At 36.4% G+C, this 144,179-nt stretch overlaps 4 protein-coding genes across 12 annotated transcripts; 2 read left to right on the top strand and 2 right to left on the bottom strand.

Annotated features, from left to right (window-relative positions):
• The first annotated feature begins 32,498 nt into the window (after window positions 1-32,498).
• LOC133532249 (gamma-aminobutyric acid receptor subunit beta) lies at window positions 32,499-69,022 on the top strand. Of its 8 annotated transcripts, none has more exons than XM_061871101.1 (10): window positions 32,499-33,345; window positions 53,214-53,314; window positions 55,970-56,037; window positions 57,801-58,027; window positions 58,139-58,221; window positions 59,420-59,557; window positions 60,285-60,569; window positions 61,175-61,362; window positions 61,446-61,580; window positions 61,868-69,022. In XM_061871101.1, exons 1-10 carry the CDS (start codon window positions 33,266-33,268, stop codon window positions 62,030-62,032), a joined length of 1,470 nt encoding a protein of 489 aa, XP_061727085.1. In that variant the 5' UTR covers window positions 32,499-33,265; the 3' UTR covers window positions 62,033-69,022. The 8 variants fall into 8 exon arrangements, with proteins under 8 accessions (XP_061727085.1, XP_061726999.1, XP_061726921.1 ...); XM_061871015.1 differs by lacking the exon at window positions 59,420-59,557 and adding an exon at window positions 59,815-59,952 and having other exon boundaries at window positions 32,501-33,345; XM_061870937.1 differs by lacking the exon at window positions 55,970-56,037 and adding an exon at window positions 55,599-55,666 and having other exon boundaries at window positions 32,501-33,345.
• A 5,274-nt stretch (window positions 69,023-74,296) lies between these two features.
• LOC133532168 (UDP-N-acetylglucosamine--peptide N-acetylglucosaminyltransferase 110 kDa subunit-like) lies at window positions 74,297-86,341 on the bottom strand. Its single transcript, XM_061870751.1, has 7 exons — window positions 85,598-86,341; window positions 84,743-85,137; window positions 82,871-84,096; window positions 79,683-79,974; window positions 79,161-79,341; window positions 78,658-78,762; window positions 74,297-77,760 (listed from the first exon to the last, which is right to left on the bottom strand). Exons 1-7 carry the CDS (start codon window positions 85,711-85,713, stop codon window positions 77,604-77,606), a joined length of 2,472 nt encoding a protein of 823 aa, XP_061726735.1. The 5' UTR covers window positions 85,714-86,341; the 3' UTR covers window positions 74,297-77,603.
• Window positions 86,342-95,234: 8,893 nt separating this feature from the next.
• LOC133531744 (tryptophan 5-hydroxylase 1) lies at window positions 95,235-110,305 on the bottom strand. Its single transcript, XM_061870164.1, has 11 exons — window positions 108,970-110,305; window positions 108,234-108,735; window positions 108,000-108,153; window positions 107,467-107,632; window positions 106,623-106,673; window positions 105,360-105,477; window positions 100,197-100,360; window positions 99,682-99,808; window positions 98,646-98,878; window positions 97,923-98,139; window positions 95,235-96,836 (listed from the first exon to the last, which is right to left on the bottom strand). Exons 2-11 carry the CDS (start codon window positions 108,501-108,503, stop codon window positions 96,753-96,755), a joined length of 1,584 nt encoding a protein of 527 aa, XP_061726148.1. The 5' UTR covers window positions 108,504-108,735; window positions 108,970-110,305; the 3' UTR covers window positions 95,235-96,752.
• Window positions 110,306-123,004: 12,699 nt separating this feature from the next.
• Window positions 123,005-135,155, top strand: LOC133531624 (JNK-interacting protein 1). 2 transcript variants are annotated; one of them, XM_061870056.1, is made up of 8 exons: window positions 123,005-124,032; window positions 124,189-124,427; window positions 127,578-127,772; window positions 130,146-130,361; window positions 130,666-130,783; window positions 130,859-131,021; window positions 132,695-132,876; window positions 133,629-135,155. In XM_061870056.1, the coding sequence occupies exons 1-8, from the start codon at window positions 123,950-123,952 to the stop codon at window positions 133,699-133,701; spliced, it is 1,269 nt and encodes a 422-aa protein (XP_061726040.1). In that variant the 5' UTR covers window positions 123,005-123,949; the 3' UTR covers window positions 133,702-135,155. The 2 variants fall into 2 exon arrangements, with proteins under 2 accessions (XP_061726040.1, XP_061725961.1); XM_061869977.1 differs by having other exon boundaries at window positions 127,518-127,772.
• The last annotated feature ends 9,024 nt before the right edge of the window (window positions 135,156-144,179 follow it).

Here is a 144,179-nt window from a genome sequence, read left to right as displayed (position 1 = left end):
AGTTGCTAGAATCAGGCAAAAATATATTTAAATTGTTTTGATACCTCATGTTTGTCAAAATGGACAGGTACTTACGTTGAAATTTCAAAGATTCACACAAAATTTGGGTCATGGAAAAGTAAAACATGGACGCTAACCGTTTTAATATCTCTAATTACAGAATATAATAATATATATTTTACAGTACATATGGGGCTACTTTATAGCACTAGTGCGAGAAGTAGCATATTATGTTACTGTGTCGAACATTTAAAGGGCCATATGTACTGTAAAACGTTGTACGATACATGTGCGAATAGGTAATTCGCAACTCGTGTCGATTTAAAACACTCCCTTCGGTCGTGTTTTAATTTATCGCCACTCGTTTCGAATTTCCTATTTTTCGCACTTGTATCGTAATGTACTATTATAAGGTATGGGTACACTGTGACGGTATAGTACATACTTAATACCGTAAGTTTTGAATTTATGCTTCAAAATAAGTAAGCCAAATTATACAGGTGGATTTTTTAAATTGGGGCACTGAGGGCAGTTAATAAACACCGTGATGTTTGGTCCTAAATGGTATTTGGCGACCTTACCTACCTTTTTAATTAACGGCTATCAACATTAACAGATTTTGAATAAATTTGCAGTCAGCGAAAAAACGTTTATTTCGGTAACAATATTTTTACACAGTAAATACATATTTTATACCTTTTTTTTTATTAATCCCAACCAAAAGACACTTGAAGGAACTGCCATATTTACGGACCAACATTCGACGTGAGAGGTATATAGGGCATTAGCAAAACCACAAACGTTGGGTTTTCAACATGCTCTTTTTAAGGTTCCGTAGTCAATTAGGAACTCCTATAGTTGCTCTGTAGTTGTATCGTCCGGAGAGTTGCTCCGTGATCTTTAGTGCAAGCAAGCTGCAATTTGGCATAGATACATAAACCCATCCTCAATTAAAAAGAAAAATATTTTCGGGTACTGTCCCTATAATTTTTTTATGTTATATTCCGAACTTAACTACGATTTGTTTTATATATTTTCATGGTTTCTATTACTTGAAAAACCAATTATGTATTATTTAATATAGAATATTTTAAAATAAAAGCCTTATTTACAAAAATCTTACAAAAATGTGATTGTTGTGACAAGTCAACAGGTGTTACTAATATGTTTTGCCCTTAGTTCCATTAATTTAATTTTTACAATTTTTTGTAGGTCTGTACTGTCGCGATCAGAACGTTCGATCCGTTTATCAAAGAGATTGAAAGAGGCAACCCTCGCGTCAACGATGCAACAGTACTTCAGTTGCCATCCGAGTGTAGCTATGGGTATGGTATGGAAGGCGTTGCTGAGCAAGTAGGACTGTAGTATTAATATTGCTGTAGTTTCCTTCAACGTGTTAATAGATGACCCGATTCGACTCTTAAGATACGTCAAATATTAGGTCTAGATACGATATGGATCGAATAATGTTCTTTTGACACTGACATATTATGTCAGTGTCAAAAGAAGAGGGATGTGAATATTTATCAGTTTAGAATTAAGTACATAATTCAATATTCATTTGTTTACTTACATGAAATCGACAACAACGCGGTACCCTATTTACAGCTTTGCCTACATAATATACCTTAACAGTTTTCCTTTACAAAACCTGGTAGAGTTGCCCGGGGCATCTTCCCCAGGACGCTTGCTGCATTTCCCCTTTCTGTAAGAATGAAAATATATCAATATTAAATTAATTAAACATACCTACTTTTAATTGATACCAATGTCAATCAGATATTTTAATTAGGTACGCTAAGAGTTAAGATCACTTAAGTTCGATATGTGGAAAAGTTAATCAGAATCGTAAGGGGGAAATTCAAGGAGCAGGTCATATCGGGTTTCTTCAAGCCTAGGAGTGTTCTTAGGAGTGTGTAGTCGTGTCAAGGATCAGTAAGAAACTGCGGTCTTAAAAGTAAGTTTTCAGAGTAGTAATTAAAAGTATTAGTTATCAATAAGTCAACAAAGCCAAAGCCGCTCCAATCATTTGTATACGTATTTATCTACGCTAAATGCACTTGTGGGTGTAGTCATAATAGCCTTTATTTCATAATGATCTATTTGCATAATTGCTCAGTTATCAACAAAATAAAACACTGCGGTTATGAACTCACATACAATTGGACACACACACGCACACACACTTTCACACTCCTATATGTATAACTAATAGGTAGTACCATTTTATAAATCATTTAAATATATGTTAAAGTTAGTTTTTCATAACCTATTTAATTAGCTTAATTCTTTAGCGCTAGATCACTGTCAATTTTTTGACAATCGTAATTGTGTCAGCCTACGATACAGGCCCCGCCTAGTGTAGGGGTCATTGGTAATTTTTAAGTTCCTTTTTTTATTGATTAGTGTCAGTAAACATGTATATAAATATGATATACAGTGGTAGTAACCTGTTCATAAAAGCACTGTTTATAAAAATAAAAAAAAGTATTTTTTATTTTAATAAAAATAGCTTCTTGTTAATAATTTTTCAAAGGAAAGTAAGGCCAAGCATTTTTGATAAACCCGGAACGGTGTTATTACTATTATTATTGCATATGATCCTTTCGTTGTTGAATTTACGCTTATTTTATGCTATTATTAACTGTGGTGGTTTTTCCTTAGTTAAATGAAAATACAAAATTTATTATACTAATATTAAACAGCAGATCAGCGCGAGAGTGATCAAATTCAGAGGGGCAAAATTGTTGCAGTTTATCTGACATACATCTCAGTTCCGGATTCGAGGAGAGCTCGCTGCCTTTTGCAACCGGCATAACAATCAATTTCCGTGCAAATATCAACATTTAAATAGTGTATCACATAGTCGTAATTTAATAGTTTTTTTTTAGTAAAGACCAACTTAAAACTAACTAATTTTCCTAATTAACATTAGATTCTCATATAGGAATAACAATGTACCTATATTCTTGCAGCCCGATAACTCGGTAGTCAAGCTTTATTGCCACCTGCGTATTGCAATATACGAAACATAGCGTTTTCATTGTCAAATAACAACCCACTCACACTACACACAGGCCCTTTAAGTTTTGTGCTAATAACAATTAACAGTTTCTCGGTTAGATGGTTAACCGAGAAACTCAGGTCTATTTGGAGCACGAGTATTATTTTTAATGTAATTTATTGTATTAACAAATTTGAGACATTGACAGTAAGTGATATATTTACTGATTAAAATTATAATTCGAGTCTTTCAGTTTAAAGAGGTCAAAAGTTCCTTGAAAGTGACTTAAAAAAAGTGTACGGTACGACTACGTGGTTACCAGTTTGTTTCTCTATACACCGTGTTTTTATTGAATTCCGTTAACTCCGGGGTATGGGTAAGTACGTTTAAGGAAACTAAATGCATAGTTAGTTTAAAAAAAACACTTATATATTTTTTATATTTATAAAAAAGTAATTAAACGTTGCATATAGCGTTAATGTAACACGGGTTGAATACAACCAAACAATTGAAAACTGTGACATATCAATGTCATTTCGAATATCAATTGTTCGAGATAGTACTTACGTTTAGTAGCAAATACTAATGAATATGTAAACAGGCCCTAAGGCAAGTGTACTTGTTAGAACGTGACAGGCATGGTGACAAATGATAAAGAGCCGACCATCTTAGCTCTACTGAAGCCAAAAGTAGATTGTATTAGAATTTAAAATAAGACATCGAAGAGAAGGAAGTCATCATATAGAAACTGCATACGTACTGTGAAGAAATTCAGAAATTTAATTGAAGTCCAACCCGCTTTGGGTCAGCGTGGGGACTAAAGCACAGTCTCTCTCATGTCAGGAGGCATTTGCCCAGCAGTGAAATGAAAGGCGAAAACACTGAATTTTTTTTGGAAATAGAAAACTCAAATAATTAGGGAGTCATTACTTTTCTAATTTTTAGTGTTCTGAATCAGTTTACACATATACCTATAATACTAACATTCAAAAGTACATTTAATACACATGTTAGTATTGTACATTTCTCATATTTGAAATAAAACCGGCCAAGAGCATGTCGGGCCACGCTCAGTGTAGGGTTCCGTAGTTACTCTCCCGTCACAATAAGCTAAACTGGAGCTTAAAGTGTAGTAAATGGTACCTTTCACCCGAGTTAAACAAATAGGCAAATTTGCATAATCAGTACCTAATTAAAGTCTTTTTACTATGAAGGGAAAACTTTTTGCGATAACTCAAAAACAGCTAAACTGATCATGTCCGCTATAGTTTTCATTTAATGTCTTTCTTAAGCTCTACTTCCACGATTTTTTTCATATTTTTTGGACCTATGGTTCAAAAGTTAGAGGGGGGGGGACACATTTTTTTTTTTCTTTCGGAGCGATTATCTCCGAATATATTCACTTTATCAAAAAATGTTTCTTGAAAACCCCTATTAGTTTTGAAAGACCTTTCCAACGATACCCCACACTCTAGGGTTGAAGCGAAAAAAAACATTCACCCCCACTTTACGTGTAGGGGAGGTACCCAAAAAAAAATTAAATTTTTAGATTTTATTGTACGACTTTGTCGGCTTTATTGATTTATATATCCATGCCAAATTTCAGCTTTCTAGCACTAACGACCACGGAGCAAAGCCTCGGACAGACAGACAGACAGACAGACAGACAGACAGACAGACAGACAGACAGACAGACAGACAGACAGACGGACATGGCGAAACTATAAGGGTTCCGTTTTATGCCATTTGGCTACGGAACCCTAAAAAGGATACTATTTAAGGGCCTACTAAAGCCGCGAATACCGGTTCGTAAGCCACGCCCGCTAGCTTCCTCACTCCCCGCTAGCACGCACACATGGAAGCGCTCCGCGGAGTCCGCGGCGCACGTGTAGGTGAAAGCTCCATCTAGCGTTACAAAAGTTAACTACGATTATACGTGGTCGGCCAGAAACTTAATTCTTAGAAAATAAAAAAGATGGCGTTATTACTTGCTACTAGAAAATAAAAAAATATATTGTTGTAAATTGTAATAAATCTGAGACTACAATATAGCCAATTTTTATTGTTGATTTTTGGAAGATGTTAATAGTATAGTTAATTGTAAGTATAACACTACCTATCTTTTTAAATTCGGTATCTTACATTGTTAGTTATCATATTTTATTTAGTAATATATTGTTGAGGCAGGAAATACAGGGTGCCGTTTTCCGACGACCAATTTTTCGGATGATAGTGAATCACAGTTGTCAGTGGGAACTACCTACATATAAATAAAAGAAAAAAGTAAGTAATATGGTAACAACGAAAACTACCAAAAAAAAGTGAACTAAGTATTTTTATTACGCTGAAATATGTAATATTCAACTAATAACTTTTAAACAATTACTCAAACAATCAGGGTGATTCTTAAATTGTGTCCAGAAAAATATTTTTTCATAAAAGCTTTTTATTTTTCACATATTGTTACGTATAAAAAGCATTTTTTGATGCATATGGTCAAGCTTAATACCCTCAGGAAAGGTAAATAAAATGAGTACATAATCACGGTTGTCACAAAGTGTCCCTCAGTCGTGACGTTTCAGCATTTTGGCGGCCAACTCCACTATTTTGAATTATACAATATTTTTAATATAGCCTAAGTATAACTACGACACATCGAATGACAGCTCATACGTTGAAATTCGTCAAACTAGCGCTGTAGAGCGTGACAAAGAACCGGATACACATCATACATCCACATACACGCGGAAACCATTTTTCTGCTTTGGCAGTTGGGCAATAATAACAAATGAACGTATCTAATAAAATCCATTTCTAAAGAGTGACTATGCCTCTAAATTAATCAAACGAATTGAGAATGTCACGACCACGTGTCTATATGTCACGAACATGGATTCAAAAGTCCGTGGTGGGGACAGAATTTTGAGGCCACTGTCGTGACAATTTGAAACATGTTCGGTATTACCTAAAAATTACCTTTGACTTAGCAAATATTAAATAATTAGCTCAATCTCGAATGTAGTAGGTATATCTTATGTTACAAACAATAACGTGAAATGAGTACTGACTTTTAAAACTCAAACACGGCGGTGACGCGTTAAGGTTGACCTTTGTTTTTTCTTTAATTAACACAAATAAATAATTTTCGACAACACTTCTCCCTTCAGCCATTTGCAAATATGACACCAACACAGTATTGCTGTTCTAAAAAAATAGCGTTAAAAAGGCTGCCAGACGTAAAGGTAACTTTCTACCGAGTACTGCATGTTTATGTTACCACGCGCGGCGGTGACACGAAAACTGATCTCGTATGTTATTAAATTTTTTATAAAGTCGTTATATATCCATACAATTTTTAAACCGTATTGTGGAATAGGTGTAAGTGTTAACATTTGATATAAAATTCTTCCAAAATCACTTTCAAAGAAAAATAAGATATCATAAAATCCGAGGAAGTCACACTACACGTTTCGTGACATTTCGAACTTCTTAATATTATGTTTCTAATAAATGCTCTTAGGATATTAGGTTGACATAAAACTAGAGGTAAATTACTAAGTATATTGATATTCAGTTAACTTATTTTCTTAAAAATATATGCTATTCTTACTGTTTTTTTTATTTTGTTTGTTATTTTGACTGTTTTTAATTTAAGTTAATTTGTATTGTATTTTCGTTTGTTTGTGATGTAATTATGGGTCTTTCACCTGAAATAAACGATTTCATAATATCGTTCCCCTGGCTTTGGTTCACTGTGATTTTCATTCCCGTGTGTTTTGATATAAAATGTATTCTTCATGGGCATGTACAATGTTAAATCATATGTCAAGTAAATGATTATTTACTTTCATGGATTAAGTAAAATTATCGTAATCATAACAGTTGATCAAAGACATACTTATTTCTTTACCCCTGGTTCTCATTCCATCCCTTTGGACTGGGGTTTCAACTAAAATCAACGCTTGGCACTTCGTTCTATAGATCTTAAAAATAACATTAAGTTGCTAAGAGCGTTCTATGATTCAGTGTATTATTTTGGAACTAATTGTTCCGAAATTCATTGTCATTATGTCATTCCTTGTCATTCCCTTATCGGTTTTTTTTCATTCTCTCGTCGCTTTTAGATTGATGGGCTTATATTGAAATTATATTTAATAATCTGATTTCAAAGAACGACCCTTCAATGCCCGCCATAAGCTAATTGGTTGGCTAATGGTTTCAAGAGCATGGACAAATAAAGTATAGACTAACATTATCAACACAGAATCGCGTTCCTCTGAAATGAAAAGTTTGATCGGGATATCCATAATTGCACAAAGCCGTCTATTAGGAACTACTTTAATTATCAGACAGTTAGACAAGAGGTTGAAGCAACTGTTAAATGGTGGTATCTACTATAGCAGTTGCCTAAACTTACAGGAGAGCGATTTTGTAAAGACATTGTTAGTAAGCGATTTTGCTAAGTATAAAACTTTAATCGTCTTTGTCAGGACTAAGATATATTAATAAGGTATAAAAGTAGAGCGGTATAATTTTAAAATCTGAAAAAAAAAGAAATTAAAAACAGTTATTATTAAGTTCTACGATGTACATTATCAAAAACCATCCTGTATATGTTAACATTTATAGTATTTTTCAAACTCGATGGGTAGGGTGACAGGTGTTATCTCTATATAATTTTAACCTAAAAACGCCAAATCTCGCAAAATCGTATTGAAACAACAGCTGTCAGCATACCCATATAAAAAAAAAACTATAGATAGCACCACACACGAGCTGAATTTTCTTTGAATGGCAATTTTAAGAAAAGGACGATTCGGTACGTTTTTCTTATTGCTCCTTGTCAAGTAAAATCAAACTGAAAAGCATACTTACTTTACTCTTTGCTGAAAAGTCATATTAGTCATTGACGTTTTGACAGTATCCTGTTAAATAAATTATGTGAATTATGTTCTTAAGGCATGCGGATTACAAATCAGAGGTCGCTGGTTCAAACCCCGGCCCGTGCAAACAAGTTTTTTTTTTCTAATAAATTTGTTGATTTTTTCGTTTTTTTTATATAATAAGTAGGTATATTTGTTTTACATAAAGATTACCTAGGCTATACAAAAATTGGTATGAATAAAATAAAATTATTCGTGTGATTAAAATATGTTTTTTATACACATATTTAAAAGAATAACTTTATTTCTGTATAAGACAGACAAGATTTACTTTTACAATAAAATAGAAAATAAGGAATAAAGATATTATATAGGAACAAAACAAGAAAACAAAAAAGTTGCGATTAGATTGGTCTATAGATGTCTCGCATTTTTTCTTTGGTGTCTACACGACCACACAGCTACCGATACATTACAGAAGCTGTCGAAATTTCCTTACCCGTTGTAATTGTTCAAAGAGTATTAGACTTTGACGTAGCTAAGCAAACACGCACACATGCGTAACGTATAGGCCTGTAAAGATAGCTCCATTCGTAGTAGACCTCAGATTCCGTTACTAGTTAATAGAGCTACGACTCAACGTTTATTGGATATGTCGATTTTACGTAATTTGGAGCGCTGCGCGATTTGACATAGGTCTTACCTCTTTGAGGCACTACGGCCATCTAACATTACTGGCATAAAGGACGCATTTATGACTTTGACGCATGACAGAAAGAGAAACCGAACTGCGTAAAATGGGCGTTTTCTGTTGAATTCATAAAATCAAAAACCAGAATAAATCCGTTTGTATAAGATAATAAGTTAATATTTAGTTGAATGATGTTTAAGACGAGATGAAAACCTTTAGTTTAAAGTGGATTATGCTGGATGAAGATGTGTTTTCTAGTTGCACTGAGGTAAACACTAAACATGTAGATGTAACTTTGGATTTATATTCTATCGAGAAAATTTTAAGCCTTTTTGTTTCGACTAGTATCATACCTCTTATCATATAGTCAAGATACATATATCCGAAAATCACGCCAGTTTGTTTCCGGGGCTAGCCCCTGCCACGCTTCAAAGATCCCGTTATTTTTCGATGCAGGGCCTTAACTCGGACAAAACCACCCATTTCTGACTAGAACTATTGGCCGTCGTAATCTGTTCGTTCTAGTCAGAAATGGTAGCTTTTGTGAGAAATGGGTTGTGAAGTTATATCTCTTCAGAATTGGGTGAATTCACCCTTGCTTAACATTCTATTACTAAATCTTCTGGCCACTTTTTTTATTTTTAGAATGGAATTACTTGAAAACACATCGCTCATTTTCACAAATCCCTGTTTATATACGCTATCGGCTCTTCATTGGTTTGAATAAAAATTGTGGGGTACAGTATACCATCATGTTAAGAATTCCTGGTCGGGAGAACTGTTCCAATATAATAGGCACACCTATTTGTGATTAGGGTGTGTTTAATGTATCCCGTTCGGTCATATGCTCTCAGAAAGCACAATTTGATGAAATAGAACAGCTAATGAAGAACATAAAGTGATGGAATTTTAAACTGTTGTAATTATTTATAAGCCTCTATCTTCACGTATTATATGTCTTTCCATGTACATTTTTTCTGAGGTTGTGCAATAAAGAGGATTTGTATTGTATAAGCTGTAGGGTATCCTTTTTCTGATTCGTTATAATTACGCACACAAATAAGGTATGAATTAACATGCAGCGGAGGGTAGACGATAATGATAAATAATTTGGAATGCTGCTTAACCTCGGTCCCTGGCGTGATGACGGCCGCTGCCGTCCTACCAATCAATTATACGATACAATAACTGTTACCATTTCTCTTTTATGGAACAGAACGATATATCTGCTTACTTGGTTTCTCGACACTGTACATACACTTATATTTAAATTATCGGAAATAAATACGTGGGCAACACTAAACGTTTTTGGATTGAGCCACTTAGAGATCACGTTATACAAGAAAACGAAAAAATGATTGTCTATTATTTGACGTACATGACGTATAATATAATGTGTTCGGTTTTGGTGGTTATTTAGCTGTTAATTAATGCTGGCAGTTTGAAAATTCCATATTCGATGTTTATAAAAAAAAAAACACGAAACTTTTCATATTATAGTTTTCTACAACTTTAATCCATTGAAAATTATCAAAGTCTAGTAAATAAAGATAACTGATAACCCGTGAGAATCTTTATCGTTGTATATGGCGCTAAAATCAGCGTATGGAAACTGTCACCCAGTCCGCGAGCCAGGAACACGTTTCCATGACATACTGGTCTACCTGGCAGTCCCAGGAGATGTACTTGGAGGATTTAACAACTGGATCCCGCCTTTAAGAGGTTACCCCTCTGTAGAAAACCTCGGCCAATGGTCATATGTATTGTATGGACTGACTTTAATCTGACATGGCTATTTGTACGTTACGTAAGAATTATACATTTGACGATTTGATTTGAAAATCAGCAGACAGTATTTATTGTACAGAAAATTACAGAGCGTCTCTAGATGTTAAATCCTCCAAGGAGATGTATAATGAACCGTCGCGATCTTCAGCTGATGAATTGGTGGGTTGAGAATGGTAGCCACCAGAAAACTTCGAAAAAATAATCACGTCCTGATTTAAATTTTGTCAGATGATAGTGTAGATGATGCTACTGTGAATTAAAGTAATCGTCAGCCGATTGTATCGCGGTGGAAAGTTTGTAGCGGGTGACATAAACGTATACTTTTTTTCAGCCATGGCGTCCCAATTCATATAAAATAATTATTAGAGTTACGTTAAAATAATCTGAAGGGAAACCGCCATAATATTGAAATGGTTTTAATATAATTTGCTTGAATCGGCAAATTTTATCGAAAATAAAAGCGACTTAAAAACAGATGGCGAACCAAAACCCAGTGGCAATCTCCAGTTTCTGTATATATGTATAACGATAATTCGTCTGTATTATTAGCTTGCGAAGCCGTTGCCAAATACGGCGTCTGCAGCGGAGGCAGAGACTGTATCTAGTTCTGTTGGCACACCGCGCCTGGCTTTACTTATTACGACTAACTACAAACGCAACGCCCATGCAAGTTTGATTTGATAATTATTTTGTTACTAACAGTAAATATCTAAGCGACATATGTTACGGTAATGATGCTCCATTTGTTTTTACGCTATATTTTTCTTCATGCTTACGCTTTCAGGATGCGTTTCACTATATCTATATAAATTAGTGACCTATGTACACTTTGTGAGGCAAGACTTTGTCAACCTTATTTTATATTAAGCCAAATGTTCCAATAAATTCGAAGTGCGAAAACATTTTGCGCGATTTATATTATGTTTACATAAGTAAAAAAACATTTATAAACGTGACTTATAATTCTAGTACAGAAATGTAGGTTCCTGTATCTTGTGATGTGAAAAGGTGGCATTAAATTGTAATTCAAATCTGTTCTTAAAAAATTAAGTTTACTTACTTCGTTTGAAATTTCAGGGGTCACTTAAAATTACGTCTTGTCTTTTGTGCCCTTCGTCCGTGACCCTCCTCCGTGTGTGCATACTCGTATGTGCGTGAATTTGTCGGTGATTCTTCAACAATGATGACCAACCTAAAAAAACACAAACAGCTTTTTCTGTAAGGACTAAGCTTAAGCAGGTCGCGGGCATACACTTCATAACTCACCGACGTAACTATTGCCCAGCGGTTTCTGCTAGTTTCATAAGACAAACAATGCACGTCTGACTTCGAAATGAAGACACTTTTGCAAAAATACTAGCTGTGAAAAAAAACAACAAAATAATTGATAGCGAGCTTTATATTCTGAAAATTAATTAAAGCTGAATATTCGAGAATAAACGAGTAACATATTCTGAAAATTAATTCTGAAGTGTTAGCTAGCCTGCAGCTATCTATTTTAATTAATACTCACGCGATGTCTTCAGTGTACAAAATTTTTAAATTAGTAATTGGAAAGATATAAGAGTTCAGATATGGTTATTAGCGAATGTTTAAAACATGTTACTAGAACCAGAAGTGCTAAGTTAAGGCTTAGTAGTTTGCATTGTTCGCAAAAATAGCAGTTATCTTTATTGGCGTCTTTAAGTAGGTAGGTACGTCTTTGGGATACTTAGAAAATATCTAAAACTTTGTGAAAAACCAATTAATTAGTTATCAATTATGAGAAGGTGCCTCTTGGCTAAGTATATTATGTGTTGTTTGGTAACCCCTCTGCCCTTTAAAACACTACCTATATCAATCGTTAGGCAAGTGGCCAAGAGTCACTTCGGACTTAAATATGGTACAAAATAAATACGGTCTCGATTAAATTACTTAACATTTAAATGTGTCTGATTTTAACTTGATTTTAATGAGTGGGAAGCATATGGTTTCTTTTGATCTGATTCTTTAAATAACACTATATGCTTTATTATTCTATGATTACGATGAAACAATTCAATTCACATTTAAATTACTTAATTATACAAATATTATATATTTTAATTTTCACTACTATCTAATTTACACCATTATCAGCATACTTACACAAATTAAAACTAAAAAGTTAGGTAGTGTGTGTATTGTACGGACAAATTTTTTTTTACATGCCTGCATAAAATCATGACTAATGGCGTCCATGACTAAATTATGGGCAGAAAACCCGATATTTTAGATTCGGGTTGAAATATATCCACTTTTTAACTACTCGACCCATGTATATATCGGGTGTTTCCTGTAACACGAGCAAATAATTAAACCGTATATTGTACTCCTAAAACGATATAACTTTTGATTAACAACTTTTAAAAATTATAAAATCTTTGATTTTATCTTTTTCATACAAATTAAATATTATTTTCAATGTACGCTGACATCAGTGTGTTTGACGTTGCTTGTCACGCTTTAAACGTAACAAAATTCGCAATACATTGCGTCTTAGAATTAACTTGAATGTGTAATAAAAATTAAAACATAAGTTATTTTTAAAAGTCGCTGGCGACTTTGAGGAGTACAGCCTACAGTTTAATTTATTGCTCCTGTTACAGGAAATACCCGGTATATGTGAGATATATCAAAGGACTTAATGTAATTTAAAGGTAGATAAGGCTAACAACTTTTCTTGTATAAGATAAGGGTATGCGTTTTTTTTACGGCTATGACTTAGGAATTTAAAGCCTAATTTTCGGATTTTATCCTTATAGGTTACAACCTTCTATTTCTTAAATCTTGTGTGATAAGTTGTAGAAAAAAATATCCTATAGGTAATTGTTAACTTGTGCAATGTTCACAGAAAAGACAAAGGTTATTTAAGAAAATACCCCAAAAATACCCGAGTTTATTCAAAAAATGCGCCAAAAAATTACTTAAGTGATTACGAAACGCCGCCGGTCAGTTTTTCATTTCTTAAGGACGAGGAAAAGTTATTTACGAGCAGTAGGCTTCAAACTCTCCTGGACTCATACAAGTCGTCCGCCACCAACCACCATGCCTTCTGCGTAACGCAGCACCATGATGCTGACAAGGAAACTCACTCATGTGGTTTGCCAACTTCCTCTCTCTCAGATTACAAATACAAATAATGTATTATCATAAGGGTTGTATACATGTGAGAGATATATCCATCAGACTCCAAACTAGGCTGAGCCTGTATCTTGGCAGTAGAGCGATTGACAACTATTTTCACATTAGTAGATGATATAGTGCTTAATGCTAAAAGTAAATACTTCAATACAAGCTACAAAATACACAATAACTAAACTAAAAGAAGAGATTCCTCTTGGAACCTGTGGGTGCATTCTTTAGAGGTAACGCTATTCCGCAAATTCACAGGTGTATTCAATCGATGTCAATGACTGTAATAAAGGTAAAAAAAAACGATTACATAGTAATCGCAATAGCATGCAAATAGGCTATATGATTAGTATAATAATATATGGAAAAATAACAGAGTACGTAGAACAATTTAAACATAGTACATTCGCAGCTACATAACTTTTACATTAAGATTAATCAATAAAAACATTAATACGGAATAGTCCAAGGGTGTTATAAATAGTAGATTAACCGTGATCTATAAAACTATTGTTTGCGTGAGGAAATGGCAAATGTGCATAATAGATCTGGGTCACCGTTGCATGTAAACTTGTTAATAATCTGGTTATAATGACGCACGCCATCCCAGTTGCTTGCTCCGAACTGACTTACCTACTCGACTAAATACATGTTCAAATGCTATTATTTCAGCCGCGCCAATCATAATAATTGCACGGTTTGAGCCTGAAACCTATTATTATAAAATATATTGCCACAAAAAGTAGAGTACGGCTACGGCATATTATGCGATGACAAAGAAATAAGCACATTGTTGATGGAACAGCGAAGTACTATAGGAGGAGTCGGGGAAACTTGACCAGTTGATGGTAATATAAAACCATTTATTTAAAAAATACAATATTTATTTTATTACTCTGTTATCACCTTATAACAACTAACCGGACACGACATATGCATGAAAAAAAAAATTGGTACTTTTATACAATGATTCAGGTCTCCCACCTGGGCAAGCCTCAAAGCAAAAAGTGGTGGAGTTAGTTTGCGGGCAGTGCCTTTAGGAGCATCCTATAGAACAATATATGTATTTACGTTTTCGCAGCTTTGCTGCATCAACAGATCTATTCGGGTAGATTATGTTTGGGTATAAACAACAACGCCGCAACAGTAATGCAGCTGCAGTTGACATCCGAACGTTACCTTTATTCACCACGTCACGATGTCAGCGAGGAACGCGACGTCGACGGCGTATAGAATGATGATTTCCGTGATAAAAACTACTTATCCTATATTCTTCCCTGGGAATAAATTTCCATACGATCTTTAATGTAAACCGGTTAAATCATGAAGAGGTACCGTAGTGTCCTGTAACTTCTCCTGAGAGCCGATTTTTGAATTTTGAGTGCTCGATTTCTTATATAATTCCCTTTAATTTATCTCCACTACTAGGCATTTAAGTTCTACTAATACAATTGAAAACGAGTGATCAATAATAAATAAATAAATAAATATTATAGGACATTATTACACAAATAATACCAATCAATACCACTAGATTTCCAATTTCTATTGCTCGTATTTCTAAAATATCTATTCGCCATTTTCCACAGATTTTCGAGTGACGAATTCGACCGCTCGAAATTCAATAAAGTCATTAACAAAATGTTTCTAGTGCAAGCCTTACATAAAACTGCTAAAGTAAATAAATTAAAATAAGACTATAGCTCTTATAGTTTCGGAAAAAAGTGGCTGTGACATAAACGGACAGACAGACGGACATGACGAATCTATAAGGGTTCCGTTTTTTGCCATTTAGCTACGGAACCCTAAAAATATAATCTTTATTTAACATAAAAGGAAACTACGAGTAACAAAAGCACGAGTTAACAGACACCTCAATGGAGACAATTGAGGAAACTCTTTCTACGGCTTCAGCAAGGCAAGAACTACGAATGACAGGAGTCCAGTCAACAGTCTTCAACTCAGACCTCACTGAGATGTAATTTATAGTTAGTTTATGACTGAGCCACTTATGCAATTTAGGCGAGATTTCTACCATTGTGAGATCGTCATCCGACAGGCCAGTGGAGCAGACAACGGATTCAAGCAGACAGTGTCCCGATACAAAAATATGATCGAGATCCGTTTTATTATAATAAATAGAATTAATACAGGACAGGAGACTGTTCGGCTAGAAGACACAGATATTCGGATGTATGTGTGTTACTTATGTTTACGTCTCCTGAAAACAAAAGTCATGAGCACGAGGGAATGGACTTAAGGGCACAAGAGATGAGATGAATCGTTCAATGTTGTGGAAACTGGGCAATCTGTATACCCCCACGATCTGGAAGCTGTTTGAGACTGCTACTAGTAAGCAATTGGCATTGTTAACTTCCAGTTCTGAAGAGACAGGGCACCATTTCTTATAGACGTAGATAACCACTCCACCCGACTTGTTCATGTACTTCGCAGTGCTGAAAGCAGAAGCAGAAAAACTAAGAATAGGTTGTAAATATTAAGAACTAATATTATCATTGGGGTCCTGACCCGACGTCGCCGTACCAGATAACCTGGTGAGGTCATCTTTACTGGAGATCCGAAGTGCGGGATTCTCGATCGACGCGTCACGTTTCCTGACAAAGATATTCCCGTTGTCAGTCCAGCAGTATTTATATTTGTGTGTATGGGCGATTTCTCTGGTGCTCCGAAATAAACGGCGGTTTCCGCTAGTGAGGCGCTCATTCACACTGTATACTGGCCTTTCAGATCTTTGTCCTACAATGTAATTGCTATGTATGTAGCTTTCGTGGCATCTTGGCATGTGTTAATAGTTAGTCTCATTTGACGCGTCGTGTAAATGCTACTCCTACGGACTCTTGTTAACGTCAAGGTATTCATGGCCTGCTCGGGACACATATATACCAAGTTATACAGCCTTAGTTAGCGCCAGATGGTAGGGGTTTTCAATAAGGCACTCTTTAAGACCACAAGAACTTCCACTTTATTCCCTAAGAGCGATTGGGCTTGATTGTTTAGCTGTTATTGCAAACTTTAAACAGTAGCATTCAGTTCGATGTTCTCGATTTTAGAGCTTCTATTTCCTTAATCGTTGACTCAGGAGATTTTATCACATATATTGTCTAGGGGGGCCATGAGCGAGCCACCTGTCACGCTTGCACTTTGTCTAAACTGATTTATTTCTTGGGACAGTGAATGAAGCTCGTCTGGTCTACAGGACTTAGTTAAGCAGTAAAGGGATTGTTGGCAGGCACGGAGTCATTGCTAACAACTGCAGCAGCAACAGCGGCGGCCACGGTGGCGGCACCTGAGGTGGAGCTCGCACTTGTTGCGGATGCGCCTGTGGAGCGATTAGTTCTTGTGCCCGATCGTTGTGAAGCCGGTTTACTTCTAAGAGTATCATTTTCAGTTGAGAAGCGAATGCGAGTTTGAGAGTTGTCACCAATTTTTTTGTTCTTTGCTATCAGGCTCTCATGCTCTCTAGGTTTTCACCTCGTGAACTGTGGGGCGATGGGTTTGTACAAAGATTTTTTTTGCGGGTGACAACATTCTACGAACGATCTGAGGTTTTTTTGCGACACCGACCACACGTTTTTTTAAGACAAATAATAAGTCAGTCATACTGGTCTCCATACATTTTTTATTCATCACAAGCGATAAAAGTAAAACGATATTTACTTGGCACTTTCTTTCACCTAATTTACTGACTACAAGTCACAAATTAAGAAATTTCTCGTCTTATTTTTTGCTCTATAAAAAGGTTAGCTAGGCTTTACTAGCTTTTAATAAAAAGGAAAGCAAAGTTCGATTATATGGAAAATCACTAAACTTTCACTAGACCTATATATCCAATTTCAGGATCAGCCTAAGGTGCCCTGTCGGTGGTCAGAAGTTTGTTTATTAATTACTGGACATGTATATATTGGCTATAGTTTGGTTTTATTTAGAAATAATTTTTATTCCCTTTTTTCTTTGCAGATTGTTCGGCGGATATCTTAATTATGGTAGATGGCTGGTCTGAGCAAAGACCGGTTGATCTGGTTCTTTTTTTTGCGGATTTTGGTACATTGGCAGATATATTTGCACACTGATTTGTACTGATGTTAGGCTGGTCCGGGGAAATGGCTTTCGTTGAGACTGTAGTAGAAGTGGTCTGGTCCAGGCAAACGGCTGCGTGAGGTCTTTCTTTGGCTTCCCTTCCCGCAAAAGCCTCAGTTATATATCCCGGATCTCTAACAGGCATCTTACGTGTATACTGGGGTCCAGGGACTGAAAAACCGCAAAAGACCGGTAACCTAAAATAAAGGTATCAATTGAATAGGTATCCAAAGCTAAGGGTACCCGAATAAAATCGCAAAAGACCGATACCTAAGATAAGGGTATCAATTGAATAGGTATCCAAAGCTAACGGTACCCGAATAAAATCGCACAAGACCGATACCTAAACTAAGGGTATCAATTGAAAAGCTATAGAACTGTAACGGTACCCGAATAAAATCGCAAACGACCGATACCTACACAAAGGGTATCAATTGAATAGGTATCCAAAGCTAACGGTACCCGAATAAAATCGCACAAGACCGATACCTAAACTAAGGGTATCAATTGAAAAGCTATACAACTGTAACGGTACCCGAATAAATAAAATGTAATAGGTACATTTTTCAAACGGTACCGCTACAGTTGAAAGGGTACCGTACGGTACCGTTTCAAGTAGACTTCTACTTTGGAATCCAAGATGGCGGCTGTGCACTCGTCATAAAAGTCGTCATGGATATCGTTTTATAGGTTTTAGGGAGTGCAGATTTCGAAATTGATGACCATTTTGGAATCCAAGATGGCGGCCGTGCACTCTGTCATAAAAGTCGTCATGGATATCGTTTTATAGGTTTTAGGGAGTGCAGATTTCGAAAATGATGACCATTTTGGAATCCAAGATGGCGGCCGTGCATTCTGTCATAAAAGTCGTCATGGATATCGTTTTATAGGTTTTAGGGAGTGCAGATTTCGAAAATATTGACCATTTTGGAATCCAAGATGGCAGCCGTGCACTCTGTCATAAAAGTCGTCATGGATATCGTTTTATAGGTTTTAGGGAGTGCAGATTTCGAAAATGATGACCATTTTGGAATCCAAGATGGCGGCCGTGCACTCTTGTCATAAAAGTCGTCATGGATATCGTTTTATAGGTTTTAGGGAGTGCAGATTTCGAAAATGATGACCATTTTGGAATCCAAGATGGCGGCCGTGCATTCTGTCATAAAAGTCGTCATGGATATCGTTTTATAGGTTTTAGGGAGTGCAGATTTCGAACATATTGACCATTTTGGAATCCAAGATGGCGGCCGTGCACTCTGTCATAAAAGTCGTCATGGATATCGTTTTATAGGTTTTAGGGAGTGCAGATTTCGAAAATGATGACCATTGTGGAATCCAAGATGGCGGCCGTGCATTCTGTCATAAAAGTCGTCATGGATATCGTTTTATAGGTTTTAGGGAGTGCAGATTTCGAAAATATTGACCATTTTGGAATCCAAGATGGCGGCCGTGCACTCTGTCATAAAAGTCGTCATGGATATCGTTTTATAGGTTTTAGGGAGTGCAGATTTCGAAAATGATGACCATTTTGGAATCCAAGATGGCGGCCGTGCATTCTGTCTTAAAAGTCGTCATGGATATCGTTTTATAGGTTTTAGGGAGTGCAGATTTCGAAATTGATGACCATTTTGGAATCCAAGATGGCGGCCGTGCATTCTGTCATAAAAGTCGTCATGGATATCGTTTTATAGGTTTTAGGGAGTGCAGATTTCGAAAATATTGACCATTTTGGAATCCAAGATGGCGGCCGTGCACTCTGTCATAAAAGTCGTCATGGATATCGTTTTATAGGTTTTAGGGAGTACAGATTTCGAAAATGATGACCATTTTGGAATCCAAGATGTCGGCCGTGCACTCTGTCATAAAAGTCGTCATGGATATCGTTTTATAGGTTTTAGGGAGTGCAGATTTCGAAAATGATGACCATTTTGGAATCCAAGATGGCGGCCGTGCATTCTGTCATAAAAGTCGTCATGGATATCGTTTTATAGGTTTTAGGGAGTGCAGATTTCGAACATATTGACCATTTTGGAATCCAAGATGGCGGCCGTGCACTCTGTCATAAAAGTCGTCATGGATATCGTTTTATAGCTTTTAGGGAGTGCAGATTTCGAAAATGATGACCATTTTGGAATCCAAGATGGCGGCCGTGCATTCTGTCTTAAAAGTCGTCATGAATATCGTTTTATAGGTTTTAGGGAGTGCAGATTTCGAAATTGATGACCATTTTGGAATCCAAGATGGCGGCCGTGCACTCTGTCATAAAAGTCATCATAGATATCGTTCTATAGGTTTTAGGGAGTGCAGATTTCGAAAATGATGACCATTTTGGAATCCAAGATGGCGATCGTGCATTCTGTCATAAAAGTCGTCATGGATATCGTTTTATAGGTTTTAGGGAGTGCAGATTTCGAAATTGATGACCATTTTAGAATCCAAGATGGCGGCCGTGCACTCTGTCATAAAAGTCGTCATGGATATCGTTTTATAGGTTTTAGGGAGTGCAGATTTCGAAATTGATGACCATTTTGGAATCCAAGATGGCGGCCGTGCACTCTGTCATAAAAGTCATCATAGATATCGTTCTATAGGTTTTAGGGAGTGCAGATTTCGAAAATGATGACCATTTTGGAATCCAAGATGGCGATCGTGCATTCTGTCATAAAAGTCGTCATGGATATCGTTTTATAGGTTTTAGGGAGTGCAGATTTCGAAATTGATGACCATTTTGGAATCCAAGATGGCGGCCGTGCACTCTGTCATAAAAGTCATCATAGATATCGTTCTATAGGTTTTAGGGAGTGCAGATTTCGAAAATGATGACCATTTTGGAATCCAAGATGGCGATCGTGCATTCTGTCATAAAAGTCGTCATGGATATCGTTTTATAGGTTTTAGGGAGTGCAGATTTCGAAATTGATGACCATTTTGGAATCCAAGATGGCGGCCGTGCACTCTGCCATAAAAGTCGTCATGGATATCGTTTTATAGGTTTTACGGAGTGCAGATTTCGAAAATGATGACCATTTTGGAATCCAAGATGGCGGCCGTGCATTCTGTCATAAAAGTCGTCATGGATATCGTTTTATAGGTTTTAGGGAGTGCAGATTTCGAAAATGATGACCATTTTGGAATCCAAGATGGCGGCCGTGCACTCTGTCATAAAAGTCGTCATGGATATCGTTTTATAGGTTTTAGGGAGTGCAGATTTCGAAATTGATGACCATTTTGGAATCCAAGATGGCGGCCGTGCAATCTGTCATAAAAGTCGTCATGGATATCGTTTTATAGGTTTTAGGGAGTGCAGATTTCGAAAATGATGACCATTTTGGAATCCAAGATGGCGGCCGTGCACTCTGTCATAAAAGTCGTCATGGATATCGTTTTATAGGTTTTAGGGAGTGCAGATTTCGAAAATGATGACCATTTTGGAATCCAAGATGGCGGCCGTGCACTGTCATAAAAGTCGTCATGGATATCGTTTCATAGGTTTTAGGGAGTGCAGATTTCGAAAATGATGACCATTTTGGAATCCAAGATGGCGGCCGCACTGTGGGCTGAAAATCGGCCTTCATAGAAATAGAAACCGAAGTATTAATTTTGAATTTTTTTATTGGAATAGCTTTTGTTTGGTTTTATTATGTCCAAAAATTAATCTTAGCTAATTTGGTTGGAGAAATAATTAATTATATTTTTTTTTTTCAAAATCTTTGTATGGCGCGTATCAGAAAAATCGAGTTTTCTCCGAAAATAAAATTTAACCGTAATATCCTGACAGATGATTTTAAAACCAATTATTCTTGATTTTTCCATATAATTAGATTTTTCCTACGGGGTGCACTTTTTTTTAAATCGATGTAATTTTTTAATTTTTTTTTTGTATTTTTTTATTGTAATACGGTTAAACTTGTTACTTTGACTACAAAAAAATAATTTGAGTTTGATCGAACCAATAATCTACGCGTAGTGAATTTTTGTTTTAACCAAATGTATGGAGCGTACGAGTAAAACGGTTCTTTTTTTTCAAAAATTAATTGTATACCGTAATATCCTTGCAGATGTACCAACCTTGTATCAATTATTAAGGATATTTTGACATAACGCGAACTTTTCTACCGTATGCACTTATCTAATAAAAAATAAAAAAAACTTATTTTTTCATGCTGAAATAACTTTTGCTCATTGTTTTAATTAAGTAGATAAATAATAAACACACAAGTTACAAGTAGAAAATTGAAAATAAAACCATTACATCCATCATTCACTACGCGTAAGTTATTGGTTCGATCAAACTCAAATTCATTTTTTGTAGTCAAAATAACGAATATAACCGTATTAAAAAAAATCGATTTAAAACAAAGTGCACCCCGTAGGAAAATTCTAATTATGTGGAAAAATCAAGAATAATTGGTTTTAAAATCATCTGTCAGGATATTACGGTAAAATTTTATTTTCGGAGAAAACTCGATTTTTCTGATACGCGCCATACAAAGATTTTGAAAAAAAAATATAACTAATTATTTTTCCAACCAAATTAGCTAAGATTTGAGCTATATGTTTGAGCCTTTTGGGGTGGAAACCCTTGGCCCGTGGGGACCTGGCGCTCACAACATTTTTAAAGAGCTTTCGAAGCGCCTCGTGTAGGCAACGGGTGACAAGAGGGCTGGCTCTTACCTCGCACAACGCATTGGCATTGCTGTCCAGCGCGGCAATGCCGCCAGCCTTCTAGGCACCTTGCCACAAGGCACCGAGCTGGAGCCAATTTTTAGGGTTCCGTAGCCAAATGGCAAAAAACGGAACCCTTATAGATTCGTCATGTCCGTCTTTCTGTCCGATTCTGTCACAGCCACTTTTTTCCGAAACTATAAGAGCTATATTGTTCAAACTTAGTAAGTGGATGTATTCTATGATCCGCATTAAGATGTTCACACAAAAATAGAAAAAAAACAATAAATTTTGGGGGTTCCCCATACTTAGAACTGAAACTCAAAAAATCTTTTTTCATCAAACCGGTCTTCAAAAATGATATTTAGGTTCCTAATATAATTTTTTTCTAAACTGAATAGTTTGCGCGAGAGACACTTCCAAAGTGGTAAAATGTGTGTCCAAAGTGGTAAAATGTTGAACAAGATCTAGTAAGTAGATTTTTTTTAATACGTCTTAAATGGTACGGAACCCTTCATGCGCGAGTCCGACTCGCACTTGGCCGCTTTTTACTTATAACTTTAGTTGTAGTTTTAGTTTTGAATCTTTTTCCTTTTTATCTTTATGTAGTTTTGTTTAAGATATATTTTAATGTAGTTTTTATTTTTTATTTTTTAATAATATATTCTTAGACGCTACTTACGATAGATTAATTTTGGGACATAATAAAACCCAACAAAAGCTATTCCAATAAAAAAAGTTCAAATTTAAGACTTCGGTTTCTATTTCTATGAAGGCCGATTTTCAGCCCACCGTGCGCCGTTTTGTCACCTAACTAGAGACGGACGGACGGTCATTTTTTGGTAGGTACATGGAGATTGTATTCCTTACGTCCGACTTCCATATTTAAATTGTATCAATTTTATAGTGACATCTGGTGGCGTAGTTTGCATAATCGGAAGTCGACTTTAAGCAAAAGTTAGAGATGTCTCGCTTCAATTAATATAAATCGCCTCCATCTTAACTAATGTTAACTAAATTTCTAAGTGTCGCCCCATGAGTAAGACTGACACCGACAAGGCCAGAGTTGAAACGCGAGTGCAAGACATTCACCATGGAATTCGTGGATTTAGATAAAGTGAAAAGTAAAAGTAAGTTATGTTATATTCATAAAATAGGTCCTCTGGGATCCTCAGATATTGATTTTCATCTCAATCTGAGCTTAAATGCCGAAATCAAAACTGGCGTGCGTTTTCTAAAAATTTGACCTCAGAATCATAATAAAGGTCCTCTGGGATCCTCAGATATCGTTTTTCATCTTAATCGGACCTAAAATGCCGAAATTTAAAATGGCGTGCGTTTTCTAAAAATTTGACCTCAGATTCACAATAAAGGTCCTCTGGGATCCTCAGATATCGATTTTCATCTTAATCTGAGCTTAAATGCCGAAACTTAAAATGGCGTGCGTTTTCTAAAAATTTGAACTCGGAATCATAATAAAGGTCCTCTGGGATCCTCAGATATCGATTTTCATCTCAATCTGAGCTTAAATGCCGAAATTTAAAATGGCGTGCGTTTTCTAAAAATTTGACCTCAGAATCATAATAAAGGTCCTCTGGGATCCTCAGATATCGATTTTCATCTCAATCTGAGCTTAAATACCGAAAACAAAAATGGCGTGCGTTTTCTAAAAATTTGACCTCAGAATCATAATAAAGGTCCTCTGGGATCCTCAGATATCGATTTTCATCTCAATCTGAGCTTAAATGCCGAAATCAAAAATGGCGTGCGTTTTCTAAAAATTTGACCTCGGAATCATAATAAAGGTCCTCTGGGATCCTCAGATATCGATTTTTATCTCAATCTGAGCTTAAATGCCGAAATTCAAAATGGCGTGCGTTTTCTAAAAATTTGACCTCAGAATCATAATAAAGGTCCTCTGGGATCCTCAGATATCGATTTTCATCTCAATCTGAGCTTAAATGCCGAAAACAAAAATGGCGTGCGTTTTCTAAAAATTTGACTTCAGAATCATAATAAAGGTCCTCAGGGATCCTCAGATATCGATTTTCATCTCAATCTGAGCTTAAATGCCGAAATTTAAAATGGCGTGCGTTTTCTAAAAATTTGACCTCGGAATCATAATAAAGGTCCTCTGGGATCCTCAGATATCGATTTTCATCTCAATCTGAGCTTAAATGCCGAAAACAAAAATGGCGTGCGTTTTCTAAAAATTTGACCTCAGAATCATAATAAAGGTCCTCTGGGATCCTCAGATATCGATTTTCATCTCAATCTGAGCTTAAATGCCGAAAACAAAAATGGCGTGCGTTTTCTAAAAATTTGACTTCAGAATCATAATAAAGGTCCTCAGGGATCCTCAGATATCGATTTTCATCTCAATCTGAGCTTAAATGCCGAAATCAAAAATGGCGTGCGTTTTCTAATAATTTGACCTCGGAATCATAATAACGGTCCTCTGGGATCCTCAGATATCGATTTTCATCTCAATCTGAGCTTAAATGCCGAAATTTAAAATGGCGTGCGTTTTCTAATAATTTGACCTCGGAATCATAATAACGGTCCTCTGGGATCCTCAGATATCGATTTTCATCTCAATCTGAGCTTAAATGCCGAAATTTAAAATGGCGTGCGTTTTCTAAAAATTTGACCTCGGAATCATTATAAAGGTCCTCTGGGATCCTCAGATATCGATTTTCATCTCAATCTGAGCTTAAATGCCGAAATCAAAAATGGCGTGCGTTTTCTAAAAATTTGACCTCGGAATCATAATAAAGGTCCTCTGGGATCCTCAGATATCGATTTTCATCTCAATCTGAGCTTAAATGCCGAAATCAAAAATGGCGTGCGTTTTCTAAAAATTTGACCTCAGAATCATAATAAAGGTCCTCTGGGATCCTCAGATATCGATTTTCATCTCAATCTGAGCTTAAATGCCGAAATTTAAAATGGCGTGCGTTTTCTAAAAATTTGACCTCGGAATCATTATAAAGGTCCTCTGGGATCCTCAGATATCGATTTTCATCTCAATCTGAGCTTAAATGCCGAAATCAAAAATGGCGTGCGTTTTCTAAAAATTTGACCTCAGAATCATAATAAAGGTCCTCTGGGATCCTCAGATATCGATTTTCATCTCAATCTGAGCTTAAATGCCGAAATTTAAAATGGCGTGCGTTTTCTAAAAATTTGACCTCAGAATCATAATAAAGGTCCTCTGGGATCCTCAGATATCGATTTTCATCTCAATCTGAGCTTAAATGCCTAAATCAAAAATGGCGTGCGTTTTCTAAAAATTTGACCTCGGAATCATAATAAAGGTCCTCTGGGATCCTCAGATATCGATTTTCATCTCAATCTGAGCTTAAATGCCGAAATTTAAAATGGCGTGCGTTTTCTAAAAATTTGACCTCGGAATCGGAATCATTATAAAGGTCCTCTGGGATCCTCAGATATCGATTTTCATCTCAATCTGAGCTTAAATGCCGAAATTTAAAATGGCGTGCGTTTTCTAAAAATTTGACCTCAGAATCATAATAAAGGTCCTCTGGGATCCTCAGATATCGATTTTCATCTCAATCTGAGCTTAAATGCCGAAAACAAAAATGGCGTGCGTTTTCTAAAAATTTGAGCTCAGAATCATAATAAAGGTCCTCTGGGATCCTCAGATATCGATTTTCATCTCAATCTGAGCTTAAATGCCGAAATTTAAAATGGCGTGCGTTTTCTAAAAATTTGACCTCAGAATCATAATAAAGGTCCTCTGGGATCCTCAGATATCGATTTTCATCTCAATCTGAGCTTAAATGCCTAAATCAAAAATGGCGTGCGTTTTCTAAAAATTTGACCTCGGAATCATAATAAAGGTCCTCTGGGATCCTCAGATATCGATTTTCATCTCAATCTGAGCTTAAATGCCGAAATTTAAAATGGCGTGCGTTTTCTAAAAATTTGACCTCGGAATCGGAATCATTATAAAGGTCCTCTGGGATCCTCAGATATCGATTTTCATCTCAATCTGAGCTTAAATGCCGAAATTTAAAATGGCGTGCGTTTTCTAAAAATTTGACCTCAGAATCATAATAAAGGTCCTCTGGGATCCTCAGATATCGATTTTCATCTCAATCTGAGCTTAAATGCCGAAAACAAAAATGGCGTGCGTTTTCTAAAAATTTGAGCTCAGAATCATAATAAAGGTCCTCTGGGATCCTCAGATATCGATTTTCATCTCAATCTGAGCTTAAATGCCGAAATCAAAAATAGCGTGCGTTTTCTAAAAATTTGACCTCGGAATCATAATAAAGGTCCTCTGGGATCCTCAGATATCGATTTTCATCTCAATCTGAGCTTAAATGCCAAAATCAAAAATGGCGTGCGTTTTCTAAAAATTTGACCTCAGAATCATAATAAAGGTCCTCTGGGATCCTCAGATATCGATTTTCATCTCAATCTGAGCTTAAATGCCGAAATTTAAAATGGCGTGCGTTTTCTAAAAATTTGACCTCGGAATCATAATAAAGGTCCTCTGGGATCCTCAGATATCGATTTTCATCTCAATCTGAGCTTAAATGCCGAAAACAAAAATGGCGTGCGTTTTCTAAAAATTTGACCTCAGAATCATAATAAAGGTCCTCTGGGATCCTCAGATATCGATTTTCATCTCAATCTGAGCTTAAATGCCGAAAACAAAAATGGCGTGCGTTTTCTAAAAATTTGACTTCAGAATCATAATAAAGGTCCTCAGGGATCCTCAGATATCGATTTTCATCTCAATCTGAGCTTAAATGCCGAAATTTAAAATGGCGTGCGTTTTCTAAAAATTTGACCTCAGAATCATAATAAAGGTCCTCTGGGATCCTCAGATATCGATTTTCATCTCAATCTGAGCTTAAATGCCGAAAACAAAAATGGCGTGCGTTTTCTAAAAATTTTACCCCAGAATCATAATAAAGGTCCTCTGGGATCCTCAGATATCGATTTTCATCTCAATCTGAGCTTATTTATTTATTTATTTAAAATTTGATTCAGGCAACAAGGCCCATATTACAAATACCTTACAGACTAACATACCGGATCCCTTTGTTTGACATAATTATTGAAAGTCATAATGTAATGATAGTCATATTATCATTAGTCATAACTCTGAAACCGTTAACTTTTCAGGAATTTCCTTAGATTATCCTATAAATAGGTTAGGTTAGGTTAGGTTTGTTTTATGGCAATCCTGAAAAGTTACGCATTTCTGAGAAAAACCAAATTATGACTAACGAAAATGTGGACAAACAATACATTATGACTTAAAACTTTATGGGAAACTTTATGGGCTTAAATGCCGAAATTTAAAATGGCGTGCGTTTTCTAAAAATTTGACCTCGGAATCATTATAAAGGTCCTCTGGGATCCTCAGATATCGATTTTCATCTCAATCTGAGCTTAAATGCCGAAATTTAAAATGGCGTGCGTTTTCTAAAAAATTGACCTCGGAATCATAATAAAGGTCCTCTGGGATCCTCAGATATCGATTTACATTTGAATCTGAGCTTAAATGCCCAAATCCAAGATGGCGGACGATCATTCAAATTGAGTGACCGGTTTGTATTGGGGTATCCGATCGCGTGGCAAGATACTTTTACTTAAGGGTAACGTTTGGACGGAAGCTTGTTTGGATACCCAAAGTATTGATATCGCTTCCGGAATGCTATTTTAACGGTCGGGTACCCTTTCAAAATTGTTTTAAAGTCTAAGGGTACCGTTTGAACGGAAGCTTGTTTGGATACCTAAAGTATTGATACCGCTTCCGTAATGCTATTTCAGCGGTCGGGTACCGTTTCAAAATGGTTTTAAAGGTACTTTTATTTAACGGTACCGTTTGGTCGGAAGCTTATTTGGATACCCAAAGCGTTGATATCGGTACCGAAATGCTAGTTTAACGGTCGGGTACCCTTTAAAAAGACCGGTCAAAACCGTTTTTAAGGGTACCTTTTCAGTCCCTGCTGGGGTCAATCAATTCCGGGAACAAACAATCCATATAAAAGAAGTTAAATTTTTCTTCCATCCTTTTTGACCAAAACTCGTCATCTCGCATAATGATTTCCGTTTTTATAGGGAGATCTTCTCCAGACCAAATCTCAAACAAACATATATATCTTTTCGTGATATGTAACTGTCCTTGAATTTGGTATTAATAATGGTGTTCCCTGTTGAGTTCAAGTTGCCCATTTTTATTTTTTTATATAACGGAAACCTTTTGTTTTCTACAGCTTTTTCAATTCCAAGTTTATAAGTTGTGGTTGGACATTTGACTTCAACAATATTGTTATCGTTTACTATACCATCTGATGATGCTCCCAAGTACGGTATGCCTTGATCAATGAACAGTCCACATCCATTTATTTCAACAGTCTCTTGTCGAGATAACTGGTCCAAGGCGTCTTTTTCGTGATTTCTTCCGTGCTGTATAAGTAGAAAATTAAAAAAAAATTAGGCGCGTAGGCTTATTCTCCCATAGAAAAATTAAATTTCGCGTCTTTTTCTACTGGCACAGTTGTTTAAACGGCTATATAATTTTTATCAACCTATTTATCTCTGATGAAATAAATCGGAAAACCAGTTTTGCGGCACTTTTATATAAATTAGGACACATTTCTGTGGCATATTTATTTAAAAAAATGGAAATATCTAATTTGGTTTTCTCCTGTTTTATATCTTCAATCTTGTGCACGTGCCTAAACCTCGGGGAGTCGTAAATCCTACTTTCTAAGTGAACATTGATTTGGATATACCAAATTTTACGCAAATCCACGTTTTTGTTGCTAGAGGATCCCATGTGTGTGGTATTCACATGTGGATGCAGACACTTTTTATAAGACAAAACTGGAAATAAATCACTCTTCTGATGACTGCTAAGCTCTTTTAACGTATCTTAATAAGAAAACGTCGGAAAACTAAAATAGTTTGTAATTACTTTGTTAAGTCGATGGAAAATATATTACGTAATGCGGTAGTTCGAGAAATTGCGCACGTAATTTTACGAGCGATAACACTAATAACGTGCCAGTCACCTTTAAAATGAGATATACGTTTAATGAACGTTCCACGTAAATAACAGAAGGTGGGTACGCTAAAGAATAACAAGCTACATTTACTTTAGTACCTGCGAATGACTAATTATATAATTATATAACTAAGATTTGACATAATTATATGTAGTTTAAATAATCAGAATCAGAATTCTGATTCTGATGCCTCACGATAGTAGACCCCTTGTAAATTTGTTGAAATTGCTACTTTCCCCCTCTGTACATGCATAACAATAACTACACTTTTAGAAACATCAACCAGTCTTGATTATTTAGTGCAACAATACCGGTACTTCTCTCTAAAGCTGGCACTAGTCTCGAGTCCTTCAGCTATTGCTAAACGGATTCAGAACTAGGTAGAACTACACAAGACCCAGTCTGACATCCTCGAATATTCTTCGTCGATCTTTATGTAAGTACTGTGGGCGAGGAATTGCGATCCACTGCCTCTTATTTAAACGCACCTGCCTAGCAAGGATATTATTAAAGCTGCATACATTTTATATATCCCCAACCTCTTTAATCATAAGCGTTTTATACCTAAAGTCAATCAAATCAGCCGCGAAGGCGCCCCTGTTTGCAAATGATCATATCTATGTGATCCATTTTAAACGGAGGCCAAAACGTTGATTGTAACAATGTGCGCGTTAATTTTTGGTCTCAAAATATATCTAGGGGCTTGAGCTTATATTCTGTCTTACGAGCTCGGTCATGTAGATCCAAGACGTAGAGGCAGTTTGTAGCTTTGACGGTATATAGAACGCCTGCTGGATGCCATTCTCATTCATGGGTACATCAGTAGATCCCCATGAACCAGTCTTAGCTGGTATTAGAGGCTAATAGTATATGTTTGGGTGAATATTAAGATTGGTCATTTATTATGGAATTGTATACAACCAGAAATGATATTGAATTTTTTTTTTATTACTGTAAATAAATATGTATATAATATGCCTATGTAACATATAGCCAAATTTATTTAAGTGTGATAATGGGTAATTCTTAAATATTTCCCAGAAGTTTAGACCAAATGAAAACTTATTCGATAATAGTATAGAATGTGTATCAATAGTATATTTATTAAACATATAGTATCCTTTTAGTGTATATATGTCGCAGGCTATTCGTTAAATAAGCCAGCTAATTAGACGCCTAGCCCATTCATGAGACGTCAGCATCTAATTAAATGGCTGAAAAACAACCAGTCAAGTCATTGATCGCAACGTTTAACCAGATGGCTGAACGTCGTGTATAGTCGTTTAATTATATTGGACCTATATAAATTTGTGATGTTCGGTTAGATTACCTAGGATAGATTATTGTATTTATTTTATAGTATATTTATTTAATGTTTATTCATTTTATTTTATGTCATTTCTTTGAGTTTTTTCACCCCCTTTCTTTATTTCCATATTTAGTAGGCATAAAATGTTGAGTACAGGAAATAGTTCATAACAAATAAAGTACAAGAAAGTATATAAGAATCGTTAATCTTAAGGAAAAACAAATAAAAAAATGAAATGTAATGAAAAATGCTTTATTGCCAAAATATGTGATTACGGAATCCTTGGGGTGCGAGTTCAACTCGCATTTGACTGATTTTATTTATTGAATTTTATTGCATTACTTTTAAACAAAGATCACTGAAATGTATTTAAATATTTTATATGCAAACAAAATATTTTAGTGAAATCGTGTAACAATACCATTTTTTATTACATATTTGAAATTAGCAGAAGTGTATTCGTTTGGAATTGGCAAGTGTCTGTCGCTTCGCGCGGCGACCGCGGCTAAGTAGGCGCGCGATATGAGAGGCCCGAGATTGCCTCTTCAGACTAGGAAGTGTTGACATCTTCAAAGCCACCTGACTGACTGACCTTTTTATTGACTTATGCCGGCACTCAAATTGATTTTTAATTTAATTTTCTAGGGTATATTTAAGAATAAACGAGTAGCTACTTATTCGCAATGATAATTGCGATATGAATAAGTGTACTCCAACGTAACAACCATTATAGAGTCTGTTATTGGTCTCTATTTTGAATTTGATATAAATTAATCGAATCCGCTATCAATATAACATTGACTGTAGGTTACCAGTACCAGGTACCAATCAATAGCTAACTGACAAATGGATTTATTCCAATTTTACTTATCGGATTGATTTTAATATCGCCAGTTTTAATTAAGCAACCAGTCTGTCAATTCTATAAAATCTATATTCCTTTTTTTATGACGAGCATTAGTAATTATTAATTAAAGTTTCAGATTAAAAAACAACGAAGGAAAGTGGAATAGAACATCTTCAATATCTTCATTCAACAATAAATTCATCTACACTGACTGTGAGTAAAAGTTTACGAACAAACTGTTATTCCCTGAATCTGAGGGAACTCGCCGTACGGTCTCCGAGAATTAAAGTACAATAAACGTAAGTACTTATAACTGTAAACTCTACTCCATTCATCCCAGCTCCTCATGTCAGACATGAAATGAAAAACAAATGACATTCAAAATGTAGTCATTTTGTATGAGACTGTTACTGAAGACAGATCAGTCACACGAGTGAACTTAAAGGTGCCGTTCAGATTCAGACTACATATATGAACATTAGGTAGGTCGGCAGTAATTTTGGCCAACGTCTCTTGTTTTCAGACAAACAACGAGGTAACATTAAGTCTGTTTAATATGACTAGCTACAAGACTAGCCCTAAGATTGTAAATTTCACAGTGATGTTAGCCGCATTAGCATAATTTGGGAGTATTATTTCCCTTATCGAATGTTACCATAGTCTGTTCCAGCTTATTGCCGCCGCATTACTGGTGCGATTTTGGCGAACGTCACTAAAATTTTCAAAGAAATTGCCAGACACAGCGGCGACATTAACGTCGCCACAGTAATGTCGCAACAGTAATGCAACTGCAGTTGACATCCGAATGTCAACTTTAAGCACTTGTCACGGCAGATAGTGCCTATTAAGTGCATTAGGAAATCGCGTGCAAGCTTCTAGTTACAGACAATCTAGTGCATTATTATCCCGCGCCTGCGACAGAGTGTTTACACTATTTAGTATTTACACACGCTGCGGCGTTAAATCATTGTTATTATTATATGTCAAAAACACAACAGAATAAAAATACGTAGGATATTTGCAAAGTAACTAAGAAAGCGTGGTCACTTATTAATTTCCAAGAAACACCCACCCGTTTATCAAATGTTACCAAGGGATCAATTTTTGATCGTTTTTATTACTTCAGGGACTTTCATGGTTTTTCTAATAGGAAGTGCACCAATAAGGCAATTTATCGATATGTGTATTAAGTGGAAAAAAGAACAGGTTTACGAGTTTCATGACATATCTCTAACCTAACCATTTTCCAGGTTTCTCGTTCGGGAAGAACTTTATCATAAAAATCTGTTGTTAGCTTACGGTCTGCTACCTTTTCGTCTGAGTTAAGTTGATGTCATTGGAATAGTTTTGCCAACCCACCAAATTTTATAGAAACTAATTAAAAATATATTACACAAATGATTTCGAATGTAAAAGTCAAGCAGTTCTTTAAGTGGACAAATCTTTGGCAAAAAAGATGCAATATATTGAGATATATATTTTGTGAGGTGTCGCGCGCAGGTTTGAAGTTTTAATGTGAAGGAGTCCGGTAGTAGTAATTAGGAGGTGAGTACGCGTCGCAGCGGCTGCGGCGGCGCGACGGTCGATAGCTGGAGCGACAGGCGGTACCGTCCCGGGTCACGCCTGCCAGATCGATAGCGGCACGGCGGGGGCGGAGGACCCGAACCCGGCATTACTCGCGCCGCCACGGCAGACGAGACACCTAGTCCGCCGCGAGATCGGCGGCAGGCGAGCGCGGCCGGGGCACGACGCTCCATGCGACCTCCGCTCGCGACATGAGCGGCGCCCGCCCCCGCAGCGCGCCCCTGCTCCTGGCGCTCGCAGCCGCCTTTCTCCCGCAAGCCAACCATGTCGCGTAAGTATACGAGCAATACGAATCCCATCAAATGTGTCGCTGACGTAAACTTTGCTCTAGCGTAATAAATCACAGCGCGGCAATTAAATGGAATACACGGTTTTTGTTAGTTCTTATATTATTTCTAAAAAATAATACGGTATAAAACAAGTTGTGCGTCTAAGGGATAACGATTTACAACACTTTGGACAATATTTTTTTTTATGGCTGAACATAAAATTTATCCGGTAAATTAGAATGTGTTATATAAACCATTGAGTAACAAATTGTCAATAGTTTCTATTTGGTTTTATTCAATAACTTATACGATGTGTGAATAAGTATATCAAGTGTGAAATATAATTTTTATTACGGTTCTAAATTTACTTTACTAAAGATTACAAATATACACAGTATATAAATCGCCATCAAGTACGCTGTTAGACAAAACACAAGTATGATAACGAGTAAGTTTAATGTATAAGTATTAGACCCACTTTTATCGAATCGCAAAAGAAGACACTGTATTGGGACTTCAATAAGATTCGCGATCTTTGAGGGCGTCGGGGCATGCTAATGACGTTAGCATATTAAAGTCGTATAATAAAGCAATAAAATTTAATTAAGTCATCTTATTACTTCCTTTTTCCGGCTACAAAAAATACAATAAACATTATAAACCATATACTTATAAGCAGACCTTTTGCGACGAATAAATATCTAATTCGTAAATTAACCAAATCTCAGTGATTCCTACAGTCATTTAACTTAAGGTTAATTATATTTACACCTTAACACACAATCCTCTTGTTTTGATGACCAATTAGAATCTCCCAATAAACACGTGATGTGAACCTGTAAAATGAATAGAAAGAAATTTATTGAAAGGCCGATTTTAGTATAAACACAAATATATAATATGTATTTAACAACTTATTCGTACTTTACGTAAACGTTTTATATGAGCGGATCTTTAAGTGCTTTTATTCAGAATTAAACAATTCTATCAATATTTATTATTAACTCCATGTCCAAAAACCTGTAACAGTAGTTTGCGTAAATATAGTATAAACATATAGAATTTAAAATGCGTACCAACATCAACGTATATGATGCTACGTGTTGTTTAAGATAAATATTATCAACACTAACATATCGTGATCAATACTAGTGACATTGCAGTCTAATAGTCATGAAGGAATAGCAAATTTTGTTTTTGTTGATTCAAATAATGAAAGTACAGACACGGACTTTAATCCGTTACTTGATAAACAAATTATCTTGAACCCTAAATGGATCAACAATTAAAGCTTGTGACCGTACCTATAAATGGTTTAATCTAATTTAGTTGTTTTTTACACGTTAGAGAAAGCATAATCTTGCAGAAAGCCGGTATTTGCATACTCAGACTCAGACCACAAAGGCACGAGCACTCACGCGACGCAGTTGAACATGTCGTAGCTATCACGCGAACTTCTACTTAACAATCTACCAGCCGATTCCACTTGAAACCCTGTAATTCCGACTCAAATCATATTACAACCTAAGGTGCGGTGCAAAGCTACCGACGATTGCGCCAGTAATTCATAAAAAGTCACATAGAAAAGCGAAGGTAGCTTATCTCAAACTATTTAGGTACAAGTACTTTAAGTAACTCTTGATGCTGAGCAACTGAAACCTAATTCAAGAACACAAATTACAATCAGCCTAACAACATCAGTGTAGGTCAAGATAAAATATTAAACTACAAACGTGAATGTGTGTGCTGCGTGACAGCCTTTCCATCTTCACCACTTAGATGGTTGGCAGTCCTCAACTGTGTGTGTTCCCCCAAAACTCCTGCCTACTGTGAAACGACAGTTCCCGAGTTCTGACCAGATACGATTTTCAAACCTTCAAGAGCGTATTCCGACCTTAAACGCCGGCAATGCATTTGTAACCCCTCTGGTGTTGCATCTGTCCATGGGCGTCGGTAATTGCTTACCATAATTCGATGCTCTTATAGTTATCATGCAAGTAAAACAAATTGTTACGAACAACAAAATTATCGTGATACTCACAAAATGCATTACATATTAAGAGTGCTTAAATCTTCAACTTCAGACAAAATGTCGCTAAAATTAGCTGTATTTTTACGTATGAATAAGTCGCATCAGGTGTTCTATCGATACAGCTTTGCAGACATCCCGAGTATACGTAGCTGTATTGACATCTAAAGGTTGCCGGTCTGATTCTAAAATCGCAGCTGCCGATATTCGAAATACTGGGGATAGATATTCAGTAACGTCGGATATTCAACTTCAAACTGTATTTAAATCTATGCGAAATCCGACTTTGAATCTATTCGGGCTTTATTGCAATAGTTTGCTTTGAAATTTATCTGCAATGACCATTTGACTTTTATTATTTAACTATCCAGACTTATTTAACTATGCGAAAAGGTTAAGTATTTTACAAAATACGCGACAATGATGCGTTAATCTATTCGTTCGTCTTAAAACAAAAATTTACACACGCATCATAGATAATTCAACGTTTGCAAAATCAAAAAGTTTTCTTTTGGGTTTTTAATGTTTACGCCGTTTTGAATTTTTATAACGTTAATAACAAACTGTTATTAATTTCTCTTAAAATGTTTAGTTCTCAATTACTTTAAAAATGCGCCTATACTATGTTATAAAAAAAAATTCGCTGTAAAAAGTATCGGTTTCAAAATAATATTAAAGCAACTTAAATATTCATCTTACATTTAACATGTTATGTTTATCATGCGGTACATTAAATGTTAAAAGAGCGAGGAAAATTGTTACCACTTGATGCAAGGAAAATGATGTCTTATTGGCAAAATTACAAGGGCAAAAATCGGCAGGCGACGTATATCCAGGGGCCGCGCTGCGCGGTGGGTTAGCTACGCCCTGGCTCCGGGACTGCTTCTATTTTTAGATAGCTGAAAAAGACATCAAGTCCTTTACGAAATACAAATTACATTTATATTTTGCTTGTGCATAGAGCTACACCTGAGCCTTACATCATATATTTATGAATATGTTATTCTGTTTATGTGTGCTTAAAAGTATCGAATAATTAAATGGTTTATTTTTTACGAGGCAAAAGGCTTAGTTTAGCCATAAATATTATGAGTAACACTATAGTAAAACAGATGTTATTGCAAATAAAGTTTGGAGTTAAGAAATATCGTTCCTGTAATGTAACCCGTGCCGTACAGATTCAAGGTCAATTATCTTTGTTTAATGTAAACATGACTATTAAATTTTTGTCCTATTATAGGTAGCTTTCTTGTTTGGAACATGTGTACGTTTTGGAGCATTCTAGGAGTAAAAGAGACTACCTGATCTTTGGGCGCGAGAGGCTCTCTCGCTCTGTCTCGCAGGCGCGTCGGGTCGCGCCGGTCCGGGCATTCGCCAGCTCCACGTAGCCTTCCTTTTCGTTTTCGCACACCAAAGTAAAAATGGGCATCTTCGAAAATACGCTTGCAGACATCAGTAAAATGAAGTCACATAACAGAATCAGAATTATTTATATAGTCAGATTAAACATTTAGTAAATCCTCGAATTCACATGCTGTGAGTATCGATGAAATGTATAATGAGTTTTCCTAAGTGTATCTCGACAAATCGAACGCTGAATCCGGCATTATATTATTATTTCTGTCCTACTTTTAGTAATCGATGTCCGGCATCTAAATGTTTTCTTGCCCATTATCGAATTCGAACTTTACGAGCAGGTATGTGAATTGTAAATGCAAATAATTCAGTTATATACTACAACGATTGATAGCTTTTTTTAGAGCAAGGAAAAATATATAGTGGTCACGTAATGTACTTAATATTGTGAGTGAAGTACAAGTACAGAACGGAAGCACAACACTGATATTAAGAAATGTCTATTAATTTACGTTTGTTAAATTTGTTGAGATTTTAAACAAACGGGTGTAATGTTACTGCGTGGCAAATTGAACTGAGCCAAATGGACCTAGCGGGATTAACTCGGCCTTTCGGCTTCATTTATGCACAATCGCGTGCGCGAAACCGTTATAGCGAAGGTTGTTAGCTTGCTGCCATTTCATACGGTCGGCCGAATGTCCGAATAATGTCGTTGGCGTCGTACTCGTACGTTTTGTCCGCGGCAATAGCAGCCCGTCACAATGGCGCAGTACGGTAAGGGTGCGCTCTGACAAACACTGAATACGATGACTTATATCTAGTACAGTCAGCATCAAAAGTAGCTGATGAAACAACGCGCCAAAAGTATTTGAAATTCGGGATAACTTTTCCAAATATAGATACATTTCTACATTTCTAGAATTCGCGTTCTAAAGTATATCTTTTACAGTCTTTGTTGTTCTATATTATAGACATCACTTTTTGTTAAGCTGTTACAGGATGGTAGATACTTATGAAGCGTTATTTGATCCGCTACTTCTGATGCTGACTGTACCTATAGCAACTAAATGTTGCACAAGAGTAAGTGTCTTTTACGGATACTGGAAAGCGATATGTAAACATACTACATACCTATACGAGGCCTGGACGTTAGTGAGATGACGATATGAATTGTGCTGGTGTCCGACCTGCTCATTACCTTACGCAAGGTCTCTACCGCAGAAGCCGCAATTAGGTGGTTGAGAGACCAGCATATATGCGATACTTTAGGGTTACAGCCGCTGCCGCTACCGTCCCATTTGCCAGTGGATGAGGGTCATACCATTGTGCCTCTTGCGGTAGTCGCGTACCAGGCCGGGTGGTTCAAACCACGCTGCCCCGACGAAGGCTACACTGCCTACTTCTGCTCAGCAGGCGGAAGCTAACCGTCAGTCTAAGGGGAATTGTTATCTAATAAGGTTGAGCAGTTACTAGAGAGGAAAGCGTGGAACCAGAAACCAGATTATGTTGGCAAGAGGCAAGAGTATGGGTTTCCTGAGAGGATGGTGGATCGAGGAGCCAGTTTTGTACCTGACGGCAGAGCGATTCGTTCCACAATCGGTGTGTGGATTTTTCGGTCAACGGTTTTTAGTTTTCAACTTTAAAATTAAAAATAAAACCCTATTTAAAAATATATAACACAATCGTTTGATATATACAGCGAAACGGTATAAAACACGTAAGTAAAGTTAAACGTGTGTGTGGGGAATAGAGTGGTCAATTTGTGCAGCTAAAGTAATTAAGAGCAATTTGTTACAATGCAGTTTTGTTGAGGTACACAATGGCATAACTAACCATGGCAAATATATCCATCGTCAGCATTCTTCGTTCGTTTTTTCTGGCACGGATTCGTCTATGAAATAACAGTATGTAGTGTAACAGTAATGAGTGCAATTAGGCTTTTTTTCACGGAAATAGAATGACAAATTGACAATATTTTAAGATTATATCAAATCGTCTAAGTAGTTTTATTTGTCAAAGACCTGTGTAAGTATTGGTATAATGGTATTTAAAAAAATGGTTGAAGAAAGAAACTCAAACACGCTAGCTCGTGATTAAATGGCGTGCGAGGCATTCGCCGCCTTTGGTTGAATAGAAAAAGTAAACCAATATTGTGACCTGGCTTCAAAAGAAATAGTTGGTAGATTATTTAATTTTCAATACCTAGTAGCCATTCGTAAAAAAGTTTCATTTTTAAATGGTATGAAATCTTACCTAAGCTATATGTCTATTATAAAGTCCATTGCGCATTAATTTTAACGCTAGTTTAAGTTTTCACTCGCTTAACATTTTATTCTTCAATATTAGCAATGCACAAATAGGTTCTCTTTGTTTAGGTTAAGGTTGACTAAAAGTGAGAGAGGCGGCCTCCATCTCTAATAATAAATCCTTTCATGTTCATTTCTGTTTTACTGCATTTTATTTTTGTCCGACTGCGCTTGAACACAACCTTAACCGAAGTGAACAAGGCTTGTGGAAATAGATTGAATCAGTGAACTTCACTATTAATAAAGACCTGACCTTTTCCACATGTCTATCGAGCTCCCCTCTGTTTAGAACTTGGGGACATATATTTCAGATTCAAGGTGAGTTCCTTGAGCTCCAGTTGAATATTGCTAAAGTACAAAGAATTCAGCAATCATTTGGAGATTTTAGTTCCTACAAAATTGACATAGAAGTTAACAGTTTTTTTTAATATCCTACAAGCATTCAAAACCTTGTAACGTATTGTGGCATATAGATAATATTTTTTATTTCATTGTTTTTTAAATTAAGCTATTTAGGGACATCGTTCTTGAGTGTATTAATTAGACGTCCACTTGTCCGTCCACACATTAAAATCGCTTGCGTTTTCAGGGTTCTATAGTCAATTAGGAACCCCTCTAGTGTTACGGGGTGTCCATGGGAAACAGTAAGTAACCGTTTGCCTCCTATATCTTAAAAAAGATTTTCCACGTCCGTCTGTCTGTCCGTCCAAGGGTTTGCTTCGTGATCGTAAGAATCTCTTTGAAGAATAGGGTGGCTTGAAGTGAATAATGTCGAACTTAATTGCTTCAAAAGAAATAAAATATAAGCTACTACAAAATGAGTATACAATTTTTTAGTCTATCGCGAACAGATAAATAAGCGGCCAGGGAAATTGCTACGTAATATTTTTTATAAACGAATAGCGGTTGTAGTATAGGTAGGCCCCTGGGGTTTTTATAGTGGTCACGGCATGAAATTGTGCCAATTTATTCCATAACTTAATTATGCAAAAATAAAATAGGAAACTCTGTTGTGGTGAAACTTAAACGCGCTTTATTTTATGATCTATTCATGCACTTAGTACCTAGTGCACTATCGGCTAACTTCAGAAGGTTATGTATGTAAGTACCTGCTTTCAGAAATCTAAATCGATGCGGTCAAGGTGTTAAACTCTGATACTGAACTACTGATATAATCTGATAATTATACTGTCTCGATATATCCTACTATGTCTTAGAGGTGCCTTTTGAAAAAAAAAACATATCCATCCTTTAGTTACGGCTAAGCATTAGCAAAAGCATAGATATACCTACGCAACTATTATAATATTATTATAATTATATTGCTCAAAAATACTTCATTTCATATTAGAGGGAAATTGGCCACATTAGTATCAGTTACTAAGCTGATATATATTTTGTTGACTGTACGTTTCTACGAAAGTTAAGCATATAAGTAATTCGTGCATTTTGAATACTAGTGGCTCTGTGGATGTGTGTGTGTGTGTGTGCGTGTGTGTGTGTGTGGTGTGTGTGTGTGTGTGTGTGGTGTGGATAGCTTAAAACTGAATAAAGGTATAGCTCCGCCATTTAAAAAAAAATCCAAAAACTGGTGCGACAAAAAAATCTATATAATTATTCAACCTAATCACAAAATTTCACGATGCTCGGTTTATAATTGCGGCCTGTAGAGGAGAACATCCGGACATACGAAAACATTTTTTCCCAAGCTGAAACAGAGATCTTCGCTTACGCTCAATCAAATAGACTGGTTCTGCAGGATGCATATTTTGAGATCCACATATACATATATAACAATTTGACGGTGACGTTATCGGATCAGAATCAGGGCCCCGATTTTTTAATTTCGAGCGCTCGATTTCGTGTGGCTGCCTTCATTGTATCTCCACTTCTAGGCATTTAAAGTTTTACTGATATAATTGAAAAGGAGTAGTTATTCCCTATTTATATTGCTCATATTTCAAAAATATCAATTCGCCGCTTTCCACAGATTTGAGAGTGACGAAATCGAGCGCTCGAAATTCAAAAATTGGCTCCCAGATCTTAGCGTTGTCTGTTATTTGTATTTCGTACAATCGTGATATAATAGAGAGCTTTTCAGTCGAGTACCGTGTTTAGGCAACGAAGTTTGCTGAGTTGCCTAAGTAAGGTACGAGATTGCAAAGCTTGATTATATCACTATTGTATACAATACTATTTCTACGAGTCACCAAAATAGTTATTTACGATACAAGTGCAGAAAATAGAAAATTCGCAACGAGTGGTGATAAATTAAAACAAGACCGAAGGGAGTTACGAATCGACTAAAATGTAGTACAGCGATATAAACGCACGAGCCCCCGGCCGGCCGTCCCTCGTTCTATGGGTGCGCGGCGGCACATAATTGGTCAATTTTTTTACAGTTGTCTACAACTTTTATTTTAGTTGAGTTGGGCGCCCATACATGAAAGGTATGCATGTATAGTTTGGTATACGAAATCTTATTTCAATCATTACAGTCGATAAGTAAAAAACGTTCTTATAGCACTACCGATAAGGGTTCAATATTAAAATGGAACCTTAAAAATTGTTCGGAAGACAGCGCTGGTATAAAAAAAAACTCGGTGGGGTCTATAAAGTGAGGAGATATTTTACTCCAGGGTACTGCTACTATAGAAATAGCAAATCAGACCCCTTTGGGCAGGTGTTCAACCTTACACCCTAGAACCTACATGGTCGCGTTCTGAGCGGTTTAAGAAGAACTTCCTCGGGACCCTCCGGCTTGAAATGAGCTCCCTACCGAGGTTTTCTCGAGGCTACGGTATGGGGTTTAAAAAAAGAATGTACATGTTTTTAAAGGGACGGCAAAGCGCATGTCACCTCTGAAAATGCAGGCGTTTATAGGCTACAGTGACTGCTACTAACAAGGATTTGTTCGCCACCTACGTGGTATATGAAAAAAAAACACTTAATCCGTTCGTGCCAGCTCTCCTGAATTACTCCTGAACTATAGAGTGACATCTTCATGTACTCATCTCTAGGTAAACTGTGTTTTTATAGGTGCAGTAAAATTAACTTTTAATTAACTAAGTTCTAAGTTCAGAATGTTGAAACAACAAACAACGTTAATTTATTTGTATACTTAAGGTTCCCTAAACACACTACACTAAATATTCAGGAAAGAGTTCTTCATGACTTGAGTAGGTAGGTACTTAAGTGATTCGAGAACTAAATATATTATTCTTCTTAGGTTATTCCACCCCTCAATTTGGTTTTAACGGATCCTGCTGGAATTAGTAAAATCAAGATTAATATCCGCAGCCAGCATTCCTAATCGATGAAACGTGAATAACTTCCGATCTCGAAGTAAAGGATCAATTTGAGCGCGCCTTATCTGATCAAATTGGGAGGACTAGCCTTTTTTTGATTATAAGGAAATTAAATTTAAATATAATTTTCAATCACTGTTTTTTTAAGTAGTTTGTGCAACAGGCCCACAACATAAAAAGCGAACATAATTTTGTGAACATAATAAGCGTTCGTAAAATTGTAGGGCAGAAGTTACAGAACCAGACAAAGTCGAGTTTTGTAAAATTCTCCTTATTTCGGAAATTTAAGAACCCTTGTTATATACTGGGCACACAATATTACCAGACATCCACATTATTCTAAGACAGCTGCGAACACCTAATATGGTAGATAAAATCGAAGTAAGTAAAGAGTAAATCTTTTTATTTTTTTTGTATGTATATTTATTAAATACAACACTTGTAAGTATTCTATTGTACGAATTCATAATAATAAATGATTTTGATTGATTGGTTGATTTCTACCTAGCGGTTCTTGATGCGTTCCTAATGAGCCTAAATTGGATTCTTTGAATTTTTTATGCATCATCAGATCAGCTCCATGTTAGCATATTTATCAATTGTCATCGAAATTATAGAAGTATACGAAATTTCAAGTGGCTCATATTCAAGTTTTAAGATTTGAAGCAAACATACTCGTACAAATAAATATATTCGCAGTGAAGCTAAATAAAAGGAGTTATTCCCACTAGTTACCACCAAGTTGTTACCAGTGGTAACTACTTGGTGGTAACTAGTGGGAATAACCAATAAAAGTGTGTAATAAAAATATACTTTTATTACACAGTATGGTGACTTTAAGCGTTTGTAAGACGTCTGTCAATGACTATCATTTGTGACTTTTGTAGTGCTACAATGCGTAAGTATACTCAGAAAAAATTAAGATATAATAACAAGACGAAAATGCTGGTCACCGTGCGAATTATTGGTAGTAAATGGCCTTTGAAATTAGGTTCGCCATTTATACATTAGTGTGTTGTGTAATAAAAGAAATCATAATTTTAAATATACCTACAGGCATCGATCAGACACAAATTTACGAATCATAATATATAGCACGTTTAATTATTCATTAGGCTTAATATAAAAATGTAATTAATAGATACGTACGATTAGTGTAGACCAGGTATCTTTTGTTCGTGTTTATAATGCCGCCAGTAGCAACCGCTCAACCACGTTTTGTGGTCAGGGCCTAGCGTAGTGTTTAAATTATAACGCGCCCGAGGGACTTCGTTGTTGTCACAGTGCCCTGTTTAGTTAATTAGTTAGATGGTCGCTAAATTTAATCTGAACTTCGCTCGTTTGATATGGAGATGTGGATTCAAAATATTGAACATTTATTTATATAATAAATATGAGAATGGTTGAAGAATGTTTCGTCCACATAACCAATCTTTGAAGTGGAAGCGTTTTCTGCCTTAGCGTATATTCGTGTTTTAACTTGCAATATTTACCTAATTATTATTAGGGAACCTAATTACAACATATAAGTCCTATTTAGATACTTACCTGTCAGCTTATTATATTTTTGAAAACCCTGATCACATTTATTGGAACTTTATTCGTTCCTATTGAATTGACCCCATAGTACGAACAGAGATGCCCTGTATTATAAAAAAAATAGACGGAATTATAAAGAAAACTGTTATGACTGTCGGAAAAATGTTGGAATGGTGTTATAAATGTTGGTACATTGGTGACGCTTATGAAATAACTCAATTAATACAAAGTTCAAAATTGTCCCTAATGTCCCTATTCTCCTTCGTTGACGGTATTTTTTCTGCAAAACAAATTTTCCTATGTTCTTTTTTTGCAGAAATATACGGTTAAAGTGCCGAATATTCGGCAAATACTTCTTGTTATGTTTGTCTTGTTTAATGAAACACTGCAGAACTTCAAGTGTTCCGTTTTCCGGCTGCCATTACGCATGTGATGACATGAAGAATCCATATAATGTTTTGAGAGTATTGAAATTTTGTTTGCGAGTTCCTTGCCTTTAACATACATTTAATTGAAGCGTTTTAAAATGGTTAATTAGAATGATAGTGATGAATCAAATAATACGGCGGAATATTCGGTTCGGTAAGATCCGAACGGAACATTCCGCCGAATAATCGTATTCGGCAAACTTCATATTCGGACCATCTCTACTGAATATCGATTTATTATAACGTCACGGAAACTCTGTGTCCCGATAGCAACGGATCGGATTCGTAATAAAATAACGCCATATAAAAGTTTGCTGGCTTACAACACAATAGATAAACGTTGTTCAATGCATTCTCTTGTCTTTCCGTCTGGATCTATAAATAAAAGAATCAGTTTTCTATTGACAACTTTCAGCCGTTACACATGTTACGCTGTCGTTGGACAGTTTTCCGATCACTAAGAGTCACGAGACGTGTAATAGGAATATTTATTACATTTCTATTTTCTTTTATCTCTCAATCACTCTATCTTTTTCTGAAAGTCCCCCTAGTATTGTTCGTAGCGTCCATGTTTTGCTCAGCATTCTAAAGGTTTGAAGTATTCTGGTGCATTCGTGCAGGATTGAGCTGACCAACATGTTTGGGATAAAGTCTGCTCGCCAAATTCACTAAATAATATAGACACCATTTTTTTAAGGGCAATCATATTTTCTGTCACCCAAATTAGTGCGTAATCTTTCAATTTATATCCCCTAATTTACGACATACATACCTTGCCACGAAGTTCCGTTTTAAGTGACATATTATACGTCACCCATACTTAAATCGCAGGAACCGCTGTTTTTTGCATTTTTGGCGAAATGATGTAGCCGCATTTCAAAGTTTTTTTTTTTTATACGATCAGCGTCACTTTTTTGACCTTTTGCGGATGCTCATATCTTTAAGATATTTTAAATAGTTTTGCTGTCAAGTTTGAATGAAGCTCAGCTGAATCAAGCTGAGCTCTGTAAGATTTTGCCCCTCAGCGAGTCGTCATTTTCTTTAATCGAGCTCTCTCAGAAAACTGGCTAACGCTGGAATGTTTCCGTCAATAAGACCTTCTTCGTCTCGTAACACACCTTTGTTATAATGGGAATAAGGATGTGTGCCGATATATTTTACTATCTAATTGATGTACTACGCTTAGAACGTTTTGACAAATCCGGAGGTGCGAAGGGTGTGCTTTCGGTACAATGATTTATTATGTTTAAAGGGGGAATCTCAAATCGTACTTTATTTATGTCATACTATTATATGCCTTAAGAACTATTTCTTGAATAAAAAATTACTATACATTTGAATGCACTATGATAATTTCAGGTCTAATGAACAATGAAGTGAAAATATTTAAAGTATTTTCGCTTCGCTTTAAGGCGAATGAGTTAATATTCAATGTGACTACGCTTCGAATAGTAATTTAGTGTTCACATGTTCAAGTAACTAACAGCCCCGCGGCTCTATTATAAATGCATACCTTTCCGTGGCTTGATTCGCTCACGTTGAAGGAGTAATCACCATTGCCCCACTTACCAGTGATAATGCATCTCATCAATATGCAATCAGCTTTGATCTCTCCAGCTCACACTTTGATCTTCATCTAATTGGTTCACTTTTACACCTCACCACCAATATCTAATCGAATGCCAGCGAGGTGCGAGATTCAATTTTTTGATTTTAAAAATTATTATAAGAGTAAGGTACTTTAAATTTTTTTTATGGATTTTGTGTTTATCTCCTAACTCTTATTGACCGCGTAGGTCTGCATTTTAGCTTGGGCAAAAATGCTTTCGTATGTCCGGATGTTCTCCTCCCATTTCTCAACCGATTTTCGTGGAATTTTGTGAGCAAGTTCGGCAGTTAGATTTTTTTCTGTCGCTTCGTTTTTTGAAAACTGTTCAAAATGGCGAAATTGTCATGAAATGCAGTCTAGGGTACTTAAGACTTGTGAGTTTTCTGTGAGAAAGACGGAGTCAGTATTTTTTATTTTGACATTTACTAACCTTATGAAGCTAATCGCGAGGTACCTCACAGAACCACTAGTAATAATTAAAATATCAAACTGAGGGGCATAGCGATGACGTGTAGTTCAGAGTCAGTATTTTTGTATTCAGTACTGAGGAGCATCACTAACAGTCAGTCGCTAAGCGCAAGGCATACAGTGCGCACATAACTAACTAGTATCGATATATACAGGATGTTTATTTAGTCACCTGCAATAATTTACGGGGTAAATATTATAGGTCATACTGAGCAAATTTTACTATGGGACTCAGTAGTGCGCCGTCATCATTGCTAATATCGGCACTGTTAGTGTACTTAATGATATATTGAGCATATTGGTTGTCAGTAAGTTCGAGTTTTTGATAGTTTTTATTTTCTTCTTCATTTAAATTTTAGTTTTAAATAATAATACGCATAAGCATGGTCTACAACACTTGGTAAACTTGTATGTAAACGTACATTTTAGTTAAGTCCGTTTATTTTAAGTATGTTTTAGTAAGAGCTTTTAAGGAAGTGTTCATGTCAATAATATATGTACCTAACAATGGAACCTGTCGCATACTTCTGTTGTCTCAAAAAGAACCCGAAATCACGAAAAAAAATTACCTTCGCATAGAAAATGTCAAGGTCAGACAACCAAAATGAATGAAACAGCCAATTTTTATTCGCGATTTCGGTGTTGGTCCTATGACCTAGATGGCGGATGACCTATATATTCACCCTGTCAATTATTTGACTAAATAAACACTGATGTCTTGTAGTTAAGTGTAGTTGGGTCGGAATAAATAAGTAAATATTGAATTTGTCTTACCTCTTCTCCCAAAGGGTCCCCCACACCACACCTAAAGTGGTGCCCTCGACGTGATCCTAAAATACTTAAGTTACCTATAGTTATTAAACATCTAATTTTATAAAAATGTATTCCATAATGTCAATATCCCGAGAGGAAAATGGAGACTACGTTTGTACGGAGAATCGGTCTTCCCCTTTCCTCTTACCTAAGCCTAGTTTACCATATTGTTTGAAAGGTATGACGGTAGTCGCATTCGTAAAAGTCGTAAAACTGTAGTTTCTGAGCTCTCTTAGTGAACAGAGGAAAATGAGATGATAGTATACGTAAAAATGAATCTGGATTATAAGTTGGTTTGTGGATTGTAGAACCTTAGGTACTAATTATTGAGAACCAAATGATATCTCGTTAAGTATCATGTAAATACATACCACAGACAGTTCACTCTAGAGACTTGATGCTCTCAAATAAATTATGTGCCAGCAGCTGCAACTTGACAGATAACTTTCAAACTACCTGCTAATTTTTTATGAAGCCATTCTTCGTCTTCGTCTAACCTTCCGTCTGTTTTAATATACTACGATCCTTCCTAATCTTATCTAGCCGAGTCACAGCTACCATCGTTAGACATACCTAAGTGAGCCGAGAAAGGTGAAAACTTACCACTGTTTTTGTTAGGTACACTATGTACAATGTTGTCACAAATTCATAACCAAAAACTACTGACCATTTAACTCCAACATACTCAGCTACCTGCACCAATTTGCTTAGAATTGCGTTATTGGGTAAAAGCGGATAAACAGATGATGTCATGACAGGGGTCGTGACATTGTTTTATAATTTATACTATGTACAGTACAACCTATTGGCGATGAACCCCTACATAGCTTAACTACAAGAATACTTCTTCAACTTCAACATTTATTCAGCAAATAGGCCACAAGGGCACTTTTACACGTCAATGTGGAATTTACATACAAGCAAAAACAAGCACAAAGACAATTCATTGCAAATATTAATGCAAAATAAGTATTATTGTTTAAAGAAAAAGTAAGTAAAATAATATTATTACTTAGAGACGTATAGTCTCTAAATGTCGATTTACAAAAAAAAACTAAAATAATAATAATAAAAAACACAAACAGGTACAAAAAAAACAAAAATTATTTAGAGGTGTAAATATCAATAATAAATTAAATTCTTTTTTTTTTCGTTATTATGCTTCTTTGTGATCACACTCTTGTCAGAGTGGCCGTGGTCGTCATATCAGGGCTGGTGGCAAGCTTTACAATCCGTCGCCATTCTTCCTGTACTGTGTAGCTCCTCTCATTATTATGCTACTCTTAGCGAAGACAATCATAAATAATTGTGCACTTATGCAGCCGTATTTGAATGTGTAACATGTAGATTCCTGAAGTGAATCCTTTTGTTAATTTCCATAGTAAAATGATGACAAGACCGACTGCACGTAGCATGGTGATTTTTGTTTGGTGTACATTAATAAGGACCCCAACTCTGCCAAAACTCTGCGAACGGCACGTCAAATATTTCACCTGTACTGAAATGTCTTTGGTCACAGATATTAGTAGTTCTAAGCAAAGAGGATATAACCACTACGTTCTAAAGAGTTTGTACCACCCGCGGATAAACAACCCCGATAGTTTTGGCCGTATACCCTCTGTATCCTGGCGTTGCACTTATTGTTTTTTTTTTTAGTGTTTCTTAATAAATTCATTAAATAAACTGTTTTACTACTACTACTACTACTAAATTACTGGACCCACTTATGTGTTAAAATAAAATCGATGTAGGCATGCTAACCGTTCAATTCATCATACAATCATGAACACATGGCATAAAAATGTGGCTCTCTCTTTTTCGAAAGTCTGACTTATCCATAGATTTCGGAATTAGAATAGAAAATGTTTCGAATGAAAAAGCTTATTCTGTATCCTCTGTATTTGTGTTAGGATACTACGAAACCATAGTAGATTATATTTTTTTTATCGGCCACAATGGTCGCGCACTGTGCGGCTTAAGAGGAATTTCCTCCCGTGGGCGCTCCGGCTGTAGTATGAGCTCCCTGCCGAGGTTTTCCCGAGGGTTTACAATATGGGTTCCTCAAAGAAGAAGTGTACAGGTTAAGAATCACACACACTTCACTGGCTCAGTGACCCAAACAGGATCTTGGCCCCAACCTAAAATCAAAAACTACTACCTAAATCAATTATAAACCATATTTAAAATTACAATAATTAACGCTTCGCAATCACATATTAACCACCAACAGTAAAATCACATTCACATTCATTATAACATAACAAATCTTTCACCCAATAACTAATAAAATCGCAACAAAAACCAAAACTTCACAAATATCAACCAGGAACCATGGCCGCCCGTAACAAATGCGGGGACCATGGGTCCATCAAAGCTCAAACACAACAACAACGCCGGGTCTTTAAAAACTGAGCATCACCATTGTTTTGTCTGATGGTGATGCCGGACCCGGCATCGCATAAAACATAAAAAACCCTTCGCATATGTCACCTCAGGCACAGGGTCGCCCGTATCCTTAGCGAGGGCCCTGTGTCTTCAATTGACACATTAAACCTTAAAAAAAAAAAAAAAAAACAGGATCTTGGCCTCTGACACAAGAGAGTGCCACTCTGCCCTATCCTGCGCCACTTCACGCCAGTTGGGTATTCCGAGGGCGAACAGGTCTTTTAGGACTTCGTCACTCCAGCGGTACCTGGGACGCCCAGATGAACGTTTTCCACCCGGTGCTCCACATACGCTCTTCTCACAGCACGATCCTCTCCCATCCTCTCTAGGTGACCGAGCCAGCGGAGTCGTGTGGCTTTATCTCGCCAATTATATTGGGCATCGCAACCAGCTCCTCTAGTTTCCTATTTTTCCTACGCCTCTAAGTTCCATCTTCATCTCTGATAGGTCCCAGAATCTTCTGCCAGAGTTTCCTCTCCGCCACTAAGAGCTTGCTCTCTTCTTTATGACTCAGAGTCCAAGTTTCACACCCATTCTGATCTACTGATCAGTTTGGACACTAAAACTCGAACAACAACAGAACACACATAGGTTAAGAATAAAACTTTACATCTCAGGTCATAAATAATATAATAAAATATCAGGTTTTACTAGCCCACGGTGTATAATATCTTATAACTCGTTTATGTTGACACTTTCTCACTTTATCATTGCAAAGCCTTTCCTAAGCTAAAAGAAGCAATCAGTAACTTGCATTACCTAGTAATACAAATGGCAAAGTTGTTGTTTAACACCTCATGGTAACATATGGATACTCAAACATACGAAAGATTACAAAATTGAACCACAAGAAAAGGGAATGGTTTAAAAGCAAAATATTGACAGTTGCGGGGGTTTCAAGGCGTGAGGGTTAAACAAACTTTGCTACAGAATGCAACATGATTTTTTTTTCATCCCATCAACACGCGGATAAAGTTTGTTATTCCAATTAATTTATTAAAAATTCTTTCTATCAGCCCCTTGGCTCACGTAAATAGCTTTCTTCTTAAAGAATTTCTTGTCTCGCCTGTCAATTTTATAAGGGTTAATCATAAACTATCTGCCACCACCACGACTGCCGTCGGCCATGGACACCTGCAACACAAGAGCGATTATAAGATTTAAATTTATGCTTCAGTTTGAAATAGGACACTTGACAATATTAAGTGTAAATTGCGCAATTAAAGCTCTTACAAATCAATTTATTCTTCACTGTTAGTTACCTAAAGAAAGTAAAATTGGTTTAATATGAAAACTCAGAAAAATTTATCTGTAATATTTTGCTAACACTGAACGACCGACATTGGAGAATTTATTCTAACGTGTCACATCGCCATCTCCGAAACCCACGAACCAGTTTGCAGAAATACAGGTACTCGGCCATCAAAAACGTGCGGACACTGCCGGCTGGATTTGGTTGGATCACGTGCCTACGTGATGCAGGTGGATCAAGTGCGCACACCATATCCATCACGAGCTACATGAATCCCGCTCTTATCGGGTTGCTGTGTGGAGTGGTCACGCATTTAGTCAAGAGCATGGGGAAGATAACAGTTTGCATTCGATTGGAATAGTGGACTTGAAAATCTTTTAAGGGATTGAGAGGGATTGAGAACAATTTTTTTCACTTAGGGGCTAGAAACTTTGTAGGTTGTGTCAGACAAAACTCATGCGTTGTATAATTATTAATAAGTGATTAACCGTCCCTACTGCTACCTTTTGCTGCATAATGTTCTATGCTCATGTATATAACCACCAACATACAAACCCACGAGTACGAAGTCGCGGGCAACAGCTAGTAATCACATACTACACTTACTCTGTAACGAACAATTCCATCATTGACGTCACGCCCAAAATGAAAGAAATAGATAATTTCACAGTATGGTACTGTTTTTGGTGATTGTTATTATTTTAAATAAAAACGGTGGTTTGAGTACACAAAAAATATTTAAGAGAAATAGCTACTTTATTACGAAATACGAGTACATTTACGATACAAGATATAAAAGCTAAAACAGTAAAAAATATAAAAGTAAAACTAAACTGAAGCTGTTTCAAGTAAAACTTAACAAATGCAAAAAAGAACGAATGACATGTAAGTGTTAGGTATTACAAAGTTCCGCATTACGCTTGCCTATTGTGCCACCATCACAATAGGCAACCTGTCTAGATTAAGAACGAGAAATATATATGCTCATTGTTCATATAAAGAAAAACGCCAGCTTGAACTCTAGAATGCACACTTAAAATGTGGCAATGAATACGGTCCATATCTGGTACCAGTATTTCTATGTAGTACATATTAAGTTTGCTGTCATGTTATACTCGTATAATGCACTCGTAATGTGAGCGATTGGACTGTTAAATATACCTACATTAATTAATTTTTCAACAAATGCCTCTTATTTTAAAAAAAATATCGTAAATAATAGACTTTGTAACGGAACACTCTTGTTATTGTATGAAATCTTCAGGAATAGAGTATTTGCCTTATAGTGATATAAAAAGCTTTCGCGTAGTGAGGTAGTGACATACTTACAAAACATTTAACGTAGGTACTTGTTCTGCTTTTATTTCGAATTAAAAATGATTGACGGTGTTCACATCTAGTTAGGGTTCCGTAGCCAAATGGCATAAAACGGAACCCTTATAGTTTCGCCATGTCCGTCTGTCTGTCTGTCTGTCTGTCTGTCTGTCTGTCTGTCTGTCTGTCTGTCCGAGGCTTTGCTCCGTGGTCGTTAGTGCTAGAAAGCTGAAATTTGGCATGGATATATAAATCAATAAAGCCGACAAAGTCGTACAATAAAATCTAAAAATTTAATTTTTTTTAGGGTACCTCCCCTACACGTAAAGTGGGGGTGAATTTTTTTTTTCGCTTCAACCCTAGAGTGTGGGGTATCGTTGGAAAGGTCTTTCAAAACTAATAGGGGTTTTCAAGAAACATTTTTTGATAAAGTGAATATATTCGGAGATAATCGCTTCGAAAGAAAAAAAAGATGTGTCCCCCCCCCTCTAACTTTTGAACCATAGGTCCAAAAAATATGAAAAAAATCGTGAAAGTAGAGCTTAAGAAAGACATTAAATGAAAACTATAGCGGACATGATCAGTTTAGCTGTTTTTGAGTTATCGCAAAAAGTTTTCCCTTCATAGTAAAAAGACTTACTTTAATTAGGTACTGATTATGCCAATTTGCCTATTTGTTTAACTCGGGTGAAAGGTACCGTTTCATTTCTTGGTTAACAATTTACTATACTTTAAGCTCCAGTTTAGCTTATTGTGACGGAAGAGTAACTACGGAACCCTACACTGAGCGTGGCCCGACATGCTCTTGGCCGGTTATTTTTAGTGTAATTTCTGTCAATAGTTGACCTATGTGCCACTTCGAAAAGTTTCGGGCGTTTAGTCATTTTGTGGAAATGAAAATTAATCTTGAGATTTTTGGCCAATAATGTAAGGCAAACAGTGACTTTTTATTGTTGTTAGTAGTTATATGTAAGTATTAAAATGGTTTGTTTTTTGTTTACAGGGGCGCCGGTGGGGGTGGCATGTTCGGCGATGTCAATATATCAGCCATATTGGATTCCTTTAGTATAAGTTATGACAAAAGAGTAAGGCCTAACTATGGAGGTTAGTAATACACATATTTCAACTTAGGGCTTACTTAATCCCACGACTCAGTATAAAATTGCCTTACAATTGCTTTAATGTATAAATTGCATTTTATTTTGGGTCACAGTGGAATTACACATGGACAATTTTTGAGGTCAAAATCAAGTAACAAAATGTAACAACTTGAACTCTGCGAAGTACTTTGCATGATTGACTGTTTGATGTTTTGATAAACGGTACATCTCTTCTGAAACTAATCGTGTATATTTTGTACATAAAACCAAATTAAAGTTAAAACGATCACCATCAAATACTTATTGTTATATAAACGATGCCCTCGAATATGTTTTTGTTTCAACGATAACCCGAATCAACTTTATTTATTCAAAGAAACCTCATGAAGTTGTATTTATATCAAAATCAAATTAATCTACCGCCCGGGAGCGACCGATGCGCATCTTAAGGTGACTAAGCGTGATTTTTTTGAAGTTTCTATGCAATAGCTACATAATATAACATAAATACTCATCATCGTACATCTCAAAATAAAAGACGTGACTATTTTAGTCACTAAATTGTAAAAAAGGGTATAACAATGGGTGGTCCCAGTGCTGAACAGCAATCTTGTCGAGACAACCTTTGGGTAGTGGAACTATTACCTCAAATTTTCAGAATTGAGTCATTTGGTGTTGTAAAAGCAAGATAAATATGTAATCTATACAAACATCCAAATCAATACGAAGCTTACAGAATAAATGCACATAAATATTTACATGCAAATGTACAATTATGTACAAATGTAAATTACATATAAACTAGGAGCAAATCCTAAGAATACTATAAACATGAAATTGCAGGTATGTTGCGATATTTGTTCCAGTTTCACCAATAAGTAAGAGTTGAACAGAGTTCAATGAGATTTGGCTCACAGAGTGGGGTTTGAGATGAAGTACCAGGATATTAAGCGGGAGGATGTTTGGCGCAGTTTATTGTCATGCACGTGGGCGATGAGCGGGCAGAAACTAGTCTAATATTTATAAGCCTCAAGCTATCAGAAACAGCTTCGTACGATGCAATAAATCATTCTTATTATTGTAGGATTACATCATACTAGTAGGAGATATTTTATTTTAAAAGGCTCCGTCAAAAGTCAAGAGTTTCTTAGCTGGTACTGTAAATAAAGGTTCTTAGCGGAAAAGCTGTTTGTAGTACAGCGTAGATTCGATAAAAAATATTTTATCGTACATATGGTGCTACTTTCCCGCACCCGTGCGGGAATGAACACTTTTCGTGCGTATGTCGATACTTTAAAGACCCATATGTACTGTAAAACGTTGTACGATACACGTGCGAATAGGCAATTCGAAACTCGTGTCGATTTAAAACACTCCCTTCGGTCGTGTTTTAATTTATCACCAGTCATCGCGAATTTTCTATTTTCTGCATTTGTATCGTAAATAACTATTGTGTGAAGTTACGACGAAAATGAATATGATAGTGTAAATGTTAGCCATCCGTGTTCGCAAATACTTCACTACGTCGCAAACTGTATAAATTCTAGTTATTTCATTGTCGACTCTCTCAGGTAAAATGGACGATGAAATATTTCATATGCTGTTTTCCGGACATCCGAATTATGTTTGAACTAATCCTGCGTACACTTTGTGTAGAATTTCGACGCACTCTAGTCTAAAATAAATATTAATAGTCACTACTGGATCTTAGACATAGACACTTTAATATAAGTGCGTTGCCATCTTGTAAGGTGCGTTAGGGCGAGGCTTGGGCGGTGGGAATTAAGAAGTAGGTTCAAGGTTACATCAGTAGCAGCGGGCGCTCTAACCCAATTAACGCTGCGCGGCACAGGCAGCATAAAAGGCTGAGTAATTTTTACGTGGTTTTAGCGCAGCACTTATAATAAAAAATTGGATGTCGATACTGCAAAATAGAATCTTTTTTTTTTTCGGGTTATTCGAAAATCATCTTCCTGTGCATGTGGAAATGTTCAACGCAGTACTTTAGACTATTGCAAATATTTCGATACATTCTGGAAAGTTAATTTTAAAGAAATGGCGATATTGATAAAAAACTGACGTATGCAAAAAAGGTAAATGATTGGATGAATAGGTTGTGAATATATTATAAATTGTCAATAATGTGCTGAAAAATCAATATAATCATTTAAAGACTGTTGCGTAATGCTATAAAAGATAATAAATTACCGACTAAATGAGAGCTCAGCACATATACAACTCGTCTGGCAAATAATCACCATATTATTAGTATGTTGTGTCGTTTTCAGGACCACCCGTGGAAGTGGGGGTCACCATGTACGTGCTCTCCATCAGCTCTCTATCTGAAGTGAAAATGGTATCTTCCTTTAAAAACAGTATTAAAGACACAGCGCATATATAGCAAGATATGTCCCTTAGTACAATCACCAGCATTATACCGTTCATCGTAGCACCCGTGTCCACGGTTCGATCAAATAGAGTAGGCGTGACGCGTGCGCGCGTAGCTCAGTCGCGTTGCCGTGGCCCGCGTCCGCTCGTAGCGCCCGCGCCGCGCCCCCTCTGCTCCGCCCGCCCGCAGGCGATGGGGAACGTCACCGTCCTCTGGTTTGGTTTTCACGGCGCATGGCGCGCGCGCACTCACAATTGGGCTTGATTGCAGGTCCGCCAGTGGAGGTGGGCGTCACCATGTATGTGCTCTCTATCAGCTCCGTCTCCGAAGTGCTCATGGTACTCGCCCCTGTCAGCTCACGCTTGACTCGGTCGCTCCGGCGCCGCGGCGCGCGCCTGCCGCGGTGACCGAGCAGCCCCAGACACGAGGCTGCGAGCATGTCCGCGTTTGGTGGAGCAGATCGCCCTTTGTCCGCCAACTTGCTTTCTTATTATGTTGTTTCTCGTTAAAACACCAAAATGGTAACTTGAAACACTATACGTCAAGGGCATCATAATAAGAAAAGCAATTCGTTATAACCTTGAAAGTTTATCCAGTTGTGTGTCCAGCAGTACTCGTAACTCCAAAGTTGCTGCTACTAAAGTGATAATAAAATAATGGCATCTGTTGACATTTTAACTACACGAGGAGTTATAATCTTCAAACGTAACGTTAAAACTTAATGAGAAAAAAAAGACAAATTCCATAAATCAATAGTTGCCATTACTTTTGTTGTCTCGAGGTACCTAATCCAATCGTTCACAATGGAATCATTAAAAAAAAGTGTATAATGAAGATGTCGCGGTATCCGAACAGCGTATAGTCAGCATATATCATGGTTTATAACAGTTTTCTATTATTATGTTCTTGTTTGTAATGTTCGAATATTTTACATTTCATGCTCTATGGATTTGCGACGACTGTGCAATTCTTGTCGTGACTCATTTTGTAGTTTGTTGTGTTTGTACGTCTATGTGTATCTACTGAATATTACCAGTATTCGTACCTTTTTGGTCTTCAGTAAATTGGAACACCGACTGCATCTCGCTCTTATACTTCATAGCCAACAGAAGGAAATTCTTATGAAGTAGGCGTTATCACCTAGCTAGCTAATACATTGCCCGCTTGCGCTGCACGGCACGCGGTCGCGCAGAGCGAAGTCGGCTTTCCAATGAGTCAAGCTGAATGAGCCCGATAGGCGTGATTGGGTGAAAGACCCCGAAGTGGAAACCAAATCAAGGTTGGGAAGGTCACAATGAGACGTGACCCATGGCCCAGGGAGGGAGGTTGCCTGAATAAAAAGTCGCGTTTCAGCGATTGGTGCTCATAAACGAACGTTGAAAATGTTTTATACCTTGTCCGAGTTAATCGAGGCAAGTTGTATTCGTGCCGGCTTGTTAGCTTCTGAGAGAGGTCTGCCTATATCGAGCCGTGGGTGCCCGCCTGCGCTGCCACCCACTCAACTCGTCCTTCCTCCACGTAGCGCACCCACCTACCTGTTCATTCTTAGACTTCACACCATCAATGTCTATAGGCTTCATGTCACTAACACACTCTGTGCACACCTTTATTTTATGTTTAAGCTTTTCGCTAAATTTTGTCTTTTCAATGTAGTACTGTGTCTTAATACCGAAACTCAATAGAAACTGACGCTATCTGGAGCTTAAGAACCAAGTTCCGGACTTGTTGTTACTTACTTTGTTCTTAGTCTGCCGAACACGACTCTCACAGTGTGTACTCATCACTGTAAGATCAAGTTGTTTTCAAAACAAGCATGCCGGTGTTAGATGTTGATGTAATAATAGAATTATAGCATTTATTTTAATAAACTCATTTGAAAATATATTGACCTAACATAGCTCCTACCATATAAAAAAATGAGATTCTTCGGAAGTCAATTAAATGAAGCAATCGAAGTAGGAACTATGTATTTATACTATGTTAAAAATCCATATTATAATTTGTTCATTTGGTTCATGCCGTAATCTCATGTTTCCATTAGCTGAGTAATAATTAAGAAGATAGAAATTTATATTGATATTTTGTTTTGTGCTTTCAACAGGACTTCACATTGGATTTTTACTTCAGACAGTTTTGGACAGATCCACGACTGGCATATAAAAAACGACCTGGAGTTGAGACGTTATCAGTGGGATCCGAGTTCATAAAAAACATATGGGTTCCAGACACATTCTTTGTAAATGAAAAGCAATCATATTTCCACATAGCAACCACTAGCAACGAATTCATACGTATCCATCATTCAGGCTCTATTACTAGAAGTATCAGGTAACATGATATCAACGTATACTGTATTTGTAATACTCATGAAGCACTACAAATTATATTATATAGGTAGGTAATATAAAAACGTCACGACATATTTTATTGAACTTTCAGATTAACTATCACAGCATCATGTCCTATGCATCTACAATATTTTCCTATGGACAGACAACTGTGTCACATAGAAATTGAGAGTTGTAAGTATCTTGACATTTTTAAAACATTCAATTTTATTAAGTCACTGAGTGTGCCAAATGCCAAAAGTGTGCCTCAATACTTGCAAAAAAATCCTTGAAATATGTATTATTTATATATATAATTATATACTTTCTAAAATATTATATAACATCATATATCAGTGTATAAATGAAAGCACGCTTTTCAATGAGTGTTTGCATTCTTTGTCTGTCATTAACGGTTCACGTTGATAATATAAACGAGGACGTTATATTTACAAACAAAGAAACTAAAAGGGCGAGGCCTACCGTATTTAATCACCGATGATAGAAAAATAATTAATTACATTTCGAAACTGTGTTTAATTGTGCTCACCAAAAGCAATTCATTAATTTGAGCCTGCCACAATGCAAATGTATCACTAGGCTTACCGATATTGTGTCGTGATCACTTTCTTGTATCACAGATGCTACACAGGGTACCCTGTGAGCACAAGCGTTACCTTCAACACGTGCCGTGATTTCCCTCGTGTTCTCATATACGTTGGAACGTCTCCTTCTCGCATACAGCACCCGCAGAAGGCAGACTCGTATATAATAGTAAGCCTTTGTTCTCACGAGCATAATGCGAAAAATGATACTGAGACATCGACGCTGAGATAGCTGCGGGCCTAAGGAGGCGGGGACGGTGGCGCCCCGGAGTCAGCATGAGCGGGCCGTAGACGAGCTCCGGCCGGGAGCGCCGCGAGCGGCGCCAGCGGCGGCCGGCACACCGCGTGCGCTCAACGCCCTGCACTCGCACCCCGCACCCCGCACTCACTGACTGATCAACCGATCGCACACGCATGACTTTTTAATTTAAGCTTTAATAATTTCTTAATTTCATACGGTTTGTTCTGCTTTTCGTCTTGTTGTAAGGTATATTATCAATATCATTTATCTACATAGATAGCGTATCATAACGGTTTGATTTTATTCCAGTCCCTTTTCATCAATTTCGTAGAATTAGTAGAATGTACCTATATTTTTCTATCATCCACGTCGAGTTGACCCGAGAATTTTAAATTAAAATATGATGGCTCGGGTCTGCTCGATTGCGCCTTGCCACTTACGGCTGTAAGTCTCATCTCCGACATCGTTGCGGCCTCGCGGGTGAGGGAACCGCAATGCTGCCGCAGCGTAAGTGATAGCGTTTTGTGTGTTTGACATGTCTCCGGAGTCGGATACACTATGAGAGACATTCGATACCATTGGAAAGACGGACATTCTAGCGTCGGAATGAGCAACGAGGTGCAACTGCCCCAATTCCGAGTGCTCGGGCACCGACAACGCGCAACAGTAGTGACGCTGACAACAGGTAACATCACACACCCGCTGTCCCATGCACTGTTTGTTCATCGCTCCGCCACCGCCCCGTCTCCCTCAGCCCGTGTGCAGACGATCGATACCGCGACACTAGCACACACGCTAACATGACACGACTACCGCACGACGAGACCGCGACTATCCGAGCTCGTGACTCCCCCGCTCTTACCCCGACCGTATGACGGCTCGAGCTCAAAACCCATTGCGATGGGCCTGGGGTTATTTCATGTATGTGTCCGCTGCGCACAGTCGGCTACACCATGCGGGACATCCGATACAAATGGAACGAGGGCCCCAACTCGGTGGGCGTGTCGAGTGAAGTGTCGCTGCCGCAGTTCAAGGTCCTCGGCCATCGCCAGCGAGCCATGGAGATCTCCCTCACGACAGGTATTGCGGGGGAATTAACCCATAAATAACAAGTGAAAAGACCACTACCTTTAACACTGGACAAAAACAGTCACGATTCTTTTCACGTCCTGCTTTTGTATCATTGCACAAAAAAAACACGATAGAGTGGTGTGATTATACTAGTATTAATGTAATTAACACTCGTATGCTGTCTATTAAAATCATATAAACATAGCAAAACATACAATTCGTTTGAAGTTTTTCATTATAAGATCGATTTTATTGAAATTTGATTTGTGATTGCAATTAAAGTTTATATCTACCTCACTTCTGCAGGACTAAATTAATGTATATTTGAATATTTTCCACAGGAAATTATTCTCGGTTGGCCTGCGAGATACAATTTGTTCGGTCCATGGGATACTACCTAATCCAGATATACATTCCGTCGGGTTTGATCGTGATCATCTCGTGGGTGTCGTTCTGGTTGAACCGCAACGCTACGCCGGCGCGCGTGTCGCTTGGTGTCACCACCGTGCTCACCATGACCACGCTCATGTCATCCACCAACGCGGCGCTGCCTAAGATCTCCTACGTCAAGTCCATTGACGTCTACCTCGGCACCTGTTTCGTCATGGTTTTCGCCAGTTTATTAGGTACAGTTTGATTAGCTCTCTTTTAATTCCACCCCGCAAGCGTCTTATGAGCGACGGCGTCTAGTTAGTGCTGTAGGAAATGACGTCGCTGCGCAGTTGTGCCAACATTGCGTCGAGCAGCAGTCATAGAGTTGACTAGATACCGACGCTCGGGAGACGCTAGTGTGGGATATCCTTTAGATATCACATTTGCAAAAAAGAGCGCGTGAGTGAATTTTAGTTACGACAAACACTATTGTTGTTCACAAAGAAGTTAAAACGCATGCTCTAAAGTGCAACATTGTGGGGTTAGCATGATTGGTTTGCGGCTCAGACACGCGGCAAATATTATCAAATAATTTTGATAATAATATTAAGAGAAAGGCGTCCTAGAGATCTAGCTGACAGTTGTGCTAACTTTTCTAAAAGCTTAAATTAAAGCCAATGCGACTTTTTTCCCAAATAAATGCCCCAGTAGCTAGTACATATATGTAAGTATAGGTAGTACATATGCAATGCAATTTATCAAGCGAGGCGAATTTTGCGATAGTGTAATTTATGTATTATCAATGTTTGTGAAACCATGTAAAATACGCTTAGACTGAAGCACTTCTCTTTCTTTCCAGAATACGCTACAGTAGGGTATATGGCAAAGAGAATACAAATGAGAAAACAAAGATTCGTAGCCATACAGAAAATAGCGTCCGAAAAGAAACTGCCTGTTGATTGCCCTCCAGTTGGTGATCCTCATACTCTTTCTAAAATGGGGACGTTAGGAAGATGTCCTCCAGGAAGAGCTTCGGTAAGCTGTTCGGTAATATGACTTACTCATTAGTAACTCGTATACAAACATGGGAGTGTTTATTCTTTAAGTTAATTACCAATTATACTTTCCAGGAAGTAAGATTCAAAGTGCACGATCCGAAAGCACATTCAAAAGGCGGAACGTTAGAGAATACTATAAATGGGGGCCGGAGCGGAGCTGAAGAGGAGAACCCAGGGCCACCACCGCACATACTCCACCCCGGCAAGGTAATGCCTAAATTTTTTCTTTTTTTTTCTACATTTATCAGTAATTTAAACATTTTAGATTAAGGCTTTGCATAAACTACGCGAATATATAATATATATATATTATATTTCTGTGTTTCGAATTTGTCTTTTAGGCATGTGCTACGCGAACATTTTTCTAACGTTAATATCTAAATACTTAATTGTTATGTAAAAGGTAACAGTAACGCTTGCGAATCTATCTTATAATTGAAGTGTAGGTTATATTTATTAGACATGTATTTAAAATAGCTATGTCTCATTTCCAGGATATAAGCAAACTCCTGGGCATGACGCCCTCAGACATCGACAAGTACTCGCGCATCGTGTTTCCGGTGTGCTTCGTGTGCTTCAACCTCATGTACTGGATCATCTATCTGCACGTCTCCGACGTCGTGGCTGACGATTTGGTTCTTCTGGAAGAGGATAAATAGAGGGGACGATGTCTTTTATCCACTTATTTTTCCACTTTAATCGCATACAATAATAATTTGAAACGAACCACACTTATTTCCGAAATAAGTTTGACGAAAGATATAGAACTAGCTGTATTATCCATACGACTTAGTAACAAAGTTAGCTTACGATGTGTCGTAGAACTCATCGATAACTTATTCCAAAAAAGAATTTGTAGATATAACAGCACTATCTAGTACCTAATTAATTAAATTTAATTATGTAATGTAAATGTAAATAACGTGTCGAGGATATATAAAATATGGACGTCTTAATCTAAGATAATAAATCTCTTTTCTTGGAGTCTGAAGTAGTAACTAAACGACTGAACATTTTAGATAACATGGACAAGACGTGTTTTAGTTTCCGTAGTGACAGAGGGTGTCGCAGTGAGTGCGAGGAGGCGCGCAAACGTCGGCGCGGGAATTGCCGGGCTGCCAGTTCGATTGTGAGACAGTTTCCTGGTAGTCAGACTCTGTAAATACTAGCTTGCCGTATGAGTAGGTGTTTATTATAAGGCTTTAGAAATAATAGTACATTACGATACAAGTTCCAAAAGTAGGTAATTCGCAACGTATGGCGATGAATTAAAACCCGACCGAATGGAGTGTTTAAAATCGACACGAGTTGCGAATTACCTATTCGCACGTGTATCGTATAACGTTTTACAGTGCATATGGCTCTAAATATACGACATGGCACGTAAAGTGCTAATGACCGCGCAAGGGCGGTAAAGTAGCACCATATGAACTGTAAATATCTTTACTAAACGAACCCAGTAATTCAATCATGGACGTTTTTGGAACACAATGTTGTTTCCACATTTTCCAATTTTCTTATTAAGATTTTGACACAGTGCAATTTTTCGAAGTAATTGGAAAAAGTTCCTAAACTAATATTGAGTAGCAAATGGTTGTATGAATTAAAATTAAATCGTGAAATTAAAGTTTCAAATTATTATTATTTTTGTGGTAAAATGAGTGGAGAACAAAATGTATGATAAAATCTGATGCTCAAATTTCTCCGCTTGAACATATTAATTACTTAGTTGTAGTCGTTTTGTAGGTATGTTAAAAACTTAGTTGTTCCTTTATTCTTTGCTATTTTCTACATTGTTGTGATAATAATATTAGATGTTTTCTGTTGGAATGTAGTGCAAACCTATCCGATTCTATCTATTACATATATTTGGTTTCATTTTAATACAAATTTGTAGCTACGTGTTGTAATTTATATATGATAAATGTTTCAATTCAGCAATAATTTAAGCTTCTCATTGAAAATGCACGTCGACTTTATGACATTGGAGCCAATAATAATTACAAGCCGACATAGTTGCGTATTGGATACATTATTACAAGAGCAAAAACAATTATTCTTAATTGAAAACGAAAATTATTCCGTGTCAAAAGTCGACTGCACTTGCGAACGACTAACACCGTTAGATGACGATACAGGTAATTCATAATTTGCTTGCAGTAATATTATATGATCATAATTACTTTTGTCACGATAGTTTGGCTCCATCAGCGGTGTGCATGCGCGAAGTTAGTAAAGTTATTGTTGACCCTTCTAATAACTCCAGCATGCGTACTCAACCTCTGCGCCTTTCACTTTGTTTCAGTCATGGTATGATTACCTTTAAATATTAGGCGAAACATTTATTTCGTTGAAGGAATTGTTGAAATTATGATATGAATAAATAAGATTAATATACTATAACATGTTAATTTTTATATTGACATTGAAATATTTTATAGTCTACAGCCGTGAGACGATTGTTTTTGATCGTAACTAATTATAAAATAGTGAAAAGAGTTTTGCACTAAGGGATGTTAATTAAAAGCGTGTTGTTGCCCGAGTAATTTGCCAATAAGTTATTTGTCGCTAATTTGAACCTATTAAACATAAAGTAAAAATAATGAAAACACCAAACAACGTCAATCAAATATCGATTACAAAATAGTCAATATCAACCATTCCATTAAATTATGTGAAGACCTTTTGTAAAGCAGTGTATTATTTTCCAACGATTTATTCGCTTCCTAGCATGCCAAGCCTACGTGCGCTTAGTTATGTCATTCAATGTTTCTAGGTTATTTTGATTAAACGGTAAGAACTTAGTTTTGAACGTATCTTAGATTCATCGAACTACTCCCATAATTAATTGCATAATTTTTCTTCTTTAAAAATGATTACGCAATTTTTACTTACCAATTTTTACATTTTATTTATTTATTACCTCCATAGAATAGGCGCACAGTAGTCTATGCAATGCTTTCCCTAATTAGTTGGAATTAGAGCAATAATTAGCTTGTACCTCTCGCTAGAACTAAACTCTCGTAGCTGGAAGCATTAGGTTGAGCATTAGAACCGTTGGTGGCAGGGAAGCCGATTCGTGATCGCAGCGGTTCTGGCACGTCATGGCTTACTACCATAACGTGCTCAACGTGACGGTGCAACGAGCGACTTCCCCCCAACAACGTTCGCCGGTACCCTCGAATATCTGACAAGCAGGGCTCCTGTCATCAGCTGCGAATTCGTGAGATCGTGTTACTCTTAGAGGGTTCCATAAGAACGAATATTTAATTTATAGCTGTATAACTTTTACCACTAAGTATCTAAATTAAATCTTCAACACCTCAGATAGCAAACAACTGCCGTATGATCGAAAACAAGTATGTAAAATTATGAGCTAAATTGTTTTTCGATATTACAAATTATACATAGATATAAATAGTTTATATTTATCGGAACCCTTTAAAATAAATTCTGCGAGAGAGTGCTATAATTTGAAGTATTGATATGCTTCTGCTGTCACTTGTTTAATACGTTGTCGCGATGGTTGTCAGCGACCCGTCTGCCGTGGGGGTCGTGTCGATCGCCGAGCTCACGTATCCGTGGAGACCACTTACCCAAGAGCTGTGCGCTTGAAAGTTAGCTAGTGCCCGAAATTTATAACAAAATCAGAAAATCTTAGAAACAAGAAGTAGCATTGTAAATTTTAGATGTTTACTAATTAATATATTGTACTACATAGGTACGTTTTAGATTAACTTTACTTATATTACTTGAAGTATATCAAAGGCACTCAGATAATAACGGCACCTCTTAAACTGTATACTCACTTTTTATTTAAATGCAAACCGTTACTACATTCTAAATTATGATACTTACAGATAATTGATAGATTAAGATTTAGGTTTGCTGGTAGACGTTTGAGAGTAGGTACTACGGCGTAGCCTCTGCTTCGTCTCTCCGAAACGAAATTCTAAAATATTTGTCTAGTGATTAGATATAAGTACGAGACAAATAGTTATAAGGAAATGTATCTTAGATATTATTATATACATAAATACTTATATTATATACAACAGTCACATCCACGTTAATACGTCACAAGTAAGGTAAATAATATTAACGTAACTCGATGGTAGCCGTCCGTCGCCGTAGTCGGGACGGAGGTTCCGGCAACTGGTAGCCGGTTGTTGACTAGGTGCAGTGTATAGACGATGCAGAGTACAAGGGCGGCCCGCGGACCGCGGGCCTGCGTTATCCCGACCTTACCTGTATTTGTTTATTCTATCGAACATAAAAATTGTATCGAAGTTGTAAACAATAATTCACCAAAGAGTACTTGCCTAAACGTAAAAAATATACCTACTGTGCAATATATGCTAGTCAAGTCAGTCAGATAGTAATAAGTAGGTAAACCAACGGATGATATTTTAGCATTATCACGACGTCGTATGTAGGTACCTTATATAATATGAATTGCTCAGAAAATAAATAGGAACACTTTGCCTCATGTATTTACTAAATGAAGTGTATAATATAACTCCGTGTATAAAACTAAAACATAGATAACCTAAGCTCATTAAAAAGTATATTTTAATGTTAGTAACAGATTTTTTGAGAATGTTCATTTTTCTATGTATTTGGAAAAATATATTAACTGCATAGATTTCACTTAGGATAACCTGCGTTCATTTGGGGAGTGACTGCTTAAATTATATTTGTTATTTGACTAATATTTTATATTTATAAGTTTCGTGTAATATCATTTTTCTAATAAGTAAAAGAACGCTAGGTAATTAACGTGTACAGTCTGCCGGTCTGCCCAAGAGGATAGTTTATGTGCTCAATACGTGACGCTAGTCAAGTCAATTTTTTTAGTCTATTGAACGAATAAACTATTGGCGCACGCGACAAGAGAGGGGCGACAATAACAAAGGTAGCACTCCTCAAGTACCAGAAGTACAAATGTTCGTGCTAGAGTCAGCCGCCGAACCATGCCGAGTACTTTCGAGCCACGACGTGGCGCGCCAAGTCTGAAGTGCCCAGCTAACATGGTTTCGTGTCTGACTGTATGAGTCTGATTCAACGTTTCGTTCACAAGCTGATTTATTACGTATGCTTCAAAAGATATATCAATATTTTCTAAAAGGTATTATAAAAAGTTAAGCGATTACTTGATACATTAAAGTAATTTTATATCAGTTTTGATGGAAATTACAATAAATAAAATAATAGATTCAATTAATAGTAACAATGATTTTAGAAAATAGTAGAAATCAGGAAAAAATATGAAAAGTTGCTCGGAAGACCATTGCAGGTTTGCTCGTACCTACGTTTTTCGTGACAAAAATTAAAGCTTGGATACTGATGGGATTAATAATACTTCGGGCGCTTAGACAAGATGCAAATCGTTCACGCTCCGTAGCGTAGCGTAGTTATCTCAATCACTTTTTCATATTAGTGCGATAGAGACAGTTGCGTTTCGTTCGCTACAGATCTTGTCTACGCTGCCTGGAGTGAATTGCGTTTCTATAAGCATGTCGCTAACGATTCCATGCCTTAAGCGCCGGAAACCGTGTACCATCAAAACGAGGCTAAGATTGCGAATGAAACAAATTCGCTGCCGTAATATTCAAAAATGTTTACGCTTTTTGGAAGGTTTCAATGTAGATATTTTAAATGTGATACTCAAAAAATTTTTTTTTATCAAATTTAGAAATCAATTATGTATGATTGCCTATTTTAGGTATATGAATCAATTTCCAATTACTGTTTTTTTCAGCCCGTTTGCGGTGCGGTATACGACACATCAACTGTATAGGTTCTGTATTATTCGGACCCATGATTTGACCATGCAAGTAATAAAGCAATAAATAAGTTCGGCACCCCTAGGACACATGCGCGGAGACATGACGAACGTGATTAATAATTAGAAAGAGACCAGAGGGCATACCGCAAACACCGAAGTTCGCAAATTGCGGGCATCATTCTCTTTTATTCCAATTAAGTCGTACCTAATTAGAGCGACAGAGAAAGATGCCCGCAATTTGCGAACTACGGTGTTCGCGGTAGGCCCTCAATAGTCTATTTCTAGCGCGACAAGCTATCGTGGCGCACATGACTTAGGGGTGCGGGTGTATTAAGGGCGACTGAATTGATAGTAGTACTTAGTCTCCATTGCAACATAAATTCTAAAGAAGTTTACAATAGCAATAATTACCAGTACAGTTCAACCTGTAGATTTCGTGTCTTATAAAAACATTCAAAATAGTATGTAATTTAAGTTTCGTAAGAACACAAGGACGACATTTTCGTATAGGTTAGATACGTAAGTATAAATTTAGAAATCGTCTTTTAAATACGTTTGACGGATCTCACAAACTATGCCTAATTTAAACCAAGTCACTAACAATGCTTTCACTTTAATCCTTAGATATAATGCCCTCTGCACAATTTTTATAATAATAAATTATAATTTGGTTGCAACTAAGAGCCACACGATTTGTAGTTTATTTAGAAATTGTCACTAAATATCAGCGCTCACTTAAAAAGTAACCTATTTCATTCAAATGCGTACATAATGTAAAAGTTGTATTACATATTCGGTATTTCGCACGATTTTTTGATATGTGGCACGTTTCGGTATGAGCTGCATGCCACCGCAGCCGCTCTCCTGCATTACAAACAGTGCATATATTTGTGTAGCCTTAACAAATTAAACCCATTAAAACTCGTATATTAAAAATAACAACGTCACCACAAATTAATAATAACCTAGAAGTTCGTTATAAGAAAAACAGCTCACATTGATACATAATAGCAATAATTAATCAAAAAGGTAGCAGTGTCTCATTGACTCATTAACACCAAGCAACATACAAAGTAGATGTTAAAACGAATATATATACATACGTATATATACTATAGCGATAAACTATGACTGTAGATTGAAACGTAGTGTTTAATTACAACGATGCTGTAATAAGGATATAAATTCTAAATCAATAAAGAAACGATAGAATGAAAACAATGTGCTTTCCGTAAAAATAAGAAATAATGTTGATAATCAATGGTGACGTGCATACGTGAATTCAATCTAAGATGCCGCCGGCTCATATCTCGGTCACCGGGGGTTTTATACTCAGGCTCTACGGTGCTTCTGCGGTTGCAGTCATTTTGCAGAATCATATATGGTAGACTTTGGGTACAGACTATAGATTAAATGGACCAGTTGTGCCTACAGATATTACCTGGATGATTTTGTATACCTAACCTATGTGCTCCACTATTATTCTGCAAAATTTACAGCTGTATTGATTGTTGTAGTAAAGTCCCTCGTTGAAGCAATCTATGCGCCCGCGCGCCCACCAAAGTCGCGTCGCAATAGCCCGTGAATGACTAATCCATGTGTACGCTTTATAAACGTGTCGAGTAGGTCACTAAGTTGTTTTGTAATCTACACCTCTCCCAGTAAACTGCATTGTTTTCCAATCGGATAGATGCTAACTACACGAAATGGGAATGTAAACTTATCAAAATAAAATAAAAAGTCGTGAAATCAGTTTTGTATTTAAAATATTTATTATTACCGACACCATAGTATTTATGTATACTTATGAACGATAAATATTATGTAAAATAATAAAGAAAAATAAATCATTTTTCAAAAATGTTTTTTAATTTTACCAAGCAACCAACCAACTTAATACATATAATTGTGTCAATTCAAGAAAAAATAGATAATATTAGCTCATGTCTCAAAGCAAATCGTTATTGACCGAAGCGTAGCGTAGGTCTACGTTTTTGACTGAAGCGTAGCGTAGGTCTACGTTTTGACTCGGCCAATCTGCTTTCGTATGTCCGGATGTTCTCCTCTACAGGTCGCAATTCTCAACTACAGGTGAAATTCTGTGCCCATATTCTATGATTAAATAGATTTTTTTTTGTCGATCCAGTTTTTGGAAATGTTTCAAAATGGCGGATTCATGGTAAGTCGCGCCTATACAAATAGCCATATCGATATCATAAGAGTGTCTTCCTTGTGAGACATGTTTACTGAGTGATTTGCGAAATATTCAGATATTTTAGAACACTGGTTTAGGGGGTATTTAGATATTTAAGTTTTACTCGAGAATAAGTACCCTAATTTCACCATAACACATACGCTCGCTATGCAATGACAAGGTTCTGGGTTCTAACCCCAAACAACGAATTCTTTTATGTTTTTTTTTGCACTTTAATTTCCTATTTTTGATTGACTAAATAAGGTTTGTATCAGGGAGAGAGAGAGGTCCCTGGATCTATCCTCGGAATTCTAACTTTTTGTATAATTTTTTGCATTTAAATTTCGTATTGTTGATTGATCGAGCTAATAAGCGCGTTCGTACCAGTTTTTTTGTCTGAACTTTTTTTTCAGCCGTTACAGCTCAAGGAGACGGATAATTGCGCAGGCGAAAATGGGTGCGATGTGTGGAGGGTCCATGTTCAGAATTTTTCGGAGCAAATTTTGCACTTTGATTAATTTATCAACTTTAGCTTTTCTATAGATTAGTTGTAGATCGGAATATTGATATTATTTTAGGAACAGAAGTTTAAACGTAAATGTTTGTTATATTGCTTTAATTACCAAATAGAATATCATAGCTAAAATAGGGAAACAGTTTTTATAGCATTTTTCCCCAACTCCTGCCAGAGCTGTTTCAAGATGGCTGTCGCGGCAGAAAATTACGGTACGGCACGTGGCATTATTGTAGATAATTTTGGTGTATATAGATCACTAACAGTCGGCGATGATAAAGTGGCGCCATCTAATAGATCAAAGGCCAAAGCAAAGGTATAGCGTTTCAAGCGATGTCGCCATAACCTTTAGGTTGTGCCCGGTAAGATGGCGCCGGTTTTTGACATTTAACAAATTGAACACATATTAGTGAAATAATAAGGATCAAAGTCAAATGGCGTTTTTTTCAAAGTTTTAATCACGTGTCGAAAGATAAGGCAGTAAATTTACGTGGCCACAAAGTTTGCTTTGACAATACACCTCTATTTCAAATTCTCTTTGCTGTTAGTTACCAGCAGGTAGATTACCAGGCAGGGGCCGCATATTTGTATAAACCCAAATCAGTTGAACAGTTTGCTACTTTGCTGTGCGGTATTTAGAGCACCAACATAGCATTAAAGTTAAAATGCTCAGAGTTTTTGTACGTTTTTGTTTCGTTATTTTTGTTGCATGTTGAGACCGCGCAATGATGCCATTTTGAGGTCATTTACTGAAAATAGGTCCGTTTGGACTGTTTGATGTATCTTTCTAATCATGCTCTACCCGTTCTTCGCCTTTGGGTTGTAATGGTCAGATTTGATAACGGCACTCATAAGAACTTGGCGTCCTAAAGAACTTACATTATTCAGTCAGCGGCAGTAATGCACTTGACAGTAATGTCGCGTTACAGATACTGCGTCAGTAGTGCAGCTGCGGTCGGGAATCCGAACGTTACCTTTACATTGCTTAGAGTAGTGGTCGACCTGGGGTATCTTGCTGTAGGTTGTTTAAACGTTGCGCTTTCTCAGATTCAATGTCTAAATATAAGTATCCTAGAGCCTTTTAATTTGGATCGCCTCGCTAAAATTAAGACTGTGAAACTCCTTCTATTGCGATTCAAGGACTTCGAGGGGAAAAAAAAACGAAAAGCTTGGCAAACCAAACAAACCGACGCGTACGATGAAGTATCTCAGTTACAGCTTACAGGCCAATTTCGGACGTACACTGACATCATTTTTTTTTAATAGGTCATAAATGGTACGGAACCCTTCATGGGCGAGTCCGACTCGCACTTTGCCGCTTTTTGTTAAGGCTCGATTTATACATTGATTAATGTTAAGTACGAGTTCATACTTTCGGTATTTAAACGCAAGGTTACACCAAGATAAGTTGGCAGTGATTTTGATAGCCCAGCCTGTGCAAGTGTTAAGTAAACGTCATAATTTCATTGAAGTTTGACGTTTAAAATAACATTGGCACTTCCGGGGCTGTCAAAATCGCTGCCAACTTGTCTTGGTCTTACTCTAACAACTTAACACTACTCAATGTGTAAATCGGGCCTAAGTAATCGCCGCGTTTGACACTCAAAATATTTTTTTTATAATCTATTTCATTGGCATGCTCTCAGGCAACCCGAATGAATATTCCCCCTTATCATTAATTCATTATATGTATTCTACTTGCTCCCCTTTTTAGGGTTCCGAACCAAAAAGGTACAAAAGGAACCCTTATTTATTAGGTTATCAATATTTGTGCGATGTTTTATACATTTCTTGTCTGCATACAGTTCAAAGGAAGCGGCAGATAAAATTAAAGGACAGGCTTTAAAGGGTGGATACCCTTTAAAGGCTGGAATAGTACGACTGGGTTACCTATTGCTAATTGCGGTGACTCGCTCGCCACTGCTGACACGGGCACGCGGTGCGCCATCGTTAAGACGAGTAAGAGGCCGGCATTAGTCATGTCGAATGACGTAAATAGCGGCGTGAGAGCTAAGCTTGTGGTGTTGCGGGCATGAATTTATTGAGATAAAAAATTATTATTATACTATAATTTTTAAGCCTTACCGTAACTTTTGTTTGGGTGTTTCCAACCATCGACATATTTTTACAAAAATACTTAACATTTTTTTTTTCGAACTTGTCAGTCTTACCTTCTTGTGAAACAAGTGACACATCCTAGTAGCCTCTGGGCTATGTTGAAAATTATTGCTTAAAATATCAAATTATTAATAATTCAAATTTGACATATTTCTGCGACTTTTACGCAAGATTTTTCGCCTTAGCTACAGTTGTCTTTATCGCAACGGACGGTCACAGTTTATGGTTCAATTTGAAATGGTTAATGGTCAATTGCATTAACGTTTCGGTCAACACTGCTAAATACATTATGTCAACGCCAAACGTCAACTGTCAAACAGCATAGGTACTGCACGCACGCGTCTTTATATACTTGTACTTGCAGAAAATGGATGTATGTATGTTTGCATCATATGTTTCCTGTTAAAACTCAGTGGCGCCCTCAATAAATTTCTACAATTTCTTGTCGGACTACTGCGATAAGGAGCAAACCGACAATATTTTATAATTCATTGCATGTTTGAGATAAATATATTTCTAAGCATTATGTATTTTAATCTTCCGAACGGAAATAGGTATGTACATACGCACGTTATTCATCTTCCTGTAAATACCGTCCGAACCCGAGTCTAAGGGCAAGTAGTTCAGCATTGATTTAGGCAGGCATTACATCTTTCAACGCATTTCGAAACGAGAGACGAATTTAGTTTGCGTTGCGACACGCTACTGTGAAAAATCCCATGGCGTTAGTCACCTCTAATAATGGAACAGTAATTCCATCTTAAGGGACTCCTAAACCACAGAATAAGTATTGTAGTTTTATACGGACCGAACATCCTCCAGCCCACTCCGAATGTACATAATTACATCTTCTCGCGGCAGTGGATTAACAGTCTATTGACACGTTTAAGATCTTTAAAAGATCGATAGCTAAACGATATGTCAAAATTGACGTTTATTTCGATTCCCAATAAGATCTATCTACGATATTTCTAACGTCAAAGTGACATTGGTTGCCCGAATAGAGCTAATTCTGTCAATTATACGACATATAAACGATATCTAAATGAGAATTTATCTAAACCAGAACTTATCGTTACCGTATTGCATTCTTCGAATCGGGGCAATAATCTCAGTTCGGTTAGCAACGTGATGACGAAAAGTTCAAAATGCCGGTTTGCCGGTTTGCAAAGAGAAATAGGTAAGCTTCTAGTGCTCACTCCACACATCAGTTTCCTTATTTAATATATACTAAGTCGTATGGGAGGCATGGTAAAACGTAGTATTAATAAGCTTTAAACTCGATTATAACTTAGCTTAAATTTTATTACAAATAAGTTTTTGCTGAGCCGTTCTCGACGTATTAATTTCATTATAGATGAGTTTTTATTTTACCAATGTATGTAATAGCACTCTAATAAGCGCTCGGTTGTTTTGCCCGGAAATCGCAGTGATAGACGCATGCGATCAACGATGTGCGTTTGCAGTGTCTGCGTCCCAGGCCGGCGACCGACTTGGGCGAATTGCCCCATAGAACAAAAATATTTTTTTCGCGTCAAAAAAATTGCGTCAAATTTCTACTTTTTCCTAATCAGAACACGATGCCGAATATGCGAACGGATCCCCACTATTTTTGTTACACCTGCATGTTAATGCATATACAGGAATGCCATGCGCATGAGAGTTGATGGAAACTATTTGAGAAGATCTTCACATTCACGACGACGCGTGCCTTGATTTGTATTGTCATAACCTAGAACCAAACCCGAACATTCGGTTTCGGCAAAATACATGTTTCAGTCGGACACTACTAAATATGTACCTTACACAACTAAATATGTACCTCACTCTACTAAATATGTACCTTACACAACTAAATATGTACCTTACACTACTAAAAATGTACAAAGTTTATTCTATTTTTAGCAATTTAATTGATATTTTTTTAGAAAACTCTGATCATTAAAGAAGAATAAGAATAAAGAATAAAAAATAAACAGTTAAGCATTATTTTAATCATTATTTCTGAATAATATTGTTCCCAGTAACTTTGGAAAAATACCTGGTAATATTGGGAATATTACCGGTAACACTGGGAATTTACTCTATCAGAGCATCCTTAACTGTTTTATGACTGTAAATAATAGCATTAATATCTATTTAAGTATTTAACACGAAAAAACGTATACAATTCTTATAATTTTTTCAAAGTTTCTCAATGTTACCGATCAGGGGTAATATTACTGGTAGCGTTACCGGGAATATTCCCACTTTGAGTAATCTGGTATCGACCCATCACTATATGCAGGTATTGAAATAATACACACTAGACCAATATAAATATTCATTACTTTAAAAAAGCGACAGAAGATGAAATATTTAACATTGATTAACATTCATTAACGGGTGATTTAATTCACAATATCTATATAATAATCTCTATTTCAAATGGGTTTTTTGGACGGAGCCCTAGATTTAAATGTGAGCTATAGGTAAAACATACCTTAGTAAATCCATTCTTTCAGTACAATATTTGTACACGCTTTCCACAAGTACTATATTTATATGACACGATTTTGAAAATTCATTCTATACTTATCAAGGATATTTTATTAATCCTGTCCATTAAAATGTACGATAAAAATGAATGATAAAAGTAACACTATATGGCCCTCCCTAGATTCGAAATAAAGAATTAAATTTAATTTAATTGAAAATTACCATAATAATTACTATTATTACTTTTTACACACACATACAATAGAGATTATCAGTTAAAACTTAAGTTTTTACCTGATAATGCTTACGTAGAATCATAATTGAAAGGTCATTCAGATATTGGACGCGCATGTAAGCAGTACAATGAAAAATGTATGGACGCAGATTTGTTTTGCAATTCATTAGGCCTCTTTAAAATAACCGTATTTTTTTTTCTAAAATAGCGGTTAAAAGTTGTAGCAACCTGATAGTAGGTACCTGTAATTAGAGTCTTTTCTCAGTTCTCTATATTTTTTTTAAATATACATTTATGCTTTTGTTATGTACACTATAAGTTTACACTGCTATTATTTTTTCAATAGGGGTTGTTTCCATCTACAAATCTAAGGGCAGAATTGTATCCCAAATAAATTCTTTTGGATTATAAGAACATGTTAAATTACTTTTAGGGGACCTGTAACGACCATATTTTTGTAAATATTGAATTTAAAATATCTTTTGGCACACGTCACGTGACCAAACTCGAAAAATCATTGAAGATTCTGATGACGTCACAACTCTCGGATTGACACTGTTGACAGTTAGGCGATAAACAACAAATAACAAATGTCAGTTGACAGTTCGTATCTTCTACATGTGTATGTAGTTATGTGTCAAACCGTAAACTATGACGTCACACAATTTTCAAAGAGTTTTGGGCGCGAAAGCATCTGTCAAAATATATTTTGTTAATTTAACATATTTAAAGCCGTTTTTAGTATAAAAGTTGAATTTTAGGGCAACTTATAGTTAATACAGAACGTAATATTTACAAGCGTTTCAAAAAATTGGAAACAACCCTATTGTACAGCGAAATTTTAAAATTAGGAAACTATAAGTTTATAAGAAATCAATTTGTAGCTATTAGCTACGTTGCTCATATGTTTATTTTAAGACTGTTTGATTCTCAATAATAATAAAAAAAGACATTGAACGAAATTCGCAACATACATCGTATCCACAATTGTAAATAAAATATATCGTACAAATATACAGCGGTGGCAGTATGGTTCCATTGTTATCACCTGTCACTATGCCCGTCACTTTCGCGCTTACATACTTGTTAGAACGTGACAGGTATGGTGACAAATGATAAAGAGCCGACCATCTTAGCCCTACTGGCTTACATAGAATATTGTTGTTAAACCCTAACATTAAAACGGCCAGGTGCTTGTCGGACCACACCCAAGAATATATCATATCATATCATATCATATCATCATATCATATCATTGGCACCCGTACCTTCATTGAAAGCAAAAACAAACAAGTACAAAATATGTTGGGGAAGCGGCATAACGGTCACATCAGCTTACTAACTGTAGTTAGGTGTCTTTTTATGATTTTATTATTCTTATTTGATTTTAATTCGACTAACGACTTGTTAAACATCATGTAAAATACGGCAGCCACTGCTCATCACTTCGAATTTTGTTCTGAAACTGATATGATAACTTATTTGGCACACGTACGAGTGTAAATGCGGCAACGTCGTGAGCGATTACTTGTGGACAAGAAATACTAGTAAGTTATTTTAAAAGACCCACACCCACGTTGGCCCATGATCCACTGTACCCCACTCTGCCCCATTGGGTAGGTACTACTAGTTCAAAACAATTAGCTTCATGCATGATTTTTTTTTAAAGATGGCAATGGATCCTAGTTCCCGTGACAGTCTAATATTTCTAATAACCCCGACACCTATCTATTGTATTCCAGAAACTTCCGAATTGCAAAAGTAAATGTAGTGCGCGCTTATGCGAGTGAAAATGCTTCACATACGAAAAGCGCGCCTGCTGTGACGTCATCTCACACGGTTGCGCCAAAATGAAAGCAAAAGAATCATGATAAATAAGTCGCTCGTCATTTTCGACTTAAAAAAGCTTTAAATTATATAGTTGTTCTTCGTTTTTTTTCTCGTTATAGCATAGGGAGTCTAGTAATTGTATTTAATATAGGGCCATTAGGGCAATCAAAAAATAAGGTAAAATTATACGTTTTAAAAATGCTACAAAATATTGCGGATTTCACATTTCTACATTAATTTCGTGTTGTTGAACGTGTTCCATCAAAAAATCTTACAAAATATTATCCATGCAATGAAACCCATCATCGTTTAAAGTATTTTAGCATAGTATGTAAGATGAAAGCATATGAAAAATAGGATACGGTTGACACGTTGATTTTAATTATCTTCCGTTAGCTTCTACACATTTTTGTTGATTAGTTTGTACAATTTTTTTCGAAGGCCCAACACATCACCTCTAAGTTTTATTTATTAATAAATTTATAAAACCATGTAAGAAACGAAATGCATTCCAATTAAACTTACTATTGTATATAACACATACATATCTACGGACAGACAGACGGACATTACGTACGTCGATGGTATGCTAAGGAATATGCATGTTTTGATGTAGAATTTGGTACTCCGTATTTATCCACCGCGGACAGCTTATCATTAGGATCCTCGAAACAGATCGGAAAATATTAAGGCTACATTCGTGTACCAAGACATCAGTGAATTAAACATTATATAAACATCCATTTTGAAGGTCAAAACGGAAAAAAACACATATTACATGAATTATTTACATAAATATTTAGCGGTAAAACGTATTGTAAGTACCCATTTATTAACAATTGGAATCTGGAAAAAGTGTAGACAAATATGTCTTTCTTACATAAACATACCGATTTAAATTTTAAGATCACATGACAGTCTAGAAAATTACTGAACACTTAAATGACCTCTTAAATACCTTTTTGTTATTAAGAAGGAAGTTATATACTAAGCAGGGGCAATATTTACTGTCCAGTTTTTGAAATATATTGAATTACCGTTTTCCCGAAAGTTCGAAACATTTCAAAAATGAATTACGTAAACGTTTTCATATGCATTGGTTCCTCGCCATTCTGATATTGCTTCCACATTTTATCATATAAAGACTCCAAGCCGCGCGCGTAATGTTTACAGTCGAATAAAGTACTGCTGAAGCGAGCCTCGGAGACTTTCGCGCGGACGTATCGACGGCTGAAATGAGAGAGAAAAACATGATTAAACGCAAGAAGAACATTACGATAAAAGTGCGAAAAGTAGTTAATTCGCAACGAGTGACGATAAATTAAAACACGACCGAAGGGAGTTAACCTTTTGACTTTGGAAGTTGTCTCTTTCATGAATGATTATTTACTGTTTTAGAGGCCTAGTACCATGCCTAACAAAATACTAAATGTCGGTTCTGATAACCAAGTCCGAACTTTTTTTGGTGTTTGGTAGTATACTACTGATATGAAAAAAATCAAGCAACTTTTAGCAGCTGTATCTGAGGACCTATAAAGGTCTTCTGAAATCAAATTGGACCCATTTTGATACAAATTATGTCTGCTAAAAACTTTCCTTGGTGACCTTTACCGTAATAGAAGTCTTTACATGGTTGAGGGCGAACTGAACTTTCCAACATATACCATCGGATGTCGTGAGTGTTTTGTGTAGGCAAAGTGACAACCCTAGCGTACAAGTGAATAATCAAGACCAAGTGCGGGTAGTTCGCAAAACCCACGCAGCAAGATGTTGATACAATTCCTCGCCAGTCTGCCTGTTATCACGAACTTAATGTCACGTTCGAATCGTCAGGCCTTATAATAAACGTAAGTTTACGCGATTAGGTCCCGTACCTATTCGTTTTAAAACTATGAACGAAAATCGTGTAGGACTACCCACTAGGCCAGACCGTCCGTCGTCGGTCTTTCGAAGCCTCCTAACCTAACCCCATAATATCCAGTCCGATCCTAATCGTTTTGTTTACCTCAACGAAGCTTTTACCTTTCATTAGGACCCGAACAATAGATTATCGTGAGACAAACATTCTTAAGTCAAACAGAATCAGCATTATATTAAACAAATTTTTATTTGAATAAATATACTTACTATTTGTAATCTAATCCCAATTTCACTGCAATATTAACGTAATCCATCTTGCTATTTGCGATCAGTTCTGGGCAGTTTAATGTTTTTAATTGCGAAGCAGCCACTCTGCAAGACCGATAAAAATGAAATCGATTAAACAAACGATAGGGAAAAAGTTATTGAATAAACAGTTTTAACAAAAATAACAGTTTAAACCAATAACAATCCAAATAATAATAACCTTAAGTACGTACCATATTAAACACTGGAATAATGTTTTGAGCTTTAAAAAAATAATCCTTCATAGAATAAATATATGAAGCCCCGCGATGATGGTCTGAATTGAGGCTTTCCTCCTTCTTTACAGATTTTCATTAACAAGAACACTACAAGGCCACTACTACTATGTCTATATTGTCTATAGAGATCTTCCTGTCTTCCTAAACAATGTAACACTGCACGCAGATACCATTGATCAGGGTCTGGGACCGATTTTATACAGGCCAAGGGCACGAGGTGCTTACCTTGATGCTAGGGTATCTCCGGGCATAGTGACTAGCGGAGTGCCAGCCCACAGCACGTCCATTGCTGTGGTGTGCCCGTTGCACAGAGGAGTGTCCAAACAAATATCGGCCAACTGCCCGCGGCGCACGTGCTCCTCTTTACATGAGATTTTAGTAAATATAATTCGGCCTGGCTCTAATCCTGCAAACGTAATATAGTATTTATAATTTGTATCTTATTGTTAAAATGTGAAAGTGAGATACTTTTTTGTCAAGCAGATTGCTATCATTTTCGCTTTCTTTAGTGTATGTCATTGTGATCGTATTTTTAACTAACACAAGCGGGACTTAATCACGTATCAATAAGTTCCACGAAGTATTATTCGAAGGGTCTTCTCCGAGACCACGGGGACAACGCCGTTCTTGAGACGTCGGAGGTCGGAGGTAAATTTAAAACTTAATACGCGATTAAGACCCGCTTGTGTTAGTTAATAATGTGTAAAAAATCGTGAAAGTTTAAATCAGTGTAATATTATTTTTTACCTAAATGCTCTGCAGCTTTTCGTATATTTGGTTCCCCAGCAGCAGGAAAACTTAAAAGCCAAAGAACACTTCTTGGTACTTTCTTTAATATTTGTACCCACATGCTCATAACACCTGGATCGACCTTGTATAATTGATTAAAGTTACAATACACAACTGCATCTTTTGGAAGACTGTACTGCATCCTCGATGTAAATATGACATTTTGTAATATCTCTTCACCAGAAGCAACTTTTCTGTTGCTATTATTTATTGAAACTCCACTGTATATTGTCATATCGTTGATAAATACCTAAAAAAAAAACTTAATTTCAATAAATTAATTAAAAATACCATTTTTTCATATCAACAAAGTAACCGAGACATAATCACACATAACATAAAATAAAATTTTAACAAATCTAGTAGTAGGCATGAAAATTCCATGCATCTAGAAAATGAGATGTTGATGTCTCCTCTAGTAGTATATTTTTGCGGCGCTAGACCATTAAAAAAAATCTACAAATATTGTGTCGTGTTATACTGCAGTAAATATATATATATATGCCGTAAAAATATGGACAGATTATCAAAATATGTTTTAACCAATTTATGTCTTGCCCCGTTCACGGAACAGTGGTATTACAGACATTTCAAGCCAACAAGTTAATCATTATCGAAATTTGCATGAAATGTGAGGGGTACTCTTAGCGGATGCTGCCCTTCGTGAGACCCACACTATGGTAGCACCCAATTGAAATACTTAAGAGGCCCACTGGTTAACAGTTCGCCGGACGGTATCGGCCTGTCAGTTGTTCGGAACTGTCAACTTTTTGTTCTGTCTGACAGGCCGATACCGTCCGACGGACTGTAAACAATGGGCCCCTTAAAGACTGTACGATAAAATCTGATCATGCGTGATTTGGTGTATTATTACCAAATGCTCATTTTCTAGCAGTACTTTTATTTTTTAATAATCTGCAGATATAATACTAAGTATAATATTATAAAAATATAATCATGTTACAATGGACGTGTGTGAGTGCTTTCGCCGAATATACTCCATCATACCTTTAATTTTGTTTTCTAGCGTTTTATAATAATCTTCACTCACTTCTTGCTACTATGCTACAATTGTATTTATATTTTCACAATGTATTTTACGCTTATTAGAATATCATCTTACCTAAACATTTTGTGGTGTAACTCTTTGCTATTTGAGGTAGTCAGGAAGACTTACTACTCCAAGGACTAAGAGTTGTTTTTATATAGGAGTCATTTTTCTGTCAAAAAACTAAATACACCAAATACACCTCCAAACTACCTCAATCTGAAGTTAATTAGAAAAATGTTAGCTTTTGTCAAAAGTTTGTCTTTATTGTAAGTATTAATCAGTGACATGTCAAACGCTTTGCTTGACAGACAGATTAAGTGTGCGAAAGGGAAGCCATCACGTATATGAACAAGCCATGAGTGCGAAAGAGGCGGACTACAAGTACATATGAGAAAACGTAACAATTTTTTGAGTTCGAAGTCGGCCGAGGCGGCCAAGATCATATTGCCGTATTTTTTGAGTGAAAAATATAAGAGAAACAAAAAGAAAAATATGTATTAAGTAATTTAGTGAAGATGGTGTCATGTTGTGTGCCGTGTTGTAGTGTTTCAGGGCCAAAAAACCCAGGAAAATACTCATTTCACAGGTAATTATGATATTCCTAGCGAAATTTTCGCATCGATATTTTATCAAATGAACAGCATAAAAAGTGTAAAAAAAAAAAAACAATTTATACAGTTCATTATAAGTTTTCCTTCAATTGTGTGTTAATATTTCATCATATTAGTCAATAATTACTGTTACTTTACGCTAGGGCTTGACAAAATGTTCATATGACTGTATCGATAACTTGTCGGTATATTAGTAGGTATGGAATTTGTTGTTAACAAGATATCATTAAGATATTACCTTTATAACCGAATTAAAATAATAACGATTGTTATAATACCTTTTTTGAAGGTGCACATGTTTAGCGATTTTAAACTTCACTTTCCAACACAGTAATTACATTTTAACCACTTTTCCGCGGCTTTGCCGCCAACACAAGGAAACACAAGACAGCGTATACTTGTACACAACGTATACTTGTACACAGCGTATACACACCCAACCCAACTTGTCAGTAGGAAAAGGCGCGAAATTCAAATTGTCTTTGGTAAGTCAACTCTTTGCGAACACATTTTCAAACAACTTCAACTTTTTCAAACACATTTGAAAAAGTAGTCGATAAAGCAGTTAAACATCGATAGATTATTAATATGTTGTAACATGACATCACTATTTTTGTTCGCACATAGACAATTTACGCACACACTTGCATTTCATTATTGGTCACACTTTCGAAGTTTGACATTCGTTCTATACTATCATATTTCTATGGGTATAATTTAGAACATACAATATAAAGTAAAACAATATTTTATCAGGATAACTTGGCAAAGACTGTCAGAAGTCTATGGACTAAAAAATAGAGGTACGGTGGAATTTATAATGCCATAGAGGAATACTTAAGCTTACTTTTTCTCTATGATAATGCTAGAAGTCACGGACAACTACATGTAACGTATATTGTTTTTATACTTTTAACCGATTTTTTCGTATGTTCAGAACTTCGTTATTTCTGAACCGAGTTGTTTTTATTTAAATGTTGTCCCTAGTTGGTCCCGTTTTTATCAAAACCTAGGTCTGATGATGGCATCTATGAGGAATCCAGGAAAGTCATCAAACTTTATAGACATAAATATAGCGATTTTAGTATTTTCATCAACAAACCAAGCATTTGCATCCAAAACAGTGCCATTTGATGAAGTGGAACTGCTTATATTCTATTACACCAGGGTTGTCATTCGGGTTTACGTCATGTTGACACTTTTAAAATTTGGCTTCGCACCGACTTCAAAAGTATCTGTTGCCTGCGGATATATGTAAAACGGGTTGACATTTAATGTTATTCTTTTTGAAGTCGATTTTTTTTTAAAGATATTTTTTATAATGTAGTTTGAAATTACAGATTATTAAAAAAAGTGCTGCTTGACAAAACACAATGATTTAAAAAATTTCATCGAGTAGTCTTTATAATCAGTTGATGGAATGGAAAATGTCTTGCGACCAATTTATTATTATGAAAATATCCCACAATATAAATAGTACACACCTGCGATTGATGAGAAGTATTTAAAACTTCAATAACCTTATTTGGAATGTATATTTCTCTCGTAAGCACTTGAATGGGTGTATATTTCTCAAACTGTATAACTTCGTTCTCTTCCTTTACTAGAAGTGGTTCAATTAAGTTTTCGGGAGAATTGATTATTGCAACGTTACCTTCAAATCTTTCATCATCACCCTTTACTTTGAATTGATTTTTTAAATGAGGAAACATTTGCATATGGTCACCGATAAAATAAGTTTCTGGCATAAAAGCTAATTTTTCACTAAAATATCCGGCTGATGATTTTGGGGATGCTGTTTCATCAGTAATTATGTAATCCATATAATCCGCTCCACTGGTACCGGGGTACCCGAGCCACATCACTTGAACAGGTGCTGGTCTCAAAGCGAATATTTCATTTCTCGCTCCCTTTGTATATCCGTTCATGTTGACCAATATATGAATCCCATCACTATATATTTTCTTAGCCGCTATAACATTACATGTGACAGAAGATAAATCTACAAAATGTTCCGATTCTTCCTTAATCTTACTACGGAATGTGGTTCCATCATCTGGATTTAAAGCATAACAAAATATTTCGACTCGTGTGGAGTCGTGTAGTCCTGGTATCGATTGCATGAGATGTGACGTGGGGTGATTACCAAAATCACTACTGACATAACCAATTCTCAACCTCCCATGCAATATTCTTGGGAATTTGAATTTTATTTTTGTCAACATGTTTACTTTGTCAACGTACAAGGTAGCATGTCGCGCGGCAATTTCTTTCCGGGTTTCGTTCGACAAAGGATATAAAATGGAATGATGTGGGTGCACAGAAAGTAGTTTTTCATTACTTAATTGATCTTCAACTATCGCTAAAATGTTCTGCATTCTCTCGTTATACCCATCCCAATTGCAAATGATTTGCAAACAATGAGCTAAATTACAATAGGCGTCAGGAAAGTTCGGTTTAAGTTTCAATGCATTTTCGTATGATTCTATTGCATTATTAATAATACCCAAATCTTTATAAATGCTTGCCAAGTTGCAATGTGCGTCAGCAAAATTAGGATTGATATCGATAGCTTTTCTGAAACAAGCAAGGGCGCCATTTATATCTTGCATTTCTCTTAATGTGTTACCCATGTTACTATAAGCATCTGCAAACTTTGGTTGTATATTTATAGCTTGTTTATAATGCGTTAATGCCTCTTTCAACTTCCCTGTAAGTAATACTTATAATTAGTCATATATTTGGCACAATTAATGGTAAATAGATAAGTAGTTGTTATAAGAAATATTGTTATTCGCAGATAAAATCTCTCCTTGACTTACTGCAGTTTGTTTTGTTTATGTCAGCGTACGACACATTATAAGATTAAGTATATTAGGTTTTATTTTATAGTATAATTGCACGAAAAGATTAAGTAGCTTCAATATTTCAGTGCGTCAAAATAATATATTTAAAATCCTATCACATATATATATGCCCATATGTAGTTATTTTTAATAGTTACCATAGAACAAATGTACATGAACAGCATTTAACTTGTTTGCATTTAATATAAACAGGCTATATATAAGAATTTAGTTATACAGTAGCGGCAAACGTATTGTTTTTTTTCATGTTTTTATTCTTTTCTATCGTGAACAATGGACATCCGTGTGGTGATAATGTTACACTAATTATTTGTGTGATACAAAGTCGAAATGAATTTTAAATGAATATCTGCAATAATTAGCAATATGATGGTTTATTTTCCGCTACTGTACAAAATACAGCTTGTTGCTCATAATAGAAAAAGCAAGACACAATATCCTGGGTTATCGCAAATATATTTAAAACCAAAAATAAACACTTTAACGAACCTTGTTGCTGTAAGAGGGACGCCAAATTGCTATGAGTGGCCGCAAAATTTGGAAACACTTCTAAAGCTCTTAAGTATAAATTAGTTGCCTCTTCAATTCTTCCTTGCTCCCTCTTAACATTGCCGAGATTGTTTAGAGTGTCAACATGAGAGGGACATAAACGTAAAGCCACGTTATAGCACTCTTCTGCCTCGGAGACGTGCCCTTTCTCTTTGAGAGCATTAGCTAGATTACAGTAGGCATCTGGAAAATTAGGCTGAATTTCTATGGCGCGCTTATATGTGTCTATTGCGAGATCTATTAAGCCTTGTTTGTAGTACGAGCAAGCAAGATTGCCGTGAATTATGCCATTGTTGGGAGTTAGCTTCAAAGACTGGAGATAAACTGCTACCGTTCTGAAAACATACGGGTATCATCTTATCGTTGGTTGTCATTTCGTAGTTTTCTTATTTTAGATTTCAAACAGTGCATATTAACTTGACATAGACTTACCCTTGTATGACTACAATTAAGAGCTAACTTGTTTGAACTACTTTTATGTAGTTTAATTAAAAATAACGTTTTCAAAATTGTCATTTCATAACTAAGTAGATATACTAATTTGCTAAACAAAACAGGCTGGCTAATCAGCGTCAAGCAAGTAAACAATCTGCAAGATTTACAAAATGACAATGAACTAAAAAAAAAATATAAATTATAAAATTATAAATTACGAGTATAACTAAAAGGTATCTGGATTTACTATATTTTTTTAAAATTAATAATGAATATTCTATACCCATTCAATTACTCACAAGTACCTGTGATGTAAATTTAGAAACTGAAAATGTTTTGGCTAGTAATAGCGCCACTGACCTTTTGATTTTGTTTTTAAGCCACGTGATACAGCCATCGGAAAATTCCGCATTTTGGTCGAACCGCGGCGGAGCGATGTTGATGACCGTATACACGACGATGCATTGGTAGTCCATAACAGGGACATATCCTCTGACGGACAAGGCTGCACTGGCGGAGCACGCGCTCCCGACTCCGAGTCAGGGCATGACGCGCCGTCGCCGCGACGCGTGCGCCGCTGCCAATTCCCGTGTCCGCGTTCACGCAAACCGCGGCCTTCGTTTACGTTAATAAACTCAAAATCAGAGGCATGTCTCAAACGGTCTATTAAACAGGCTGACACACCAATCGATCACGCGCGCCATTGATATGATGTAAGAGATCGACATTAAAAAAATAATTTTCTTATTCCTTTACAAACTTCAATTTTATATTCAACATTAACGTGCACAGATCATCTCGTCTTGAAATACTTATCGCTATAAATCGTTATAACAGGCCCGTTATGTCCACATAACAACAGTCAGCTGTTCCCAGAGTCAGCTGTTAAGTCGTACGATTTATATTGGTATTGTTTACGTTGCGGCATGGACCTGTCAAAAGCGCGTTAAGCTGTCGAAAAAAAGGAACTACGATGAAATAGAATGAAGTATCAAAAAACCGCGCGATAAAACTTTTTAAACTGCTATAACACGTCTAGGTGAGGTAGTAAAACGTGCATGTGGTACGCTTGTATCGATTTGCGTGGAAGCGAGCGGCGTGGCCTCGCGGTGGGCGCCGGGCGCGACTGCGGCGCCCACCGCCGCCGCGAGCTAGGCCGCGCGAGCCCGTCGCGCCGGAACCTGCCGCCCGCAAGATGCTCAGCTTCAGATGGTAACCAAATTCTACACAATAACATCTACGTAAGTCTGATTGTTTTTCGTAATCGAACGTTCCAGTTTTGCTCTGCAAGCTTAAAATAAAATTGGGTCCTTGCTATAACATAAACCTACCATACCCGTAGCTTATACAAATGCAGTAAATTCTATAAAATCGACGTAAGAAACAATAAATCGTTCCTCAGTCATACATTATTACTATTAACACGTTTAGTCGGACTTACATTGTTAATTATTTAAAGACATGATAATAATGAAATATTGTTTTACGTATAATTCAATAACAATATATTTAACAGTGATAACCAATTACAAAAATATAAATAATATTAGCAAAAGTCACACTTGTTAATGTCTTAACGGCGTATTATCAAACAGTGCTACAAAACTCTCCAACAAACCTATTCCCGGCTCTTAACAATGACTTTGTTCACATTGTGAAACATAATAGAGTTCTATGAAACGCACGCGGACATTTCCTGCCATTATTATGATATAATCCTGCCCCATCCTTCGTCAACCTAGTGACCTATTTAGGAACTTCCTGCTGTAATAATTAATTTAAATCTTCACTTAGCCCTGTATGCTCGTTAATATGCATCCCTGGGCATAGGTATTACTCTGATGTTGCGCAAATAACTACGCACCTTTCTGTCTCTAAATCCTATATATTTCTTACCTTCATTTCTTAGTTCACCTTATAAATTACTAGCGCTATAAATACTACATTACATTTTATTATTTGTGCCTATTTACTACGTAAGTGTGCTCAGACGTTAACTTAGACGTCTTTGTGTTTTATCGGTAGTATTGTGCACGGGAATATAGGACAAGTTCGTGACACGGGCCAGGCCGGGCTGCCTGGACCCTTCCGGACAAAACCCATGCATAATCATATTTATCTCAAAAGAGCCGGCCGTCACTTCATCACTGTTCCGTAAAAAAGTCCAATCTTTTATTTATTGCCTGTTGTTTATTGAGGAATAAAAAATAAAAAATAAAAAGTCATTTATTGTCACAAAAAATAAAGTAGACAGCAACGAATAAGCAAGAACAAAACACACAAGCACAATAGGGACAATAGGATGTAAGTCCAATAGGGTTGTTGATTGTATTGTACAGAGTTTCTATTTGTATATTATATATTATATTCTATTCTATACAATGTGTTTGTGCACGTATAGTGGAGCCGTTAACCGATCATACCGATGATTTTTCTCAACCATTTTAAAAATTCAGCCCTTTAAAGTTTTATGGCGCCAAACACGACTGCACTTGGTTAATGTACCATTATCTGTCCATTTACCTATCGCACATTTAAAAAATAATAATCATTCGATAGCTTATGAATTAGGGAATAAATTTCAAGCATAAATGTTACAGAGAATTTTCCACAAATACTCGAGAATTAATAACGAAGATAAAAATTGTCTTCAAAAATTAACTTTTTTTTTACATTTTATCTTTTTTTCCGAAAACGATGTCGTTGACCTGTACTTTTTTATTCTTAAAAAATAGTACTGGATATCAGCTAAAAGATGACATCAAAATGATAGCCCTAAGTTAAAACATAACACAAGTTACACTAGTACAAACAAGACCTTCTGTAATGTACGTCGAACTAAGTTGCTTTACTTCCAAATGATAATTCGGGCGGCGGGAAATTTTTCTTTAGAACTAAGCTTATGCTCATTACAAAAATTATCTTATTGACAGATATCAAAGTGACAAGGAACACTTTGAATAGACCTCAGGAATACGTGGTGAAAAAAAATATGTTTCCTCGCGGGCATCGTGCATGCCCTTTTTTTTCTTCTCAATATTTTTTGTGCTGGATAAACACAAAAAAGATAAATCTGACGCTAATTGTTTTGACTGTTCGAAGAGAAAAAAAAAACAATTTTGATTTGACTTAACAGTCAACCACCCTATAAGCTTATAAGCATTAGCACAGTAGCAATATGAACTATTTGGTATGTTCCTCGCTCGCTTTTTGTGGGGGCAAGTCACCGTATGCTGGAAATAAAATTGAATATGATTTTATTACGGAGGCTTTCGGGATTCCATAGCCCAGTATTTAGTCGATTGCTTTCACCAAATAGCCTTGTTCATTTTAGATTCCAACAACTCTTAATAGACTTTACACCCTGGCAACTGCTGCCAGGCTGCCGCCGCTGCTGTCCCATGTCGCAGAACTCGCAGACAAGGACAGCATCTGCTCGGTGTACCCCTTACATTTCATTGAAGTATCAAAAGGGCTTCGTGGTGTTGGCTTCGGCTCCACGTATAATTACCATAGTACCTGGGCGACCTCGGTTATAACTATTTATTGTAATATGGTGGTGTATAGGTGATAATCTACATAAACTTAAAAAGTAAAATGTGAACTGACAATTATTATTATTTACAATCGATTTTAACCTTCCAGCACTTGTCACAGAATAACGCTATCTATTGTCAATTTCTCTTATTACATAGGTCATTTTTTTACTAAATTAAACTTGTCTAAAACAATAAAAATTAAAAAATTATATATAAACTTGAACATATAAAAAAAAATAGTCACCGGGCGAGATTCGAACCCGTAACACTCGTTTAGCAGTCCGCGTCTTAACCCGCTGGACCAGACGGACAGCAGCCGGCAACACGAAATTAGCGACCATATTCTGCGTCGAAAGAAAAACGCATGAAAACTCGAAAACACACGTTTTCCTAAACATAAGACTAATCTAGATAGATTGTATACCCCCAAAAACCCCCATATACCAAATTTCAGCGAAATCGTTAGAGCCGATTCCGAGATCACAGAAATATATATACAAGAATTGCTCGTTTAAAGGTATAGTACCTGGGCGACCGAGCTTTGCTCGGTTATAACTATTTATTGTAATATGGCGGTGTATAGGTGATAATCTTAACTACATTTTTTTACTAAATTTAACTTGTCTAAAACAATAAAAATTTAAAAATTATATATAAACTTGCACATATAAAATAAAAATAAAAAATTATTCACCGGGCGAGATTCGAACCCGTAACACTCGTTTAGCAGTCCGCGTCTTAACCCGCTGGACCAGATGGAGAGTGGCCGGCAACACGAAATTAGCGACCATATTTTGCATCGAAAGAAAAACGCATGAAAACTCGAAAACACGCGTTTTCCCAAACATAAGCCTAATCTAGATAGATTGTATACCCCCAAAAACCCCCATATACCAAATTTCTGCGAAATCTTTAGAGCCGTTTCCGAGATCACAGAAATATATATATATATATATATATATGTTTTTTAAATAAAATAAAAAATAAAAATAATTTATTCAGTACCTAACTTCATAACTTAACAATATGCAGGTTGGCGTCTCTTTTTAAGTATACAAGATACCTGTGTCAAGAGATACCGCTCTTCCTTACTGGTTTGCTAATTAACAATAACAAAACAATGGTTAAGAGAAACAAAAATTCAACTAAAAAAATTAATTAAGTTACATTTAAGGTAACAGGAACTTTGAATTTTATTAAATAGAAAGGAGCTAAATAACTAATTGAAGCCACATGTGTGTGTGTGTGTGTATGTGTGAGTGTGTGTGTATGTGTGTGCGCGCGCGTGTGTATACGTGAGGTGTATGTGTGGGAGTGTGTGTGTGTGTGTGTGCGCGTATGCGTGAGGTGTATGTGTTAGCATTAAACTGTAGCATAGAAGATAGTTGGAAAGAATTGGCGAAATATTACGTGATTTTAACTAATAAATCTTCTATTTCTGCGTAGTTCTTAGTTTTAAGCCAGTTTAATATTTTATTTTTACATTCTTTATTTGTAGAGGAATATAAGTCAATGGCATTATCTATAAGGTTATATAGTTTTGCAGATAGAGCGATATACTGTCTTCTAGCATATGCAGACTTTGTTGGAATGGGGATAACATTTCGTTTCCTTTTCCTTGTGGACCTTGTTGACGTATCCTCTCGACAGTACCTAGTATTGCTCGTTTAAAGGTATAAGATGATAAGATATCCTGTAGTATTGTTCCTCAATTGGGTAAAAGCATACAAATAATTTGCATAATCTCTTTAACGAGGTTAAGGCTAATTTATCCAAATAATATAACGTCATGCCATCAAACATTTTCAATGTTATAAGCTAATTTTGCCGCTCTGTTAGCGATCTTTGCCGCTCACTTGCCAACTTTCAAGTGGTTTTGACAGATACGTAACTAGTTATAATTAAATTCAAGAAGCATTGCCAAGGACTATGGGTTTCATTTACACGGGCATGTGATTACTTCCGTACGCGTACAAATACTATACCTATACTATAGTGCGATTCATTAGCATATATTATAATGTGCCTACTGCACCATGCAATTTATCATTTGTCATCTTATAAGATATGGTGTAGGTATTTACGTTTCAAACGTTTTATTTTTTCCAGTTTTATTTATTTACATCTCAACTTCGGCTATTTATTTGGATTTTATAATAAACTGCATTAATTTCTAAGTGATGCGTGTTAAACTGACGTGGGTTATAAATAGCATCTTCAGCATGAGCGTATACTTTGTTAAAAATTAAATTATTTGATATTTTGGCAGCGTGCCTAAAACAATTTCAATCTCCGGACCGAAATGAACCTCGGCCATCGGGTTGTTATGGTTCAGAAGACATTCGGTATGTTTTAGGTACGTATTCTTTCCGACAATTAACATTATCAGTTGCTGGCGCGCTGCCAGGTGATTGAGTAACTATTACACGGCTTCAAGTATTTCAATCTTCGCTTGATGCAACTGAACTCGATATTGGGAACCGTAGGTGTAGTTAAATTTATTTGCGGTAATTTCTGTTATACAAATAAAAAACATGTGATAAATGCATAGCTATTACAATTCATCACTGACTTAATAGGTATATGTACCTATAAAGCGCTTCTAGCCTCAATTTACACCTCTATAGTTGAATTGAACACATTAGATCTGACATATACTAGTTATACCTATGATTTTTGGTAACAGTACACAAAATTTAAAAATGTACAGTACCCTTAGTGTAAATTTAATGGACATCATAACGTGACGAACGCGTTTGCGTTAAGTCTAATTTTGTATAGGATTTTGAGTTTCCAAAACGTCCCGCTTGGCGCGCTCTTTCTAAATCCAATACAAAATGAGACTAAACGCAAACGCGTACGTCACTTTTCGAAATCGAATTTATTTACACTAGGGGTACAGGTTGCTCAGTAATTAATGGATATCCTTCTAACCACCGACCTTAGGCTCGTCCAGAAAATGCGCTGTAAAATATGTCTGGTAAAAGTTTTATGGTTTTTAAGATAAACGAACTTTTCTGTCGTTATTAATAACTATCAGCACCCCACTTAAATAACTTCAAACAAAATTTTAAGCCATATCTTCATTTGTAATGATGTAAATAGCATGTCTTATTTTAGAATCAGTAGTAGATAAACTGTTTTTAGAAACGTGATCACGTTTGATCATTTGTGGTAATAAAATGTATCGAGAACAGAGTGAAAGTCCCATATATACTTTTATTGTTATTCAAATTCTCACGTCCTATGCCTATGCACAAGTCCTGTAGTTGGAGCGCTGTGAAATTGAGGAAATCAAGCACAATTCCAAGAAAACAAGAATCATTGTAAAGACATCGATTTTTGTATGACCTTAAAAACCACACCGTTCACCGTTTGGTCATTGACCCACGCCTTAGAGTGGAAGCAATTCATGTAGTTTTCGATGGTGCCAGCTCATTGCATTATTATCCACCAAAAGAGGACCTCATGGATAATGGGCCGTCATTATTAACGACAGGTATTAAATCCAAGGAGTCAGGTAAGGTAGGGACAGGTTTCTGGAGCAAGAGAACAAGAGCAGGGAATTTTATGCAAATTATCTTTTCCTTCTTCGGTTGCATTGTCCGGCAGATCTTTTCTGATGTGGTGCGACGAGGGTACGACATCAGTACATCCAAAGGTATTTAAGACAAACTGAGAAGAGCAAGTGGGCGGATGATGCTTGGCAATGCTGAACTCAAAATTGTGCCTATAGAAATTTCTCCTAGCTCTCTCCCAAAAAAATTATCAAGTGCGCGTATTTTAGGGAGTAGCTAATGAAATCCTAAAACAGGTGGAAGTTGCATAGACGGACGGACACTTGGGGGAGAGAACAGCAGATATGTATTATAAATGCGAAAGCAGGTAGGTGGTTCCTATACTAAGCCGATTAAAACGACGCTACAACATATCATACCAATGTGCATGTAAATCATGTAGGGTAAGTATACAAGCAATAATCGCCCGCAGTTTTCACTTCAGCAAACAGGCTTCAGAAAATAGAGTGAATTTAAAAAAAAGTAAACCTTCCACAATAAAAAAATATCTTCAACATTAAAGTTCGCATAAAAAAAATATTCATTATAATTTTAAACACTTACAAAACTCAAAAACAAACAGGAATTTTAGACTTTTAGAGAAAAACATTGCTTTAAGTATACCCTATACGATTTCGGGTAAATAAGAACGGCAATGTCATATAGGTACTAAGTTTTCATATCATGAAAACGTTTATTAATAAAAACCGGTCAAGTGCGAGTTCGTTTTACTCGCGCACCGAGGGTTCCGTACAAATTTTGAATTATCTCGTGTAACTATAAAGACGAAAGACTTTCGATGAGAAGTACCTAAACTAACCATATTTGTGTACAGCATCTATCGGCAAGTGTCAACTAATTTGCGCGATTTAATGCACGTATGTTGGTTTTTCGAGGATAATTCTCTATCATGTGAACCGATTTCAAAAATTGATTTTTTATTTGAAAAAAGGAGGATCTTTTATTTAACGTAATCGCGTAGGAATTCCAGGTGTAATAAACACACCTAAAGTTGGTTAAATTGCAAACTATATTCGGAAAGGTTTTTTGTTAATTATCTATAAAAAAAGTTACCAAGGTAGAGGTCTGATTATATTTTTCCTGTAAAATTTATGGTAATGTTAATATTGTATAAAAAACTCATAATTTTTCGTCGGTAAACTTCGGAGATACATATGTACAATGCAACTCTTGCAAATGATACCCCACTTGACCTAGTCACTAGACTTTGAAACTATGCCTCTTCACATTGGGCATTTTCCATAATTAATAAAAATAAAATAAAATAATAATACTTTCAATGTATCTGGGTTAGCGTTGATCATAAATATTCTAAATTTCAAATCGCAAATGTGACAGACAGACGGACGGACAACATACACACAGGTCGCACAAATTAGTTAGCCAATTCACCGATAGATGGCTCTGTTCACAATTATGTTGTTTATTATTACATGAGATAATTGAAATTTTGTACGGAACCTCGGTGCGCGACTTAACGGACTCGCATGTTTTATAAGCCCTAAGGCACTTGAACTTGAATAATATTGTTAATTCTGCACTATATGAACTACGCCCAGCGATGATTTAAACAAGGTGTAACAAAAATAGTGGCGATCCGTTTAAGGACATATTCGGTATCGTGTCCTGATTAGGGAAAGGAAGAAGAATTTTTTTTAACGCGAAAAGTTTGGCCTTTGTATGGAGGCCTTTGTATCTTATTATATAACATTTTATTTATATAATAACAAATAAGTATTTAATGTATGCGACAGCATGGCGTAAAGTATTGAGAATTTACTGTGGACACTGGTGGCAACCCTCTGCAAACAAGTTTGTATTTCGGAATACCAAGCCACTAACTTAATTTTGCTCCAGTATTTTTAAATAAATAAACCGGCCAAGTGCGAGTTGGACTCGTGTTTCGAGGGTTCGGCACATCACAGAATTTTTTTGTACGTGGAACGCCTTGCAAAACCCGAATAGCTCAGATCGGATCAAAAATTAGATGTAAGTAACGGAAAGAGTTTTTCCTATCGAGATATTCCTAACTTTGTGGCAATATATCCTCCTCGCCTCTGAAAATCAAGCTTTAATTAATATTATTTAAAGATCAATTTAGTTATATTGATCACCTGGAAAATCATGTCCGATGTAGTAATGTTTGTAAACATCCCTTCCATTATACTTTACCTAATAAGGCTGGTATTTAAACACAAGACAAACTCTTTATCTCACTTACGCGAGTGGAGCCGCGGGCACGTTTAGTATTAAATAAGAATGCTTTCGTGTTGGAAAATGTTACCACTCAGTGGAGGAATTTTATAGTGAAAATGAAAAACTATGTGGTGCAATTACACAATGTTGTTTTTACGCGTAATACAATATTTCATTACATATATTTTTTTACATTCGTGTGATAATAATGTATCTAATAAATACATATGTTTATTTATTTGTAAATTCAATTCATATTTATGACTTTTTAGGGTTTTTTTTTTTTTTGCTTCAGTGTTTTAATTATAAGTATTAATCGTTAAATATTTCAAACATTATTAAAATATAAATAAAATATGTGTGTTTGTACATATGTTACGTGTTCTAAATTTCAAAGTAGTATTATGTAAGCAAATTTAGCTCACAATGTATTATTGATCATGAATAAGCGGAGCTACTATGACTATGACTTCGGTTCAACAGCGCATAAATGGGTAAATATGCCCATGCCGTATTATTTCAATACTTTTTTCGTGAACAATGAGATTACTAAAAGAATAACAGTAATAAAGAATACTACGTTGGTGACGAACAAACATTCGGCCTGCCTATGGTAAGCAGTCTCCGTAGCATATGTGCGACTGCAACTCCAGAGGAATTGATTTACAATAACAAACTAGAAGAGCATATTCAACATTATAATATAAGCCACCACAATAATGTAACAAAAAGATCGACACCACACAACCAAAAGAACCGAAGTTCTGATGAACGTAATGAGAAACACTATTGAATAAATATGTAAATTATTAACAAATATATCTGACTATCTATCTAAAAAAAACAAATAAAATTTAATACGAACTTACAACGAAGAAGAGGTAGAAATAAGGAAAAGTATTACTTGGAAAATGTATTGGTCATTCAAAGAAATCTATATATAAACGTGAAAGACCTGACAGACTGACTTAAATCAACGCAGAGCCCAAACCGCTGGGACTAGAAAGTCCAAATTTGGCAAGTAGGTTCCATATAAGGTCTTGGGGTCCACTAAGAAATAATTTTTCAAATTTCATCCCCTAAAGGGGTGAAATGGGGTCCAAAGTTTGTGTGGGAAAACAAGATTAGTTAGACTATTTTATTCCAAATTTCACAGGAGTATTCCTAGAGATAAATAAGTAAAGACATGTATCAGGTATTTTTTTTAAATTCAACCCCTAAGAGGGGGAAAAGTTCCCAATAGGGTTGATATCTCAAAATAACAATATGGGTATCGTTTTCATAGTATTTTGAGACGCTAATTACAAAAATGGCATTATAATTAAAATATAACGTAGCCGAAGTGAACAATCATCCCCCTGGTGGGGGTGCAATGGGGTTGAAATCTCAAAATATCAATATGGGTATCGTTTCCATGGTTTTGTAGGACGCTAATTAAAATATAACGTAGCCGACGTGAACTTATGGTGGTGGGGAATGCTAATTACGAAGATAGCATACATTTTGAAATTGAACGGTTGTAACATACACGCTGATTTACAGCTACACATGATCCAGACTTTTGAGAATGCAATCCTGTAAAGTAATTTTTTGAGCTACAAAATTAAAAATGTACCTATGAATAGATTATAAGATTACAAATATCTTCTAATCTATATATAAATGCACGTGTCCTGACTGACTCTTTAACGCAGAGCCGAAACGTAAGTTGAAATTTACACACTAGGTTGCATTTATAAAGTGTACAAGAGCTAAGAAGCGATTTTGAGAAATTCATTCCCTAAAGTGGTTAAAAAGGGGTAGAAAATTTGAATTCATTACGAATGCTTTGAAACTACTTATAAAGGCATAATAGCCTATTGCAAATAAAAGTGATTTCAATGTTTTTGAAAATTCAACCCCTAAGGGGGGTTAAAAAGGGTATGAATTTTGAATGGGGTTCAAGTTTTATTTTGAGCTAGGAACTAGACGAAAACTAATTTCTGCGTTTTTGAAAACTCATCCCTCAAGGCGGTGAAAAAGCCTGAATGTACCTATTACTATAATCTATTGTTTACCAGACCTGACCAAACCAGACTTGATTACGGTAAAATACACGTTAAATGTTAAATGCAATGATGAATCTATGAATAACGAAGCATTGGAATTAAAGTTTCGCAATCCAATACAAAGATTATGCCGAAAACGACGGAAGTGTACAATCTAATTTTCCGGCCTCGGGGACGCGCCGCGGTCCGAGTTGGGTGAGCTGCCGCCGGAAGTGCTCTGCGGGCTACGCTCGCTCACCTGCAACAACCAATAAAGGGAACCTCGGAGACGTGATCTCATCCAATCACATCTTTTAATGTAATTAACAATAAAAATTGTAAAGTCGCACGCAGCGGCAGTACCCATCAGTGCTGCCTCTGCGTGCGACTCGACCCCTTATATTTCATTGAAGGGGCCTCCAAATGGCCCTAAAATGCGTTATATTGTATGTCTATGTAAAATGCAGTTTTTGTTATCTGTAGGCTTCGTAATTCATAAAAACAAACTTACTGGCTCTTACAGGTTCTTACAAATTTTCCGTGCTGTACTGTAGTTTAAATAATCGTCCTGAATTCATTTCAATACATTGCAATTTTGAACCAGAGTAACCGGTGTGTTTATCGGAAGCCGGTGTTGCTCGAAGGTTTATACAGTTGACACATGTCAAAATATTATCTAGCATGACAATCCTGCACAATGCAGTCACCGCGAACATGGTTCAGTGTTTATAAAGCATTTCGGGTCTACGCTAGTGTTTTTGTTCTGTCATTTCACAACGTTTTAGTTAAGTACAATAATATTTCAGAGCAGAATACCTAATGGACATTATGCAGAAGATATAATGTAGAGTTTATGACGTCTGAATCTGAACGAACCTAGCTACCTGTAACACATTGGCGACGCAAAGCAACTGTGCCACCATTTTTTTCCCTTCTTTCCTCCAACCTATTATGAATGGTAAGTTGGTAACCATCGTACAGTCAGCGTCAAATACTTCGTAGCAGTCAAAGTGGCCAAATAGTTCGGTACACCATACTAAAATATTAAAAACAGACATTCAGCTCTAACCCGTTTCCACAAAATGTTCCACTATCTTCGCTTACGGCCACAGGGAAATAGTACTGGAGAAATTACATACAGTTTCGCGACGGTGTTCTTCAAAATTGACCATAATTTCAAAAGAAAGAAAGCAATGCTTATGAAATATTAATTGACATGCATATAGACTATAAATTGGCAGTTAGATATTTTTTCAGTTTGTTTTATTTTTTTACTTTTTACATGTTCCAAACTTTGTGCAGATTTCACTCCGCATACGTTACTATTATTATTCTGTGCGTATACCTGTAAACCGGTGTGCAACATGTTGGCGATAGTCTCGACGTCGAGCGTGGAGTCCTGGGCCGAGATCTTCTTTATGGCGGAGGACACGATACAGATGTCGCCTCGCAATTCACGCACCAGAGCCGTTATCTTTTGTGCGTTGCTTAGCACCTCCACGCTCTGTGTGTATGGGTTGTATCGCACTCCGAAGGGACGCTGGATACCTTCAGCAAATGCACTGAAATAAACGTTTGCTTGCACATAATTATATACCAACAGATGAGACAAGTTTATCCGAAAAAAAAAACTAAGAGCAAAGTAAGCAATTGTAATCTGAACGGTGACCATTTGTAAATATTGTTAACTTTTTTCAGTATAAGTAGTCGAGAAATGTGGAGAAGACCAACCGGTAGATATGAAACGTATTGCAGGGAAAACCATGATAGGGCAAGAACTCTCGTATTTGTATAGGTACGTCGCTCAGACACAGTCAGAAAAAAGAGCTTCACTCCTTCGCAAGAGTGAAAAGCGACGAAAAAGCTTATGGACGATTTTCCCTTATAGACGGTCTTCACCATATTGACAATATTATTTATTCTGTGCTACGTGGGAGTTGGGACTACACGGACACGATAATCCTAGTGGAAACGGGGTATCGCGATTCAGTACAGCGCCTCAGCCACAGAAGGAGCATTTTTCTTCCCTGTGGCACAAATTTCACAGATATATTTCTACAATACTGACCGCATCTTTTCCTTGGCCTCTTCGAACGAGTCCGTATAGTAATAAGCATTCTGGTAAGAAGTGATGATGCAGGTTTCATTGACGGTGACTTCGGGGTCGAAGCGCTTGTGTTTGGCGCTCGTGGTTAGGGCGTGCTTCAACTCTGCCACTGAGGAAAGCAGGCCGGCGCCGTAAACGCGGAACGAGCCGTCGGGGGAGCGGCAAAGACCGAACTCCACAGTGAAGAAATAAAGCTGAAATAAACGCGGGTACAGTGAGCTGCGAAATTGCATGGACAAATTATGAATTAATTCATTGATAAAGTCGCCATGCACATTTACGTCTGAGGTACGTATTTTACCTGTCAACCAACTACACTACAACGTAGAATAACATAGTAAATAGCTGAATATCATATCAACAAGCCTAAAAGGAGATTGCCATTGTATCTATGGAAACATTGGAAGCCAAGCCAGATTTGAACATGCAATGTAACAATAAAAGGCACACCATTCAATCAAGGGCATTGAATCGACGGGATTTTGACAATTTGTTATCAATTCTAAATCAATTTATAACATTTTTCTTTAAATATTTACTGACATTTACATGAACTTACAAATAGCTGACATTTTGAAATTGTATTTAACTACATCTACCGTAAATTTCAGTTAATTATTAATTCATGCATATTGTAATTATGATGTGCAAAAATCTATATTTTTTTACCAATAAAAATCTGAAATCTGAATCATGTTTTACCAACCAAGTTTTTATTTAATATAGCGCGAAAACATAGATAATTGATATTATTTTCGTGAATTTGAGGTTATTTTCTTAAGTACTACATATACGTTTACTACTTCGAGGTCACCCTACTCGTATTATTGCATTTTCACCGGTCTTATATACATACACCAAATTTGAGCTCTATCGAATGTCAAAAAAGTGGTTATGATTTAGCTTCCAAGATTTGATCCACGCTATATAAGACGATTCTTATTAGGATCGATGATCCTTAACAGCACCTTCCCAAAAATACAAAAAAAATATATACCGTGGCCAACTTGTCAATGTCCTCGTCAGATGCACCCAGAGAAGCTAGTCCCAGCTCTTGAGAGAATTGTGCGAAAGATGAATTGGCGAGCAACGGCATGTGCCCTAGCAGCTCGTGGCAGCAGTCACTGAAATAACATGCAAGTATATATTTGTACGTACTCAATACAACATTCCATGTATATATGTAGGTATGATTTATGCGTCTACTGAAACTCACAATCTCGCAACGGTTTGTAGCGATAACGATATTGGAAATCCATTTAGAAGGTAGGTTTAAATATTGCCGAGAACAAAGTACTATAAATATATACATACACGACGTTATTGCCCGTAGTACGTGTTACGGTTACATTTTTGATGACATTAGGTGTCTTCACTGATGCACTTTTCCTTTTCACGTAGGTATTCTTTAATATATTGTAACATATTTGATGCCAAATCTGGCAAAGACATTCATTATCATATAACCTTAGAAATTCCTTAATAAATTGACATTTAGGTGCAAAAACTTACGGCTCCGGAGTATAAAACGGATCGGAAGAATGGCGAATGTACTGCGTGCAATGAAAGACTCGAAAGGCGAGACCGGAGAGAAAGTCGCGTGGAGAGAGGTATCCGGCCACTGGGCGGAGCTGGAAGCCAGTCTTCCTCTTCAGGAACGCGCTTACGTCCTCCAACTGAAAGTAACGTCGATAGGTATTGAATATATGTATTTCAATCACTGTGCAAACAAATTTTTTTTCAAGAAACTATAGAAAAACGGGCAGCTAGGGATTTGAATTTGAACTTATTATTATGATTGTTTGTTTCAAAGTTTTCAAGCTCACGGGTTGATAATCATCATAATTGGTTCGTTTTCAGCGTCGGCGACGTCAGAGGTTATGTTTAGGTCAATGCTAAGTCAATATTGGTATAATTTTTAAGTAAATCAAAGATATAGGCGTAGATTTCATCTAAATAGAATCAACGGTTATCAATTCCACGAACAAACTTTCACCTCACTTTTCAACTTTCAAGAAATATTTTTTAGGATAAAAACTATCCTTTATTCTTCCCCGGTGCGGTACTCCAACTATCACTACACCATTTTTTTATTAAATTAGTTCAGCGGTTTAACCGTGAAGGGGATTTAAAAAAGTTTTTTTTTTATATATACCATACATTTTTTACTTCGGATTCGTATCAATAAGATACCATATTTATACGAAAACGATACCAAACTTGGCCTAGTAGGGTTAACCCCTTACCAGCATATGAAGCCATATTTTAACCAACATATCGTAAAGATCTGTAATGAAGCTAGATGTCTGGGATTTGTTATAAGGCAGGCAAAAATATTTACAAACAGGCACGCAAACTCGGACCCGGGTATGTCCTTAAACTACGTCCACAAGAGAGGTATGGGAATTGTGAATGTCATCTCGCTCTGTGTGGTAGGGCACAGCACAGCGGATGTCATTCCAGATCTAGAGCAGAGCCCAACTGGGGAAGTACCTCCACCTTACAGAAAATCGCAGCCAAATAACACTAGACCCTACTCATAGTGTTGTGTTCCTGCCGGTGAGTAAGGTTGCCAGAGCTCAACGAGGGGCGGGAGGGGGTTAGGGTCGGCAACGCGCATGTAACTCCTCTGGAGTTGCAGGCGTACATAGGCTACGGATACTGCTTACCATCAGGCGGGCCGTATGCTTGTTTGCCACCGACGTAGTATTTAAAAAAACGCTATCAGCATTTTGTACAACGCGTTTGTGCGTAGTAAGCTGGAAACGAATGCGTTAATCTGGAATCCCCATGAACAGCAGTATATACTTCTCCTGGAAAGGGCACAAAACCATATGCACGTTTCCTACACAATAAGTTATACGGTTACTACCCATACTTATATCCAACTCTTTTTATACTTGGAATGCTGAACACATCACTGGAGGCCAGGAGGAATATTTACCTGATTAAATATTTCCTTCGGCTTATACGGGGAACACTATCTAATCTTGCCTTACTCCCTGGTACCAATACGGGTGCCTCAAACTTCTACCAAAGTTTTACGCGCTCGCAACCGCGGCTTCTTTGCCGTCCCGCCGGCCAGGACGCGCGCGCTTTCTTTCTCCCCTTTACATCAAGCGATGTCCCGATTAAAAAGCATCTTAAACAGCGATAGCCAATTTGACATTTTTTACACCCCCGAAAACATATTTCTGACAGCATATAGCCGGTACCTGGAGTCAAAAGTAGCAAAAATCTCCATTTAAACCAGCTCCAATTTGAAAAATCTTTTCTTAGTGCACCCCTAGACCTTCTAAAGAACCTACGTGCCAAATTTGGAATCTCTATTAGAACCAGCGGTTTAGGCTGTGCGTTGATGATATGTCAGTCAGTCCGTCATTCAGTCAGTCCGTCATTCAGTCAGTCAGTCAGTCAGTTTCTTCTTTTATATATTTAGATAAGAATTATTTCCATTATTTACCTTAAATTTTAGTTGAAATGTGCTAATATGGACATAAGTGCCGCCCACAGCTGTTTTAATCATTCTCACACACGTTTCAGTTTCAGTTTATTTATTCAAAAACAATTTACGACGTATTTGAATATTCATTATACATATACACAAACCGATCTTTAGATTTATTTTATTCACAAAATTAACAGTAAGCACCAACCGTGGATCTTCTGTCACAATTGCAAAAGGGAATGGACGAAATGAAAGATCGTTTTACCTCCCGTATGGCTAGTTTTGAAAGCCCAATCACTTCAGGAAGCACCCCCAAATCAAGAACAACTTCGACTGCCTTAAAAACGTCATATGGAAGATGGTGGGAGGCTTGCAAAAGCAAATGGATCTAGTGCTACAAACTTTGGATGAACTGGAGACCCGATCGCGCACAAATATCTTACTGCTACACGGAGTCCCTGAAGCGGAAAATGAAACTGTGTCCTCAACTGTACTTGATACCCGTCAAAGTAGGCAGCAGCTGCCCAATGTCTCAGATTCCTCATTCATCAGCTGCCACCGTCTTGAAAAATTGAAAATGGCTAAACCCAGACCGATACTCATCAAGTTTTCCTGCCTGCGGACCGGGATAGTGTGTGGGCCTTCAAGAAGCGGCTAAAGGGAGTTCTTAACTAGCACCCGACACAGCTACCCCACCCTCCACCCCCCCTAGAGCTCAAATTTGACAGCCCCCCCTCCCCCCTCCCAGGCCTCCGGCGATATCAAATTGCCCTCCTCAAGTTCACTGGCTGGCTACGCCCTTATCAAATGCTGGAACAACTAAGGTCGTATAGTGGTGGCATGCCCAGACGGATCAGGACATAAAGTAACTTCCTTGACCGAGCTACGCGCCCTGCCTACGCCTACAATCGCTCCTTCGCCTGCCCCTGAAGCTGACGCCCGTCTTACGACCAATGCCGCCTGCGTTCCCTGCTACCGCCGCTTCTCGTACAGCTGCGTCCGGCCAATCGCTGAAAACCCTGATGATTCAGTACACCTTGTAGCTTAGGATACGGACCGGATTTTTAAAAACTGAAATATGGGTAGATTCCTCTTGCCCTTTACAACCTGTTTACACTTGCTTTATTAACCGACTTCCAGATTTCAGAAGAGGAGGTTATCAATTCGGTTGTGTTTTTTTTTTTGTTTTTTTTTTTAATGTTTGTTACTCCATAACTCCGTCATTTCTGAACCAATTTTGTTTTTTTTTTTAATTTATATATATACAGATTGGTCCTGTTTTTGTCAAAACTCAGTTCTGATGATGGGATCCATGAGGAATCGAGGGAACTCTTCAAATATGAAAGGCATACTTATAGTGATTTTTGTATTTTCTTTGACAAATAAAGCAATTACATTTAAAAAAGTGACATTTGATGAAGTGGAACTGCTGATGATGATCAGAATGGAACTCTTCAATGACGCATAGTATGCGTTTGGCGATTTCTCCTCTTCGCTGTGTTTGTTAAGTAAATTAGTTTTCAAGACAAACTTTTGTCAAGTTCGAGTTCTGACGATGGGTTCCATGAGGAATCGAGGGAACTCTTCAAATGTTATGCATTCCAGGCATAGTGATCTTAGTATTTTCATTAACAAATCACGTATTTACATTTGTAGAAGTGACATTTGATGAAGTGGAACTGCTGATGATGAACAGAACGGAACTCTTCAATGATGCATAGTTCACGTTTGGCAATTTGTTCTCTTTCCCAAGCAGTTAGGTTTTCTTTTTTTTTTTTTATACCACGACGGTGGCAAACAAGCATACGGCCCGCCTGATGGTAAGCAGTCACCGCAGCCTATGGACGCCTGCAACTCCAGAGGTGTTACATGCGCGTTGCCGACCCTTTAAAAACCTGTACACTCCTTTTTTGAAGAACCCCATACTGTAGACCCTCGGGAAAACCTCGGAAGGGAGCTCATTCCACAGCCGGAGCGTCCGCGGGAGGAAATTCCTCTTGAACCGCACAGTACGCGACCATTTTGGTTCTAAGGTGTGAGGATGAACTCCCTGCCGACGGCGAGCGGTGCGGTGATAGAAAGTGGCCGTTGGCATCATGTCAAACAATTCCTCAGAACACAGCCCATTGTACAAGCGGTAGAACACACATAAGGAGGCAAAGTCTCTCCTTAAAGGTTCAATACCGCTTGTGAGTTTGGGATCGTCAACGATTCGCACAGCGCGCCTTTTCAAGGCACATTTTTATATTTCTATCCTATTTAATTTTTTTATTAATTATCTGGTGCTTTATTTCATGAATGGTGTGAAATAATTTATCTTAAATACAGTCGAATACCCATTGCGGGTATCTTACCAGTCAACCATAGGGCAAATCTGAAATGTGTCAAGGTGGGTGCAGTGGCAAAAAAAGCATGTTACCTCCCTTTCTACATAATTAGGCGTAGGACGCTGTCTTTTTAATTACATTGTATGAAATCTACAATCAACAATAACCGTTCTTTCACCGATTGAAGTCTGTTTTTTTTCTCAAAAATTATTAAAGAAAAATCAGTAGTGCCACCATGAGAAGACGTATAATATTAAATCATATTATTTCTTCTAGCACATAATTGAGCGGATTTCAATAAAATAGACATCAGAAGATCCATAATTGGTACAGGAGTGCTATGCAATACAAAATTACTAAAAATAACAGAGGAAAAATGTTTAGGGCTAAAATTGTGATTGCAGAAACAGATTTTAGGTCTTAAATGGTGTTTAAACAATAGTGGCAGTAATAAAACTTGACACATACAATTTCCGGGATCCATGTTAATGTTCCTTAAAAAAATCGAGCTTTGGGGACCACGACGATCAGGCGCCATCATCAGAAGTATACGTCTTTTTTGTTTTTTCCATTTTTCTCGGGATCTATGAGTTCTATGTGAATATTGTGCATGGCGAAACGGAAGCTTATTAAATTCCACACAAAAATGATAAACGATATTATGTCTCTAAAACGTAGCCTTCTTCTAGACATATGGCTGAAAAGTTTATTAGATTTCACTTTTTTTGTTTAGGTAGATAGTGTATTTGTGGTCCAGTAATAAAAAAAAAAGTAAAAAAAAGAAAAAAGAGTCTAAAAGTATTTTTTCCTGAGTTTAAAAAGAGCGACTCACTTAATCGTAATTTCTGTTAGATATCAGTCTCAGATGGTATCGGTTAAGCGTATTTGTTTCGTACATACCTGGGGTAAGTTGTCTTCCCTGTAGCCACAATACTTGACGAGTTGCGGCCAGTTCTCCAGGTATTCCTCGCAAGCGTGCACCAGGTAGAGCTTGTGCAGCTCTCGGAAGATTATCCCCCTGTGCACAGTGATCACGATCATCATCTTAATTACAACCGTTGTACCTATATCTTATGTAGGGTAAGGGAATCACTTTGCGTTGGAGCATAGGCAGATGAATGTACTGCCTTTTTATTACACTAGTACTCGTATTATCAACCTATAAAAGGGATACGGGGTGAGTATAAGAAACTTACAAAATTGGTTTACCGGTATTGGTTAAGCGATATATTTACGATAGTCAATATTCCTTCTTTCTTTTATATTTTTATTAAAACAATAACTTAAGTACCTACCTATATATTATGTTACCCTAAAACACGTTTTTAGTAAAAACGCGTTTTCACTAATTAATATTACATTTCGATGCTAGTGCGAAAAGTATGTCATTACTTTTTCGCATGACATTTCCGCACGAGTATCGAACGGCGTTTTTTAATACAGCAGCGAAAAACCAAGAAAAATAACAAGTAATTGGTATTTTCAATATTCAATTTAAAAGAAACGTGTTAAAATGATTAAATAAAGTAAGTAATAAAATATGAAATATGTAGAGTTTTATTATTGTTACATTAACAGCAGGTTTTTATGTTCATTACGACTTTTAAAGGAAACTAACGTTAACACTCATCAATAAGTAGTCATGAATAGGAACAAGTATAAATTTAATAAAATTGGAAAAGTGAAAAGCACTAGTTTGCGAAAACCAACTTTCCGCACGCTAAACAGCTACGTTAAGTAGCACTTTTTGAGCAACTGTATTAGTTTAGAGTTTTTGGTTAGTCCTGGGTGAAAACTAGTTTAAACTGGGATATTTCAATCAAAACTAGTTTTAGCAATATGCTTTATCAAAAACTAAGTACTTAGTTTAGACTTATCGTACATAGTTTAATTGTTTCATAAGTTTTCTTGTTTTATTTAATAATTTTGACTCGGTTGTTATGTATCTTCGTTGAATTCGTTAGTTAGTTTGTGTTGCAAATAAAATTTGATTAGTATATAGCAGTAGCGGACAAATTATCGCTATATAGTTAAATGGACATAAAAAAAACATCCCCAACCCAATCGAGTCCAATGCTTTGAGAGAGAGTGTACAAAAGTTCCGCTTTTGACAAAAAGTTAATCTATGTACGTAACTCTACAAAACAAACTAAGAAAACTTACCATGTTTTGATTTCAACTTCAGTATATTGCACTTTCGGTATCGGTTGGCCGCTAAAACAAAAAAAAGTACGTTTACATGATACATGATATTATAGTTTTTATCGCTGCAGCAAGCTTCAATATATGAAATTAAATAAATATATTTTCTTTCTGCCTTTTTATTTAATAATTTCATCTCTTTTTATGTAAGACGTGCCTATGTTTTTAAAGACCAAATAAGAAGCTTAATTAATAACCTCATAAGAATAAAAGTTAATCTAAACTTAAAAATACCTACAAAACTAAAACAAACACCTAAATAAAATACTCACAGAGTTTAACCTGTTATAATGGTCGTTAGATGCGATGTGAGTGGTTATAAGTAATATTTAAACTCAATTTTAAAAATAATATAAAGGACCATCTACAAATTTGAGCTAAAATATGATTAACTAAAATACTCGCAGGCATAAAAGAAAGACTGTAAAATGACGATAATAAATGACATTTCTTGTTTTACTAAGTTCCATACAAAATCTTCGCAGGAAAACGTAGATAGTTAAGAATAATTCCTTGATATTTAGGTTTTCTTTTGGAGTAATATAAATATGCTTCAGTTGGTTTCATCTAAACATGAGACTGTCTTACAGCTTATAACACTCTTCGTGTCGTGTTATCTTAAGTCTAGGCACAGAATGGATAGTACCTGCTACATATATATAGGATTCGAAATGTCTAATAAAACCGATATATGGCAGCGGAAAGCCATGCATCATAATTGTCCCTTCCTACCCTAGAACATGATATATTAGCATTAAATGTCTTTAAATCAAACACCGCGAAGCGTAAAAAAGTTAATACTTACTACTTATAGTTGTTGGCGATGGCAGCGAACTGCTCGCGTCGCTTGCGGTACACGGGGTCCTTAAAACCGGGGTGGTCAGCATCCAACTCGGAGCCGTACATCAACACGTTCTGCGCACGGTCGAGGTCCGATATTTTCCTCGGAAACCAAGGCATTTCCCCGAAATCTAACAAGCACCAATACAAATAACTTCATAGGAATCAAGAGTCAAATAGGGTAACACATGTTGGCTAGGTATTAGGCAAATTTATAATATACACTATTGGCTAGCTACTTATCAGTAGGTTTTTTTTTACTTGTTCTCTGATTTTAAAAACAACATCCAAATGGACGCATTTCTTTTTCGCACATTGAAAAACGTACAGTGCACTGTACGTTAGTGCATAATCGATACTTGAATTCCAGTAAATTAATAAACTTCCAGTAAATTCAACAGAGTATATTACTTACCTCTGTTGAATTTACTTTTTATACTATGCACATTTAATATGCAAGACTGCAGATATAATAGCAAAGTATGAAAAGGTTGGTACCAAAACTAGCGGCAGCAGAAAGCGGCGTCGGTGGTGGAAACACCTCTCCGGTTTGAGATTGTATGACTTCAAACTCTTGAACCTCGCGCTTCAGCATTCTTTTCAATTGCTCCATCCTACGAAGATCACACTCCACATCCACAAGTATATCTGCCTGAAAGAATTTGGATATATGTTTGTATTTAATCTAAAATAGTATGTATGAAAATCAAGGTACCAGTGAAAGATACTCACGTCGGCTACTTCAGTAGCAGATTTCCTGGATTCAATATGGAGCACGTTTATACCCAAGTCCTGGAATACAGACAAGACACGGACTAAACCGCCGACTTGGTTTTTTAACGAGAATATCACCGAAATCCTCTCGCCCTCGGCCGCCGGCTGCTGCACCGCCATGCCGATGTCTCCCAGCTTGGGGTGGTGGGGCATTTCCTTCTTCATCTCCCACTCAGAACCGTTTCTGTACAACCATAATCCGAGGAACCCTTTTCCCGATCCACTCATTGTTTGACAACTTCGTTGTTATATAGATACAAATTAAAAGTGATTGCTTAATATAGATGTTTTTTTATTGAATCCGAGATGCGCCGCTGCATTAGTGGAGACAAACTGCGGGCTCCTCCCAGGCTGTTCGCCTTATAAAGAGAAGAGGCGCGGGAGACTCGACGGAGGGTGGGTATATTTGATTGGCTGAATCAAGCGTTCGGAGTTACTTGGAAAATGTTCTCTTTTCACGCTGTAAAGACGGAGGCACACTTAAATATATCAGTCTTTTATTACTTCTCGGATTTAGTACTTGAGGATTAAAATACCACTTGTAATGATGAATACGTCGGAAAAAAATAGTCACTTCGTCGGAAATATCGTTGACTTCTGATATTTAAGTTTAGCACTGACTTTTATTTTGGTCGCTAAACTAAAATAATGCATGGGTTGTGTAAATGAAAATGAAAAAGAACTATTGTATTACCTGAAATAGTTTTTAGAGCCCAAATATAATGAGGAGAATTAAACGGTTGCAAACGGGGGCTCAATAAGACCACGTGACATCTGGGAATTTTAATATATAAATATTATAGGACATTCTTACACAGATTGACTCAGTCCCACAGTAAGCTCAAGAAGGCTGGTGTTGTGGGCAGTGAGACAACGATATACCTATATAATATATAAATACATAGAAAACACCCAAGACTCAGGAACAAATATCTGTGCTCATCACACAATCTAATGCTCTTACTGGGATTCGAACCCAGGACTATGGGCTTGATAGGCAAGGTCACTACCCACTAGGCCAGACCGGTCGTCCGTTATTGTGAAATTTCACTTACAATTTATAATGGATGCCACCGTGACACGTCCAATTTAATTATTACATAAATAATATTAAAAATTAGGATGAATTTGAATCGTAAACAGATGATAGCTCAACAGTATGTGCGAAGCCTCAGCACTAACACCTATAAAGGCTCGTGTAAGTGTAGACCGCGAGGAGGCACTCGGGCTGACGGAGTTAAACGGTCCAGTCACTGTATTTATTACCATTGTTTAGCGAAAAGAGCGTTCCGTATCATTCATTATCTAGTGAGGAACCCACGCGTTTATTCACTTTGCTATTGGCTACGGTATAAAATTAGAACTGAGATATTTTCTGATATCATCGGCAAGCATCCATTGTTTACTAAACTTCTTTGACTCGCTCAGTTCTAATTTTATTAATTTGTGTAGTTTTATTTTATCACAACTTCAACCATGTTTTTTTTTGTTCCCGTTGCTGTTAAAAGCACGTTGAATATGCCTTATCCTATACGTGTAATACTAGTGCATCCATCCATCCGTTATACACAGATATTAACATGAACTACGAATGAGGCAGACGTTCAGACGAGTTGTAAGTTACTTAGTTATCGTAATGTTGAATTCTTAAAACGTTGGATTCTCAAAATGAGGTTAAAGAAATAGCTCCAAATACACCGAAAATGAATTGGTTCGTCAGCTATTTTGAAGATACCTGGTATAATAAGGACCACAATGTGTTAAGCTGTACAGATGACGTCCATAGAACTACGAATTCGTGTGAAGGGTATCATCGCAAATTGAATTCTAGACTCCCAAAGACACCTAATATATTCCTCATATGGCATACGATAAAAAAGAAGCATATTATTTTGACAGGAAAATTGAAAGATGTATGTTTCTTCCGTTCCAAAAAAAATCGAAGACTAAGACATATTATTTTTGACCAAAAGTATGAAAAACTATTGACTAAATTAGAAAAACAATTGATTTCGCCTTTGAAGTTTCTCCGTAAAATAATATTTACGAGGCTTAAGCTAGGTACGTAAATTACCAAACATAAATATTGTATTTTAAGTTAATTCCGTATAGTAAGTACTTAGCATACACAAGAAAATAATAATATTTTGTCTTGTATTTTTTTTGTATAAAAGAAAATTACTTTGTTTTTTAAGCTACCAAAAATAAATAATTTATTTTAAGTTAATTCCGCATACAGAAGAACGTTTTTTTTATTTGTTAGTTTTGTCGCATGTTGGTACAGGCCCATTTACATGCTGCGAGTTTCTCACACTTTTTGGGGCGAGAAATCATATGCAATAATCGTCAGGCGATTATCGTATAACAAGGTTTTTCTACTCCTGTATCATCCATTAACCGCGTCGACATCGTCCGGCGGACTGTTAGTCAGTGGCCGGCCTAATAATATAATCGTGCGGTCGAGGCGAGAAACTCGCGCTGAGCCTTTAACCTTTTGACCGCCGTACGTCAAAATGTAACTTTCAAGTTTGAACTTTGTCATGCTCATAATATATGAAGGTGGCTTTGTCACTTTGTCTCTATAAGACGATGGCGGTCAAAAGGTTAAAACTGATTAAAAATTCCCGGAATCCAACATTTTGAGATTCAGCATTATGAGAATCCAACATTTTAAGAATTCAACATTATGAGAATCTAACATTTTTAGAATTCAACATTATGAGAATTTAACATTTTGAGATTCAACATTTTGAGAATTCAACATTTCGAGAATTCTATTATCTATTATGGTTCTTAAGATAGAGACCAGTGACAGGCAGACGGATGCATTTTCTGGACGCAATACATATTATACATGTTACATATATTAATTAATGCGCTAAGAGCGAACTAACGAGGCGTGAGTAGGATAAGGTGACGTCACCGTTGGTGACGGTGCATGTGGGCTTTATCTGTTCATGCTTCGTAATACGACTTCGCGTACGAACTACATACATAAAACAGGTTATTTTTGAGCTTTAATTTTTTGCCATTTTTACGGGACCTTTTGTGCCACTTTTGTAATTTTGTCAAGATCGCGAGCCTTTTTCTTCCTTACAGGAGAAAAAAGTTTACCAAAATTTCCACATATTTTTAAACTTTCCTTTCCTTGTCACCGTCAACGCCATACAAAGTATATGGGGAATAGTCACACAATAGTAAAAAACTCAGGAACATTTTTTATCACAATAGGGTCGAAGAAATAACACAAAAGTGGCAAAAAAGGCCACATAAAAAGTGACAAAACGAAGAATCATTTTACAATATTCAAGTTACAATAATTCTCAAACATAAACCTGTATAATTTTAAAATAAACACGTTAGTTGTACGGGAGTCCCCTTACATATTTATTTTATTCTGTTTTTTTAGTATTTGTTGTTGTAGCGGCAACAAAAATACACCTGTGAAAAATCTCAACTGTGTAACTATCACGGTACATGAGATACAGTCTGGTGACAGACGGATGGACAGCGGAGTCTTAGTAATAGGGTCCCGTTTTACCCATTGGGTACGGAACCCTAAAAACTGGTTTACTAATTATAAAAAAGCAGCCAAGCGCGAGTTCGACTCGCCCATGAAGGTTTCCGTATCATTTATGACCTATTAAAAAAAAGTACTTACTAGATCGGATTCAAACCAATTTTCCGTGGAAGTTTGCATCGTAATGTATATCATATTTTTTTTTAGTTTTATCATTCTGTTATTTTAGATGTTTCAGGGGGGGCAGACACACACATTTTACCACTTTGGAAGTGTCTCTCGCGCAAACTATTCAGTTAAGAAAAAAATTATATTAGAAACCCCAATATCATTTTTGAAGACCTATCCATAGATAAAAAAAACATTTTTGAGTTTCAGTTCTAAGGAACCCCCAAAATTTATTGTTTTCTTTTTTCTATTTTTGTGTGAAAATCTTAATGCGGTTCATAGAATACATCTACTTACCAAGTCTGAACAGTATAGTTCTTAAAGTTTCGGAAAAAAGTGGCTGTGACATAAACGGACTGACAGACGGATATGACGAATCCATAAGGGTTCCATTTTTTGCCATTTGGCTACGGAACCCTAAAAATCGCACAGATATTAAAATACATTAACTAAAACCTTTACAACCGTTTTTATTAAACCTTTTTTTTACGACCTGTCTGGCCTAGTGGGTAGCGATACAGATTTGATTACAGACCGACAGACAACGGGACAGCTTGTAAAAACCTCAATGATTTGTTATAAAATAGCCAAAATCATAAATGCCAAGATGTTGACAAATAAGCCCTGAATCACAAATCAAGCTACGTCTCGAAGGAAATTAAATTAATTAAAGGCAACAGCGCTCCCGAAGGACTGCCGTTCACGCTGTTTAATATCATAATGCTTCTATTTGTTGATCGTCACTCATATTTTGATACCTTTTTGATCGTTTTTAATTTAAAATGGGTCACTCACGTATTTTGACATATTTAATATGTCTGTGTCTCACGGAAGTTAATGTTATTAAAATCGTTAATAACTTTAAAAAACTGTTTGTTAAAAAGACTGTTTAGAAGATTGTACCACTTCAAAAACATTATGTACAATCGTATTATGTACAATTTAGAAGCCTAGTTATTGTTATGAAACTAAGCCTTTCATTTTAAAATGACTTTGTGGCATGTTTTTTAAACATTCAAATGCATAGTGGGAGTATTCTGTGAAAACGGTAAGTTTTTCATGTAGTCTTATCAAAATCCATTTATTTAAGCAATTATAAGTACGAGTCGCCTAAGCCCTGGTTTCCCAGGATAGCGGTACCGTCATATAGCGGCCGTAATATTACTGACGCAAAAAGAATGTTCCTTCAATCACCGCCTTCTAGGAAACCGCGCCATTTTGTTTTCATAGCCAGCGTCCTTTCTAGTGACGTCATTTCACCGCTGTATTACGGCCGCTATATGACCGCACCGCTATCCTAGGAAACCAGAGTTTCCGTAACATCAACAAATCCTCAAAATAAATAATAATAATGGACGCCCCCTAAGTTCGTTTAAATCCTATCATTATTTGCGCGGCGAAAGTTATACTGTTGTTGTTACACTATTGTACTGTATTTGGGGACATAAATAAATAACAGGTTGTACTGGGGAAATATATAACTTAGCTGCGGTCTGAATCCGAACGCCACAGTTAGGCTGCGTTTCCACCAAAGCTGTTGGAGGTAGCTGAGCGATGCGGAGTATGTGTAGCGAGCTTTTTTTAAGTAAGCGAGCGCGATCTTATAAGATTTTTAAGTTGACGTTCGGATTCCGACCGCAGCTGTACTACGGAAGCAGTATCGCAGCGCGACATTACTGCCAAAGGCACAAAAAAGCGGCCAAGTGCGAGTCGGACTCGCCCATGAAGGGTTCCGTACCATTTATGACGTATTAAAAAAAACTACTTACTAGATCTGGTTCAAACCAATTTTCGTTGGAAGTTTTCATGGTAATGTATATCATATATTTTTTTTAGATTTTTCATTCTGTTATTTTAGAAGTTACAGGGGGGGGGGACACATTTTTTCACTTTGGAAGCGTCTCTCGCGCAAACTGTTCAGTTTAGAAAAAAATGATGTTAGGAACCTAAATATCATTTTTGAAGACCTATCCATAGATATCCCACACGTATGGGTTTGATGAAAAAAAATTTTTTTTTTTAATTTTATGACGTATTAAAAAAAACTACTTACTAGATCTCGTTCAAACGTTCGTAAAAATCCTAATGCGGTTCATAGAATACATCTACTTACCAAGTTTGAACAGTATAGCTCTTATAGTTTCGGAATAAAGTGGCGGTGACATAATCGGACAGACAAACGGACATGACGAATCTATAAGGGTTCCGTTTTTTGCCATTTGGCTACGGAACCCTAAAAAGACACAATGTAGGAATAGATTGTACGATAATGATGTTAGTTTGTAGAATGACCTACAAAAAGTTGGCGACCGCTGGCCAAAATTCACAAAAAAAACTATAGTTCACAAGAAATGCTGTTTTCTTCAGCTACTCTATTATATTGCGTAATAAAATATTTTTTCTGTCACGCCGACGTTTTTTACGCAGATAACACAGCTAACATAATCAACATGCTTAGAAGTTACAGGGGGGAGACACACATTTTTTCACTTTGGAAGTGTCTCTCGCGCAAACTAGTCAGTTTAGAAAAAAATGATATTAGAAACCTAAATATCATTCTTGAAGACCTATCCCTAGATACCCCACACGTATGGGTTTGATGAAAAAAAAGTTTTTTTTTTAGTTTTTATGACGTATTAAAAAAAAACTACTTACTAGATCTCGTTCGAACCAATTTTTGGTGGAAGTTTGCATGGCAATGTATATCATATATTTTCTTTGGATTTTTCATTCTGTTATTTTAGAAGTTACGGTGGGGGGGGCACACTTTTTACCACTTTGGAAGTGTCTCTCGCGCAAACTATTCAGTTTAGAAAAAAATGATATTAGAAACCTCAATATAATTTTTAAAGACCTATCCATAGATACCCCACACGTATGGATTTGATGAAAAAAGATTTTTTGAGTTTCAGTTCTAAGTATGGGGAACCCCCAAAATTTATTGTTTTTTTTTTCTATTTTTGTGTAAACATCATAATGCGGTTCATAGAATACATCTACTTACCAAGTTTGAACGGTATAGCTTTTATAGTTTCGGAAAAAAGTGGCTGTGATAGAATCGGACAGACAGACGGACATGACGAATCTATAAGGGTTCCGTTTTTTGCCATTTGGCTACGGAACCCTAAAAATTATGTAAAATCTTATACTTTTCACGTGAACACAGTCCTTTCTTCTTATATATTAATAAGGTAGCAGATCGTGGTTAGAATAATTATTACACTACTTGCAATTATGGTGAAGAAAGCGCAATTCCCAAAAATGCATTCGATTTTTCGTCGGGTGTAAAAATTAACATTGGTTGTCTTACCCCAGGTACGTTGGAAGCAATACAAGGTACGTCAACGAAACCTAAAACCCCAGATAATGAAGCAACATCAGAAAGAGCAAAATATAGGTCGTAAATGGAGGCGTTCCAATAATCAGATAAGCTCTGATAATGCATGTGTATTTATAGTGTTTAAGTCTAGTGTTTCAAATTAATATGTATGAGTCATTATGTTACTCGAAATAAACGAATTTTAAATTTTTTTAATCCTCACTACTAACATGACGGGACACACTACAAAAGGTGATGCGCGTTGCAAAACAGCGAACGAAATGTGGAAAGTGATCCATAGATTCTATGACGGGGCAAAAGAAGACCGAAGCTACGATTTGTGCATGAGGTTTTCCCGCTACCAGAAGAATGAAAAGCACGACGTGGCCACACATATATCAAATCTTGGCTGAAGGTCAAGGCACAAGACGGTGTCCGAGTTATAATTGAAAGAGACATATATACATTTAAGACTTACTGTTGTACCTATGTTAACCAAATAAATAATTTGTAATTTGGTATTTGGGATTCCCTTCATACAAAGGAGATCGTTGATTTTAGGCCCAGGATTGTCGGCCAGGTGTGCGGTGCACATCCGGGGACGTTGACCTTGTATAACGTATTTCGATATACCATGGAAAGCGATGGCATCGTGAAACCTGCTCTGATACATGATTATAATATCTGTAAGTATGGGAGAGGTTGATAAAAAAAGATCAAATGCTGGACAAGCAACCCATAGAACGAACACGCACAAAAGTTTACTTATACTTATTTAAGTATACAAAAGTATACCATTATAAGATTTTTTTTCAAACGGCTATGATTCACCGATTTTTTTTATAAATCTTGAGAATTCAGTTGCTAAAGCGTCACTAGACATTCTCGCCACGTCCACCGGCCGTCAATGATATGATTTTTTTTTAAAGATATCGATACTAATTTTAAAAATATGAGTAAATATGGCCATATTCGAGATCCGGAGATGTTACGTGAGATGATGAAGCGCTACAGTAAAATATTTTACGTTACATATTTTATATGTTTCCTATACACGAAAATTAGAATAATGGGAACTACAAAATGGTAAACGATTATCAGAAATTAAATCGTTCTATATGCTTAAAAACTAGTACATGAAATGTTGTTTTTAAGAGAAATAAATATATCACGTGAATGACACACCTCATAAGTACACACCTTATAGATCTTTTTTACCTATTTTTAACCGACTTCAAGATTTCAAAAGGAAGAGGTTATCAATTCGGTGTGTTTTTTTTAAATGTTTGTTATTTCATAACTCCGACATTTCTGAACCGATTTTGAAAATTATTTTTTTCTTTGAATCTATATATATAGAGAGTTGTCCCGTTTTTGTCAAACCTCAGTTCTTATGATGGGATCCATGAGGAATCGAGGGAATTCTTCAAATGTGAAGAGCATACATATAGTTATTTTTGCATTTTCATCAACAAATCAAGCATTTACATTTAAAAAGTGACATTTGATGAAGTGGAACTGCTGATGATGATCAGAATGGAACTCTTCAACGACGCATAGTTCACATTTGGCGATTTTTCCTCTTCGCTGTGTTTGTGAAGCAAATTAGACTTTTAAGACAAATTTTTGTCAGGTTTGAGTTATGACGATGGGGTCCATGAGGCATCGATGGAACTCCTCAAATGTTAAAGGCATATATATCGTGATCTTAGTATTTTCATTCATAAAATCAAGCATTTACATTTGTAGAAGTGACATTTGATGAAGCGGCACTGCTAGTGCTAGCCCTACCTATACTTACCTATTTAAACTGCCGCACCTGGACCGTGTGTAGGTTGTACCCTACCGGCCATTTACTCAGTAAATTACCAGCACGAATACTCTCATTTTCGGTAGTAGTTTATATCCACGAGAACCTTATTGGCACTGGTTTAATTTAGAACCCTTTCAACCCCTCTCGTGACTAAAGGCGAATTCTTGTACGAACAAGTCTGAGCGAAATGAACGCGTGAATAATAACGAAAATATCGTTTAGATGTCAAGTGTACGTTGGAATTGGCCTCTAATATAGTCCATCGACTATTGACAAGTAACAGCAGTTGCGTTTGGCCAAAATCCTTTTTCACGAGCATGTTTTTGATCATAATATGCATTGCTAAGCTCATATATGATAAACGCAAGTCTTTTAAATCGGTGATCTATTGGTTTCACCACACAGTTTCACACACAACGTTCATCGTCTAGTTCCCACTCTTCAAATAAAGAAACCGTTATTAGTTTTTACCGGCCATGAATTACTCCCTTAAAGAGAGATCAAAAACGAAACAGCGGTCGTCATTAATTCCAGTAACGTAGCCAAACATGTTTTGCCAACGTCTTTATTTACTTTGGCCTAAGTACCTGGGACCAATTTAAACGCTCTTCCTGTCAAACCCATGTTGAATAAACGTATAAGAGGATTGACCTATAAATGATCTCTTTGCAAATAGGAAATATTCGAGGAATTTATCAGAGAGTTGGTTAAACAAGTAAATTTGTAGTTACGAATAATGTGTCTTCACTTCAGAAAAATGAAGATAATTTTCTTCCACGGTCTGTTCTATATATAGATTGAAATTATAGCAGTACCGGGACGTGTGGATGCGGCTTGGCTCTCTGCATTACCTTTATTGCTATAACATAATGGTTTTTCATCCAACTCCATTCGTTAAAGCAATATAAAAAATACGAGTATATAGTTGTAGATATACGTAGGTCCATAAGGAGTGGTTCAGTAAAAGTGGCAATGAATTATCTGGTATATTTTTTTATTTTTTACTTATTATGAAGCAATTCTTTTTTTTGTAATCTGTAGGTAAAATAGCATACGGGCATTTTTAGAAAAAGTGTCTCCTGTACTTTTTAAAAACCTAACAAATTTTGGGTTATTTCCACTCAGAATCACGAGCACTATCGATTTAAACAATAAATAAAAGTGTCCCACTATAAATATAGGGTCCAACATATATGGTTAACTCTGTTAAATAAATGTTGTATGGAAAATTAAGGATAGCATAAATTGGGTACATTTTTTCTGAAAACCCCATATAACAAAAATAAAAGCATATTAAGAAATATCATATTGTTTGAGATTATATTTAAATTTGCAGTGTTATACTATGTATGTTGTTAACTTGTTATTATTTTTATCTTGAAGTAGTAGTGTTTTTTTTTTAATTTTTTGTAGTGATTTTTATTATGTGTGTATAAATTTATTTTATTGTAATATTAGCACATAAGATTGATTCAAAAATGCCAAGAAAATTCCGGCCACATTCTACCATGAAATACAACATAAATTGTTTATATATGTTTAAAAAAAATTGCAATGTACTTCGTAACTTTTTGTACCACACATTTTGACTATCTCCACTTACCGTTTTCCACAATGCCACAATTGAATTTCAATTTTCACAACTTGCTTTATCCTTTTAGGAATATCATCTTACGAATTAATTATACCAATAAACTGGAGTTCATCTTCGGTAGTCACGAAGTCTCTAAAATCTAATAACCTCTGACAAGAGGTTTTTCTATGGGAGACAAATTCTGTAAAAATGGCAAATATACAAATATGGAAATTTCATGTAACTACCTCAAAGTTCAAAACAGACACGCGCAGGAAGGGTTCCGTACCATTATTTATAAAAACGGCAAAAAATTATGTTGTTTTATGGGAGCCCCCCTTAAATATTTACTTTATTCTGTTTTTAGTATTTGTTGTTATAGCGGCAACAGAAATACATACATCATCTGTAAAAATTTCAACTGTCTAGCTATTACAGTTCATGAGATACAGCCTGGTGACAGACGGACGGACGGACGGACGGACGGACGGACGGACGGACGGAAGGACGGAAGGACGGACGGACAGCGAAGTCTCAGTAATAGGGTCCTGTTTGACCCTTTGGGTACGGAACCCTAAAAACTATGTTTATAAGAAACACCACATAAATTCTCTTAGAAGACCCTGTTCAAAAAATGTTAGAGACATGTAATATAAAATGCGAAATAGTTATTTGTTTTACAAGGGGGCAAAGTTGTTGTTTAACCGCTCGTATTTATTATCGCTAATATTGATATCCGAGCAAGCGAATGATTCCAAAATTGAGAAATGAAATCTTGAGTGTTGCGGGGGTATTAAGGCACGACGGTTAAACTAACTTTGCATCCGAGTGAAACACAAAATTTTTCACCACACCAACGCGAGGAAAATACTAACTATGAAATACCAAACGAATCAAACCAAATCAAATCCAAATGAACGTAACATTCAAAATCATTATTTAAAAGTTAACTCCAGCAGCTAACATAAGGAAACAATTAAAAATTTGCATCTGATTACTTTGCCCCACATGTGGATAAAATGCAACTTTCTCATTCGTTTTTGAACAATCAAGAGGGCCTTTACCGGTTGGTGTGGTGAAAACTTCATTTCGCCCTTTTATTTTAAATACGATTGTATTTATTTTATATAATAATACCTACAGATTACTATTAAAATCCCCGAGAATGTTCTCGGAAATTTACCGAGAGTGAATAGAAAGTTGCATTTACGAGTACTTATAACATACTATTGCATCTGAATGATTGCGGATATCTACCAATTACTTAAACAAAGGTAAATGCACATTCGTTTAACTTTCTCGGCAATGTTCTCTTGAATGAGAATGAATCCAAGAGAACGTTCTCGAGAATGTGCGGAAATTTTCAAGAGAAGGAATAAAAAACAAACGTGCCGTGTAGGTGCCGACTAAGAATTATGATCATTCTTTATCAAGAACACGGTATTTTTATAACTATAAACTTAAAAAAGAAAATAAATGATAAAGTTTGTTTTAGTAATTCATGGTTGATTTAGGAATCCTCATTTTAAAGATATTTCGGTCAAACGAAATGCTTTGCACTTGACTTGGTAAAATATAAGCAGGTGATAGGCAGTGCTATCTGCGGCTATTCTCCTCTCCTGATGTTTTATTAGTAATCCCCATCTGGCGCTGTATGTCTTGCTCTCGTGCGTGCGGTGCGCGCCGCGTCGAGGATGAGGGCTCCCAGCTCTGCAAACAACGAACTCTTTTTTAAGCATAATGCACTAAGAGACAAATATAAAGCGTCCCAAGACGAATCTTAGATAAGGGGAAACATAAGTGGTTATTATTCCATACAAACGTTCTTGACATTTTCCTCTCTGGATTTTGGCCCTAGATGAATATTTTTTTATAAGAGTTCAATATTATCAGTATCAGTGTCTGTACGTTTTGCTTTTTTGATGGTCATGTTTTTAACCTTTAAATTTTTTGCATAATTTCCTAATAAATTGAAATAGATGGGTAATGTTGTATAGATTATGCGAAAAATAAAGAAAAAAAACATAGTAGGTAATTAAAAAATATATACTATTTTCATCAAAATATACGATGTATTGAAATCTTAATTATAATGCACCAAAGGGTTAAAAATTAAGCTACTTTAAAAAAAGCTAATAACTGACAAATAAATGCGCGGTAAATAAGGCGAAAATTAAAACAGTCAGACACAGATAGTTCTTTCTCATTCTGTTCCCAAAATTTCGTTACGATTGGTTAAGTTTTGGAGCGCGACGGAGATATTTTTCTAAAATTCTCAAATCTGAGAAGGGTCTGCTGGTATCTCCTCTTAGTCGATAAAATCTGAAATAGAAAAACTTGTTTTTATTGCACATTCTTGTTGCGCGGACTCATTAATCATTATTATCGCATTACTTTTTAACGCTTAAAAGGATAGACAGGGTTATGTACCTTCAGGGAACCCTATTGCTGAATCTTTACTTACTTCTGCCAGTCAGCGGAAGTACATATATCAAAAAATTCATAAGTAAAAAAATATTAAATTTCTCCAACCCGATACTTTCATTGTGTTTGTTTTTCAAAACCATAGGTATAATTTTCTATCAAAGACTGACGAAGAACTATTTATGTAGACCAAAATTTCCGAGACTATGGGTCGCGACTCATTGGTGGGTCTGAAACATAAGGCGACATGCCGATCGATCGGGTTAACAGCCGGGACTAGTCCCGAATTTGGCAGGTTTTATTAGGTAAGTCAGAGCCCAGTCAACTACGGAAACAATCAGTGGTAGACGTTTTGGCCGACAACCGTTTGTTTACTACGTCTGCGGCAAACAAGTATACGGCCCGCCTGATGGTAAGCGGTCTCCGTATCCTATGGACACTTGCAACCTCTGAGAAGTTACAAGCGTTGCCGACCCTAACACTCCGAGTCCGCACCCTCCTTGAGCTCAACAACAAAACTAATAATTCATCGTAGCATATGAAGCAACATTCTTGTTTAAATGTCTGAGTGAAACGTCTTAAGATTGGATAAAAATATTTGATAATCCACCTTTTAATTAATAGATGTGTAAAGCCACAAAAGCGCAGATTTGTTTGATTTTCTGTAACTGAATATTTCCAACGAAACAGGAATCAGGCAAAACTAGAATTCGGCGAATCGGGAATAAACCATAACTAATTCTACTTTCTATAATAATAGGTTTATTTTATGTCCTGGGTTTTCAATGGTAAAACATCCTTCACCACATTTTCTACGTATTTACACACCATCTTTTCAAATAACTCGTAAAACATTTATCTTCATTGAGTTCGGCTATGTACTCGGGCTTCAAAAATGTTTATTGGTTTTACAAGGGGTAAAGCAAAGTTCTAGTTTAACCGCTCGTGAAAGATTCCAAAATTGAACCACGAGCATAGCTAGTAGCTCGATAAGTGGAATCTTGAACGTTACGAGGGTTTCAAGGCACGAGGGTTAAACAAATTTTGCCATCGAGTGAAACACACAATTTTTCACCACACCAACGCGAGAAATATACTAACTGTAAAACGTCAAACAAAATCAAATTCATTTGAGCGTTTTTAAGTATTTATGATTCAAATTCATCATTTAAAAGTCAATTCATCTAGCCAACATAAGGAAACAATAAATTTGCATCAAATTACTTTGGCACACATGTGGATAAAATTCAACTTTATCATCAGTTTTTGACCCATCAAGAGTTAAGAGACGTAGGTACTTATACTGACTTGCTTACAACTTACAAAGGACTCACCCCCTCGGACTTGACCCCTGATCCTTTTATATCCCAATTGAAATTACTAAATTTCTTTAAACATAAAAAAATTGGCCAAGAGCATGTGGGGCTATGCTCAGTGTAGGGCTCCGTAGTTGCCCAATGCACTTAATCGCACTAAAAATGCCGCAATGCATATGCAAATCGCTTGCCATTATCGGTGAAGTTTGGAAAGGTTGCCTATAATGCTTCGACTCGCCATGCGCGCCGGCCTCGCGCAGGAGTGGACCGTTCCAATACTTACATTATTCGAAATTATAGCTAATATTATTTAAAGTTGACGACCGGATTGGCCTAGTGGGTGGTGACCCTGCCTACGAAGCTGATGGTCCGGGGTTCAAATCCTGGTAAGGGAGATTTATACGTGTGATGAGCATGGATATTTGTTCCTAAGTCATGGCTGTTTTCTATGTATTTAAGTATTTATTCATATTTATATATTATATAAATCGTTGTCTAAGTACCCTCAACACAAGCCTTATTGAGCTTACTGTGGGACTTAGTCAATTTGTGTAATAATGTCCTATAATATTTATTTATTACGTCCTATAATAATATTTATTTATTATTATTATTTAAGTAACATTATTTTGGACATTCGGGGGGATTCTTTCTGAAACTATTTACTTTATCAAATAACAAGCTAAGCTTTTACTAAGAAGGGAAGACTTTTTGCGATAACTCAAAAACAGTTTTCATTGAAAGTATGTATTAAGCTTTACTTTTATGTTTTTTTTTTAATATTTTTTGGACCCATGGTTCAAAAGTTAAAGGGGGGGGAACCTTTTTTTTCTTCGGAGCGATTATTTCTGAAAATAATCATTTTATCAAAAACTGATCGTTGAAGATCCGTATTCATTTTGCTATTTCAAGCTAACCTATCCAACGATATCCATATTATTGAGAAAAAGCGAAAAAAAACTCCATTTTGTTTGGGAGGTACACTTTTTTTTACATTTTATTTGACGTCGTTTTTGGATTGATTGATTTATATATCAATGCCAAATTTCAGCTTTCTAGCACTAACGATCACGGAGCAAAGCCTCGGACAGTCAGACAGACGGACATGGCGAAAATATAAGGGTTCCTAGTTGACTACGGAACTCTAAAAGGTTGTCTTTTCTATTTAAAGCTGACAGTTTTGATAGATACAGCATACTTATTTAGTCAGCTATAAAACTGATCCCCTTACAAACGGCTGTAAAACAATATGACTTCCTTGGTCATGTGTGCAGTTGTGCATATTCTACTTAATTAAATAAGTTTCAGTTTTATGAAGAAAAAAAAACTTGGATATATGGAGGTGTAAATATAAAGATTTGCTACTGCGGAAATCCCTCTAATGCATTTCATCGCTCAACGCACTACTTCGAAGGGCTGTGGGTGCCTGCAGGATACGTGCGCGCGCCGCGCGGTGCGCACCCTGCGCCGGTCGATACCACCCCGAGCGCGCGACGCGCGCACCCCGCGCTCTATACCCAACAATCAGGTGCAAAAGCGACATGGCCGACAGCGAGTTTGAAGAATTTCGGAGAGTTTTCGACAGAATACCACAACATACAAAGGCTCCAACGCCGTTTTACTCGTAAGCGATCTTTTTTATCTCTATATTAAGCCCGAGTGTACCGAGTTTTGTACGAACCGCCACTAATATTCGCGAGAGTGAAGATGAAGACGTGATGCGCGACGCAGAGTGAGTCACCCTAACGGGATCTACTAAAGTTGGAATGTGGTGTTACAGTTTAGTGCCAAATGTGGGTTTGGAAGACGAATCCCCGTCATCGAAAAGTGATGGCACGCCGGAGGACGACCGAGGCTGCGTAGCCGACAATGACTCGATGCCGGCGCTCCCTCCCGGAACTGCGTCCCCGGGACCTCCGCCGGAGCCCCCCGAGGCGCAGCGCAGCCCACGTCATCAGACCTTCGTCAACGGCGAACGACGCAGGCGAAAACTCCCCGAAATACCAAAAAACAGAAAATGTAAGTTGTAATTTTAGCACTCCATGCACGAGTTTCCTGTTATTGTTTTCGTTGGTTCAAGACCAAAGTTGATAGCCGGTTCGATAAATTTACACTGGCACTTGCATCGTCCCTATTAATAGATTCTGCACCTGCGCTTTGGCGAATGCAATTGAGTCGACCCATCCGCAACCGTAGTGCTATTGCGACTGCCCAAAACCTGAACTCAGGAATTCAAAACGCAGCACAAAAAGTGCAATGGATACCCATGGTTAGTAACAAAGTACTACATACAGTCACTACTTTGTTGCCTTCGTTCAAGTTCCTAATATGTTGCTTACAATTAACTACGATGGTGAATCAAAAAGTTATTAGAACTTTAAGTTCAAAAGCACTCTTATTTTTATTTTTAATCTAACTGTTACGAACCACGAATTATTACTAATTCTAACGATTTCATTGTTATTAATTATTATGTGCAACAAGTTGGTTAATAAGTCCAATCATGGAAAAAATATAATGTGCCGTGATAGTTAAAGGATTTTGTAACCGAAAAAAAAAGTCTAACAAAGAAATAGAGAACAAAAGGAGACCCGTCTGGAAATTTTTCATAGTCAGGACGCACTGATATTTTGCTGAATTTACAAGAGACGCTTTGACTGGCCTTTCACCTCAGTTAACGAACAAAACGTCCAAAAACTTGTAAACATTGTTTTAGAAGACAGACGAATTGCTTATATATTACATATCTAGCAGAGATCTTTAGGGAATAGACATCATTTGGTAGTCTGCAGTCAATTTTAACAGATGCAGCGAAATTTAAAGCAGTGTCAGAAAAAATGGGTTTGGAAATTTCAAAGCGAAAATTCAATATTATCAAGCGTGATCGTGATAAATTATGTAGAAATGTAAAAATTAATAAAAAATGTTTGTTTCACTCTGTTTCTTAGAACTGTTTGATTCCCACTCGTAGATTCTGCCCGCGACTTCGTCTGCATAGAATGATGATTACCGTGATAAAAACTATGCTAAGTATCTCCTACCTTGGGACTCAGAACTCTGTCTTGATATCAAAATTTCAAATAAATCAGTTCAGCGGCTTAAGTATGAAGAAGTGATATTTAGACAGACAGCTACAGTAACTTCAGCATTTATAATATTTAACTTATGAATACAATATGTTTGGTTAGCTATGGATATAGATATTTTAATACACATACACGTAGACTCAAAAAAACTCATTTGTAATATTTTCTATAGTTATGGACATAGGTATGGAATTAAATGAAGCACGCCTTATTTCGTGCATACGCTTTTCACGGAAGCGGGTTTGCTAGTATCTCGGATATGTTTTGTTTATTAGTGAGATTAGCCATACCATACCATTACCATATCATTTATTTTATTTATTCATCATTATAGCTTAATTACCATTTTATGTCTAATTATTCTAGAGTAAGCAAGTAATTTTGGTTTTCCAATTCACGGACAGTATGGCGCCATTTCTTTTAAAACAGGCCGTAATTAATAAAACGTCAAACGTAATAAATATATCCTCGTTGCGCTTTCCAAAACATATATGTATGTGATTTTTCCGTTTTTTTTGCAAAAACAAAGCAACTATTATTAAGAAGTGCTATGACTCTTGATTACGGTAAAATGTTGCCAGTGTTTAAAACACCGATGTTACATACTTTTTTAACGGGATTTGCAGTTTACATTTCATTATTGGTGCTACGTCCATTATAAGGGTGTTTAGAATCAGAATCAGAACAATATTAACCATACTAGGGTCTACAGTATGGGATTCTTCAAAAAATGAGTGTACAGGTATTTAAAGGCGTTGGCAACGCGCATATAACACCCCCGGAGTTGCAGGCGTTCATAGGCTACGGTGACTGCTTACCGCAGGCGTTATTGTTTGCCACCGGCGTGGTATAAAAAATAATACAAAATTATATGTTTAGAACAACGGTGAAGTTACTATTAATACTTTTCACATAAATACCAATAAATATCACGATTGCAGCAATGTTACGAACCATAATAAATTCAATGTTTAAGACGAGTTTTCACGAGCATTTCTTGCTATAACCTTGAATTTGGTAATATTTCAGTTACATCCGTTAGTAAGCAAGCGCATACCGGGTTTAAAAATCCCGCTCTAAGGCCGCACAATACTTACTAGGGTTCCGTAATCCGTAACCGATGGGTGACCTCGAAACCTAATAATATATAACCACCATGTGGTACGTAACCGACGGGTGACCTCGAAACCTAATAATATATAACCACCATGTGGTACGGAACACTAAAAACCCATATTTACTGGGCTTACACTTCCATGTTTCCATCTATCTGTCAGTGAACTTTATCTCAATAACCATTAAAGTTAGACTGTTGTAGTTTTCTTGGTGTTTTTCTATTGCCTGAAACAAATAAATGTATAAATTAAGGGCACCATACACAAAGCCAGATTTTTAATGTTTTTAGTGTTCCGTACCACATAGTGTAATTGAACTTGGAGTTTTATTCAAACAAATCAAACTAAATGAATCTTGGCATTTTTGATGACGGTTAAAAATAAAGCATTGGTAAACAATGGAATACTATTTCTTTAAACACGTACAATTGTTCATACATATAGAAAACTAAGTGACTTAAAGAACTATATGAAATACATAATTTGCCGGCTGTGAATTGTGGTTTGCGACCGCGGCTTTGACCGGATTTGATCTTGGTTATAAATACGGGCCATGATCAGATCGCAGGTATATTTTGGGATAACCTCATGGATTGACCGTATCCAATATTCTATAGATAAGTTCGTCTAACATCATATAACTTGTTTACATAATTAATCTAAGTTTTTATTTAATACTTATTATTTACAAAAAAATATTTAGGTTCCGCCTTCTGAAACGATAAGCCACTTTATCCATATCTAAAATCTGTAAAACGTATCAAAATACAGTAAATGATTAGAGATATCCAATCTTAACAATTATTAATTTATTATTCAGTTTACGTTTGTAAACTGATAGCTTGCCCTAGTTCCGTATTTACTGCCACTCGATTGACACGTCACTGACAATAACAATAATCTTGCAGCAACCATATTGACATGTGGCCAACCGGCGTCGCTTGCCGACGAGCTCGGGGCCCTGGCAGGTCCCCTCATCCGACCAGGATGCCAGGGCCGACCACTTTTGGTGCTCAAATGCGGATATTTGCTCGACGAGGACTCGAGCCCGGACTCAGAGCGACTGCAGAGCCTGGGTGACGTCGACAGCGGCCACAGCACAGCACACTCACCCATAGACACTGGCCCCAAAAGTTTATCTCCGACACCTCTACAACAGAATGGTTAGTAATATATTTAATTTAGATTTGTCAATTCCTAATAATAAAATCTACTTATTTTGATATCTAACTTCAAATATCTATCTATCTAAATTCTACTTATTATTTTATACTTAATTTATTTTAATATCTTACTTAAGCACGTAGGTACAGCCAGCATCAATTGTACGCAGCGTATGAAACAACGCGCCACCCTCGATTAGTTTTACAAATAGAGATAAAATTATTTGCAAATGTTTAATTTTTCTTTATATTTATATAGAGACATATCATCTTTCTGTTAAGCTACGAGGGCTGCCTTTTAAGTTCTGTCGTTTGCAAACCACTCGCGATTTTATAAAAAAAAAACTAGAATCATTTTTTTTTTTATACCACGACGGTGGCAAGCAAGCATACAGCCCGCCTGATGGTAAGCAGTCACCGTAGCCTATGGACGCGTGCAACTCCAGAGGTGTTACATGCGCGTTGCCGACCCTTTAAAAATCTGTACACTCCTTTTGTGAAGAACCTCATACTGTAGACCCTCGGGAAAACCTCGGCAGGTAGCTCATTCCACAACCGGAGCGTGCGCGGGAGGAAGTTCCTCTTAAACCGCACAGTGCGTGACCATTTAGGTTCTAGGGTGTGAGGATGAACACCCTGCCGACGGCGGGCGGTGCGGTGATAGAAAGTAGCCGTGGGCATCATGTCAAACAATTCTTCAGAGCACAGCCCATTGTACAAGCGGTAGAACACACATAAGGAGGCAAAGTCTCTCCTTAGACTTAAAGGTTCAATACCGCTTGTGAGTTTGGGATCGTCGACGATTCGTACAGCACGTCTTTGAACTGAGTCGAAGGGCCCAAGCTGGCATCCAGGTGCTCCTGCCCAAAGGTGACAGCAATACTCCATATGGGGTCTCACTTGCGATTTATAAAGTAGCAGTCTTTGCCCTGGAGTAAAGTATCGCTTTGCTTTATTGAGCACACCGAGTTTTTTAGATGCCAGCGCAGCTTTCCCGGCCAGATGACTACGGAATTGGACGTCACTGGAGATGTCGACACCGAGGATCCCAATACTCCCTGACATGGTAAGGGCTGTGCCTTGGAACTGTAGGACCATGTTTGAATTTAGAACTCGAAAACAAAAGGATGACTCGAGATCGGTCGAATCGTTTCAGTACAGCGTCGGTTCAAAGTTGACAAGTCAGTTGTGAAAATGGAAATTTCGAAGGAAAATTTACGTGCGATAATTTTTTACAACTTCAAAAGAGGTTTAACGCGTCTTCAATGCTTTGAAGAGTTGATTACTGTTTTTCATAATGAAGCACCATGCCTCCGCACTGTGGAACGTTGATATTTAGAATTTCAACCTGGTTGTTCTAGTTTTAGTGATAGGCATCGTGAAGGTCGACCAAAAACAGCCGTGACTCAGGAGATTCAGGAGAACATTGATGCTGTACGGCAACTGATCGTCGAAGATCGCCATGCGACATACCGTGAGAAAGAAAATTCATTGGGCATTTCAGGGACTTAGGACCACTTAGGCGTAAAAAAATTGATCTCACGCTGGATACCACGTTTACTCAATGAGGACCAAGAAACGGCTCGCGTTAGATGGTGTTGCAAAACTCTACGAAAATTGAACCGAGGAACCTCTAACCACGTTCACGACATTATCAGTGGTGACGAGTTTTGGTTAAATGCCTCCGATCCGGATTCTAAACAGCAGTCAACTGTTTGAGTGTTCCAAGATGAGCCAAAACCGACCAAAGTAATACACTCACGGAGCACTTCGAAAAAATGCCAGTGGCCACGTTGCCACCACCGTGCTAGAGGATCGTAAGACGGTCAATTCTGACTGGTATACCAATGTTTTTTTACCAGAAGTCATCAGCGAGTTCCGAAAAAACAACCCCAGACGTCGTATAGTACTGCACCACGATAATGCGAGCTCGCACACCGCTAGGCAGACAATTGAGTTTTTAAAAGAGCAAATGTCAAAAATCTGGAACACCTGCCGTACAGTCCAGACTTAAGCCCCAATGACTTCTTTACTTTTCCAAAAATTAAGCAAGGACTTGGTGGGTAACGGTACCGAACGCCTGAAGAAGCGTTTGAAGCATACAAAACGGCCATTTTGGAGACCCCGACTTCGGACTTTAATAAGTGTTACGAAAACTGGTTCGATCGAATGAAAAAGTGTATTACGTATCACGATGATTACTTTAAAAATAAATACCAATTAACACTTATATGGTGTTTAGTTTTACCAAACGACAGAACTTAAAAGGCAGCCCTCGTATCAGAGAATGTTAAATACTTTTGATGCATAGTCTGACACTTTTGATACTGACTGTATCTATGTATATTAATATGGCTGTTTTTATGTACACAGAAACAAACATTTCGGTTTCACCATCATCCAGCTGTAGCATCAGCGGTATCAATTTCGCGGGTAACATGACCACGGTGCCCCATAGTCAACTGGAAATGCTAGAAGCTACACATAGAGGCCTACATAAGTTCAACCCGCGACATCATGACGAAATAGAAGTGGAGATAGGTGACCCCATTTATGTCCAGAAAGAAGCTGAGGATTTATGGTGTGAAGGTAAACATGAATTAACTCTGTAATATTTAGATATTGCTCCGTCTATTTATTAGGCCGTAACGGTAATATTGGAGGAATTTAAATAGTTATGTTATTACTTTTTAAAGCAAAATCCGCTAAAAATGGGATCAATAAGTCAAATCTGAAAATCTCTTAAGATAAACTTGATCTTATTAAAGGTTCTATCCTAAGGGTGTGTTGCCAAGACTACATGCATTTGTTTATTTATATCCTGAAAATAATGATACATATCCCGAAAATATATCTACTTTTACATTAATATGATTTTGCATTATTCCTACAGGAGTAAATTTGAGGACTGGACAGCAAGGAATATTTCCATCAGCCTACGCAGTAGATATGGACTACAATGACTTTGATCCAGCAAATGCCAAAGTAAAAAGAGAGCGATATTTATTAGGGTATGTTTTTTTTTTATATAAAATACATTAACTACTCTTAAAGTTTTGTTTTACTTACTGTTAAATATTTTCCAGGTACATGGGATCAGTGGAGACGCTAGCTCATAAAGGGACAGGGGTCGTCTGTCAAGCTGTTAAAAAAATTGTGGGAGAGTGCAGCGGTGAACCGCGTGCGCAACAGTGCATTCTAGAAGTTTCTGATCAGGGCCTACGAATGGTTGACCGATCAAAACCAGAGGTAAGCTCGGGACAAGTTGTCATTGTTTTTAGAGGAGAACCGTTATATGTAAAAGTTATTATCGTCATATATGTCGTTTTTAAGCAAAAAGTACCACGTTGTGTCTTGCCATAAAGACGCTCTGACAGGCAGGGGCGGCTGGCGACTAAAAATTACGGGTGTTCACGTACATTAAAGAAAAACTAAATCTACAAATTCTATTAACCGTCGCAAAATACCTATATAGATATCGGTTTTCGTCCACCCGGTCATTTAACTCTAACTAGTAACTACCTATGTGCAATGAAATATAATGCTTTACGAATATGTTGAATGAATATATGAATGTTTTTTTTATTTTATGGAAGTAAGTGCTAAATTGTTAACGCACCAGTTTCGGTCCAAACATTTTTACGAAAGTTGAAGGTCGGCCTTTTGTATCTAACTCGAGTCAATTTTGCAAAGTTTTTTTCAAAATATGAATGTCACGTTATATTCATTCATTTATAAACACTTTACCGCAAACAAATTATGTGCACTCACATTTTGAATTCTTGTCTAATTATTATTTAGAATGAAAACAGTCAAAATTGCATTCCCGCGCGTATTTCAAAAAATACACAACATGGCGCGCGGAGTGCGCGCGCATTCGTCGAGCGGGCTAGGCGCTAGGCGCGCCGCTCCAATTTTACGTCTTTCTTCATAGAACATCATCTGTTTCACGTGCGGAACTGTGGCGAAATTTCTCTTTCGCTCTTATGGAATTTCCTATTGATTCAATGTACTAAATCTTTTTTCATAGGAGCGCAATCCAAAGCGCTCCGCTTCGCGCGTTACGTATGAAATTATAACAGTAGGCGAGTAGTCATATGCTAATGAATAATAATACTTATTGTACTATTGTTGACTTGTTTACGATAGAAACATTAATTATGATTAAGTAGTATTTATTACATTGATTAGGTACTATAATTTCATTATGATTATTTATGGGAGTGCACTGCACAAGCGCTCCTTGAGACAGGCCGCTACCGCTGACAGGTTATTCGTATAAAGATACAAGCAAGTTTCATCCTCATGGTAACCGACAAAGTGGTACCTTTTGCTTGAAAACGTCACATAAATGTTAATTGCTAGTTTAAAATGTATCTGACGCGTACGGCCTTAAAGACGCACTTGAGGTTTCTGTATTTCATCTTGCATGTTGGCGCTGGAGAGTTGGAATTGTGTATAGAGCAGTGTCGTAACAAGCCAACGAAATAAACAATCATTTGTTAATTTTAATTGCTTTAAATAATTTGTTTCGTGGAGTCAGTACTATGCAAAACGAGAAAGAAACTTAAAATAAATAGAGTTCAGTAGAATTATAATAATTGAAAATTCTGAGATGTTTTTTTACGGCCACAGCCCCGAGTCACCGTGTGTCATATAATGATGACTGACAAAAATAATTGTTAAGGGTTCTGGAAAACACAGGTATTCATAAGTCCGCCGCTTAACTCAGACCAGTAATTGCGCAGTGAGTTTCTAGTGCGAGTAGAAGGTAGCTTAGTTTTGGAACTAAGTGTTAGTTTACGTTTGAAATATTTTGGTACACCTGTAAAAGGAGCGCTTTGCTAGCATAAAGTCTCCCAATAGCAAATAAAGAAAATCGCGTACCTACACCTACTAAATTGTTTGGATTTTGTGCACAGAGAGGTCGAAACGCGCCTTGCATCGACTACTTCTACTCTTTGAAGAATGTGTCGTTCTGTGCGTTCCACCCGCGCGACCACCGGTACCTCGGCTTCATCACCAAGCACCCCACGCTGCAGCGCTTCGCCTGCCACGTGTTCAGGGGCCAAGAGTCCACCAGGCCCGTCGCTGAGGCCGTAGGGTGAGTTAACTACCTATTTAATATTTAATGCTGGTATTTGTGTCATGTAAAGCGTTGTCCTGTTAAACTTGTCTATCCGTTAAGCCTTCCTTAAAAACGGACGCAAGTGATAACAGTTTTGAATGGATATCCCGGTCGATTAAAGTCTAGGGACGCAAGTGATGTTGGAGACTTTGAAAGCGGGCACAAGTGCTGTTTTCTAACAAAATGTAACTTAATGTGCGTTGCCAAAAGACAAGCAAGAATGCAATTTGAAACCACCCTTCTCGACAACCGACGATGTAGTTGTTAACTAAAAATATTATATATAGGTAATTTGACAGTTGAAATAACCTAGTTTATGATACCCCCAACACAATCAAACAGACGTACCACTAGAAAACCTGCTTTCCAATAAGTAAAAAACCTTATCCAGATCGATTCACCCGTTTAAGGGCTACCCATGACACGCATAGACACACACACACACACATACATACACACATACATTAAAAGTATTATCATGACACGGAATCTTACGCAGGTTTTGTTTTATACCTCTGAATTAAAGCTGTCTGGTATGTTCTATAGATTATACTGAAAAGCTTTGATTTCGAGCTAAACCCGAATTTGCGAAAAAAATGATCTGTTTTTATACATTGCGGCTGATCAGATATCTTCTATGGGACAGTCAAATATTATTTCGCAATTTCGTGGTTGGTGCATATTGAAAAACAACAAAAGTAAAATGAAATGTATAATTTTGATTTCAGGCGAGCATTCCAGAGGTTTTATCAAAAGTTTATAGAAACGGCATATCCAATCGAGGATATTTACATAGAGTGAAGTTATACTTATAGCAATCATCATTGCAGTAATTTTAAGCTTATCCGTTGCATTTGTCACGGTTATCCAAGATGGACTGGAGACAAGCTGTAAGTTACTAGATTAGATAATCCGTGTTTAAAAACACGTAGTATGGTGAAAAGGATGAATGCTGCTTATATTATGGTGCTAACATATTTTCTCCTGTATATTCCCAAGTTATATTTAAAGCTGCCTGTGTGTGATTATAAGTGCTGTGATGTGACCTGCTTCGAATGTGTCCATGAAAAAACTGAGCAAAGGTAGATATGCAAGATTTAGTTCTAGTCAGAATTTCCTGCTGGGTATCGTGATATTAATGCTATTTTAATGAAATAGGGAGAAAATTTGTGAGCACTATAAGCGAGTTGATTGTGACAAAGCAACGTAATCTTTAAACTCGTTGTCGAACGCTGTGTCGCCTACCAAAAATGTTTCAAGTATTTTAAATGTCATTCAGTGTTAAATGAAACAAAATATACTTATACCTACATAAGGTTGCAAAATTAAAAAAGATCTTCCAATTGTATTATAATATATCTTTACTCACTGTTTCAAGCGGCGTTCAAACCCTAAAAACTCTCAGATGTATTATGTAATTACTCGCGCATCTCGTTCGCACCAATACAATACTAAATAAGTACCTACAAGCTCTTGCTCTTAATATGCATGGATGAGTGATATCAAAATACGATGAAATTGATATCACTTTAAGAATTCGAATCGGCCTCCATTATATATTAAAATGATGATGGACTAACAATAACAGCCATGTAAATAATAATCATCTCAATAATATGATTCATCAATCAACTATTGCAAGAATAATGTAACAAAATAAAAACAAGGGGATAGAGAAATGCCTTTCCAAAGTCACAGAAGACGTCCTCTACAATAGGCAACGTTAAAAGTATTAGTGTAATAGCTATACAATAGGAAAACAGACTTGGGTCAGTGAATATACGTATATTTAAAAAAAAGCTTTATGCAATTCTGCAGCTATAACACGGTCGCAATTTTATCACTTGTCACTATGCCAGTCACGTTCTAACAAGTTTGTCAGTGACAAGTGATAAAAATGCGACCGTGCTACAGCCGCTGCTTTTGTAGTATTTTGATAGGATAGGTTAGGGCAGCACACACTGGTATTCACTAAGTACATGTACATCGTGTTGTGCTAGCCATAAGAATTTCCAGTACACCAAATTTAGCAAGAATTGGGGAACTGAGATTCTTAGATATGTGCAAATAGAGGTACCAGCGAGTTCTCTCTAGCAATGGATACGGACTCGTACAATTTAACTTTTAAAATTATAGCTAACTACCTGACGGTGAGTGACAGTTTAGTTCAGTTTTGAGTTAACCAGCCCTTAATTAGCGATATCAGTATTATTTTCAGATTTTTAAGTAACAAGTATCATACTTTCCTAATTCCCAAATGTATACTGTCCTAATAAATCCAGAACCAAATTTGGTTTTGTAATTTTTTTAAATTGTTCAATGTCACTGGCGCATTTGTTTGGTACCAACTTTTGACACTTTTTGTCCAAACGGTCTGTCTGCTTAAACTGACCAGGCATAGATCATTTACTTTATTCATGAAATATTCTTGCAATTTTTGTTCAATAATCGTGTTCAACAACACAAAGTTAATCTAGGAATATGAAATCCGCATTGTTTGTAACATTTTCGTGAAGATATTCGAGTTTGAAAAGTAAATTTTTTAATTTTTTTTTATTATCCTAATGTATATTAAACACTTTTCACTGATTCCTTGATATTTGATTGCTTCTTTCAAAAAATTCAAGAAGAAGCTAATTAAAATAGTATTTAATTGTTTCAATGAGGAACTAAGAGGTTAAGTGGTATATTTGAGCGACTAGTTTTCTGTGAAAGAAACTAATTACCTATACATTGGCGTAACTTCAAGTTATATTGCATTCATTACGTTCCCTAATTATATGCTATATGTTAACATGTGCATTTTTGTATGTGAAGTCGGAAACCCAGCATACATATTAATTATTATTAATGGTAAACCCGTCATTTTTAATGCAACAACAATGAATGACATACGGTCAAGACATGTATTATGTTAGTATGGGGACTAGATGGTACAGCCCAGTCCCTAAATCGTACATCAGAGGAGGCCTGTGCTGAGCAGTTGAGCGTAAGAAGCTGGAGCCGGATGATGTTGGTAATCATCATTGCCAACGGCTATAACAAAACGTTGTCATTTACGTGCCCAATAAAGTCATTTGTTTAGATGTTACACTTTGTAATTAAGTTACGTGTGCAACAGCTGTCTTGTTTATGGTCGTCACAGGTGCAGGTATACGTCATTATCTTGCTTGAAACAATGAACCTATGCGATTAGTAACTTAGTGTGTAGCGAACTACGTATAAGTACACTTACTGCGAGGACACTGTTTTCCGAAAACCGCCTAGCTAGACAACAAACATCACAAGAGTCTACCAAAATGCGTATTCCATAGTATCTTTATAAAACGACAAGTATTATAAATTAAACATTGAATCTGAAAGAGTACAATAAATGTTTTGTTACTTGATGTTTCTCGTTTGTAAGGGTCCAGCTATTAGCCGGTTTATTATTTCATTTTGTAAAACAAAGTCAATGTACATATAAGACTTTGTAACGCGCATCAAAAGTAATAATAGAAGTAAGTAGAATAAAGTGCGATTACTTCAATATCTGATGTATGATAGAGTATCAATAGGACTAGGTTGCCGGAAAATCCGACGGGCGTTAGTATTTAGTAGATAAATCTAGACAGACCAAAGTCAATGTACATATAGGACTTTGATGCAAGATCAATTTTAATACCTTATATAGTAGACTTAGATAGGTAGGTGAGTAACATAATAAAGCAGCAAATGAAAAATATATATTGCCTAACTCCACCTTTTGGACACACGTGCGACTGTTGCGAGTGCACTATAAATTAAATACACTCGGATTCGCTATTCGCTGTTCTTGTTGTAACTCCCCATGTCAGTCTTACAAGTGTGTACAGTCAGCATCAAAAGTAGCGGATGAAACAACGCGCCAAAATTATCTGATATTCCGGATAACTTTTCCAAAAATAGATGAATTTCTAAAATTCCAGTTCAAAAGTATATCTTTTACAGTCTTAGTTGTTCTATATTAAAGAAATCATTTTTTGTCAAGCTGTTACAGAATGGTAGATACTTATGAAGCGTTATTTGATCGGCTACTTTTGATGCTGACTGTACTTCAAATTGTTCGTTTCGATTAGGGAAAATTTTAAATTGCGTTTATTGATACAAAATATCCTTATTTGTGAATTAAACGAGTGAATTAGTATCTGAAGCAAATACACAGTTATTATAGTATCTTTTATAGAACATTACTGATTGATGAAAAACATAGTTAGGTGTCTGTAAATATATTTATATTCAAATTAGATAGACAGTTGAGTAATTAAAGAAATTAATGACAGATCATAAAAAAAACAGCGTGCCTTTCAAAGCGTTATAGCCTACCGATCAGTGCCATAATTTAAGCGTCATTTAAACTATTGACACATAACAGAATGTTAAATATCAGTCGTTGATATAGTTTTAGCGTAGATGTAGTTATTTAGTAGGTTTAGCCAAGGTTTAGATTCAACTTCTTCAAACATGGTAACTTCGCGCTGCAGGTATTTTTTTCAGATAATAATATTTATTCAAATTAAAAGGCATCCAAATGCTCCACGGCAGTACTTCATAATTCATAAACGATATACCTAGTAACGTAGAAAAATGCGGGTGAAAAACAACCTTGCTGAAAGATATGTGGCTAAAATTTTCTCGTTATGATTGTTATTTTTTGTTAAGTTTTTTTATTGGCAATTGCCCGAGTGGTTAAAAAACGCCTCTGGCTTGGCTTTTAATAAAAGATAAAGAATGCTGTAGTATTATTTATTTCAACTATTTCTTACACAACTTAAAATAGGGAGTCTCTTATAATATACTATTAGTCGTAGTTGTCAGTGCAATAGGTAAAACAACGTATCTTTAAAATGTTTAGTGATAGTTAGTTACTATAGTAGATCATTATTTTGTGAACTTACTTATTTCATAATTAATGGTAAACACGACATACTTAAAGCAAGATCAATGAATTACATACGGTCAAGATATGTAATAAGTTTGTGTTTGGCTGCGAAACGTGGAGAGTGACTAAAGGCCTAACTAATAAACTTCAGGTCTTCGTCAACAAGTCCCTCGGGTCGATCCTTCGCGTTTTCTGGCCAAAAACCATTCTAAATGAAGACCTATGGACTATATTTAGAATGGTTTTTGGCCAGAAAACGCGAACGATCTTAGAGGCGTCAAAGACACTCTGACGCCTCTAGAGAAAAGAGCTGAAGAGATTTAAAACACTACCGAGAGATAAGGATGGAAGATTCATTGTTGGATTGCCATTCGTACGAGATACAATTGCTGTCAAAAGACTAGAATGTCTGGAGAGGAAATTAGCACACAACAGCAAATTTAAAACTGAGTAAGATAACGTTATTAAAGAGTACCTCCCCTTAAAACACATGGAACCGGTAGGCAAGCCTGAGAAAGATGAGAAAACAGTCTACCTTTCCCCATCATGCTGTGGTTCGCGAGGATCGGGAAAGTACGAAAGTGAGAGTAGTCTTTGACGCGTCGTGCAGAGGATCTAATGGAGTATCTCTCAATGATGAACTACTTGTTGGACCGACTCTGCTAGAAGAGCTATGAGATGTCATCATGAGATGGAGACAAAACAAGATATGTTTCGTGGCAGACATCGTAAAGATGTATCGACAGATCAAGGTTCGAGAAGCAGACACTGGCTATCAGAGAATTTTGTACAGATTCGATCCAAAAGAAGAGATTCAAGATTTCAGAATGCTAACTATTACATTTGGCACAGCATCAGCACCATATTTGGCAATACGGACATTAAAACAACTAGCCAAAGAAGAGAAAGACACATTTCCCACAGCATCTGAAATTATAGACAGGGATTTTTACATGGACGATGTACTTACAGGATTTGATGATGTAACGTCGGCATTAGAAGCACATGAACAGCACAACAAAGTTATGAGCAAAGGTGAATTTGAGTTACAAAAGTGGGCTTCTAACAACAGAGAATTTATGTCGGCCATACAACCTGAAAAGAGAGAGAGTTCAAATACTTCAGATATGAGTAGAAAGAGCCACATAAAGACACTAGGAATAATTGGGAATATTGATAAAGACAAACTCAAAGTTACACAAAAAGAAATCAGTACTGAGACTGCTGTCACGAAGAGAAATGTACTCGGACAGATAGCTTAACTTTTCGATCCGTTGGGTTGGTTAGCGAACGCGCCGGCAAACACCCATTGACGAAGAAATTGCGACACAGAAATGGAGATGGATAGCACATACTATTCGAAGAGGGGAAACGAATAATGCTACAATAGCTTTCGCGTGGAAACCGCCGGACGGAAGCCGTGGCTCCGGGCGTCCTGTACACTCTTGGCAACGGTCTGTCCTAAGAGAGCTACGAGCGGTCGGGTTGAGCTGGAGCGAGGCCAGAAGGCGAGCTGAAGATATGAAGTCGTGGCGAGAGTTTGTGAAGGCCCTTTGCACCTCTGGGGTGTTTTAGGACAACAACAACAACAACAGTGTTTTTCTTCAGTTACGTTTATAAAGGTATGATAATTACGTTTTGACCATTTTACACCTTTCAAAACATTTCATTACTTTTTCCAACCAATAAACAAATCGTAAGTCTACCATAAAGATATTTAGTCATTAATATTAGATATTTTTAGAAGTCACGAATCAAAAAGAAAAGTACTAAATTACTAAATTAGGATAAGGTCATTAGAATCAAAAATATACCTATGTATAAGTAGATGAAATTAGTTTTTAACAGTACTATAAATATATCACAATCGGGTAAAAGTAACGTTAATAATTAATTAAAATAACTGCAGAGCATAGGATGTAAATGTTTTTTTCTAAGATATTTTATAATATGTACATACTCTTACTTATTTATTTTTCTATGTCCCAATATATAATCTATGACTACCATGAAACCTAATCTATATTGTCCATGTCTTTACAGTGATATTGAGGATTAAAAAGTCGGTAAATACCGTCACATGTTTTAGTTTTACTAATTTGCGAATTAATATGACTTAATTTACCCGTACAAACTCTTATTTTAATGTAACTTAGGTACTATTTAAAAGGGACGGAATGCGAGTCACAGCTCAAGCGGTGATAGGAAGCTTTAGACGCTTGCCATGACGTCACTGTAACTAAAAATATTTATTGGTCGGTGGTCTGGACATGGAGCATTCTACAAAAAGTCAAACTCATAAACAGTGTTGAATAAGAATTGTTTTACTTTGTAAAATAAAACATCTTGAGTCACCCCAACTTCACGTTCGATGCCCAACTTTACCTAGCAAAGAAAATAAGTTATCGAAATAGGGATGTTTCCTGTATTTAGAATAAAACATTGCACACCATGCACGAATTAAAGCACCAGATAATTATGAGAAAAAAATAGTTAGCATGAATATTTTGACACAATTTCAATTTAATAAATCGGATAGAACAAAAAAATTTAGGAGATTTGACCGTGACGTCACTATAGCAGTTTTCATATAAATTCCATATTGGCAAATCGTTTTGACAGTTCTAAAACAGAAACTGATTTGACTAACAGGAGATTGCCCTAACCCTATTGTACAGTCAGCGTCAAATACTTAGTAGCAGTCAAAGTGGCCAAATAGTTCGGTACACCATACTAAATATATGGTGTACCGAACTATTTGGCTACTTTGGTTGCTCAAAGTATTTGACGCTGACTGTACTGTAATATAACTCACATTCTTATTGAATTTCCAAACAGTAGTGATAAAGTTTATAATAGAATTCTGATTAAATATTAGTGAACACAAGATTTATAAGGTGAAGTAAGATAGTTTAATTTTATATATACGGACTACAAATCGGCCTGTAAGCGATGATTATACATAGTATGTAAATAATTTTTCAATAATGTAAAAATTTTGTTTCGGTTTAACCGAGAAAACACCACATAAATAGGTAATATAAATACATTCAGGTAATTCAAATTACATTTACAAATACAAATGTTAGTAGGTGAGTTTTAAATCTCAGCAAGCTGGAAATGGTTTTAATACCTTCATTCGGTCCTAAATGCGTGTAATCAGAGTTCACGAAATCCTAGTGTGCTTTTTGCTCACTTTCAGTTTTTTTGCTTGTAGATCGAAAACGGTACGACGGGTTTATTTTCAAATCATGACGAACATTTATATCGGAGGATCCGAAAGGTACCTTAGGTAGGTACTACCTTAATATGAATTCGTAGTAAAAGTTGTAATTTTTTTTTAATTTTCATGTTATAACTCAGATAACGTCTTTTCGTCGTAATCTATGGTTCATTCCTTCTAAATACAGCTCTTCTTAATTATTATTATTGCTTAATTATTCTTGGTTTAGCAGTAAAAGAAAAAAATATCACTAAAATGTAAGCACACCTCTTGGGATTGCGCAAACTTAGGACCAAATGAAGGTAGTAAAACGATTTCCAGCTTGCTGGGAATAAATTCCTCAAAACGTTTTTTTTGATTGGCAAAATTTGATTGGCAAAATTTTTTGGGATTAAATAATCTTGAGATATTTGTTTGACTTGTGTCAGCCCGCGTGACCGCACGATTCGTCTTGCCGTGATCTATTTTAAACGCTCCTCAAGTAACTGACGGGAGACTAACGACTTCCAGATGACCCATCGTGCGTGCCGTATACCACCACGTCGAATAAACTTTCGATGATTGTTTTATCCCAAATTCTTCAATCCTACAGTAATTAATGAGTCAAATGAAAAATAAAATGTAATTTTAACTTTTCTTAACCATGGCAAATTTTTCAACAAAAAAAAAATAACAATGTCGCCATTGAGACCGTTCCATTGCTTACCTTTTTCTTTATAAAGAGTCATTTTGGTACCCATTTCAAAACCTTACTTATACAATATATTATATTTATATTACAATTCTCTTAGTGTAGTATAAAGATAATCCGAGAGTAAATAGATACAATTTTTATATAGGCATAGGTTTCAATACCGCATTTTGCTTAAGCTTTCTCATATCCTGTTATTAGTTATGACCTTATGACTACTCATTAACTACGGTAAATTGTACTAACTATACTTGTGTCGTAGATTCTTATAAATAGTATACCTGTTTAGAATGTGTACTAGGCGCAGCTATACCTATACTTAGCATATGTATTACTTCAGTACCTTTGAAAATTGTAAACAAGACAGTGATAGCAGCACGTCTAACCCGTATTACCACAGCTCGCGCGACTGTCAAGTCATATGTATGCGCTTAATGTTTAAAGTCGCACGAGATGCTGGGCGATGTGCTAGTTGTGAAAAGATATTTCCATTGTTGTAAGTTAGGTACATGTCTACCACCTAGCACAGAATGTTTTAGTCACGCTACAGTGCGTGATTTAAAGATTGTAACCACGAGTGGCTGATTAGTATTATTTTAGCTGAAAGCAAAAATTTACTACTAAAACTAAATTTAGTCTTAAACGAAACGAAGCTACGTTCTCTTAGAAAAATACCGCGCAATTTCTAATGTTATTAAGAGGAAAAGGGACGGCCGTTTTCCATACAAACGTAGTCCCCATTTTCCTCTCTGGATATTGACATTATGGAATATATTTTTACATAATTTGAAGTATATTAACCATAGCTGTTCCACTATGTTGGACTTTTTTCGATGTTTTGATTATTATAAAAATTAGCAGCGAAAAAAAGATTTCATACAAAATTATAATTGATCCCAACTCTTAAAATAATTAAAAAATCGATAAAAATCAAACATAGCAAGGCTGTGGTTGATATACAACATATTGTGTCATAATATTTTTCCCATAGAGGAAAATGAGGACTACGTTTGTATGAAAAGGCAATTTCGCACGGATCCTCCACTTTTGTCTTAAGTCGTACAGATGAATAAGCAGGAAGGTAAATGAAGTCCTAATGATTTAATAATTTAGCCTATGAATTTTACACAAGTAATTTGGATGTAGACGACCTGCTTGAAGAAGACAATGCAATTTAATAATTTGTATTCGGAATGTTAAACGTGTTAGATCTCTACCTACATGACTTTACTACCACACCTAGTAAAGTCGTTGAAAGTTACATAGGCGTAGAAAAAAATCCGGAAAAAAACGGGACAGTTTCCAAACGACTCATTTTTTTCAAGTTTCGAAAAAAAAACAATGCAAATTTCAGTTGCAATACTTCCAAAAAAAATGAATAAAGCCGAAACAACTTTTTTTTAACTTAAGTATTTTAACATATGAATTTAAACAGGAAGGTTAAGGTTGCACGTCTAACCTGTTAGTTTCTGACATTTTGTATTATCTATTTAAATTTTCAGAATAAAAATTTTTTTAGGAAAAAAACGAAATTTGGTAAAATTCCCGAAAAAACATGTGATTTACTCCAGAATTTTCATCCCTATACCAAATACGCGAGCGTGCGCGCTGTTTGTTACGCTTTCCACAAGGGACAGCAAAGGAATTTGATTTATGTGTCACTTCGTACCTAGACACAGCGACAAAAGATTTAAAAGCCGCTAGGGATCTTATATAATTGTAATTATAACAAAGTACTGACCGTATGACAAACTATCTATCACAAGTTCCATTTCCCGACACTGAAAATATAAATTAATCAATTTAACAAAAAATAGGCATTTCTCTATACCCTAGGCAATGATAATTAACATAAGGCAAACAAAATAAAATTTACATGAGAATCTCGAATACTGTGATATATAACAGCTGAAATCGGATGTAAATAAAGTATCCGTATTATTATTTATTTGGCAATAGAATAGTATATATAACTGCTGTTTACTTTATTGACTGATTGGAACACATATACTACCTATTGCGTAGCCGACAATCATGTTTCATGATTATATCAAATATGTACCTTTACCATGGATGTAGCAGTTTATTGTACTTATATGTATTCCTATATTTAACGTTTACTGTATATGGCTGATGTTAAGGTTATCCTGTAAAAAATAAATATTTTGAAGAAAAAAGTGGTACTTTTTTTTATAATTTCGTCAAATAATTGATATATTTTTCAATTACTTTAGTTAAATATTGACTTTGGTTTCATTGCATCTAAATATTATTTCTAATGCCATTGTATTTATTGTTAATATGACGAATAGGCCCAAAATACCCAAGTGTTAAAAAATATATGTCATCGAATGCCGAATTACCGAAGGGTCTTCTTTTTATAAACGTTTGTCATATTAATAATCATTTTTGTACAGTCGTCTGGAACTAAAGACGTTAATGTTTGATAATATAGCAGTAATTAA

The sequence above is a fragment of the Cydia pomonella genome, chromosome 1, assembly GCF_033807575.1.
Source record: "Cydia pomonella isolate Wapato2018A chromosome 1, ilCydPomo1, whole genome shotgun sequence".
Taxonomy (NCBI): domain Eukaryota; kingdom Metazoa; phylum Arthropoda; class Insecta; order Lepidoptera; family Tortricidae; genus Cydia; species Cydia pomonella.
Note: the sequence above shows the minus strand (reverse complement) of the source record. Positions and strands in the feature narration are given on the sequence as shown.

Coding starts and splice junctions, on each gene's coding strand:
- LOC133532249 (XM_061871101.1), top strand. CDS start 33,266: ATGAGCGGCGCCCGCCCCCGCAGCGCGCCCCTGCTCCTGGCGCTCGCA. Junction 58,028..58,138: donor TCTATTACTAGAAGTATCAG/GTAACATGATAT, acceptor TTGAACTTTCAG/ATTAACTATCACAGCATCAT. Junction 61,363..61,445: donor GAGCTTCGGTAAGCTGTTCG/GTAATATGACTT, acceptor TATACTTTCCAG/GAAGTAAGATTCAAAGTGCA.
- LOC133532168 (XM_061870751.1), bottom strand. CDS start 85,713: ATGGACTACCAATGCATCGTCGTGTATACGGTCATCAACATCGCTCCG. Junction 85,138..85,597: donor CTTAAAAACAAAATCAAAAG/GTCAGTGGCGCT, acceptor GTATGTTTTCAG/AACGGTAGCAGTTTATCTCC. Junction 79,342..79,682: donor AAAAGCTGCAGAGCATTTAG/GTAAAAAATAAT, acceptor TTACGTTTGCAG/GATTAGAGCCAGGCCGAATT.
- LOC133531744 (XM_061870164.1), bottom strand. CDS start 108,503: ATGAGTGGATCGGGAAAAGGGTTCCTCGGATTATGGTTGTACAGAAAC. Junction 105,478..106,622: donor GAAGTTGAAATCAAAACATG/GTAAGTTTTCTT, acceptor CACTGTGCACAG/GGGGATAATCTTCCGAGAGC. Junction 99,809..100,196: donor CCGTTTTATACTCCGGAGCC/GTAAGTTTTTGC, acceptor ATGTTATTTCAG/TGACTGCTGCCACGAGCTGC.
- LOC133531624 (XM_061869977.1), top strand. CDS start 123,950: ATGGCCGACAGCGAGTTTGAAGAATTTCGGAGAGTTTTCGACAGAATA. Junction 130,362..130,665: donor TGAGGATTTATGGTGTGAAG/GTAAACATGAAT, acceptor TTATTCCTACAG/GAGTAAATTTGAGGACTGGA. Junction 130,784..130,858: donor AGAGAGCGATATTTATTAGG/GTATGTTTTTTT, acceptor AATATTTTCCAG/GTACATGGGATCAGTGGAGA.